Below are 112,988 nucleotides of genomic sequence, written 5' to 3' on the forward strand. Positions count from 1 at the left end.
GTCCCCTGCTCCCACTATTAAGAGTCCTATAAGAAGACCAAACTACACAACTGTATCATATGTGCGGAGGGCCTAGGTCAGTCTCATGCAGGCTCCCTGGTTGGCAGTTCAGTTTCTGTGAGCTCCTATGGGCTCAGGTTAGTTGATTCTGGGGGTTTTCTTTCTTTCTTTCTTTCTTTCTTTCTTTTCTTTCTTTCTTTCTTTCTTTCTTTCTTAGATTCATTTATGCATTTGCTTGTCTATCTATCTCTATCTATCTATCTATCTATCTATCTATCTATCTATGTATGTGCATTGGTGTTTTGCCTGTGTGTATCTGTATGACAGTGTCAGACCCCTGGAACTGGAGTCACAGACAATTGAACCTGGGTCCTCTGGAAGAGTAGCCAGTGCTCTTAGCCACTGAATCATCTCTCCAGCTCCTGTCACCTAGAATTTAAACACTTCAGGAGTGTTTATTTTATGTGTACGAGTGTTTAGTCTACATCTATGGATGATGATCATGCCTGGTGCCTGTGGAAGTCAGAAGTGGGTGTTAGTGCCCTGGAGTTGGTGTCATAGATGATTTTGAGAAGTCATCATGTAGGTACTGGGAACCAAACCAGGGTCTCTTCTTCCAGCCTCTTGTCACCTAAAATCTATATGGTAAAGCCCTTACCCCAGTAGGATAATATCAGAAGAATGGATACTTTGGAAGGTAAACAGTTTAGGTAAGGTCATAAGAGTACTGTGATGGGTTGAGTGTTTTTTATAGGAAAATGAAGACATGCAAGCACTTCTCTTTGTCATGTGATGAAGTAGTCACTAGGTAGTCTTTTGCCAGTTAAGAAGAGGAGTCATAGCCAGACACCAAATCTTTCCTTCTTTCTTTTTTAATGTAATTCTCTCTGTAGCCCAGGCTGGCCTCAAATTCATGGTCCTCCTATGTCAGTCTGAATGCTAGAGTATTACAGGGTTGTGTCATACATTTAGCTTTTAGACCCCAAATTTTGATACCTTAATACCAAAAACTAAGACTTGAGATTCTGATCTTTGACATTATAGCAACAATGACCATGAGAAAATAAATTTCTATTATCTAAGACAGCTTGTTCATTATATTTTATTCTGGCAATATAAGCTAAGACAGTGTGAATACATGTATACATATTCACATAAGTAGCTTACATGTATCATATATACACATGAGAGCATCCACATGTACCCAGCATATATACAGTGGAGATCTATATCTATTACCTCTAAAAACATTTTATTAATCACAACAGTATGAAATACACAACACATATATACAAATATCTATATTTATATATTTTATATATTTATATGTATATTTATATATACCTTTGTGTATATATATGTAGTATGTATATTTCATACCATTGTGATTAATAAAATGTTTTTAAAGATAACAAGAGAGCTGAACATGAAGGTTCATGGCTCCTATAATTTCAGCACTTGGAAGACAGCTAAGAGGACTGAGAAATCAAGATCATCCTGAGCTATATGGTGGCATCCTAACACAAAAAGAAAAAGAAAAAGGAGGAAGAAGAGAAGGAAGAAGGAAGAGGAGAAGGAGGAAGAGGAGGAGGAGGAGAAGGAAGGAGGAGGAGGAGAAAAGGAGGAGAAAAGGAGAAGGAAGGAGAAGAAGAAGGAGAAGGAGGAGAGAAGGAGGAGGAGGAGGAGAGGAGGAGGAGGAGGAGGAGGAGGAGGAGGAAAGCATTATAAATTCCTAACTTATTAATATAAAATTAAAATTCTTTTGCTTCTAGGAGTCTGCAGTGCACTCTTTGTAGTTTATAATTATATGGGTTTTGGTTTTGAAAAACAGAATTGTCTATCTACCACACTGTGTCAAAGGGCGATTCTGTCACCTTGCAATGCTCTGTCTAGCTGTCCCTCTCTACCCTTACACTGAGAAAGGGCTGGCAAACCTGTGCACAGTGTTGAGGACACCTGCTTCATACTTTGAGCCACCCATTTTACACAGTGTGTTCTACTCCTAGCATGTATTTGACACAAAAGACTCAAGGGGATGAGTAATTGAAACAAGACAGGAGCCACCAAAGGTCTGGTGGATTCCTGATGAATACCGCATGAAGAAAGCATGCTCGTACCTGGTAATGGGCTGGATATAAATGGGGCAGAGCTGGACATGGCTGGGTAGTGATTGCATAAGAGGAAAATTAATGAGCTCTGCCATGACCTAAGAAAGTGATGAGATCAGGCCCGTGTTTTAAAGGACCACTCTGTCAAGAGTGGCAAGTAGCCTGAAAATGCTAAAAAGCCCATCCTCAGTCCAATGAGAAGAGAGTGGTCGGCAATGATGGTTTAATCCAGAGGCACAAGAGATGGAGATCAGGAAAGTCTGAGTAGCTACACGACTAGAGCAGCACTTGACTGTCAGTCGGCAGATCCACAGCCAGTCATCCAGTCCATGCGGGAAGACTGACAAACCACACAAATACATCTAGTGACTCAGCAACTATGTAGCTCAGAGCCCTTCTGCTAAAGACACTTTCTGGGTGCAGGGGGAGTCTTTTAAAGCAATATAGCCCTTTCCCGCTCAAGTTAAGGGAAGTCCTTCGGAATACCTACCCCTGGTCTGACTATCTCTGGTTCAGATGTTCCCAGAGGGCTACAAGTAGGATAGACACTGAAACTTCTCAGAAAAGATGATGTAGCAGGTCCTACCCTGACATATTTAGGAAAAAGGCTCAACAGGTACAGAAGAGAAAGTGACAGATGGAGTCCTGCTTTAGGAAGCGAAATGTGGCAAAACGTTAGCACCAAGGAGGCCTGATGGAGCTAGGGCTGGTGCCAAAGAGATGGTGGAAAGACCATGACAGGACAGCAAGGAAGCAAAACCAACCAGCAATCAGGTGTGTAGACAGAAAAACAACCACAAGAGGAAGGTCAAGAATGGCTGGGTCACCAGAAGGATAGTAAGCCATTAATAAAAGTGAACACAGAAAGGAGCACACCAGGGGAAAGTGGGGATGGGCAGCATTAGATGCTAATTTCACTTAAAACAACTAACTTGTTAAGTTATTATTCATATGTCGTTTTATATTTTATTAGCATACATTAATTGCACAATATAATGGGGTTTTGTTGTGACATTTCCATACATGCGTATAATATACTTTGATCATATTCACCTCCCCACAATTTGCATGCTAATGAGGCACATGAATTGGCTACAGGAGAGCCTGTTATTCTCAAAGCTATACTTAAACCTTGTGTTTCTATTTATTTTTCTAGAGTAAAGCCTGGGGTCCACATCAGTCCTCAAAGAGATCTGTGGCGATGTGTTCTCCCTTTAAGCAGTGTAACTCTGTACAGATTAATCTTCAGTGCTCTAGAGTCTGGGTGCAGACTTCTTTCATTGAGACAGTTTGAGGGGCATTCTACTGCTCCCAACTAAGAGCTGGCACTTGCCACCAGCTCAGGAACATTTTAGGACATTTCCTCTTCCACACTCTAACTTCTCTGCTCCTACCTAAAAACTGCCCAGTGTGTTTGTTAACTATCATTATATATCTTAGACTTTATGTTGAGAAGTTTTTTTTCCTATTTGTGAATAAATATAAATGAACAGCAACTATATCAAACAGAAATGACTGATGTTTACAACCTTGCTAGTGAAGAATAATGTTAAATTGAAAATCACATATTTCTCATCTTCCCTGCAAGAAAAACACTGGCTCAAATCTGTGAGACGCTCCACAGCAAATGGGAGACTGACTCTTTTGGATGAAGATGTGGTGTGTCTTCCAGCTTAGGTTAGTCATTACACAGCAGAGAGGACACGGGCACCGAAGAGAGATCAGGCACAGAAGTGTCTGAGGGCAGAAAATTAACCCAAGGCTTAATGTACCGAGGGAGTCTGAGTTATCACAGATGTGTGCACAACTTACTTGTAAAGTCATAATTTCTGCCTAAAGTAAGCCCAAACAAAACCACTGAGCTAGCACTAACTTCCGAGGCTGAGGAGGTGGAAGCTGTACATGAGAAGGTTGCCAAACACATGACATTTGGGGGCTGATTGATCTTCCCGCATCTAAGTCTGTTTGCAATGTTGCATAGCAAAGGCGAGCTCTGATGTGCTCAGAGGCACAGGCTAGACAACGGGCCAAACTCACTAATGAAAACTAGCTGAACTTTTCAGAATTCCATTCTAAGTCACGAAGAATCCATCTGGCCCCACTCCCAGGCCAGTAAAAGGAACATCTTAAGTCCCTAGAGGCTAAGACAGCTCTTTCCACCAAAAGCAAATACACATCTCCCTTGACAGCTGGTTGTCGTAGCTCACACTGGACTGTGTATTTATCAAAGGAGCAAAACTTCTTCAGGAGCACAGTATTTATTATAGGGTGATTTGAGTGACTCACATAAACTCAAAGGTGAGGATGACTTAAGTCCCGTTTACTATGCTGCACCCGAAGCCCCAAATTACCTCTAGTGATGTGGGGCTTCCTCTTTTGAGATGGTCAGCAGAAGATTTTTTTTTTCCAAAGACAAGAATGATTTTTGTAATCAATCTGTGCTTAGATGCACATTTTCAAAGTTACACATTTGAAAAGGGACTCAAGGTGGTCACACCCACTATTCCAACATTTGAGAGGTGGAGAAAGTAGAGGATCAAGGGTTCGGAGCCATCCTTGGCTACACAGTGAGTTCAAGGCAGAACATCTAAAATGATATGTTCCATCAGCCAGATAGTAAAAATCAATGGGACATTTGAGAAAAATCACAATATAGTGAATTTTCTTATCAAATTAAAACTTTTATTTTATCTGATTTATCTGAATCTAACATTCTTACCTATAATTTCAAATAGCATTACTTTAATTTTCAGGTCCCTATGCCCTTTTCATAGGCATGAGTCAAATTTTAATGTACTCCAGCTTCTGGATTACAACCTATTCCTATGTCCTAAAAGACCATGTCTGTCGCCAGGTACAGTAGGGAAAAAAGGCCAAAGAGGCCATAATGGGAAGAGGTAAGAAACTCTAAGCTTAAAGTTCATGAGACCAAAACCATGTTCATCACCTGCAGAGTTCAGGTGAGACAGCACTCTTACAAAGTAAAGTTCAACCTCCCAGGAGCATGGCCAAGCAACTACCAAGGAACCTAGCTCCTTGCTACAAGGTACAGGAAGAAGAACTGAGCTACAACCATGGAGACCATATGCCTCCATCATCAACTTCTACACTTCTGGAAAGTTAATTAGTAGGGAGTGGGGTTAGGGTAGGACCAGCTTGGCAGAAATGGGCTTTGTCTTCCCCAGCCCTCAAGTAACAGGGACTTCATTGTTTAATAAAACATAATGCCAAAAGAGTCAGGAACACAGAAGGAAAAGGTGCAGTCCCAGTAGATGGCATGTGGTGGGCAGTAAAGAAAGCTCCACCAAGGAGATGACTACCAAGAAGACCTAAAAAGATGGGCAGGTCATTTGTAAACCCTGCAGGAGAGGGGACCAAATGTAATGCTCTGGAACAAGGACTAGTCCGAGCAAAGGTACAGATGTGGAAAAAACACAAAGTCTGTTGAAAAATGTCAGTGTGTGTGTGTGTGTGTGTGTGTGTGTGTGTGTGTGATGTCCAGATGGGGGTAGAAAGATGAGCACAAAGTCATTGAGAACTGCTTGAATGCCAGACTGCTAGCTGGACTGCAAGAGACATGTTTGAGCAAGGACATTATGTGCATGGAAGGCAGACAGAGCCAGTTCTGTGCCAAACAGAAATAAATTGAAAGCTAAAGCTAGGAGTTAGGTGGAAGTCAGAGCAGGAGTCAAGAGTCCACCAAGGGGCGTGACAGCGGAAGGACACAACAGATAACAGTGGGAATGACAAGGAATGAAAGGCACTGTAGAGAGTGGCTCCTGGCATTAGACCACTGACTGGTTGATGAGGGGAGATAGGGTGGTAGATGCCTGTGCGATGTGGCACTTAAGCACCCAAGAGAACCAGAGGAACAAAAAGTGAAACAGGAAGGAAGGCTGCCTCATTCAAGATGACAAGCTTGGTTTTGGACATTTTGCTAAACTTAGAGATTTGAATTGGTGATGAAAATGGAATACTGGCATGAATGTCCATCAAATGCCTAGAAAGCAGGTTTTTTTTTTAAGCTATGGAAAAAGTTAATATTAGAAATAAAGGCCAAAGAGTCATTCACAAAGAAGCCCAGGAAAATGATCTGAGGGCTAGGAAGAGACTGGGGAGATGGCTCAGCAGTTAAGAGCACTGGCTGCTCCTGCAGAGGACCTGGGTTTGGTTCCCAGCACCCATGTTAGGCCTCACAACTGTCTGTAACTCCAATTCCAGAAGATCTGACCTCCTCTTCTGGCATCTGAAGGCACTGAATACATATAGTGCACAGACATACAATGAGGAAAAAAAAAAACTCATACATGACAAATAAAAATAAACAAGAATCTCCAAAAATATTAAAAGGGAAAAAATGACTAGGGGGTTGATGAGACAGTTTAGCCACAGAGGTGCTTACACACAGGCCTAATAACCTGACTTTGATCCTCAGACCCGATAAGGTAGCAGGAGATAGATGCCCTACTCCCTAGAATTGTCCTCTGACTTGCACGTGTATGCCATGGTATGCACATACCTGGAGTAACACACATATAAAAGCACTAAAAATAAAAACCAAAAGTTTAAATGATCAAGTGATAGAAGCATGAGAACACAACTTCCACAATTTAATGAGCTGACAAAATGAAACAGACACTGTAGGAAACCAGGAAGGGTCTGAGAATACCAGGTCACAAGGGAGGGAAAGCTCCATAGAGAACACATGCCAGGAACACCATTATGTGCATCATATGGTAGAGGAAAATGAATAGCAACTTGAGCATCTGAAAGTACTCGACACATTTACTGTCACTGTGTTGCTTATTTAATTTCTAGAGAAGCCATATGACATTAGAAAAGCTAGGCCTTCAGGAACTTCCAGTGTTCCCTTTATCAAGCTGGATGGAAATGCAATCTCCTCTGAGCTCTTACAGTATTAATACATTTTCCAAGTTATTTCTACAACTCGACAAGCACTAACTTGCGTTGGCCATGAGCTCAGCACTACAAAAGGCCCTTTTCTTTTGTCTCACTGGAATAGGTACAATTAAAACTGAGCCGTGTACCTTTTTCAGAAGAAGAAAGGGAGCCCCCAAATCACTTGGGCCATGCTTGTCACCCAATAACTGGAGAAGAGGGCTTCTAGTGCCAAGTCTCACTGTGTGTTCTTCAGTAACCACAAGTTGCAACTTGTAGTTGTTTTTATGCCTCTTAATGTACTGTAAGCAAACTAGGGCACAGGGCTGTCACATTTGTCTTGACAGCCTCTGGCACACCAGCAAAGGGCCCTGCACTTGGTCACTTCTTGCAGGGCTGCTTCTGCTGGAGAAGGACCACATGCCTGTGAGCCACACAGGCCTCACTATGTAGACATTTATGAGCTGGTAAGCTCTGTGTACTTATTTCCAAGGCGGACTGTAACTTAACAACAAAAAGTTCTAAAAACAAATTCTGTACTTGTGAAAGATGCCACCTGGTCTGCCTCAGGGGCTGAAGTCCTCTTTTTATGCACTGAGTGAGACCAGCACTGGGAGTGACGAAGCTGGTTTTCTTCAAAGCACTCCTATACACTGGCTGGAGCCAAGAAAAGGGCCCACGCCTTGCCAAGACGAGCACTGTGCTGCCTGGGACGCCCATTTCACCTTTTACTTCACTGCGGGAATGGCCCACAGTCTGGGACCGAGGGGAAGGTACAGCACGTTCGTGCCAGCTCTGATGGTGTAACCTTAGCACTCGCAGCTTTCCTGCCAGGAAAAAGAGGCAACTGGTTCAGAAACGATTTTCCTTTTTCTAATATGCAACCAAAATCTAATATTTTGCATTTCTGGCTGCTAGCTAATCTGCCTCCTTGCTGTCCTCACACTCGGCCTTCGTATTGCTAACTCACACCGGCTTCATTCTTTCAATCAGCAGAACCTTAGGTCTAAGTCAGAGGACTGGTTTTTATTCCTTGGGAACAAATGTATAGTACATAAAATCTGTTTATTTCACAAATGTCCCTCATGCATGAAGAACACAAAGTTCTTTTCAGAAGTGTTTATTCTGCAAGCTATATACATGCACAGTGGGGGTCTTGAGGACAATAAGCATCTCAGCACCATGAGGACATGCAAGCCATGTGCGACAGGGCTGTCACAGCACCAGGAAGACTTCAGAACACCATAAATCACAATGTACTTGGGAGTTTTTGACCAATGGATTTGACAGATGTTCCTTTTCATTGGGATTGTCTAATTTGGGGACATTTGGTACTCATATCATTAGAATCTTTAGAGTGTAACAAATTGATCCTTTTTCCTTTATGTGATGACAACACCCTAAGTAGTATTGTTCTATTTCTGGGACTAGTTAATATCCTTGCCTACTGCACAGACAAGCTGAGGCAGAGTGGTAATAGCCAGACAAGCCTGAAATTTCCTTTTGCCCATGTACTGAGAGGTGGAGAAGCCAGACTTCTTTTGACCATTTAAAAATAATGTGTAGCAGGCTCTTGGTCTCCTGGAGCTTCTGCCTATGTGAGATCCTGCATGGGGCTTGGGACTCCTCAGAGAGTAATACCATAGCAGAAACTGAAAGGAATTCTCGGCTAAGGCAACAGCCAGGCAAGGCTAGCTGGGGATGCTTTTCCCACGAATCCACCAAGAACCCTTCGTGTCTGAATGTATAAGCCATGAGACAGCTGAGAGCTGGCTAAGTAACACAGAATAAAGGTAGCAAATGAAAGCTTAACACAACGGCTCGATACTACCAGACACAACCAACCCACACTCACTTCCGAAATATCCATGGCCACCGCCTTCCTGAAATGTCACCACTCCTCTTCTATGCTCTAATCTGCAAGGATTAGCTAACAATACAACAGTCCTCTACACCCATGAGGAACATGCTCCAGGACTCTCAGTAGATGCTGAAGCTACAGATGCGAACAGTGCTGAGCTGCAAACACACTGGGTTTTGAGATATGTATATTAACTACTACAAAGTTTAATTCATAAATATGAAGTGTGACATTAACAATAGCCACAACAAAACAAAACAATAGCAACTTCTATAGTCTGAAGTGCAAAAGGAAACAAACACAGGGTTTTCCTCCACAATTTCATGAAAACAAGATTTGCTTACTGTAGAAAGGAGTGGCTCCAATGTTTGGCTTCCTCATCTTTTTCTTATTAAGTTGAAAACTTGGTTTACTTTTCTCTTTTCCTTTCCTTTCCTTTCCTTTCCTTTCTTTTCTTTTCTCTTGAGACTGAGTCTCCCTGTGTACTCCTGAATGGCCTTAGATGTACAGAGATCCTCTTCCTGCCTCTTCCTCCCAAGTGCTGGGATTTAAACACATGTGCCACCATGGCTTGGCACTGTGCTCAGCCATCATGCCCAGCCCATAAGTTGAAAACTTTCACCTTTCCACTTTAAGTAAAATCACTTAAAGCAAGTTAGAGCTTCTTGTTGGCAGGTCTGACCTACCAGCATCACTATTCTGGGCCATTACTAAGTAAGATAGGGTTCCCTGAACCACTGTGATAGAATGACGGCCAGTCTGATAATCAGGACATTATTAATGACTAACAGGTGGGGAACATGTACATACAGCATGGAGAGCTGAACAAACAGTTGACTCCTACCCTAGGCAGGAAGGAGTAGGACCATACAAGAGTTTATAAGGTTCTTAGGATAGTGTGCAAATTAAAACATGAATTGTTTATTTCTAAGCTTTTGTGTTTAATATTCTGAGACTTCAGTGGATTGTGGGTGAATGAGATCCCCAGAACATGCAACCAGGCTAAGGGCTTAGGGAACTATTGCATTCAATCTAGCAAATGAGGAAACCCACACAGCCATACCTCAAGTTTACCTTCTCCATTTTAACCCTTCTCTAAAATCTTCTTTTAAAGTTCTATTTGAAGATATAGTAATGTTTGGTTGTTTACGTTTGTATTAGAAATATAGTTACATCGGGAGAATTTGTATCAACCAAGAAAAATTTTAAAGCTTTCAGTATAGCCATTCCAAATTGGGGGTTCAAATTACATATGAACTTATAAAACTGTCAAAATCAGGCCTTTGTTGTGTAAGGCACTATGGAAATGGTACACTTATTCATCACTCTGAAGAATGTGCAGCTCAGCAAAGGATTAGAGAAATGTACATCACATAAAAGTATATGATATGAGGACAAACTACTGACACAGGGAGGGTAGACTGTGCTCAGAGGCAGCGTGGGTAGGGAAGGCATGTGCACAAAGCCACAGAGCATGTACACAAAGACATAGAACATATGCATTCACCAGGAGGGGAGAGGACTACACAGGGCACTGTGCACAAAGCCAGGCTTTAGTCAGCAAAGGCACAGGAGGAAAAGAGTAGTGAACGGAGAAGGCTGAGCTGCAAAGACAGACTCAGTGAGGGAAAGAGACAAGTGTAGGAAGGACAGAAGGCACGCTGAGAACTGGGGTGCTGTTTGTTTATTTGTTAGGGTTTTGATTGTTTCAGACACGGTTTCTATGTGGAGCACTGGCTGTCCTAGAACTTTCTCTGTAGACATGGCTAGCCTCAAACTCACAGAGATCACGTGCCTCTGCCTCCTGAGTGTGGGGACTAAAGAACATGTGCCACCACAATTGATCTGAGAGTGGTGTTTTAGAAATAGAAAAAGTGACTTAAAACATAGCTATCAATTGTCTCACCACATCTTAGATTATTAGAATAAAGATATTTATTTGCAAGCTTTCTTGCAAAGTAGGCACAGTCACTTCAGAGAAATAATGTGGCTTCAGTTCAGAATAAAAGTCTTTCTGTATAGACTTAGTGGCACAGGGCTGCAATCCCAGCAGCTTGGGAGGCTGAAGGGGGAGGAATCCCAAGTTTGGGGCCCGCTTGGGCTAAATGATAAGAACAGCCAGGGAAGTGTAATGAGATGCGATTTCTAACTGACAGTAACCTCTGGGCTGAAGGCACAGCCCAGCAGCAGAACTTACACTGTATGCTTGAGGCCCTGTGCTCCATCCTGTTATCACAGGATACTCTGCTGAGAGATCAATTGCTTGTTTACAGTTAACTAACATGCTCATTTCTCAGACATCTTGGGATGTTTTTCTCTACCTTTATCATCACCCAAACAGCTGAACTTAGCTCACTGAGCTCACACTGAGTGTCCAGAACTAGTGTGAACTCCCGTCATACCCAGTCAGTTCACTGAGTTCACACTGAGTGTCCAGAACTAGTATACACTCCCATCATACCCAGCCTTTTTATTTTTCTCCAGCTTGACTCTTCCCTGTCAATTACCCATCTCTCATTCATTGCCATGAACTCTAGCAGCAAAAACAACTACTCTAATAGCTACTGTTGGGTGAGGGCTGCCCCCAGTGCCAGGCTCTACACTTAATGCTCTGTGAACAGTACTTAATATAACTCTAAGAATAGCATTACTAAATAGGTACCAGTATGTCCATTTTATAAAAACATAAGACTCGAGGTGTGTGAACTTCACTGGCCCACGTTAGGGGCCAGAGGCTGGGTGTATGCATCTCGCCTCACTCCAGAGCCTCTTGTCTTTTAGACCACACTGTTGCCACCAGCTTATGACCTATTATTAACATGGGTCAGTATTTTAAGTTAAAATTTCATGTGCTGGGCAGAGCAAAATACAGTACTTGCTACTGTAAATTGCCACTCCAGCTGTTATCGAAGATATATAAATTAGTGAGAGAATGCCTGTACATTACTGATTTTCGCAATCTCCCACATTTGGGTATAAGCAGCTGCATCATAGCAATTTGTAGGATGGGGTGTCCATGACTCATAACTAAGAGCAACTGGGGTCAGAGAGCATCAAAATGGCCCAGTATATTAATGTCAGATGGCAACCATATCTACTCTCAGACAGAATCTGCCAAGCCTGACTAAAGGCCTTACCAAGAACTTTAACAATGCATTTTTAGTCAAAACCTGTAAAAATTTCTGTTGATGAAAAATTGTCAGAAGGTCCCAACCAAATCTGCTTATAATCCCTTTTCAATGAGCCTTGGCTCCCTTTGAAGTTGAATAAGCTGCGAAAGCAGTTAACCGGCAATGAACACACTGTGAAGCGAGTCTATAAAGCGCACTTCTAATGAGAACAGTGACTTGGTTGGAACACAAGGATGATAGAACATTGTTTTGACTATGTGACTGGACACTGCATAAAACCAGCGAGAGCTACAGAAACACAGAAAGAACTCAATCACTATTGTTCTAACAATCTACTTTTAACACTACCTTGATCACTTTCTGATTAACTTTTTGCTTAATATCTTAAAGAAACTGGTTATATTTTCACAAATAGCTTGACAGTTTTGAATATATGTTATGCCAGGTTTCAACTACTGCTTGCTTGGGGACACCCAAGAGAGTAAACTTTGGACTTGGTATACTCTACAACTCCTTCAAGGACTCACAGGCACAATACAGAGAGCAGAAATTGCATGAATAGATTCACTGAAAGATTACACTTGCAAATACTCTCTGTATGCACTGACCCATCAAAACTTTCAACCCAAGTCGAGAGAGATCACTTAGCAGTTTAAGAACATTGGCTGCTCTTGCAGAGGCCCTGGTCCAGATCACAGTACCCATATGATACAGCTTAAAACTGCCTGTAATTCCAGTTCCAGGGGACTGATGCCTTCTTCTGGCCTTTGTTGGTACATGCATGCAAATGGTATACGTATACTCCAGTGTGTGCACTCACATATACACAAGAGAAAAAAAGTTTAAAAAAATTCCTCAATATACAAAATTTTAAGAAAAGAAAAAAATAAGAGTTCATGTAAACGGAAGAGACAAATGTCTTACTAAGTAGACATATCTGGCTCATGATATCAAAGACAGTGACACTTACTGCTCAATTCGAGGTGACAAGTACAACTTGGGGTACACCTGGGTGGCTTCAGTATCCTCAAAACTGACAGAAAGGAGGGCTACATCTTCTCCGGGATCTTCATTTACATCCTTAGAAAAGAAGTGAAAAAATCACAATATGAGTAGTTGTTTTCTGAATGCTTTTATTTTTTTAAGATAGGTCCTATTACGTAGCCCAGGTTAACTTCAAACTCAAAAGCTTCCTACCCAGGCCTCCCAAATGCCAAGATTATGAGCATGTATCATCACGCCCTGCTTACTGTAGAGTCATATCAGTGATGAGCTCGCACAGCCTACTGGCATGGAACCATGGTTTGGAGTCATCTTCATTCAACCAAATGGCTCCGCACACCTTTGCCTCACTCCTCAAGGGTGGTGCCTCCCAAACTTCTTGACCAAAGAGCCTACCATAGTAAGGCACAAAACCTCAACTACTTCACTTTCCCCCATATCCCTTGTGCAGCAGGGGAGTGAATGTGATGGTAACAAATAAGACGGAATCATAGTTACCACAGTTCAGTAAACATATTGCTACAATCATAATTTATGTCCTAAACCATAGCAAAAATATGGGCCCAATAATTCCAGTATACCAATCTTTATAGTATGCTTGAGTTATTTAAATAGAAGAAATTCCTAGTAAATATACTCCAATGAAGTATAAAGTATGCCACTACATAAATAAACAGAGGCTGGGTGGGGGCAGTGCACATCTACTTTAGCAAAGTGATTACAGATGATTTACTTGGGAACTTGAACACATACCTATCATATATATCCAATTATGAGAGTATTTTAGAGTAAACTCCCCATTAATCTAAGAATGATAATTACTGATCAATCCACCAGGGGAAGCCTTGAGGTTCACTGAATTGGTAAGTACTGACATCAGACCCACAACGAAAATTTAAAACTAATTCAAGAAAGTATTGATGATGCATGGATGAAGTGTACTGAATCAAAAGTGGGAAATTTTAACTATGTTTATTGCCAAGTACCAAGCTGTCTGCCAGAGTTCTGAATAAAATGCTGAATCAGAGCAACTCTAAAGCGTATTGACTATAATCTGTAGACACATTTCAGTAACTCCTAGTAACCTGGCGATGGCTCCAAGTCAAGTACAAAAACCTAAAATACTCTAACGAGATACTGTTCTCCTGTAGGGAACAGTAAAGGCAGGCCTGTATTTCTGAACCAGTTTACTGGTCCTGGGGGATGGAGTGGGGGCTCAGCCACACAAGAAAGGGGTCTCAGCCTAAGCTTGAACTGTGCATGAGCACTGACCTTCAGAATCCTTCATCTGTTGAAATCCCACTCCTTTTCTTGCATCTTGGGAAGTGGTCAACACACAGACTGCTTAGCTTAGACATTTTCAATATCTTTGATTTCTTATTGTGCTATTAAGATGTGTCTGTGTGTCATGTATCCACAGGGTCAAGGACCATCGAGTGTCCCCTATCTTTTGAGAATAAAAATTAAGAAGCACCAAGAAGTGAGTTAGGTAGGAACACATAGCTTCTACTTGCTGCAGCCATCCCGATGGCTAAGCCTTCCCTGCCTGGGCCTTGGCCCCATGTCCTACATCTACCTGTTACAGTTTGCTCACCAGCCTATATGAGCACAATGAACTCATTGGAGTGTCTTGGGCAGGCATGGATGAAATGAGGGGCTACATGGAGAAGCACATCAACCACAGAAAGCCTGGAAACACCAAAAAATGATCAATACTCATGTCTCATTTCTGCTTCACTAAAGACTTGTTCAAAGCTGTTCAAAGGCCCATTCCTCTGCTTCCAAGGTCAGAATGGGGGCTATACAAAAATCACTGCAAATTCCAAATTCCAAATCTGAGTGAACAAGACCAGACCAAGATGACAATGGTGAAATATAATGAGAACCATCTCCCTTCCTTGTCTCTGCCTCTCAGAGCATTACTGCCTCTCAGACCTTACTGTCCTACACCAGGTACAGCAGGAGCTCCAACATAAGCAGCAAGCCTCCACACCTCCCACTGTGTTCAAACACAGAGATGTAAGGAGCTGAAGAGTGTGTGGCTCTCAGCATCTGTGATCACAGTCCTCTAGGGCACATACAGTGTGTAAGAACTAGAAGAACTATTGTCTTAAGGGGTCCAGACCTTTCTGCTGAGCCCCATGGCCTGCTCTATAAAGTACAGATAAGGGAGGAAGAGGAGAACTCTATGAAATAGGCTCAGGGAAACTAGCTGAGGGAGCCACAAACATTGACAAAGGGAAAAGTTTCTGAACAACAATAACTAAAATTGAATTCAAAGCCCAATGCAAAACATACCCAAGATATTTCAAACAGAGCTGGTCCACAAGGCATCCTGTGATCTCCAATCTCTTGGTCTGAGCAAGCAGTGTGCATACCTTGTGCTATGCATGCTATCACAGCATACATAACAAGAAACATGTCTGGAAGCACCTAGACTCAGACTTGAGGCACTGTCATAAACTGTGGTGCTTTTATACAGATATAATGATTTAATTACAGAAAACAAAGACTATATTTCTACAACAGTCCTCAGCAAGTAACAAATCAGTGTATCTTGAGGTTTTACTATGTTAGAATCTTTGATTTTAAGAATTGTTAAATTGCTGGCTTCAGTTTCAATTAAGAAAATAAACACCTCAATGAATTCTGGTTTGGGATGAGGACAGAATTTTCAACAGTTTCTGAACTGGTCCTAAAGTCAGACTATGTTTCTGCCATTCTGTACCTTGTATTATATACAAAGAAGCATCCTTAACACAGAAAGTGACCGAATCAAAATGTCCATCAAATCAAATATTCACATGACTTAATTTTTTATGTAAACATAAACAATCTCACCATTTTACCATTATGCAAATTTGATTTTAGAAAATGGTAAAATTATGTCTACCAAAACCTTTCTTTGAATATATTTTCTTAAGACATTTATCAACAAATACTTGATGTTTATTAACAAATATATTTTATACCTTTATAAACAGGGTTGTATAAAAAGTGACCAGGTAAAAAAGGTCCACGAATGGAGAGTTTAAAAAGCCCTGCCACGTGGCTGCTCAGTGCCACTCCTTTCCAGGAGCCTTCCTAATGCAGCAGGACCTTGTCTGTCTGTCTGTCTGTCTGTCTGTCTGTCTTCTTACTTGCTCTTTAACAACTCTTGACAGGGACAATCACTTGCCTTCAAATACTCTTCTCTTTTTTCCCTTCTGTTTTAACTCTAAAACCCATTGCTCTGATTTTCTGTGTCAGGGTTTGGCCCTACACTTTCATCTTTTTCTTTTTCACTTCTTAAGTGGTCTTTTTTGTTTGGTTGGTTTTACCTTACAAAAATTAGGTTTCTTTTCTTTATCACCCAACCATTCATTCATTCTCTTGATCTTCAATTCTAGTCCATTGACCTACCTATCTGTCTCTGTACCAATACCATGTGGTTGTTTGTTTGTTTGTTTGTTTGTTTTAATCACTATTGCTTTGTAGTACAGCTTGAGGCAACTGGCAAGGGGAAGGATTGGTAGGTGGGGGGAAACACTGTCTTGGAGGTAATGGAGAGGAGGAGTGGGATAAGGAACTGTGGAAGGGGGACTGGGAGGAGAGGAGCAAAGACTGGAATGTAAGTTAATAAAATAATAAAAATAAAAAGTAAAGTAAAAAATAAACCCCAACCATGCAGAAATTTATTTTAAAATTGGTTCTTCTACTCTCATCTTAACACTTATTTTTCAATGTAATCAAGACTACAGTGTTACCTCAGTCAGCTTTCCCTGTACTCATAAACATATATAAGCATATAGGTACATAAATTTACACACACACACACACACACACACACACACACACACACACAGGCACACAGGTACTCAGGTGCGTACCTCTCTATCCTCCTAGTTTGTTTTCCCTATGGGATCATATTACACACATTACTCTACTAACTGATGCTTCATGGCTACAGACTACTCCCAGCATGGATGTATCTTTTATTTAACCATTGCCCTAGCAAAAGATCTCCATGTTGCTTGCAATTCTTAGCCACTTCATAATGCTTTGATATGTATATAATTCTATATCTTCAGTAGTGCACTATTTCTTAATAGGTAACTAAAACTAAGCTTAAAAGTCATGAATACCTTATATTTCAGTAGAATTTAATGGATTTCTTTTAACTGAACAATTTTCAGAAATGCACATTTGAGCGAACACATATTTGTAATGCTGTGAACGAGTCTGTTTCTTTTCTTGTGAGTAACTTGCTAACAGGGTTCTCATCCACTCACTCTTTCTAATGGAATATTGGCAGGTTGATATCTGGAAACAATATCGTGATTTAGATACAGCACTGAATCAACTTTTCACTTATTTCTTGGACATTCACATTTCCTCTGTATACCTGGTCAAATCCACTGCTGATTTCTCTTTAGAGTACTCAGATCATGTTTGCTGGCTAATAATTCTATTATCTATCACCTACAATATGTGTTACATTTTCTCTCATCCTAGCTTTGGACATTTATTTTGAGGTTCTTCTAACATCAAGACAATGTGTGATTTACATGGTCAACATTTAGATCTGATAATCTGTAGAAAAAGTACACAAGACAGTGGTCCAGTTATTTCTAATTTATCTTCTGAACTATTGCAATGTTTTATTCCTCTTGGTGAGACACTTGAATTTTCCCTGAATTGGTTTTTGACTCCTAATAGATAGCTAGGTTTAGTTTAGGGTGTTTAAATAAGCCCAAAGAGTTCCAAAAATACAAATCCACACAGTGCTGTTTCCAGTTTCTGCAACTCTAACAGGCTTGTACATGTGTTCCCTCCCATCTGGGAAATTAGAAAAGAGGCTCTTGTGCCATGGTTCTTAGAAGCTAGCATTACAGATGATTATTCTAACCACTAATGGCAGCATGTGGAAAACAGGGGATGGTTAAAACCTAGTAAGGGACGTTTTAAAATGTACAAGTATACATTTTCAGGGCTTTCTATCTGCGCCATTTGAAACTGCCACAGGCTAAAATAGAAGGAAAAGACGCCAAATCTGCTAAAGCTACAGAATGTTGCCTTCTTCCTCCCCAAAACTGTGTCAGGCACTTACATGTGCACAGCGACGTAATAATAGCTATGGTATTCTGCTGAGACCCAACAGTGATTCTGGCTCACCCTTTGACTGTAACAGAAAAGGGTTCCTGATATTTATGATGAATGTTCACAATAGGTTCTTGAGAGTCTGAACACTTTTGCATCTCCGTTATGGAACATATCACATATACAGCGAATTGGTTGAAAAAACAGAAACTATTAATGCAGGGATAACTAAACAAGGAAATGAGAGAAATTAACCACTGCACTGGCTTTTCTAATCTGGAAACTCCTCAAGTTTCAGGTATATTGGATAAAACTGACAAAACTAAACAAAGTACCTTCAACTAGAAAGATCTTCAGTGTTCATCTCTTGAGTAACTTAAACTATAGTCACGTATATTTTAATAAAGAAAACTCATATTTGAAAAATGGTACCAGGCAAGGCTACATCTCATATAATAAGTCAACATTTTGTTTTAGGTCATGCATGATTATTCTTGATTGAAGCCCTTTGCAAGTATCAAAAGACTATAGAAAAAATGACAATTAACCCTGGAAATGAAAGTAAATACAAGTATAATTTATCATTATGTGTCTCTCCTTTGATATGCTAATCGCTTTAAGACAGAAGCCATTAAACAAGTCCATATATGTTGAGATCATTAGTGTCAATATAGGTACAAACTACCAATTAACTAATTGCTGACAGACATTAGCTGAACCAAAATGTTATTAACTATGATCACATGGGAGGTCTATTAAAAAAAAGCCACTGTATTTCTCAATTCAGAAGAGCTTACAACAAATCTATAAGCTTTACTAGCAGGACCAGTCTGTGGGCATAAGAGACTATAATGAAGCTATTTACAGTATGTCAAAACTCTGGTTTGGTCCCATCTGAATTATATTTGAAGTGCTACTAACCTAGACTGACCATGATTCCTAAGGTGACCATAAAATAAGGCCCAAGTATTATTTATACAAAGACTTTGAGTTTTCTACAAACTAAAGAAAACTAAACATTTCTAAAACAAGTCTTACTCAGAGATACCCTGACAGGTTTGTATGTCAGATGCTCCAATAATTATTGTAGATTCAGTACCTCAGTTTATATTATTTAGATTTTTTTTAATTAGTTTTTTTCCATGTAGGAGAGATTAAGATTCTCTTATAAACAAATAAATTATATCAGATGTTACAAATGTTGCAGAGAAAGGTGAAAGCAAAGTAAGGGGAAGAGGAGGAGAGAAAAGAAGGTTAAAACTGGTAGTCAACAAGGGTCTTATGGAGAATTAGGGGTGGCTCTTCATTTCTTAGGAAGAGATTATATGTCAACATAAGGAATCTTGATCAAAATCTGACTTTGGGGTCTACTGACATCAAGACATGACAGTAAATATGGCATGAATATGATTTAATATAAGCATAAGAAATGTATTTAAGAAAAGGAAAATGATGCACATAAGGCCTTGGTCACTTTGTCCCATAATACAGTAGACATTTCTGAATTTTTGTCTATTCCTCTTCATTCAAGTGCTGGAAAATATGCAGTACCAGACAAAGTCATATAGTCAGAATGCAAACAAATCCAAAAGGAAGATCAGAAAGTTGGGTCAGCAATAGCTGACTCTCCTGTGCCTGGTCCCTGCTGGTGGTGATCCCAACCCTGAGCCTTCTTCACACATCAGAGTGCTGAAGCATTGGGTTAAGAGCTCTGAAGGCCCAGTTATAACTCATCTCTACCATATGCTGAATTTTTTGGAAGGGGCAGAGAGAGAGAGAGAGAGAGAGAGAGAGAGAGAGAGAGAGAGAGAGAGAGAGAGAGAGAGGCAAAGACAGAGATACCTTATGTAGGTAGTATTTATCAGAGTCAATTCTGATTAGTTTTGTTAAGGGGAAATGGATACATTCCCCTGCCTAATCCAGATAAGTTGAGCCATCCTCCATTTATTTTTCTACATCTTAACTAATAACCTCTATACATCATACCTTTCATCAAGTCAATTTCTCTCCCCCGCCCTGTCTCTCAGCATGGTACTTGCACATATGTGTGAGGGTATGTATTTCTGAGTATACAAGGAGTCAGAGAAAGATGGCAGATATACTACTCTATCATCTTGCACCTTATTACTTAGAAGCAGGGTCTCTCACTGAACCTGTAGCTTGAATGGTGGCCAGAAAGACTTAGGGACTCCCCCTACCTCCCTGTCATTCACCCCACCCTATGTGTTACATGCACAGACACAGCCATACGCATACCCTGATGTAAAGGAATAATGGTGATTTGAACTCAGGTCCTTTTATTGCTCAGCAAGCACGTTTACCTGCTGATGTATCTCCATATATCATTTATGTCTTTTCTTAGCTGGTATGCTTTTAATATCTTTAATTCTATCAAGCTATGGATCTGTTTGCTCTATTAATATTGTTTTCAACTGTATTCTGATCCATGGCCATCCTGAGTAGCTTGCACCATGCTGCTTTATAATCCCTCATACTATGTGAGGGGGGTTTTCTATTCCAGAGACTATCAATTTCATGAGGACCAAGTAGAGACCTGTGTTAGTGAATGTCTATCACTAAACAGAGCATCTTATGGGAACAACGTGGGAGATGAAAGATTTACTTTGGTTAATGGATTCTGAGATTTCAGGCTATGGTTATATGGCTTTGTGTTTCTGAGCCTGCAATGTTCATCATAGTGAGGGGCAGTTCATTTCATGATGGGTGGGCAGAAGGGAGGGAGAGATAGACATATGCCTAGACATAGGCATAAGGGGCCAAGTTTAGCCTTCAGAGACACATTATAATCTGCTTTCTCCTGCTAAGCTATATGTCCTAAAGTTTCCAGAAGCCATCAAAGTAAGTAGATAAGCAATCATTCAGTATCTGAAGCCTTTGGGGGTAACTTCATATGCAAACTACAACAAGGTTTATGTCTTCCATCTTGTCTACTAGTAATTTACTCAGTGTCATTAGTCAACTGTCATTTTTATTAGTGATTTAACAAGCTTAGAAGACGGGTCTTACTATTCTCACTCGGAGGGAAAACTGAGGCTCAAACGAATTAAATGTTGAACATGAATTTTGAATTGAAGTTTGTTGATTCAGAACCTGGACTGAGAAATGGTGTCACAACCCCTTCTCAATTACTGGGCACAAGGAAGGTATCATTGTTCAAAGAAGGGCATAAACAACCTGGACATGCACATGAGGGAAAGGCAGCAGAGTCACTATGCACTTTGCTGTTCCCACTTAGTGTCTAAACCCTGGATGCTCCAAAAACATCACAAGTACCTACTTCTTATCTCCTTGTTACCCAGGAGAAGTACTCAGTGGGTATTCAAAACAGACAGAAATATGTACACATTATGAGTTTACTGCTTATTTTTGGAAACTAGAGAGTAAGAAATTAAGTAATGACAATATAAATACCAAAGGCTGCAGAAGACACCTTTACACAGACCACTGCTTCTCCAGGGACACTGGTAAGGATGACCAAGTTCTAACACCATAACATGGGCCTTCCTTCACTAATATACAGTTAGACACATTCTGCTCAGTGAAAAATGCAAAGTACTGCTTGTCAGGTCAGAGAGTGATAACCCATTTGAAATAGCCGATGCTTGGAGAATGCCCTGTTGCCACTTGCCTGTGCCTCCAATTGTACAGACTAAGTTCATTACTCCCAGAAGTCAAGACCCAGTATGGGCTCAAGCTTTATAAACTATGAAGCTTGACTCTTGTGCTAGACAAAGGCCTCTGCACAGTTTTCCTTTTGAGAGCATCTGCTTGTGAAATTGTACTTCCCCTCAGTATGTTGGCTATAGCTGCTGTTTAGATGCTAAACCAAAACACATGTTCAAAAGTTATTCAAATAAACTTTAGGGTGGGGGCATCCTGGCTCCTCTAAAATACTGATGATAATAATTTTCTAGGTCAATTACTGTCCCCTCAGTAATTAAGCTCACCCTTAGTGGCACCCGCACCCTATGGGCAGTCCAGATCTATGCTAATAGCTGTGCTGTGCACCCTTATTTAAGAGATGGGGTGAGAGGAGCCTGTGCCACAGCTCAGACTCTCGCCGGCAGCAAAAGGTGTTTCTTGCTTCTGCTAACTTCTCTACTCATCAAAGCTTGTTGAGAAAGAACATGGACCACAGGCTTTTCCTAGTCTTCAATAACCCTACTCTTAAGGAACCTGACAAGAACTCTGGGCTTGTTTAAGGCATCAATTCCTGAAACTGTTTAACAAGTTACATTAACCTGCATTCTGAGAGATCTCTGAATTGTGGTTTTATGTGGGTATACCAACACAAACCTTGAACCTGAGGTCTATCCAAGAACTGAATAAAACAAGGGAACATGATAGCAAACTTTTATTTATGCCTAAACAGAACAGATGTGAATGTATTATCTTGCCTCTAAAACTTAAATAAAGGAAGGGGTTTTTTGTTGTTGTTTTTTCTTTTCTTATTGCTTTATCCAGTGCTCTGTGACAGACAGACATGGACTTAAAGGTAAGTTCATATAGTAGACCTGTGGTATGCCTGTCTTACCCCTCCCTTCTCCTGGATGCTACTCCCAAGCCCAATCCTTCTCCTGCCCCATGGCTCACTGTCTTCTTAAGCCTTGGGAACATCTGGTAGATATAAGGCGGCTGTCCTTTCTTCAAGATTTGTAATTGAGTATAGACCAGCCACTCTGAAGGAGAAGGCAGCAGCAGCAACGGCCATGTTTCCCACACATGAACAAGGCCAGACTGCAATGAAGAAGGATGCCAGCTCACTCAGAGAAATGGAGAAGCGAGAGGCCGGTCTTGGCAACACTTGTTCCTTTATTCCCTTGGCTCCATCCAGCTGTGTCCCTTCTCTTGCTGTGGTTTGGCTATCCAGTCTGCTCCTGGCTTTAGAAAGCTAATAAATTGCCCTAGATGCCTAAGTTGTTTTGAAGTGGTTTTCTTTGCTTATAACCCACATTAAAAAAATTATTGAACTGACTGATATAGATGATTCCATGGCAAATTTACAGGAGTGCTAAAAAGAAAAAAAAAAAAGCTTATCTCTGGGTCACTGGAATATTTATTACATGCTATGTAATTCTGGGCCCTTAATCGGAGCCTCAGAGGCTCTGATGTGCTACGTGCTCCATACACAGCAGGAGAGCTTTGATGCTCTCCTGTAGCAGGCTGGCTCTGTCTGGATTTGCTATCTCCTGTCTTGGTGCACTTGAAACAGAACCCTAATCCATTCTTGGTCTCAGAATACCTTTGTGTTCTGTGTTCTTCCTCACAAGAAGAACAAAATAGTATGAATTCAGTATTTATGCTAAGTGGAGTGTTCAAAGCAATATGCTTTTGAATACATGAAGTGTTTTATAAGTCTGTCCTGCAACTTGAGAACTGCCCAAATATGGTGACCTTTTAGCTATAAGGGGAAAAAAAACTGCAAAGAGATTACATGTTTTTGTTTTTTTCCATATGACATGCCAAAATGTGGGTTATTCCGAGAAGTAACAGGCTTGAACAGCTTTGCAAATGAATGTGAGCGCATCAAGTACAAAGCCCTTCAGAGGGCAGCACCCAACAGTGCCAAGTACAGAGCCCTTCAGAGGGCAGCACCCAACACAGGGGCTTTCATGTCTCTCACTCTTTTGAGAGTTGGTCTGTTATAACTTTTTCTACCAGACCATTCTTTCTGCTATTGAAACCATATTCTCCCCTCCCTTCTTCTTCCCTGCCTCTCCTCCTCCCCGCCCCTTTCCTCTCTTCTCCTCATTGCTTAAAGTTCTAGTGTTTAGAGTTTGTTCTCAGGCAATTCTGGGCATGAAGACAGAAAGGGAAAGACCCTAGAAGTGAAAATACTCAATTACAACCAGCAGGTCTCCTGGCTTAGACTGTCTCGGTGCCCACAGCAATCAGGCAATACTTCCTTCCAGGATATTTCAGTGTTAGTGGACCTAGCACTACACCTTTATTCACCAGAGACCAACACAAGCCACAGGCGTTAAAAAAACAATGAAGCCAGTTAGAAACTCTCCCCTTTGTAGTGACCACTGATTTCTTGATTAACATTGATATTATTTATGGAACATAAAGGATAGTTTGGAACTCTGAGAAAAAAGAGAGTGAGAGGTATAAGCTACATCTCTCTTGAACTGGCTACAAAAAAAGGTCCTCAGTAGAAATGGCTTTGAGAAGCAGGCAGTATTATGCCTTTCTCTAGCCAACACCCCCCCCCAAAACAACCAAAAACTCCCCAAAAAACAAAAATAAAAAACACTCCTCTTATCTACAGTGACCTGGCATTCAAGCTCCACTGAGCCACTGAGTTGTCTTTCTAAGCTAATTCTTCACTACCCCTAACTACAGCAGGTCCCCACTTTCCACACTGTCACTCTATTACCTCTCTAACTGTCTTGCCCTCCCCCCCACCTAGGTCTTCTGCTGGACCTAATCTTTGAAGACCATTTTATTGCCCCCCATGCTCCCATGCTTTGCAGGCTAGGTCTATACTCTTGTCTTATTTATATTTGTGTTCCTGACATTTCTCTGATTGGATTCCTTAAAAACAGTAACTGTGTTTTGTTCAATTTTATATTTCCATTGCCTAGTATGGTGTGCGCCACAAAAATAGACACCCATTAGTATTTGATGGCAAATGTCTGAATGACTACGTACACTTGCCCACAAATAACCAAACCAAAAATGGACTTCATAAGTAGACTTCTCAGCAGAGATGGATGTTAATCATTAACTTGGCTTTCCAACATAAATCAACTGGAATATTTAGTCTGAGTTCAGATTATCCCTCACAATAAGGAGAAACAGGTGTATACATGACTGAATGTGCAAACCTCACAACACACAAAGGCAAGAGGAATGTTTTTTAATTATAACCTGTCTTCCTAAAACTAACAAACTTCTAAACAACATACTATGTGGTTTCCTATGGCTTTGCTCATCTATGACTTGACTTGCTGTTTATGACACACTATCAAATAATGAAGACCCCCCACCCCAGAAATGGCAACACCCAATTCTCTCTCTCTCTCTCAAAAAAAGAGAGATAAAACATATGAAAGGAGAAAAGTATTTCTTCTCTTTCAGTGAGAGTTCTTACAAAGACAGAACATGATACATGAGAAAAAGTTGAAGAACTCATTCAGTCTCTGAGAATTTAGAGTCAACTCCTTAGGTGTTTTCTTGTCCAATCCTTACTCTATTGTGCCTTTTTTACTTTAAGAGAGATAAAGCAAACAGAAGAGTAATGTGCATCCCAAGAAAACCTTCAAAAGTGGTTAAAAACGAAAACAAACAAACAAACCAGTGAGCAGAGCTTTGGCTTTCCCAGCCTTCGGGAAGTTAGAAGTGCTGACTGTTTTCTGCCTCTTCCAAATCACAGACTTTCAATTCAAAACACTTAGAGACAGAGGAACAGGGCAGCCCAGAAACGAGAAACGAGGATGTGGTATAACCTTTATGAACAGCATAAGTATTGAAACTTATATGGATAGATAGCAAAGCGTAGACTCATGTTATTCAGACTAAGAGCCAGCTAGGACATTTGATGCACATTTCAATCTCAGAAGCACCGGCTAAGACAACTAGTAACTAAAGAGAAAAACAGAAGTAAACATAATAAACAGGGAACTGAAGAGCAATAGAGTGAACTATCACCCTATGACTTAAGAGAAAAAAGCAGGAGTGAGATCACACTGGGCTAGGAGACTACATAAAATGTAGATCATGTAAAGTTGACAACTAAAGAAAAAAACTGATAAATCAGACTTTATGAAAAAATTCAGGATTAACAGAGTAAACATGCAAGAAAAACAGGTGAGAGAAAACATCTGATCTCTCTCTCTCTCTCTCTCTCTCTCTCTCTCTCTCTCTCTCTCTCTGTGTGTGTGTGTGTGTGTGTGTGTGTCTTATTATGTAACTCTGGCTGGCTTTGAACTCACTGTATAGAGCAGGCTGATACTGAACTCACAGAAATATGCTTGCTTCTACCTCCCCGGTGCTGGGAATAAAGATATGCACCACTACACTGTCTACATCATATTTTTATCACAAATTAATATCCAGAATGCATACAGAACCCCTGAAACTCAAGACAATAAACCATCTGATTTTAAAATGTGCAGAGAATTTGAGTAGACATTTACTCAAATAAGATACACAAATGGCCAGTAAACATATAAAAAGTTGTTGTTCTAACCCAAACCACAGTGAGATGTCATCTAACACCCATGAGGACAACTACTGTATTTAAAAGCAAAGGCTCAGAAAATACCAAATATTGGTGAGGATGTGAAGAAACTGGAAACCTTACTTGCTGTTGATGGGAGTACGTTAAAAACAAACTCAGAAAATATGAACATAAGAATGGTCTTAGAGGCTGTACCCTGTACTCTATAGAGAACTAGAGTCTGGAAATCTCGAGTTTGCTCAGAGCAGCCCAGGGCAACCAATGGACAATCTTCATGGACCTGGCCCCTATTTCACCTCAAGCTATTATTATTCTGTTTTACATTAAAAAGAAAAAGCTTGTAACCACCGATTCCAACACCCACAGACTAACAGACACTAAGATAAAGAAAGTGGATTATGCTATGTACAGAGTGAGTGAGTCACAAGGCAGAACCCACATCCAGTGCTGCCGACTCCGGCTGCAATGCTTTTCCTTTACATGATTCTTCTAGTCCAAATCTGCTTTGAAAACTCTTTGTCACGTACTGAGGCCTGTGTGAATCAGAAGGGAAATGCAAGGTCCAAAAGAGGAAGAACAGAGCAAAATTGTCTCTGCAGTGAATTATGGAGAGTAGAAATATTCATATGAGGAAAGACATATGATATTAATAGCTCTGTAAATGAACCACTATAAATGTTGGACTTAGCATAGATCTTGAGTAGGTGGATTTGCTAGAACTTTACTAATTATAGAAATGCTGAGGCCAGATTTAGAAGTATAAATTGAGTTAGGAGTTCTCACTGGCCTGGATTACTAAAGAATATTCCTCTCATTTCTAAGCTAATAGTGGTTTGAGACAGATCAATTGGTGAACATTTGCAGCTTTGTGCTTATAAAGAAATTCTGAAGAGAAATTGTGACATTTCACGATGCATAACTGAAGATAAAAGTAGCAAAGCATTCTTTCAAGTGGTAATTCTCCAGGGAAGTTATTAACAGCTTAACGTTTCCAATTCACACCAGAGTGTGGAGTCAAGTTTCTGAGAGAACAAAAGTTTTTCCTAAGTAGATATCAAAGAACACAATTAGGCCAGCAGAAGGGGGAAGCCCTTAAGCTGGGTTTCTTGACTCTGTTATTTAATCACACATGGGTAAGGACACAAGAAAACATGCATAGCAATCCAGCTTTCAAAAACTACTAAGAAACAAAACTTGGTGAAATGATAGTAACAGCAACAAACAAGGACAGCGGCAACTTCCCCAAACCTCACCAGAACATCCCAGGCTTTCCCCATGGCGAGACAGACACACAGCCACATGCAGGAAGCAAACAAGTAAATGAATGCTAGGGAATCCTGTCCCAGTAAGTGTGTGCTGTAAACAGAAGGGCAAGGCAGTGATGCTACAAAGGGGGTGAAGCTGGGGGCTTCAGGGGGCATCAACGACGAGGAGATGCAGCGTTCTATGGAGTCAAAAGGGTAGGAGAGTAAAGAGACAGATGCTGAGGGTAAAGGCACATGGCATGGATATGATACTATGAAGGAAGGTTGAAGCACCGGATATTGGGGGAAACTGATAAAAGCTGAACAAGTTTAAGAACTAGATCATAAGCAAGCTTGGTGCATCTTAATTAAGGAGCTTGTTTCCTTTTAGAGTGGAGAGAAAGGAATGACAGTAGATTCTGATATGAATCAAGTACCTATTGACTCTGAAGACCTTCAGAAGACTGGAGTGAGAACGGCAGGACTGACCTGGGGTGAGGAGGGAGCACCACAGTGATGCAGAGCAGCTGGGAGAACTATAGAGAAGGGCATTCTGGTTGCTTTGATCAACTTAACACAAATTGCAGTAACCTAAAAAGGAGAACCTCAACTGAGCAATTGCCTGGATCAGATTGGCCTGTGGGAATGTCTGTGGTGCATTTAAACTCATTAATTCAGTTAGTTAGTTAGTTAGTTAGTTAGTTAGTTAGTTAGTTTTATAACAACCTGACTGCAGTTTTCCCTTCTTCCTCTCTTCCCAGTCCCTCCCCCAACCTACTCTTCCTCTTCCTTTTCTTTTTAGAAAAGGGCAGGCCTCCTTCAACTGCCTGCAGTATAACTAGGAACCTCCTCTTCTGTTAAGGCTAGATGAAGCGACCAGTAGGAGGAAAGGGTCTCAAAGGCAGAAAGTCAGAGACCGCCCCTGCTTCCACTGCTAGGCTTTTTACATTTATTTTATTTTACACACACACACACACACACACACACACACACACACACACACACACACACGAATGATTAATGTAGAAAGATGCATCCCAAGGTGGTTGGTCCTTCCTAAAGCCTGAGCAGATGGTCCTGGACTGTATAAGAAAGGAAGCTGAGCAAGCCAATAAGAAGCATTCTTCCGTAGTCTGTTTCAGTTCCCATTTTCAGGTTCCTGCTTTGGCTTCTCTTGATGATAGGCTGTAAAGTTTCACATGAAATAAACTCTTTCTACTCCAAGCTGTTTGATCACAGTAACAGAGGTAAATCTGATTAAAAGGTAACTGGGTACAACATGTCAGACTTCAAGCACAATGAGGAACATACCCACTCACAGGGGCGGCAGAAGAGGCAGCATTGGAAGATAGGTTCCATGCCTATGGATGTATACTAAAATAAATAATACCTATACATTGTATTATAGTAACACACTAAGACAATGAAAATAATATTTAACATGCTCAGAGGAAAAAAGAGACTGTGCCCCATTCCCTGAACTGCAATTAGAAGCATCAGTATGTACATGGCTGTTAATACAGATAGATGAAGATGGAATACAAAAGAACTTAGCACGAAACATACACAAATAAAAGGTGAAGTAACTTTGTAGTGAAAACAGGATAGATCCCATGCTCGTCAGTTTTCTATTGCTGTGAGAAAACAATGTGAGGCACTGTGAAGAAAGATGTTTAGTCTGGACTATGGTACCAGAATTTTTAGGCTCGGGTCTTTTGAGTCAATGCAACATAACTGGCATTTTCAGGAGCATGTGATGAAAAAGATCTGTTTATCTCATGATGATGGAGGAGGGGCAGGAGGAGAGGAGAGAGGAGAGCAGACAGGATAGCATAAGGAAGATGAGGAAGAGGAACTAGGGTCCCAATAACCCCACCTCCTAAAGGTTCTACTACATTCTGAGAGTACTGTGGGTTGGGGAACCAAGCCTTTGCATGTGGACCATTGAGGGATGCTTAAGATACGAATTATGGTAGACATGACTTCAAACAAGTGATGAGCACATTAGTCAAATGGCAAATAGAAAGAATCTGTCACTTGAGAGGAGGCAAAAGGGAAATGCAGCTCATTTCTGTGATATCCTGTCATTGGTGCATACACGAAATCCAGTCATGAGAGAATGTCAGACAGGCCCAAAGCTTACCACACACACACACACACACACACACACACACACAGACACAGACACAGACACAGACACAGACACAGACACAGACACACAGACACACACACAGACACACACAGACACACACAGACACACACAGACACAGACACACAGACACACACACAGACACACACACAGACACACACACAGACACACACACACACACACACACACACTTGTTAAATGTTGTGAATGCCAAAGAAAAACTAAAGTTCTACTACAGGCTGAAGAAACACACAGCTGAAGACACACAATGTCAAGGTGAATTATTCTGCTACTAAGAACTCACTAGGTGACTTGGTGAAATTTGAGTGGATCTTAAAACTGGATGGTAGTAATGAATCAATGTCAACTTCCTGAACTGCATACACAGTTACTAAGAGGGTCTCCACTTGTAAGAAGCATGTATCAAAGACATGCTATACTGTCTATATTTTGTAGTAAATTTGATACAGCTTTAAATTTAAAAAAATAAAAGAAAAAATATAAATGCACCAGGAAAACAGAGAAGAAGGCCGAGGCAGGAAGACAGTGAATAGGCTGGCTATGATATATAACAGGACTCTATCTTTAAAAAAAACAAACCAAGAAAACAAGAACACAGAAATATATTAACATGCTTTAAATATGTACAGAATATTTATATTCAATTGCATACTAAGATTTGTGTAACTATCAGATCACAATATGGTCTTAATAATTCTCTCAAATACTGCTGTTTTCCTCTAATTTGGAATTTTATCAAGTTTTATCATAACAATCTACCAGGGTAGATGGCTTCTCTCTGATCACGAAGTCAAGATTTCATATCTAAAATAGCCAAATCTGTGTTAGCAATGCTTCTCCTGGGAGTTGCCTCATACATCTCATTTCTGTCTCATATCATGTATCATGATGAGACATAATCACCAACAAGCCATCAAGATAGATACTATTATCACCTACTTTGTGCAGGCCTAAACATTTCTCAAAGATACTCCCCAAAATGCCTGGATTCTTCAACTAGTATCAACAGAGCACCTAGAGACAAATTCCATCCTCTAGCCCCTAGCCCATTCCTTGCCATAATCCGGGACCTCACTGGGTACGACACATCACGCTGCTCATTGTGGCAGAGACAAAGATGAGTGAAATGAGTTCTCAGAGAACAAACTGTTTCAGTCTTTCCCTTCTAGTACCGTGGTCTTCCCTCTCAGCATGACTCTCTTGACATTGGGTAACCCAAGTCAGCGCTTCTATACTGTTTAGTCTCTCACTGGAGAAAAATCCCTGAAGCCTGAAGCTCTACAAATGTGTCTTAGAATGTGAAGGTTTAAAAGGCTTTCTTAATGTACTGGGCTCAGTGAGTTTATGAAGTCTGTGATCTATGATCCGTCTGATCAGCTAAACAGAGAAAGAATAACCCATACAGGAGGAGCATGGCGCTAAATATAACTACTTAAAAACAATCTGATACTAGATAAGAAAAGACAAAGATCATGCTAGGAAATATTAGGAGCTTTGGAATGGTGACCTTCTGACCCTCAGGTTTCACTTGGACAGATCTCCTAGGAAGTTCTCAGAAGTTGCAGCCAGGTCACGCTATGGGACTGAAGAAGCAACGAGGCTTTGAATGTTTCTGTCTGTGAAGATGCTGATACTCTTCCCATCTCTGTGATAATGTGAGACCCAGATGCTAGGCAAGAGCAGAGGGAGCAGAATGACGTGGCTCCTCACTGAATCAGCAAACCCTCAATCACACTAATAGTACAGAAGAGGACACATAGCACTCCTCTTGTAATTCTTATTCATCCATTAGAAACCCTAGCTGTAAAATCTTCCTGAGATTTTGAGAAGTATACATACATATAGTGAGCAAACTTTCACAAAAAAGCAATAATCTAAAATGAGAGACATGATAGAAGAACCATAGAATTACTTTCAAAGTTTTATTGGGGGAAAGGATTTCCCCAAAACAAATCAAAAACTGTAGTCTGTACATAGTACATGGAAATAAGAACAACTTGATTATTCAAATTAATATAGTTATTCATATTAACTTAATTCAGAAACAATATTAGTGCAGGAAGTTACAGGAAAATACAGCGGGGTATGCTTCTTGCTGTTAGTACTAGGTCAGAGAGGCCAGTGGCTTTGGTTTACCTCCAATGGTCTCTCACAAAAACACCAACTGACTGTGTCTATTCCTGGAACTGCTCTGACCTCCCTTGCATTTCATCCTCTCACACAGAGTTATGCGCCAGGAACAGTGGTAATATGTGAACCAAGTTCAAAGATCCCAAAGTGGAAGACGCTGCTTTCCTGCACCCTACCTACTGTAACTGAAAACTGGGAATTTACTGGAATTGAGGACTTACTATGAGTCAGATGGCTGATAGCCTTTCCAACCAAAACATCTGCTCCACAAAGGCACAACTGCTACAATCCATTTCCTCTGGGACCTGGAGGGTGACCAACTTACTTAGCCCTGCTCTTAAAGACACAGGAACTTCAAATGAGAAATAGGATAAAGGGCTCTTGAGATAACCTTACAACTTTTATTACATTCTGAAATGCTATTCAAAATTCATGAAAATAAGAGAGTTGATGGACATATAAAAAAAGACAACCAAGTCAGTTCAGTGGAGTACTCAGATCATAAACATGTGCACCAGGCAGGGCAGCAGGAACATTGCTTCCTTGGTGTGTGAGAAGGGACAGCCATCTCCAGAAAAGTGTTCACAACCAGAAAAGCTGCAATATTTACGCAGTCTTCTGAGAACTACTTACTGGATGTTTCTATGTGTCAGCAACTGTTCTAGGGACATGTAGAGAACAAGCCTGCCTCTGAGAGCTTGCCTTTTAACTGAGACAAACCATGAGCAAGACACCAGAAGCAAGAAACAAGTCTTGTTTCTGATAACTTATTGGTAACAATAGGCACCAAGATTTTCCCCCCAGCAATTACAAAGTAATGAGATGGGATTTTTTTTCCCCAAGACTGTACCTTAACTCAGAAGTTCAAAGCTGGTGCTGTTTTAAAAGAAAGAGGAAGAAAGAGAGTGGGAGATGGAGGGGTAAGAAAATGGTGGTGGTTGGTGGGGATTTCATGGATCCTTCCCCTAGGAAAGGAAGTCTGGACATTGACCTGCTCGGAAAGGTTTGAGGTCCATTGCCTTAGAACATGTAACCCTGAACACTTAAAATCTTAGCCATCAGTGGTAAGTTCTGAGTTTCACATCAATGTTTCTATAGATTTAATTCATATCCAAGGAGCACTATACTAATTCACTATAAATAGTATGAATGTGCACCTACAGTAGATCTTCTTCTGAGGGTGAAACAAGACTAAATGTAAATCCTTATTTCTCCTAAAATCGTGCCGCTTGCCTGTATGGGCTTTAATTTACTATGCAGGTCATGTTGGACTGCGGGTTCCACAGTCAGCCCACACAGTAGGACAGACACTGGCAAGGTATGCTGATTCTATATCAGCCCTTACTTTGCTCCATAACCTCACACATATTACTGTCAGCACAGGTACAGAGAACTATGCAGAAAGCATTAGAATTATAATTGTCTCAGTGACAGATAAACAAACAAACAAACAAAAACAAAAAACAAAGATGCTTGACTCTCTATCTGCCAACATATACCTGCCAGTTCTTGTCGACACACTCAAAGTATGGCAAACCTGACCTGAAAAACAGATGATCTCTGTCATCGATCTAGAGGCCATAACCCTACTATTTCATCAGCTTGACTCATGTGTGAATGTATCCATGCATATTAGCTGCAAGGCAGTGTGCTACAGTCAAAAGATCCGAGACTCTGGAGTCAGACTAGGGAGAACCACAGCTCTACTGCTTCCCTGCTATATCAACCTTGCTGGGCAGTTATTGGAAACCTGGTACCCATCTATGGCTACCAACATTGTCACTGTTACCCAGCTCCTGCTAAACTATCTCACGCCACATTCCTTTATGTCAGTGGCTCTTAACCTTCTCAATGCTGTGACCCTTTAATTCAGTTCTGTATGCTGTAGCAACCTAAACACATAATATTATTTTTGTTGCAAATACTGCATAGCTGTAATTTTGTCACTGTTACGAATATAAGTATCTGTGTTTTCCAATAGTCTTAGGCTAACCCTAAGGAAGAGTCATTCAATTCCCAAAGAGGTTGTGATCCACAGGCTGAGATGCACTCCCGTATGTAGACATTAAACAAATGGTGCCTGGCTGTTACCAACTATGTCTGTCAGGTCTGTTGGGAAAACCTGGCCTGTCTGCATAGATCCATACACATTCCCTAAACTGAGTTCCATGACGCTCCTCATGAGACAGAGCCAGGAATCAATACCAAAAAGGCAGGAGATGGAGAGATGGCTCAATCAAGACCATTTAGGGCTCTTCCAGAGGATCTGAGTTCAGTTCTGAGCACCCACACCATGGCTCACAATGGGCTGTAACTCCAATTCCAGAGTAGGATCTCTTTTGGCCTTTGAGGACACTAGGAATACATGTGGACACATACATATATGTATGTAAACCACTCATATACATAAAATACAAATAAACAATCTTTTAAAAATAAGATTAAAAGGGGAAAATAAGTAAGAGCAGACAAGCAACTGACATATACAAACCAATAAATTATTAAATTAATACTATAAGTTTGAAAATAGGGTTTTAAAATAATTAACTTATTATAAACCTCAGTTATGTGTGGTAATAAATGGAAAAGAGATAAAAATCATAAAAAGGTATAGGGACATCACGAACTTAAGTGAATGACTTATAATAATACAAATATTATCAATCAGCTCTTTTCAAAGCTATCAGTGGGCAATAAGTCTGTTAAACAATGTCTTCAGGTTTTCCAAAATAGGTTAGAATGTTTTTTTCAATCAGCGTCATAAGGTAAATATAGTTTTGTTTTCCAGATATAGGTAAGATATTCCCAACTTCTATGACTAATAACAAATACTGCAGTAAGTCCAATAAAAAAATTATGCTAAGAAAATTTCTTACTGTGAATGAGAAAAGTTTATTCTTAGACTGCATGAATAGATACAAGTAAAACAATACAATTAATCACATAAGAAAAAGGTTAGGAATTGCATCTTAATTTCAGTGAATGTACACAGAAGACTAAAGCATCATTTAGTCCTCCGAGAATGCACAGGTGCTATCACCTGGTCATCAGGCTCTCTCCAGGAGACTTTCAGGCTACATGAAGCCATCGTGGGTGACACTGTACAGTATTCTGTACAAATTAATGAGTTAGTATCTTGATTATTCCTAGGTTAGGAATGAGTTAGTATCTTGATACTAACTCATTAATTTATTCTGAAAAATAAATGGAACTCTACAATACTCAGCATTCATATGGGAGATGTATTTTTTTTTTTTTTACCATAACAGGCCAGTTCATTATTTTGCAATGGTAAAGAACAATCACAGAAAGGGATACCCTGAATCCTTGACATCAGTGCATTGCCTTTTTATAAAGCAAAGAAAGCCCTTGTGTGGACTCTGACTCAGGCACAGAGACAGAGGCCTATATTTTAATAAACATATACACTAGTCTCATGCTAGGAATAACCCAATCAATGGTTTCGTTCCATCCGTTTCCACATCATAATATTCAAAATTCGATGGTGAAGCCATCCTTCATTTGGATATGTTAGACTACTTACTGTCATGTTCTAGTTCCCTAATCCCTCCCTAGCTAAGAGTTTGTGTGTCAGTTCTTCAGATGCATGAACACATTCAAACAGGTCTGACACTGCTCACGTGGGACCCATTGCATCTCCCAAAGAGAATATCACATGTTTATACCTTATTCACTTATGTGCTGTCTGCACCTTCCACAGGGTAATATGACTCCTTTATTTCTAAGTTCTTTGGAAAGCAACATTAGTTACATGGATGAATGAGCAATTAATCATTAAAAAGGAGAGAGAATTAAAAAGTATAAACATAGAAAGATACCATACTTGATCTTAGCCAAAGGCCAAGAGCTAATTAAACAGGAAGAAAAGAAAAAACATGTTTTATACAGCATAGTTCTATATCAGGAAGTTATAGGCATATGATTGTAGAAGTCAATAAAATCAACTTGAAGTAAGTAGTGTTAGCAAACGATTTCAGCAAATTACAGGATAAAAGCCCATTTGAAACTATTATAAGCCTTCATACTATGGGCTACAACTGGAATATGTAATAGACAAGAGACCATTTATAATACTGACAAAAATTCAATAAGCGGGTATTAATTTAAATCAGAAAATTAGAAGCTTACTCAAAGATGACATAAAGTCTGACAGCAGAATTAAAGAAAGATGGATAAATGGAGAAATAATTTGTTCCATGCTGGGGAAGCTAAATATAGCAAAAATGACAACATCCCCTAAATTATTATGTAGATTTAATAAAATACTGATTTTACAGAAGTTGATATTGGTATTAAAACACATGTTGGGAAAAGGGAGAAGACTACAAAAGGGAAACACTAAAATTATAATAGTGGTTTCAAACTTTCAAATTTAAAAAAAGTCTATAAGAAAAATTATTCCTACAAAAAGATATAGTATTAGATGAAAAAGAAAAAAGAGTAGAATTCAGAAATAAATAGAAAAGGTTGGATATGCCAAACCAGAAACTATCCCATTAGAAACAAAGGCTGACCTAGGGATCAAAGGGAGAGGAAAAGGAGGCAAAGAACTAAATTACCTCTTTAGCTCGAAGATCTAAATACCACATATACTTAAACAGTCCTAGGAGAGGAACCTGCAAAACATGCATCCTGACAAAAGCAAGGAAACAATTTACTATTGCACTTAGAACAATTAACTTAGAAAGGAACACACATGTGACAAAAAGCCAAGCAGACCTAGGTTATAGGATACAAACTTTACTTCAAGGTCCCACAATCCGGGGTGCCTCCCATCTGGTCCCAGATTTTTAACATGTTTTCTGGGTCTTGCCTGGTTATTTCTGGTCAAGAATGTACTCTCTACATATTCCAGTAAATGAATCTGAGTTTTATTTTCCTGTCCCTGGGTCCTCTGCTGCCAGGCATCACAATTACCCCACAACGACAGCCCCACCTGGTTCTTACCATGTTCTTAGCCCATAACTATAACCAGGTTCTCTCTGGCTAATCTCTTGCCAATATCCATTCCTATTACCTTCCCGGATTGACCATCCCACTTAGTATCCACTTATTTTCCAAGGCAGAGCACTTTTTTTTTTCCTGACAAACCCAGAGAAGACAATAGTACTAATTAAACACAGAAATACACTTCACATTGTTAGGAATACTGTAAGTTAGGCTAATCTTTCATGAATCATAAATTCTGCAGAGAGAGAGAAAGAGAGAGAGAGAGAGAGAGAGAGAGAGAGAGAGAGAGAGAGAGAGAGATTCCAAAGAAATAATTATCAAAATATCACTATTAAAAATAAGAGAATGGGAAAAAGGGGGAGAGGAGCTTGGTTAAACAGTAAATGTTATAAGAATGGCTGATAAACTATGACATACTATGAGTCTAGAGAATGGCTTAGCAGTTAAGAGCCTGGGTACGCTTCTGCAGGACCTGGGTTCAATCCCTAGCACGTACACTGTAGCTCACAATGGTCTGTAACTCCAGTCACAGGAAATCTGATGTCTTCTCTGGCTTTTGTAAATGTTAGATACACGTGGTACATAAATTTACATGGAGGGAAACATCTACACACAACTGAAGATTCCTTTGATAATTATCATCTACTGCAAAGATCTACTGCTTCTCAGATAAGGGCTGAACAATGTTCTGATCTCTGGGCACACCAATATGTCATTAGGAGTCATTTGATTCCTGTGCTTTTTACTAGAGTAATAGTAGGTTTTCCTCTAGACCCATGGCCTATCTAGTCTCAGGTTCTGGGTTACTTTAGCACAGCTGGGTGTGCGTTGTATCTCACGGAGTGGACCTCCACTGGAGGAAGTGGATCTTGGTAGGGAGGGGCAGGCCTTGTGTTTGAAGCTTCCTGTCCTGTATCACTTCCTTGTATAATGAAATGTTTGCAGATGCCTCAGGTTCTCAGTGTCACAAAGCTACCAGCTACCATGCTTTCCATGCTGTGGTAGGCCTTACCCTCTCAAAAATATAAGGCAAACATAGCTCTGAAGTTTAATAAGTTCCATGGTGTGAGCTCATAATGATTAGGAAAGTAACTAATGCAGAAAGCGCAGGAAATCAAGAGTGGCTCGTCCCTGTGAGAAATGTGCTTAGGTACTTCACAGGCCTTTGGAATTGGTTTCGTGGAATATGTTGGAAAGCTCTAGAACACTGTATGCAAAGCTAAATGGGTACTTCTGGTAGGAATGTGAAGACCAAAATGAATTTGGTGGTACAGAGCTATCAACTATGTAATGGGAACAAATATAAATTACTACAATATTTCCCATATTTTTCATAAAGGTCATTTTGTAGATTTCAATGTAGAAATTCTCTATACATGTAATTAAATTTATCCCCAAGTAGTTTACATATTTATGTCATTTTTAAATAGTATCACTTTCTGTTAACATATAGGAAGTTTTCTACCTTTTCTAATATAATAAAATATTTTAACACTATTATTTTGTTTTGATATCATTCTTATAAATTAGATGTTTCTACATATACAATTATAGTCTTTAGAAACAAAGCCAGTTTCATCTCTTCTTTCCCGAGCATATGGCTTTTTCAAGTTCTTTTTCTTGTCTTGTTGCATTGGTTAGCATACCTGATGCAAAACTGTAGACCTTGAAAGCATAGGGAAGCTTTTAGCAGGAAGATATGGCTACTCATATACCTTTAACCCAAGAACAGATCTTCTTGGTGGGGGAGGTCACCTCATTAGGCATGCAGCTTGTGAATGAGCGCTGAGAAAAGAAGGGGCCACATCCCTAGCTAACAGGTCCTGGGAGTCAACCCTGCAGCAAGTGTGATAACAGATATTACAGTGGGATCTATAAACAGTTAAAGCAGACACCTTCCCGTTCTCTGACCTCAGTAAGAACATTTCTTAATTAAGTATGACATCCTTAACCACAAAGGGGATGCTCTTGGTACTCACAGTTTGCTAGAGGTTTTCAATTATGAAGGAGTATTAAACTTTTAACTAATGATTTTCTCACTCCTATAATCATGGTTTTCTTTTTTCTAATTCATTACTTAGCTAAGTATATTGATTTTTGAGTGTTACACAGATCTAATATTCTTGGAGCAAAGTTTACTTGAGGATGATGTGGGTTTTATCTCACTTATGGCTAATATTCTGTTAAAGGTTTTATATCTATGTTCATTCATACAGGATAATGGTTTATAATTTTCTATTCTATTCTATCTTCATCAACTCCAAATTTTTCCTATTATTTCTTATACATGGGCAACAGAAAACACTTTGAAACCTGAGCCATAAATATCTAAATATCACTTATCCATTTGGTTACGGCTATTAAAGTATCCAATATTGTCTCTGTATCATTTTAAAATGAGACAGGGTTTCAACTGGTATAAGGCCCCACTTATTACCTGTCTTAGAACAGACAAACAAGACGATATACTCTAAGTATTAAATCTAATGTGAACGAAATCACTCTTTGATCTTTATTTTGTATCTGAAATTTGAAATTCAGCTTCTCAGGGTACTATAACAAGGAGAAAATCCATTATCAAAATTCAGGAGTGAGGACAATGACCCAGCACTCATGGAAAACAGAAAAAAAAAATGATTCCTGGTGTCGATATAATACTTGGCAACTAAGAAAATAATTTTAAAATATTGTATATAATTCTTACACGACTTAGGAAAATAGAAAATACCACATTCATTATTTTCACGATAAGAACACAGGCTGAGAAAGTTTATAACAGCAAGTGGCATGTTTGGGAGTGGGTCTTTGTCCTCTGATCCAGACAGCAAACAACTCCTCCTAATTGTAGGCCATCTGTTGTCAGCTATACATGTAATGCACACAGATCTGTCTACAAGTTACATGACAAGACTGGCTTAAAGAACAGAAATCTTAAAGAATGACAGCTCTGTGGAATGACCTGAATAGAGCATGCCATCCATTCCAGCCCAAAGTTAAAGAAGGAAGGATGGCCGCACATACAGACAATGGCTAGAGGAGGAACTGCAAGAGCTAATTTATTCTTCTCAAACACCCAAGCTCACAGTGCCAGATATATATATGCTCGCTGCCATTGGCCATCTCATGACTACTACCTTGTACTTATGTGCTAGCAAGTTAAGGACTTGTAACTCCTGTAAACACAGACAGTTGAAAGTTACTCAGACATTGTCTGAACCCCAGAGACTGAAGGTCCAACCCAATGTACCTCAACAGTGGTTCTGCTGACTCTGTCAGAATCAAATCTCTAAATCTTCCTGAAAATAATGCTAACAAAGAAAGCTTAATCTATATATACCTTTCTCTCTCCCTTCAGCCTCCCTCAGAGGGAAACAACAGAGTTTAATAACCATAGCTGGTAGGTCATTTCAAAACATACATTAACATCACTGAAGGCAATGATGTTGTTGAGAATACATTTTTAACAGTATTTGCCTTTATTGCACTGACTACAGTCCTGGACCCACACTGCCATTAGATAATGAGTGTCGGATTAAGCTCTCTTGCTCATAAGATCTGAGGTCAGAGAACCTTGACTGGATCCCAGCTGGGTTGGCACTACTTTACTAGGCTGAGCAGGTTATTAAATGTATATTAAAAAAGAGTTCCCTCATCTACAAAATGAGGATAATAAAAATAACCATCCATTTTTTTATCATTGAGTTGTTTATCAGAACTTCAAAGGTAATTACAGCTTTCATCTTCTATTATAATACCTAGAAATCCACCATTTGAACTCTAGATCAAAATATGATTATCAAGAAAAGAAAGAAAATCGGGTCCTAAAGCTGAATTTTAAAGCCATTTGGCAGTATGTGAGAATCTGTTGAAGTCCCCCGGGACCTCTAGCATTTAGAAGACTGGTCTACACATAGGTGGGAGCCACAGGATGCTCATTCAGTGAAAGAATGAGTCTCATTCAGAGGCAGGTACCCTTTTGTCTGAAGGTGTTTGCTATTGCTACATACAATAGCCAGGCATGCAGGTGTGATCACAGCCACCATATGTGCAAGTTATGGGTATTGGCCACAGAAAGAGATGTCGTCCTTTATAGGATCAGTCATCCTGAGCTGGTACAGTGTGGGAATCAAAAACAGTGGCTAATCAACAGATTCTGAATTAAAGTTAGGTAAAAGAAGTTCTCGTGGTTATAACACAAGAGACTGACCATACATAGCAATAACGACTTTATACTTCAAAAATCAAAAATCATTTGAATTTTAAGGTTTTATCCATAAGGAAATTATACATGTTTAAGGACTATATATGTTCACCATGATATAAATAATACAGGGTATACATATATCAAAACTTCAAATGGTGCCCATATAATATACCACTTTTTGTTTTAATGTACCAATGTAGAAAATAAATTTCAAAAATCAAGAAATTTAAAATAATGGCATGACACCAGAACAGTCATTGTCCATTTTAAATAAAATAGGGGAAAACAACATGAATACATTATTATTTTTCTTGACAAGTTACAGGGACAAGTGTTGTTCTAGGCATTAGAACACCATACAAAACAAGGATTCCTTCCTTTCCTCTGAGATTCAAAATTGTCAGGGCATGGCATGTGGATTGTGCACGTTTGTATAAACCTTGCATGTGCACTTGCACATACAGTAAAAAGGCCTTTATTTACTCCAAATTCCCACAAGATGAGTACAGAGATAACAGTGGGTATGGATATTAATTTTCCAGGTTGGTTCTGAAGCTCAGGGGGATTCCTTAGGTTAAAAAAAAAAAAAAAAAAACAACACATGATTCCTTAGCATAAGGTCTTGCAACCTCAGCAGAATATAGAAATTTCTAGGGAGTTTTAAGGACTATACCTCTTGGGGCCTGTCCCCAGAGACTGGACTCTATTGGTCTGGGTGTAGCAACACACTGTTTTTCAAGTTCTTCAGAATTGAGTGCCACTGGCTGAGGGCACCTCAGAATTTTCTGGGGATTAAACTCCATCTTGTCTCACAAAGGCCTCCTTACCTCCTTACCTGGGAGAATAGGTGAGTTGGGGAAACTCAAGGGCCATGTTAACCACATCTGCAGCTGCAAAGGGGCCCACAGTGAGCCCTGGGGTCAACATGGAGTATGCACAAGGAGTCTACAGAGCACCATCAGAGTACCCTGTGGAGAGCCCTGATGAGTGGCAGGAGAGTCTTTAGGATTCTAATCCTGTAAGATCCTGAACATCCACATGAGAACCAGCTGCTGAGAAACAGTGAAACTCTTTTTACTTCCTGATGATTAATTACAAGCATTCAGTTCTGTTTTCTGAGAATTCTCTTAAATACTTTTTTCTTAGCAATGTAGAAAATACAAATAGAAAACATCACCCACAATCTATGGCTTAACTATGAGTCATACTTTTCTTCCACTATCTGTATGCATACATGAAGTGCCCAGACTCCTTCTGTATATCCTTTCTGCTCAGACGTTATTTTCAGTTAATAGTATGTTGCGTTGCTGTTTTCTACTTAAGATAACAGATTCACTTCAGAAAGCTTTATTGATGAGAAGCAAAACTCTACACTGAGATGCCCTAGTGGCAAGAACAGAGAATGGATTCTGTCATGGAAGGTGATGTCAGAAGCAGCATTGAAAAAAAAAGGATGATGATTGGGTCTCCTATTAGCTTGCAAAAAGTTAAGAGGTTGCTCCCGAGTCTGCAGGTCCAGAGATTTCACTCTCTCAACACACCTCTAGCAGTTCACCCAAACCTCTATCTTGGTCTTGCTACCAGCATCCAAAAGTGTTTCCCTCTGGTGAATAAATGCTCGTTTGTCTCTGACTCAAAGTCCCTGTCCCTGGGATGGCCATCTGTTGCAACCTTAGTCATGAGTTCATGAAAGCAGCTTGTGCTCTCTCTCACCCTTCCTCCCTCTCTCTTGGCCCTAAACCTCAACTCCTATGCATATGCTTGTTCACTCCTACGTGTGTGTGTGTGTTTTAAAGATGGACCTTAACTCTAACCACAAGCATGGCCTACTAACTGAGATTTGAGGATTTCTTAATGAACAAGGCAGCTCCTTGCCTGGCCTTGGTCTTTTCATAGTTAAACTCTCCATTATCAAGGTATTTCTCTATTAATAAATTGGCTTAAATTGACATTAAAATTCTTTTGTGGACTGGAGAAATGGCTTAGGGGGTAAAATGCTTATTGCACAAGTATAAGGACCTGAGTTCAAATCCCCAGAAGCCACATGAAGCAGGGCATAGTAGCATACACTGTAACCCAAGCATTCCCATATCATGATGGGAGGCAGAAATAGGAGAATCCCCATGGGGCAGCTAGCTAACTTAGGCAGAGGTGAAGGACAAGAAAGAAAGAAAGAAAGAAAGAAAGAAAGAAAGAAAGAAAGAAAGAAAGAAAGAAAGAAAGAAAGAAAGAAAGAGGGAGGGAGGGAGGGAGGGAGGGAGGGAGGGAGGGAGGGAGGGAGGGAGGGAGGGACAGATTATGTCTCAAAAAACAGCTAAGCCAGGACTGACACCTGAAGCTGTCCTTTGACTTCTGCAAGCCCACAGTGGCACACACACACAGACACACACACACACACACACATACACACACACCACATACATCATAAATACACATTAAAAGAGGATTTGGAAAATTAATTTTGTATTATTGGCACAAGGAGATCAGGAAGTTGCTAAAGTATGAAGGCAAATGAGAGAAAATTCAAACAAAGGAAAACATTCCTTTTTTTCCCCTAAGAAAGCAAATGAGTCGACTCTACAGATGTTTCTGAAGATAAATAACTCTATGAGAAACAAGTGGAGAAAGCAGATTGAAGTCAAGATGGGGCATGGAGGTCCACTGGGCCACCTGATTCTGTCTGAGCAACTTCTGTAATGATCAACTTGAAGGGAGGGGAAATGCATCTTAAATGAGGTCCTCTATTGTTGCTTCTGAGTGAAGCTTTACTGCAGTTAAAGGACAGAGTCATGAGGCTAGAAAGAAGATAAAGCCTTGGGAGCATATTGCAACACACACCTTCCCTGGTGAACTTCCATCAGCCCACAGAGTGACTCTCTGCCATGGTAGACTTAATACAGCTTCTAAATTCTGAAGCAGGTGTCCACATGCCCTCAACAAGTATATACACACAAACTTGGCCATCTGTAAAGTAAAAATTGTAATTTCTCCCAAGAAGAAGACATGTTTACTTTGAAGTCTAAATTAACTCATTGTGGCTACTAAACAAATGATAACAAGATTCATGTAATCTGGAAGAAAAAAATTAAAGGAAGAATTATTTGTTTTTTGAAAGCCCAAGTCACGCTTCCCTTGCCCAAGGACTGTTTAATGTGCTGATACGCTGGGTCACACGCAAACCAACATGTTCTTGGCTATGAGCTTCTCACAGACATACTTGAAATTCTTTCTTCTATTTGTTAAGCTCTAAATTATATTTTTTGTACTTGGGCATATCCTGACTACAACTTACAGATGGACAAGTTCATCTGAAAATTGACTAATTAAAATATATTGATCATAAAATATGTACTGTTATCTTTTTTCCTTAACACATCCTAAAGCTAATCTTAGCTGAACACTTATAAGTACTTACCCCTGTACAGCACAAGACAAGAATATAATTCAATGAAACCTTTACAAAATGTCAGATTAATTACATTCTTTCAGTGCAGATGGATTTAAGGAAATCATCTCTGAAAACAGTACTTCATTTAAAGTAAAATAAAGACAAAATCTTCTGTGATAAGTCAATGTGTAGGAGATGCCAAAATATTAAAACAGACTTATATTAAAGATGCTTTGCTATGAGTTTTTAAAATAAATATAATAAGTTTGTGACTCTTGTGAGACAACAGCCTAGACACACTAACATTTTTGTAATTGCACAATCATGATAGAAAAAAGAAACTATGTCATGTGGGGCAAAAAAAAATCTCAAATTTTAGAAAGGTCATTAATACACAAGTCACGTGTGTGTTACTTATTCATCTAGTTAATAATCACTTGCTATCTGCAATGCACAAATATCCAAATAAATGTGTAAGTAAAACTCCAGCTGGAATAGGAGGGACAGACAGACAGATTTTACCTCTCCCACACAGGTCAGGATGACATTTCTCTAAAGTGACTTTTTATGAGGTTTTGAAATTCAGTGCCATAAAAGTCAGATCCATAAATCACTTCTGGAGAATACATTTATAATGTAGTGTTCATTGTGCAATGACTTCATGTTTCTGTGGACTTAAAAGATTTACTGTTACTGGAGTTACACATTAACAGAGGAAAAATATTTATCTCTTTGCCCATTAAAGCTTAATATGAAGCTTAAAACAATTTACATTCATGTATTTGTTAACAAAATGCAAGTAAAATGTTGTCATCTCAAACTGAGATTTGTTGTTTATGACATCACTTACGCCATACTTGACACAAAAATGGCACTTTAGAGAGTATTCAAGTTAGGAAATGTGTAAAGCAGAAAACTCTAACATTATGCAATTAGATTGCTAATGCTGTTCTGTTACTGTTTCTGGGCTCTTCCATTCTACAAGAACCATCTTCTTCCTGTGCTTTTCAAGCCTCAATAAAAAAGAAACTAGTTTCATTTGTTTCTAATAGTAAGTTATATAAAATGAAGCTGGGAGTGCCTAGATACACATGCTTCTTTTAAGACAAATGACTTAGACAGGACTGAGAAAGTATTAGAGGCAATGATACTTAGTGTTACCTTAAGTTCTTCTTTTCTTCTCAGTAAACCATATGTTTACTGAGAGACTACAAGAGGGAGGAAGAGTCTCTAGCCAAACAATCATCAACTATGGCCTCTAACCTACTGCCTCACATCTGTCTGGGTCTATGACATGGCTCCCCGAGTTCCTTCAGTGAATCGAACCTCCCTGCTTACTTTCCCCGGCAACAAGCATCAATCTGAATAACACATTTATAAGGTATCAGCATTTCCTCATCAGGAAACCACCTAAAATGAAGACACCAGGGCACACGTACAAGAAATACTGCTTTTTCTACAGTGACTTACTCAGTTCCTTAACTTCAGAAAGAACAGAAAGAAATGCATAACCAACTGTACCTCAAATATAACTCAAGCTGGCTTAGGCGACGTAATGAGCCCTAGCCCAAAAACAAACAAACGCAAATACAATTCAATACGCACAGAAAGAGTGGCGAGCAAACTCTATTTATAAGAATGATAAACATGACATTTTATCTTAGAGAAATCCCCTGTCGGTCCCCATCTCACGTCAGTCAAGGCCTGCCCAGAGGCTGTTCTAGCAGAAACTGCTACTCACATCTCTCAGACGTCTTCCTCACACTAACTCACCAAAACAGCATCTCTCCCTTCCAAGAATGATTCTGAGAGTTCTGAAAATCACTACACCAATACTTTTCTGCCTTACATGTCCTTTACAAAAGTGCAAATGTTCTGCATAGTTGCTGCTATGTGTCTAATACCCATGTGTGTGAGCACTGATTACAGCCTGGAAGCCAAGTCATACCATCTACCATGTCATATCTTACTCTCGTATTGTGAAAAAGGGCAGGGTACCATTAGTGCAACCAAATTCATGGTTAGAGACAAGTGCACAGAATGAAATTCTATGTCAGGCATGATGATACATGTCCATAATCCCAGCACTCAGAAGGTAGAGGCAGGAAGATTGTCACAGGTTTGAGTAACACAGTAAGTTCCAGGCAGTCCAAACTATATAATAAGGCCTTGTTTCAAAACCAAATGAACATGAACACAAAGGTGTGACTGAATTTAAGTGTTTCTGTTGCCTTCATTATCTATCTGCGGCATGGGCTGTGTGCGAGGTTTTGCTGTTACTTTTCTAACTTTACAATACAGCATATTCTCAATACAGCATATTCAAGAAATGCAGATCACTGAAAGATCAAGTAGGCACACAAATGAAGAAGCTGGATTGTTTTCAAAGATGGCTACCTTCTAAGACCGAGGTAAAGAAGGTATTAATCTTGTTACTTTGCAATTAAACCAGACCTCATGGACACGATGCAAATGTGCAACATTCTGCTTACATCACCGGGCCAATAAAAGCACACAGGAGCAAGGAGTAGCCATCGATGAGAGTGAATACGGTCTCCCAAGGAAAAGGGAGAGTAATTCCAGTTAGAACTGGAAATGTAGGGGGAAATGGAAAACATTTGATAGTCACCAAAGAAAATAGGCTAAAGAATCAGATTTTTAAAGTCTAGCCATAATAAGAGTCCCAATAAAATGGGAACCACAAATTTTAGGGGACCAAATTAGTATGTCTCCGGGGATTTCTTCTCATGTTCAACCATCAGACTACGGAAAGGAGCAGAGCATGTGGTATCAACCACAGTGGACAAAGTGGACAGTTAGGAAGGCCATGGGTGTGGAGCTGACGTACAGATCTTTGTGACAAGGCTGGGCAGATGATCATGGGTGATAGGCTAAAGTCCAGAAGTGCCTCAAGATGTGGATGTGTGGAAGAGGCAGTGGTTTGAGACTTACTAAGCTGAGAAGAAGAGTGCTGGGGCTTCAGAAAGAGGAGGGTCAGGAGAAGTTAGGCAGAAATGGGAGGGCAGAGGGCCAACATGGATGTAGAGAGAGACTGGCAGGCTGGACCAATGGTGAGCTGCCATAACCTTACCAAGAACAGCAGAGGGCAGGGAGAAATTATGAGCCAGGTACTGAGGTCACATGTGAAATGGAAAAAAGCCCCAGGTTGATGGAACCAGCAAGGGTTTCTAGAGAAGAGTGATGCAGGCAGACAAAGAAATAGGTCTTTGTATTTTCACTGTGAGTCAGCAAAACTGAGAGAAAGTGAGGCCAGTTTCCACATAGGACCAGTACTGAACTACATGAAGAAGCAGGGGAGTCAGGGAGAGCACCAGAGTATGTCTCCAAATGAGAACTCTACACTACTTCTAGCTACTGCTGTGTTGACTGGATTATCCAAGAACAGAATTGACCAACAAAGTGCCCTAAACGCCTTTAATCTAAAACGTCAAAAAAAAAAAAAAAACAAACAAACAAACAAACAAAAAAACCAAAGAAAGAAAGTGCATCAACTATTATCATCTGGAGATTTATCATCATTCTTCCTTGAAGATACACTATGACCTAGGTATTACATTCATTTCAAATAAGATATATGGACAGAAACAAGTAACTTGCCCAAGGTCTGGGTCAGGGGCAAAGCTGACACTGGAACTAAAGCGTAACCTGATGTCTTTCCTGTTCTCAACCACTAACAGAACTCAGATGACATCAAGCATTCCCTCTTCTACTATGTCTGCTTTTAATAAAAATAATAAATCATTTAGTTATGTGATGTCAATTTCAACCACATCAGAGAACAACCAGCCCACATTTCCTTGCATTATGATAAGAATGCAACTGTGTCTTCCTAGAAATGCTACAATTATAACTTATAGGTGAGAGAGAACATGTTAAAAACATAACTGTGTTTGACTTTCAAATTACCAACAACTTGGTGTTTTGTTCCCTCCCCAACCCTCCCCAGCAATATGCAAAATCACATCATAAACTCTTGGGTTTCTGCTATTTTGTCTCAATGTTTCCTTCTATTCAATGAATATAAACAATTTCAGGTTGGCTCAGTTTTGTTACAATTGATCATTACAAATAAAACCATCTTTGGAACATCTGATAACATATCCCTGTGCTGTTCAGGTTGCTAGGTCATTTCCATATCCAGACATAACTTGGTCTTCGTCTTCTGAGAGATACCGGGTCTCAAACAGATTAAAGAAGTCATGTGTATCTCCTGGTTTGGATGAAAAGAGTTCTGTTTAACTTAAACATACATACATATATAAAAAGAGACAGAGAGAGAGGGACACACAGAGAGAGGGGGAGGGGAGGAGGAGGGAGAGGGGAGGGGAGGAGAGGGAGCAAGGACAGGGAGGGGGAGGGGAGGAGAGGGGGCAAGGACAGGGAGGGGGAGGGGGAAGAGAGGGGGCAAGGACAGGGATGGGGAGGGAGAGGGGAGGGGGGAGGGAGAAGGGGAGGGGGAGGGGGAAGGGGAGGGGGAGGGGGAAGGGGAGGTGGAGGAAGTATATTTTTCATGTAGTCCAGACTAGATTTCAACTCCTGATTCTCCTGTCTCCATCCTAAGTGCTAGGATCCTGGGGATATCACCACACCAGGCTGCCTACATTCTTTTAGGGCTGAAGAAAAGAGAATCAGTCAAAGAAGGTTAATAGGCCAGCATCAAGAACTGTGAGAGGGCCCAGCATAAGGTATGCTAGTGGGAAGGCAGGTACCTAAGGGATGCTGAAATGTGATGACCACTTAGCTATTTCTCAACCGATAGATCAGGGCTATTAATCTTAGATGGTGGTAATGGTCTCCAGTGTTAAGCCAGCTCTAGATACACTACGGCAATCTGCAGTGGTGAGCAATTCTCTTCTCAGAAAGAACCTTCTCTACATGGAAGGAACTTGTCTGGTCTCCTCCAGGGTTCAGGGATCAGATGAGGGTGACTCTGGCCTCTCTGTACCAGTCACAGACACAGAAGTTCCTCTTGCAGGAGAGAAGGCCCTCTGTTCTCCCTGCTGTCCTAGTGGCTGCAAGGAGAAGGGCAGCAGGTACTCTGCCCAGGCTGACACAGGCATGCAGGAGAGACTCCACAGAGGCAGGGGCTCTGTGAGCAGCCTGTGAGGCTGTGTGAGCCTGGGAGACTTCCAACTCCATTTCCCTGCCTCCTGTCTCCTGCTACAGGCCTGTTACTTCACAGGCTCGTTATGGCTTCACCAACTGCAAGGAAGGAAATATTTCTATGCAATAAAAATTCTTTTGGTGTTTTTTACTCCCTCCTCATCCATGCAAAACAGGAAAGCATGACACATTGCCTTTTATGGTTATAAAAGATCCAGATGAAGGTTCTTCATGTTCTCAGACAATTGTGCTCACAATCTTAACACAACACTTTCCTAACTGAACACTGTTGAGAAGAGGGGAAATTCCTTATATGCTCTCAGCTTATAACACCAGGGAAGACAGAGCCTGACAAATGATCAGGTCACTGGATAATCAAACAGGGAGTTCATGGCAAGAATAAAATTAATATGCTTGCAGATGGCTGTTTAAAATGAGAATGAGAAGGTAATTTAATTGGTTTAAAAAACAATTATATTTTCTCTTCCAAATACTTGAACCACAGCCTTAACGGTGTGGTCCACAGAGCACTGACAGCCTGTGGCACAAATTGCTTTCTTACAACATGATAACTCAGTGAATCTACAACAACCATCACCACAAAAGCCATCCTCTAATGGGCACTTTACCGAGGGTGGGACTTTTCACCTGTCTCCTTATCTCTGAGACTTTTTCCTTCCTAAGGCCCATGGAGTTTTTCACTTCACGAAGGGTCCACCTTTAAGGATAGAGAGGTCCTTAATTCTTTCTGACTACATGTTGGGTGATGCCATTATTTTTGTTTATATTATTTTGTCTTATTTTATGTATATGGTGTTTTGCCAGCATATATGTCTGTGCAAGCACAGAGACCATCAGGCCCCCTGAAAATGGTATTACAAACAGCTGTGAGTCAAGAATGAGTGAGTGCTGGGAGTCAATCAAAGGCTGGAAGGGCAGCCAGCACTCCTCACCACCGAGCCACCGCCACAGTCACCGCTGCAGCCCCAGTACCATTATTTTTAAAGTGTCTAAAATGTTAAATGTCTAAAATGAACCTTTAGAGATTATAACTGCTCAATTTAAAGACTGCTCTGGAATTAAAGACAAAGTTAGAGGCCTGAACCACTTCTTAACATCCCTAGGTTAGACCAAATGTGCTAAGGGACATCCAACTTAACTACTTAGAAAAAGCTAATCCCCAATGTGAATTTACAAAATATTATGCATTTTATATAAGAATTTTTTTATTTCTCCCAACCTGGGAGGTTTTGGGAACAAAAGGTTTCTAAAATAATGACCCATACAGTTTAAGAATTCACTCTGTAAAATAATAAACATCTAATATACAGAAATATATCTATAATGGTTAAGTCAAAATTTGTAACTGATTTCAAGATAATATGAGTCATATAGAATAACTTTAATTATAAATATTAGCAATCAAAGTAACATAATTCTGCCCTCTTCAAAAGAGGCCCATGTGAAAACATACACAGTTTACCTTCTAATGGCCCCAACATATTTTTATAAAAACGGAATCAACCCACACTTACTTCAAATTAAAGGTAGTGCTTACATTTATAGAGAATTATATTCCCTGATAAATCGTCTAACACCCAACAATGTAGTTAGATTCTGAATTTCCCATGAAAAGAATTACAAAGGGGCTGGAAAGATGTCTAAGTTGGTAAAATGCTCACTGTGCTCTTAAGGGCCTGAGTTCAGACACCCCGTGCCCTCAGGAAAGAGCCAGGTGTGGCAATGAGTGACTAACAGCAAACACTGAGAGGGAAAGACAGGAGCAGTCCCAAGGCCTACTTGCCAGCCAGCCTAGATTCTTAGCACAGTCTAGGGTTAGTGAGAGACCAGATCTCAACAATAAAGTGAAGAGCTCATGTTGATTTCTAAGCCTCTACATACATATGCTCACACACTCATGCATACACGCGCGCGCACACACACACACACAAACGTGTACACACAAAAGAAGAAAAAAAAGAGAAGGCTTTGAGCTCCTAGTTTTATTTAAAAACTATCTGATGGTCACACTTCGTCAGTATATACTGTTTGCTTGCATAACAACATTTAAATCAATAAAATAAAGAAATTTATTAAGCATAAAAATTCTCCATAGTAAGCCGCATTTCCAAATGAAGGAAAAAACTTTAATTTTACTGTTGTAACTCCTGCTCACTGTATTAAAACAAAAGCAAAATTAATAAACTGTGATTGGAGTTGTCAAATTCCAAAGACTTTCTTCTAGAATACATGCCAGTTTGCTTTTGAATCCTGCACCCAGGTTAAACAGTCATGACACTACCATGCATACCAACCTACCCAGCATGTGATACAGAAGATAGGCCTGTGGGTCTCCTTTACTGTCACCCTCTCCAGATATCCATCATGCTAAAATTTCTAGTTTGAAAAAAACTGGCATATTTGATATTATTTTTTTAATAAATTATTCTTGTTGACATCTTTTCCCTCTGCAAATTTTACTATATTAAATATAGAACATAAGTTGCTAGAGGAAATGAGATCAATATTCCACAATTTATTTGAAAATACATTTCTGTTTAATTGACATGAATAGAAATTAACTGCAACTAAGAACAATTTCTTTAATCACTACTGAATAAGTGAGTGAGCAAATGAGTGAGCGAGCGAGCGAGCAAGCTAGTGAGTGAGTGATCATGCTAGTGAGTGAGCAAGCTAGCCGCCATATTGGTAATGTTCTTGCTTTGCCCCCGTTACTATAGCTGAGCATGTCTCCTGGGACACCCCTTTCCCTTAGATGTATGTATAATGCTACTTTCACTTGTGTTTTCTACCACTGTATCAAGCACTCTTTCAGCCTCTGGTTTTTACTGCTTCTTTTATACATGACTTCTAAATATTCATCAGGATTTGGGGCTCTTCTTCATATACTATCCCCCATGGTGATGTTGGGCATTTAAATGTATGTCAGAAATGTCTTTGTGCTAATGCTTCTAACGTATAGTACCGCTAGTCTTTCTCTTGACCTCCATACTTAACATGCCCCATCTACTGGAGCTATCCATGTGCATTTGTAAAAACCCATTCCAAATTAATACAGACAAACCAAGATTTTTGGCCAAACCCTAGACCTGCTCACCTCACCCTAAACTTATACCCAAACTATTCTTTTTTCTCATGTCGTTGTAAAAGGCATCACCCTCCACCCAGTCACTCAAGCTAGGAACCCAACAGCAACTCTTGATTCTTCTCCAAGAATATTTCTTTCTCTTGGTGTGTAACAGATTTCATGAAAACTATACTGAACATTGGCCTGCCTTCCCAAGACAGTGGCACAGTAAAAAGCTAAGGAAAGGAAATGAGATGGCATATGACATTTTCTATTGTGTCTATTGGGTATGGTCTTTAGGGTGAGGTTGAGAGAGCTTAGTAAGTAAATGTGAGAGAGAATTTACTAATGTGTCAGTGCTAGACAATTATGGGTGCTAACAAAAACCTGCCTGCAAGATTTATGCTTCAAAACCAAAACACAGCTCCACCCCCAGAAATCTTACTCTTTTTCTAAAACAACACTAATTTAGGTTAAAATTATTTCAAAAAGATAGCCTTGGGCTGGAGAGATGGTTCCACAGTTAAAAGCACTTACTGCTCTTTGAGAGGATCAAAACTCAGAATTCAGAACCTATGTCTGGTGGGGCTCACTGTTACTTATAACTACAGTTCAGGGAACTGGAAACCTTCTATGGGCCTCCATAGGCAGGCATTCACACACACATACACACACACACATGCACATGTGCTCACACCAGGGAGAGAGAGAGAGAGAGAGAGAGAGAGAGAGAGAGAGAGAGAGAGAGAGAGAGAGAGAGAAGAAGAAGAAGAAGAAGAATAAGAAGAAGAAGAAGAAGAAGAAGAAGAAGAAGAAGAAGAAGAAGAGGAGGAGGAGGAGGAGCAAGGGGGAAAAAGAGGGAGAGAGGAAGAGACAAAGACAGACAGAGACAGATGAACAAAGACAAGGAGAAAAAGACAGAAACAGACATGCAAGGACATTGGAAGAAACAGAGGGACGAGGAAACTATTTTTATAATGTAAGTTCTTAAATGTTCAATGAATTTTTTGTTCAAAATAAAAAGTTCCTTATATACTGCCTCTCTGAAGTCTGTAATCAAGGATAATTATACTATAGAATAAAAGCCAAAGGTAGTACAATTTTAATAGCGTCTTATATGCTCTATAAAAAATTTAAATTCATAAAACACATAGAAACAAAGACAGCATTCCTCTTAAGACTTTAGACCTCAAAAAGGAAAATTTTTACTTAAATTTTCTGAATGGTGGCTTCAAACAGAGCAGGTTGTACTCGATATTAACAGTCATTCACACAATTTCATAATTAGTCTCCCCTTCCCTATTAATTATTAATTAAATTTAATTTTCTTGTCAATAATTAGGCAAAGCTTACTTATTGACAAATATGGCTTTACTGTTTGTCTCTAACGTCTAAAGGCAGAAAGGTCTCTTTAGTTTCTTACAATGAATGAAAATAACATCGGGGAGCTATTCCTAAGTCACTTCTGCTGCCAGTTCCCAATTATTGAAAGATTATGACAAGCTGGTAAAAAAGCTTGTTGCTCACCCAAATTAGGTTTGACAATGCATGGATATAGGCTACATAAGGCCTAGAGTTTATCCCTATTGAGTGCATGGACAGATATACCTTCCTATAAAGTCAAGAGAGAGAGAAAGAGAGAGACAGAGATAGAGACAGAAACAAAAGAGAAGTTTCTGTTAAAAGTGGCTATTCCTCCCTATAAACACCTCATTCTCTCAACTTCTCTAGTTTTTCTTTAGTAAATCTGGATTCATTCTGCTCAAATGAGTAAATAAATAAATAATTTAAAAATTTAAAAGAATAAAAATGTTCTATGGTCATCTGTGATGTGAACAATCTCAGTTCAACTGCATGTTATATTACTGAAATGAATTATTGTTGAGAAAAAAAGAATAAATTTTTTTACTTTAAAATATGTAAATGTGACTAACCACAATATACAATGTATATAATATAAAGAAAACTATGAAATGGAAGGAAACATATATGAGATAATGTATAAGTTTATATTATATATAAGCAAACTAAAAAATTATAACAGTTTCAAAAATCATGAATTCTTACAAGCACTGAACTTGAACTACCTGCATACTTATAATGACTTCTGAAATATTCACAAAAAAATATTGTATACTATGTGTAAATAACCAGTTAGTCAGATTTTCCATATCTATTGCAAAATACAGAAATTATAGAAAAGCAGACCATACCCACTTAAAAATCACAGAGAGAGAGAAAGAGAGAAAGAGAGAGAGAGAGAGAGAGAGGGAGAGAGAGAGAGAGAGAGAGAGAGAGAGAGATGATTTGTATTATTCTGATCTAAATACAAGTACTCCTTGTCTAGAAGGGAATGTCATGATGCACTGGGGCAGTGGTGCACACCCTAGGGGTGGTGTCCCAAAGTTGTGTAGCTCTATTATTACCTTGTTAGAAGCCTGAAGGCCTAGCTAATCGGCATTTAAAAACAAAAACAAAAAACCAGCTGTCTCTATGCTTTCAAACAGACCTGCAGTCCCATCCAGATGACTGTGTATCCTAGCATTTTCTACTAGATCTATCTTTAGCTGGAATCAGGACAAGGGCTTGTTTAGGAGAACTTTCATTGATTATATCTGTGCTATATTTTCATACTCTGTGTGAAAAAACTGAGGTATGGGGCTGGGCATATAGCTTAATAATAGAAGGCTTGCTTATAAATGATAAAGGCCAAGATTTGAGCCTCAGTAACACATACACACAGTATCTGAGCCTATTATTTATATATATAAGTGTGTGTGTGTGCACATATAAAAGAAAACACTAGCTTAAGACTCAGCAGCCTGACAAATCATCACAGTTCAATGTAGTATACTCCCAAAACTTCCTGAACTGAACACCTCAGTGACTACAACAGACATAACCCAGAGAAGCTCTTACAAATATTATCCTCCTTTTTACCAACCTCCCAGTCCTCCCCACAAAAAATATTGGCAGAAGTCTAGAGTGCTATGTTAAAGGTACACTAAAAGTAAAAATGAAGCCATTGGCCCTTCTTGCTTGTGTGACTACCTCCTGATCTATTTCAGATATTTCACATTTCTGACCTTACCTTGCCTCTAATAATAAATACACAAGAGACCAGGGAAGACAAATGTGATCGAAAAGTCCACAGAAAGCAACCAGTCTCAACATCTGGCACAGAGACTCATCAGTTAAATCATGACAATTTATTGAATAGAATCCAAGATCCTCAACAAACCTTTGTTGCTTTATTTTTCTTTTTTAAAGACTGAAGTGTGTGTACAATACAGGTTTTTCTCAAAATACTCAGCTATCCAATTACCAAGGCAGTCTGAACTGAGAGACAGCACGTGGCACTGATGGGTACTTGAGGGGTGAGAGCATCAGGTTGGCCTTTCCATTTGACAGACACCTAGGTTAATGGTTTTTTATAATGACCATGTATATACAAAAAACAAACAAAAATACTAACAAATTTTTTTATTTTTTTTAAATTGAAATGGATACGGACATGGTAAATCTTGAAGATTTTTAAGAATAGGTCCTCACATGATAAAAAGAAGAGCCAAGCACTTATGTCTCATTTGCTTAGCAGTAGAGCAGTCCATCATCAAAGACTCATCCACAGAGGTAAACATAGAAAAACGAGGTACAGGCAAAAGCTGAACAGGAGCTAAAGTATTTACTGGTGAAATTATATAATGTTTGCGGCTTGATTCAAAATAATCCAATTTGTGGGGTAGAAAAAGATAGAGGTGAAACAGATTCGCCATGTGATAAGTACTTACAAGAGTGGGTTACCTGGATGCCATGGCCTTTCTAACCTTTGTATGTATTTTAAAAGCTGTTTAAGCAGACATGTGTATCCATTAATGCATGTGTGGCCATACACACAAGAGCATGCACATAAAACAAAAAGAAAGGAAGGGAGGGAAGGGACGGAAGCGAAGGAAGGAGACAGGGAAAGGAAAGAGTGGAGGGTGTGGATGGACAGACTGACTTGAGAGCCAACTGCAGGAGGCTACAGCCAGCCAAAGAGAAAACTATCTGAAGTTCAATAAGGTTAGCCTGTAGTGTCTAGAAACCCATCAAGTACATTTAAAGTCATAAATCCAAAATAAATTTAAATATGTGCAAATGTAACCAAAATCAACAGAGTAAACAAAAGAATCCAGCCTATGAAAGCATAAATGAAGATGCCACTGATGGGATTAACTTCATTTCAGTTTTCCTCCTAAGGGGGTGGTTACTTTGTAGAGAAGGAAGATGAAGATGGAGTGACTAAAATGGGTGCAGAAATGTGTGTGCACGTGTGCTTGCTCGCAAGTGGTGTTTTTCAAGACAGGGTTTATCTACGCAGCCCTGGCTGTCCTGGAACTCACTCTATAGACCAGGATGGCCTCAACATCCACCTGCCTCTGCCTCCTGAGTGTTGGGATTAATGGTGTGCACCACCACCGGGCTCATTTAAGGGAAATATTGTTCCATGTTATAGTTAAGAGTTCAGGCTTACAAGATGGGAGTGACTTGCTAAGACTGCACAGTAATTGGCAGAGATGCAACAGTTCAGTTTCATCAGTTCTGACCATAAAAGCCTGGGCTGTTACCCAGGACGATGTGACTGCAAACACATTCTTAGAATAGCTTACAACAAGCAATAGTTCACAACTCTTAACGTACTTGAGAATGAAGTCAATAAGCTTTACCTAAGAAACAATGTACTACTCTGTAGGTAAACACAAAAAATACACAGAGTGGAGAGAATAACTTGGCTATACATATATTTAATTTTTTTTTTGGGGGGGGGGGTTGTGTTTCGAGACAGGGGTTCTCTGTGTAGTCGTGGCTGTCCTGGAACTCACTCTGTAGACCAGGCTGGCCTCTGCCTCTCAAGTGCTGGGATTAAAGTCGTGCACCACCACTGCCTGGCAAACGTATATTTAATTATAAACTAGTTGGTATTGTGTCTAAGAGTAGGCCTATGTTTAAATCGTGTAATATCTAGGATTGAATTGGCTATGTAATCCATAGTAATTAGTAAATTATTATTTTATCTTATGAATTTAATTTTATAACAATCATAGTAACAGGAAAATTCCTATGCAGGGATCCTGTGACAGTCACTGGGTTAATGACATGTCCTAAGCCAATTCATCTACTTTGCTACCTTTAAAAATGGGTAGTTAGAGCCTCAGGTGTTCTGTGGTTGTTATTGTTTAGTTGTTGACGTTGTTGTTTTAAGACAGGGTTTCTCTGTATAGCCCTAGCTTTTCTGAAACTTGCTCTGTAGATCAGGCTGACCGCTTACCCAGAGAGTTGCCTGCCTCTGCCTCCCGAGTCCTGGGATTAAAAGTGTGCACCACCAGCTAGGACTGGTTATTTTTTTTTTTTTTTTTTTTTTTTGCATTACTTTGTTTCAGGTGGGGGAACTAAGACATACAAGAAGGCAAAGCATGGCTCCAGTAGTGAGTCACTGAGTGCCATATTATCGAGTTGGCAGTTATTGGGCAGCCAGTCTTTCTGTTGGCCAATCCTGCTCTAAATCAGGAGGATTCTCAAGGCAGCTGAGCAATCCTTGAGAGAGCCTATACAAAGCCATTCATGATCTGCCTAGACCTCTATGCTTAACTTCCTATAATTCTTTGGTCGACGACATTCCAAAGTCACCTAGAAACGTATCAGACATTCATGAATTGATAAGGATGGTTGTCTTATCTTCAACTTGTAAGGCATCTCTATTACCCTGAAAGTAAAAACGTAGTAAAGATGTAGCTGTTGGCTGGAGATGTGGTTTACTGCTAGACTGTTTATCGAGCGTGCAAAGGCCCTAGATTCAAGAACACCCAACAACAAGGAGCTGAGTTTTAAAGAGCAGACACAGGCATTTAAAAGTACCCTCTGAGCAAGAAGAAAAGAATTAGCAAAATATTCTACATTTGTGGACTTATTTTTTTAGACTTTTATCAACCTAGCTATTTTGAGTTGCTATTCAGTAAAAACTCTAAGATATGTCAGTGTTGGGGCCATATGTTGAAAGTCAGCGGGACTCTTTCTTCTAGCATTCTCTCTTCCATTGGCAGGTTCTCCTCAGATCTGTCATCTGGCAGAGCTCGCTCTGCAGAGTTGATGATTTTCCATAGGTTATGTTTTCAGGCTGAATCATATCTTTTGTAGCTATAATCTGTTGAAATTCTCATCACACTCGTACAATATTTAAAACATTTTTTTCAAAATGTGAAAGTTTTTCACCATGTTCACAACTAGACCAGTATCAAACTGTCTTAGCAGAATCTTTAATCGCTGGGTGGAGTAACTGAGGTTTAGAATTTAAATTCCTATGTCTTCCCCAGTGTTGGAAACTCAGAATTTTACATATTCTTAACAAAGGTTGTTTGCATCAGCCAAAGGAGTTCACAAAAGTTACATTGCGTGACTTGGTTTTGATTTATGGTTGAGATTGTTAGAACTTGTATTCTGTGCCCTTGCTACACATGAACATTGTAAATATTGAGTAAGAAGATTGGAATGCAATACCCATAAAAATAATTGCAGGGTATTACATAATCAGAAGTCTGTTTCTAGTCTTTATTAGGCTAGTCTCATCCTACTAAACAATATATGCATATATATATGTACTAGGTAAAAATAAAATGAGTTCTAGAATATTTTTATGTTTCCCTTACATTTAAGACTTTAATTACTATAATCGTGGATCATTATTTTTCTTTAAAAAAAGAAAAAAGAAAGAAACCATGGAAAAAGTAGAGTCCACTCAAACAATATAAGAATCATCTATAATATTATTAAGTCATATGTGTGTGTATGTGTGCATACATATATATACATATATCTGTATATATATACATATGTATATATATATATATACAGTACATGCAAATATACATTTTTTTTAAAGAAAAGGTTTACTAGATATATTCACTTAACTCCCTGCTTTTAAAGGTTCTGAATCTGATGGTTCAATCAAGCCAACTAATTCAGGGTTGAGATACTTATAAAACAACAACTGAACCTCAACTGACTATGTAGACTTCTCATGCTATTAATTTTTAAGCAATGTGATGCACATATATTTACACAGTAGTTAAAATTATAAATAACCAAGGGATGATTTATCTAGAGAAAAAAACTAGGCTTGGGATACATAAAACTGAAACTGCATTTTATAAGACACTTCAATCATCAAGAGATTTGGGTTTCTATATGGTTCTTGGAATATCAAGAGATGGATATACTATATCCAAGACTCTCCGATAGCATGCAAGCAAATGCAAAGGTGAATTCAACCAATTCGTGCCCCAGTGAGCTTAAACTTCTACACATAGTATATATCCCTATACAGCCAACAGTGACTAGGCAGCAGCTCATCACTGCCCTCATCACTGGCCTTTTGCAGTCTCCTTCAGCCTATGTTCCCTCACTGTGCACAGCGTCCCCATTGAAATCTTAAGGCTCCATTTCAATTTCAATGGTATCTTGCCTCTATTTTAAAACTTTACATGATCTTAGTGCAGCAGTTCTCAGCCTGTGGGTTGTAATCCCTTTGGGGGATCAAACGACACTTTCACAGGCATATCAAATATCCTGCACATCAGATGTTTATATTATGATTCCCAACAGTAGCAAAGTTACAGTTATGAAGTAACAAAAGTAATTTTATGACTTGGGGTCACCACAATCTGAGAAAAGGAAGTAAAGGGTTGTAGCACTAGGGAGGTTAAGAACCGGTGTCTTGGGGTGTGGCAGATCAGCTACAACCTCTCTAATCTGCCGCTTCACACTCAACCGTGATGTCCCCTTCAACAGAATCTGAGCTCAATGCCTTCATAAACCTCCTCACACTTCCACTCTTCCTGAAGTAAACACTATGTAAGACCATTATCTGACAAGTAGAAGTATATGGACCAAGTTGAAGTGGAAACTTCTGGTTTCTTTGTAAGTCCATTATGTCAAATGAAGTTTTGCAGGGGCACACAGGTGAAATGATCTTTTGCAAAAGCAGACACGTGAAAAAATGTTTTCCTGAAACAGACATAAACAAAAGAATGTTTATCCACAGCAAACATGTGAAAGGATGCATGATATTCAGAAGGATTATAACTATGACCCCACAGAGAGTGGGAGCTCGAGCACTGGCTTCCTCTGCTCCGCCTTTCTGTTCTTCACTAATGACACGAATGTATTGGTCCACCTTACATGGAGTTGCTGAGTTCTGCTTGTGGTGACTCCATAGAAAAACTCATCAAAGAACTCTTCCTGAGGTTCTTGTGGCTTCTTGCTGCTTCTGTGGCCTCAGCTGGTTGGTGAGCCTTGTGGTTTCTTCTGGATTGAACTGCCCTTGCTGGTTAGTGTGTTGTGTCTGCCAAGAGGACTGGACTACAGCTGCCGGTTCATATTTGGTGTCTGCTATTGGACTGAACTGCTGGTATCCTGACAATAAAGATTGGACTTACCCCCAAAGAACAGGTTTTTTATTTCTGAACAGGTCTACTCTTCCCCGGGCCCCTAATAACTTTTCTTTTCTACTACCTCTGGTGGGTGGTAGGCTAGAGAGGAGGTTGAACCCCGATTAAAGTAGGTTGAAAAAATAAATGCCTACACCAAGTAAAAACTGTAGAGTGTTCCAGAGAGAAGCAGAAAGAAAAAAACTAAAGGACATGCCCAGACTCAATGCTGTATTTGCCTAGAGTACACCACGGACATGAGTGGCTGAAGGGACAGGTGATACACAGGCACTCCCAGCCCCCCGTGTCTGTTGCTCCATTTATCTTCTTTATACCCTTGTAGTCTAAACATATATCCAGAGATTCTTTGACACTTTTACCTGAGTAATATGGGGACTAATCATATTCTCTTTAGTGTGGGCTGGACTGAACTTTTTTTGTTTTGTTTTGTTTTGTTTTGTTTTTTGTTTTCAAGACAGGGTTCCTCTGTGTGGCCCTGGCAGTTCTGAAACTCACTCTGTAAAACAGACTTCCCTTGAACTCATGGAGATCTGCCTGCCTCAGCCTCCTGAATCAATTACAGGCATATGCTGGGATTTAAGGAGTGTGCTGAACCTGGACTGAGATAATGGTATGTGCTCTCCCCTCCATCGCCCCCACCTGCTGTACTGAACTTCTGGTGTAGTGAATAGAAAGAAGCAAGGGTGATGAGTTCAGACCTGAGCCATGTAGGGCATCCTCACTTAACCTTCTCCTCCTCTCCTCTCTTCTCCTCCCCTGTCCTGTCCTCTCTCCTTTCTGCCCCCACCTTTCCTCTCCTCTCCCTCCCTTCTTCTCCCCTTTCCTCCTGGTCCCTCCTCTCCACTCTTCAATCAGGTTGTTTTAATCAAGCTGCTGATAGGCCCATGCAGTTGGGCTTCCTGTCAACAACCATTGGACATCCTGACAAAAGACATCCTGAAAATGGACCCTCTCGTCCTAAAAAACCTTCACATGTCTAAAAGTGCTGCCATTAAATCTGGCTGCAACCACAGAACAGACACACATGGAACCTGGCAGCTAACCCACAACAACTGGGTTGTGATGAATGCACATAGTTTTAAGCCAGGAAGTTATAAATTAAAGTATACTAAAGTATACTAATAAATAACTAATATCCTACTTACTGATAAATGTTTACTAAGAAGAATATTAATAGCTTCAGATGTACATCTGTGTAATAACATTCCTAAACAGTACGCTAAAAAATATACAACTTTTTAATTTGCTGAACTGCTGATATGACTGAGCACAGTGAAAACAGACAGACCTCATTCACTGTATTTATGTGTGTGTGTGTATGTGTGTGTGTGCGCGCATATGTTTGAAGTAGAGTCCCCAACTCACATCACAGTTTAATTATTAAATGGATGGGTGGATTCCTTCCCAAAAATTCCCCTATGCATATTTCTTACAATAGTACAGATTTCACAGCACTAGGCTTCTTAGGCAAAACTAGGCAGAGCACATGGAGATGACATATAGTTCCTTAAAGCCTATATGTTCAATGTTGCCTTGCTTCTTTAAAGCATCCGTTTATAGCTGGGCATGGTAATGTACACCTTTTCCAGCACTCAGGAGGCAGAGAGGCACGTATGGATCTCTAAGTTCAAGGACAACTCAGCCTACATAGTTCTAGGCTAGACAGGGTTACAGTATAAGGCCCTGTCTCAAAAACAAAACCATCTTATTATTGCAAAACAAAGCACAAATATGGGAAATTAATTTTTTTAAAAAAAATTCTAGTGAATTAGTAAAAGACAAATGTCCTTGGAAAGAACCACTCAAGTCAAGGACTTTGGCCAGCCACCACAGTCCTGCACAGGTGTAGCTTCCTATCCCTTATCTAAGAAAGGGAAGAACCAGGCTATCTAGATTTAAGAAAACAAAGAGGGAGTAAAACTGAATCAGCACTGGGAAGACCTCTTAAGCACAATCTTGTAAATAGAGCTCTTATGGTTGCCAGTTGCTATATCTCTGGGGAAGAGCCAGAGCAGAGGTCACCATCATAAATGGAAGACTCTCAGTGTGCATCTAGTATTTTTTTAGAAAATTAATTAAAGGCCAGAATATAACTTTAAAGTGAAAAAGTGTGATCACAGCAGCAATATTTACAAACAAAAAGCCAGCTTATGCTTTGTAGGTTTTTATTTTGCATGGCTTTCTGTTGCACTACCTAGTGAAATTAAACTGCCTTAATGTGCTCTGTTGTTGTCTAATAATGAAGTAAATAAATTAAGTTGAACATTTAGCTCTGCATCATCAAGTATGGGCTAACTACAATTATAGATTGCCAGAGTGCCCTAACATAATGTCAGCCTCTTGTGTGATAACATCCAAGCATGTGGGTCTATGGATCAATTATCATGTCAATGTTAGAGCACTTGGGGTCATTTAAAAGGATGATTCTGAAAAATGGTGACCAGTAGCCTCATGCTGGTATCCAGGTTTGCAACATCAGACATGATAACAAGAAGACTGAATCATTCTAAAATTATTATAGGCCCTTGCCTAATGCCATTCAGCTTGGAAAACAGATCTTGCACAGCTTTAACAAGACTGAGTCTTGCTCCTTCATGATAAAATTGTTAAAAGGTACTAGTAAAGTTTCTTGGGACAGACTATAACGCACTTTGAGTGAGACAGCTCTGGATTACCCACCTTGTCTACAGGACAACAGATACACAGAATCATAGAGATGGAGTACTGACCCAGGTCCCACTCACTGTCAAGTGGCTTCCTGAACTCACTTAGAAGGAGCAGGGGGTGAGATATGTTTTTGACACTACTATTGGATCCCAGACAAAAATTCTTGTGAAGTATTTCATCATTCCAATGTATCTGAAGCTGGAAGAACTGTTGAGCAATGAATACGTAACAATGCTAGGAACTGATTCGCATTCCTGCATGCAAAGAAGCCATGCCCATTCTAGAAGGAGCTTCTGAGGGAAATGTCCATGGTAGAGAGCATAGCCTGACCAAGACAAACTTTGGGTTGAACCCATGCCATATCTCACTTATGGCATACAAACAGGATAATCTTGGAGAACCATCCTGGTTACCACATTCTCTGAGCTAATTTTTGTCAAATATATGAAGACAACAGTGCTCTATTGTGTGAGTCAAGATTTTTCTGACTAAAGCTGATAGGAACCTAACTCACCCTACATAAAAGAGAGAGAAAGGTCACCTAATAGAAAACTCTAAAAGGCTCTCAAAGACTCGAAAATAAAGCTTGGTTAGGAGTGATAACCAACAGACCTCTCTTATACTAGCCACTAAAGCCTAACCCTCACCCTCAACAGGACCCTTTCCCCCTCTACATCAACCTCTCACCTTTGCTCTTCATCCATGAAGGTTGCCTTTGTTCCCCCTCAGAGTAGGATGCTGTCCAATAGGGAAGCCACCAAGCAAATGTGTCTACTGAGCCCTTGAATGTGACCACACTGAACAGAGAGGTGGCCAAAAATTTCAAAACTTGACTATAAAGCACTATATACGCTTATTATTTTTATTTTTAGTATATACTTTAATGTTTTGAAAATATATAATACATTAAACAACAGAGTAAAACTAGTTCAGTTGTTTCCTTGCAACTTTTTTAATGTGGCCACTAGAAATTGTTACACTGCATGAAGTAGCTTGTATTTTATTCTACTATATGACATGTTGACGTGAGGTGATGAAGAACATAGCTATGCATGGTCCTACATCAAATTTCTTTAGCATTAAAACATCTTGGGAAAGAAAATGATTTTTTCCCTTCCTACTTTAGTTTCCAAGACTCTGACTGGTCCAGTTGAGGTCACCTAACCTGTTGTAGGCATTAAGGCAACTGTGCTGATCAACCCTACCAGAACTGAGGGTATGGGAGAGAGGAGACATCTGGGCATACAGTAACAGCAGCAATATTCTGTGTGTGTGTCTTCTCTTTCACAAATCTACTTGCCCACCCTGGGCATGAGATGCTATCATAGGAGGAAGGGATAAGAGAGACATAAGGCAGATCAATCAAACATCCACTGCCTCCCCTAACAGTAGCAAGAGTCTGAGCAAAGTCCCTCTCTATATACGCCATTAAACCACATACCCCTTGAATAAACGAGACTGCTGTGAGTCATGACTCAGAATGGCAGACACTAGATGCCCAAGAAACAAGCACTTGAGAGTTCCACACTTGAACTCTCAATCAAATGTGCCTAATCCAGGGATACTTTTGCTACACTAGAGCTCTAGGGTTCATGAGCCCAGCTGCTCATGGTAGCGCTGATTTCAAAAGACAACTACACTGGTGTAAGCTGGCAACTCTGAAGCCTTCCAGTCTAAGGACTATCATTATTAAGCATGGAACAAGTCTGGAAATATTTGTATGTTTAACTGAATCCACTTAAATATACAGGCAAAAGTCTACAGCAATCGTTCTAAAACTGTTCAGAACTCACCCTCAAAAGGATTGAAAACCTCAAAGAGTTCTTGGTTAGATGTTATCTGGATTGAAATATACTTAATTTTTTGTCCTGTTTTGGGGTAGGTTTTTGTTTGTTTGGTTGGTTGGTTTTAGACATGGTCTCACTGAGTAGCCCTGACTGGCCTAGAAATTATTATGTAGACCAGGCTATCCTGGAAATCACACAATCTACCTGCCTCTGCCTCCCAAGTGCCAGAAAGTGGCAACATGCCTGGCTTCTAATAACTAACCTTTTGATGTATACCATGTAAACTGACTTTAAAAGAGAACATAAGCCTTATGGGGGTTTATCATGTCTTGTTCTTGTACACAATGTAAAGTTTTAGATTTAAGTTCCTCAGCCTTATTATCTATAGAGATATTTGATTGCTCCAGCATCATCTTGTTCAAAAGATTATTTTTTTAACTTCTGAACAAACTCTGCACTTCTGTCAAAAATCAGTGGTTAACATAGATCTGCTATGAATATTTTATTTTGTTCCATGGCTTTATACAGATCATCCAGATTACTAATAATAAGTCTCTTTATGGTAAATTGACTATTACTAAGCAATCAAATCTGAGAAAAACTATAGTCAGGGTATTACCACTCCACTCAGAAGTACCTGAAGATATCCTTACAGATAAGATGAGGAAGTACAGTGTGTGCTGGCACTAGCCAGGAGGGCATCAATCGCTGACAGCACAGAAGCAGTAGTAAGCAGTGGGCAGCTATCACCTGACATGTGCTACAAGCCTCTAATGAGACATAGAGGCAATGAGTTGAATAGAGAAGGCAAAAAAAAAAAAAAAAAAAAAAATCTACTTGTCAAATCTATTTGCTAGGATGCTAAAAGGAAAACTGAAAAACTAACCCAGAATTCAACCCCTACCCCAAGAAAATGTGTACATACATTGCCAACAGCAAGTAGGTATTACATGACCACAAGGTCAACACACAGCATAAGACAAGATAGATAGATGATAGATAGTCTTAATCTATAACAACAGATCAACAGATGACAGCACCATTACCAATGTATAATTTATGATTTAGATGTTCAGGGACTTGGTCCAGATGAATATTATATTTCCTTACTCTATTTTTTATTGCTATAACAGAAAACGACAGCCAGGATTGTTTGTTTGTTTGTTTGTTTGTTTGTTTGCAAATACCTTAATACTGTCCACGATTTTTATTGACTTTTAAGTTGGTACACCAAGTAATGGGTCTCATAGTAGTATTTTCATTCATACTCATTAGCGGTGTCCTTCTCCCTCCTGCCAACCCCATGCTGGATCCCGTTTCCAACTAAGTAGTCTCCCCTTCCTCTTCTACTTCATATGTATTATGACAAACCTTAAGTTAGAGTGTGGGGCTACAATGTTGCTTTTCCTTTTCAAAGTTGTGTAAGCTATTCTGGGTTTTTGGTATTTCAAAATAAATTTTAAAATCTGGTTGTCAATTTCTACAAAAATTGCCTGCTAAAATTTTGACTTGCTAGGATTGTGTTAGGTCTATATAACAATTTAGGAAGAATTGATATCTCACAATATCGAGTCTTCTGACGTGCAAACATCTGTTTAGATCTTCTTTAGTTTCTCTCCACAATGTTATACTTTTCAGAAAAAAAGACAAATGCTAGACTATGAAGAAAAACTGGAAGTGTGGAGTTCTGGGGGAAAGCAGAAGAAAATGGTCATCAGAAATCATGTAGAGCAGAAGATTTGGACAAAACACACTGGTGCTCTAAAGAAAAGCACGGGTTGTTTAGTTTCCACAATGATGGGAAAGCAGACAATAATCACTTAAATAAAGAGTGAGTGCTAATCAGGGGGTATGGAGTTGAAAGGACATCGTGTATAATACACAATGCTTTAATGGATGGCTCACATGGCAGTCACAGTGGTACATTCTGCATTCAGTTGTTATTAATTACTGGTCAAAATGCTAATGTACAAAAAAATCAACTGTGAACCACGGCAATGTTTGCATTATGCTGGCACGCTTCCACTGTTTACCAATTACGTATGAACTAATGTGTCTTACTAAAGCACACTGTAACAGAACAAAATGTACTGCAGGATTTGCATTCTCTATGGGACAGGACTAAGTCAGGTTAACTGATAATCACTTGAGATCTCGTACATTCTATGATTTTAATTTTAAAAACTAAAACACAAGCCAACCATTTAAAAAGGAAAATTAAACTACAAAACAATAAAAAAATCAAAATGAGAAAATTCACAGCTCATGACTCTTTTTCACTTTTCAGACAAAAATGCACTGATGTCAGAATTACAACGTGTTACATTTAGATATTTGGGGTGAGTTATTTACTTCTGAACTCTGGGTGGGAAAAAATGAGAGGAAAAAATGAATAACATAATTTTATGTTAACTTAAATGAGATCCTTTCTTCAGAGTAATACAAAGAATAAGTAACAAATTTAACACTCTTAAATATGCATAGATAACTAAATAATATCCCAACCATTTCTATTCTGTACTTTCTCCAAGCTCAGAAGTCACATTAGTTAACTTCCTATCAGTATAACAAACTACCTGAGTGTGAAGGTGTGCTGGATAGCCTTATGTCAACTTGCCACAAGCTAGAGTCATCTGGGAAGAGGGAACCTCAAGTGAGCAATGCCCACGGGCACACCTGGTGAGGCATTTTCTTGATTGATGATTGATATGAGAAGGCGCAACTCAGGGTGGGCAGTGCCGTCCTGGACTGGTCTATAAGAAAGCATGCTGAACAAACCATGAAAAGCCATGAGTCGGTAAGCTCTTCCCCACGGCTGCTGTATCAGTTCCTGCCTCCAACTCCTGCTTTGACTTCTCTCCCTGACTCAATGTTAGACTACAATCAGAAGATGAAATAAAGCCTTACCTCCCGGAGTTGCTTCTGGTCATGGCATTTTATCACAATAGTAAAAACTGTAACTAAGATATGTGGTTCATACTGATTGCCAATTTGATAGGAACTGGAAACATTTAGGAGAGAAACTTCTGGGCACAGCTATCAGGGATTTCTTAGATTAGATTACCTGAGGTTGTGGTACTCACCCAACAATGGGCCACACCATTGCATGGGCCCAGGGCCCAGGACCGGGTCTGAATGAAAGCGGAAGGGAAGGAGCACTGTGCTCTCTTCCTGCTGTCACCCTTCCTCTGCCATGGGGGACTACATCTTCAGACTGTGAGATACAACAATCCCTGGCTTCCTGAAGCTGTCTTTACTAGGTGTTTTGTCACAACAATAAGAAAAGCAGCTAACATACTAGGGTAACATAGAAAAAAATACTTATTTGGATTTATGATTTTGCACATTTCAATCCATAATTAACTCTTCCCACTGCTTTTGACGTGAAACAAGACAATATATCACTTAAGAGCCCATTGTTGAGTAAAACTAATCATCTCATAAACAAGAAGCAAAGTAGAGAAGACGAGGAAGAGAACAGGAACCATAATTCCCTTCCAGGATGTGCTTCCAATGACCTCAGCATCTTCTACTCCATCTACTTTTTGGACCTGGACCACAAACATTTGATACAAGAACCTTTGGAAGATTATTAAAATTCAAAGTTGTAAGAGAAAGTTGTTAAGTGCTGTCTTGTTTTACTTCCCTGGCATCCCCAATAATCCTAACATATAATAACACTATGTCCAGCATTTTAGTCATTTCTGATTGCTCTATCAAAATACTACATAACTAAATGGCTTTTTTTTTAAAGGTAGGTTATTTCTTATGGTCTAAGAGGTCAGGAAATCCAAATCAAGGCCATTATGGATCTGGTTCGAGCATAGGGGCTTACTGCTGTCACCGTATGGTAGGTAAGTCTAGATGGCTCTCAGGAGTCTTTTCAGGAAGACGAGTGCCTCAACCACGCACACCTGTCAAGTCAGATCCACTTATTTATCCATCCATGATCTACCTCAATTCTTTGTACAGAAATAACTCCTTCCATAATCTAGAGTAAGAGCCAGCCCAAGGCCTGCTTTGGAAAACAAAGTTTTATTGGACCAAAGCCATACTCGCTCATTTACATATTGCATGTAGCTGCTTCCAGATCATGACAGCAGAGTAGCTGTGACAGAAACCATATGGCACATCAGCCTAAAATTTTACTATCATGCCCTTTAGAGATTGCTGGCCCTTAGCTAGAGAGAACTGTTCTCCAAGTCTGGCTTCTCTGTCTAGAGAAGGGAGGCATGACAAGGACAATGAACTAAAAGTCACAAGTCCCATACTTAATGACGAAACAGCCAGCATTTCCCAGCAGAGTAAAATGTTCAGCCCATCTCCTGCTCCTGCATGATTAAGTCCCAAATGCAAATTTTGGCTCCAAGTTATCAAGGATAGATCAGGCTTCTTACTGGAATACACAGCACACTTCTTTTATGTGTTTTCTTCTAGGTACACATTCCTGCTCTTATAAAAGTATGCACCCTCCTATTTGATTAAACAGAAACTATTTCCCTTGAGATAAGAAGATGAGAGATCCACATGAATTCATTATCCCCTTTCAAGCACCAGACAACTGCTCTGCTTCAAAGCCAGATTGCACAAGAATGAGTTAAAACAGTCTTTCTAAAGACTGCTTATTAAGTGTGACTTTATTGGATCAAAAAAAAATTGCCTCAAGTAAAAGGTCTCAAATTTAGAGGCATTATTTAAGTCTCTCTCTCTCTCTCTCTCTCTCTCTCTCTCTCTCTCTCTCTCTCTCTCTCTCTCCCTCCCTCCTTCCCTCCCTCCCCCCTCTGTCTCTCTCTTTCCCTCTCTGTCTCTCTCTGTCTCTCTCTGTCTCTCTCTCTCTCTCTCTCTCTCTCTCTCTCTCTCTCTCTCACACACACACACACACACACACACACACAAAGAAACAGAGACAGAAACGGGGACAGAAACAGAGAGAGACAAAGACTAGGGTCCACTTCTAAGTTTACAGACACTAGGAGGATGAAAAGGTCTTGGGGTCACAATTGATGCTTGCTGAGAAGAAAGCCTAACCAACAGTGACCCCTGATGTGCTTTCCAACTGCTAAATAAAGAGAATATTTGGGAGAGAGATCACGCATGGCCTTTCTAGAAAACGGCTAAAGCTGCCTGGATTTCCAAGCACTGCTAAGTTGTAAAGGACAATGCAAGACTTCGTTCCCTGAGATACAGAGTGCTCACTCCTTCACCAGTCCTAAGCAAAGGGCAGAAACATGATAAGTTTCAAAGCTCTACCAACTTATTAAGACCTGATCCTTGACAACAAGGCACAAAATATGACTGTTACACAAATACTTTCAACCACATATCACATATTTCTTGTAATTATGTGAAAGAAATGGTTATTTTCAACTAATGTAGCTTTTACACTTTTCAAAGGCAGACAGACTATCAGTAAGAAGGTCATATTCATGTGTATTGTGAATTTTTTTCCCTTTTTAAATTGGATATTATATTTACATTTCAGATTTTATCCCCTTACCCCATTACCCCCACCACCCAGGAACCTCCTATCCCATCCCCCCTCCTCATGCTTCTATGAGGATGTGCCCCCACCTATTCCCCCACTCCCATCTCCCTGCCCTCAAATTCCCCCCCACTCGGTGTTCAGCCTTCATGGGACCAAGGATCTCCTCTCCCACCTATGCCTGACAAGGCCATCCTCTCCTACATATATAGCTGGAGTCATGGGTCCCTCTCTATGTGCTCCCAGGATGGTGGTTTAGACCCTGAGGAGCTCTGGTTGGTTGGTATTGTTGTTCTCCTCATGGGGCCACAAGCCCTTTCAGCTCCTTCAGTTTTCTCTCTAACTTCTCCATTGGGAACCCCTTGATCAGATCAGTGATTAGCTGTGAGCATCTGCCTATGAATATGTCAGACTCTGGCAGACCTCTAAGGAGACAACTATATCAGGCTCCTGTCAGCATGCACTTCCTGACATCCACGTCAGAGTCTACCTTTGGTGACTGCACATGGGATGGATACCCAGGTGGAATGGTCTCCAGATGGCCCCTTCTCCAGTTTCTGCCCCACATTTTGTCTCCATATTTGCTCCCTTGAGTGTTTTGTTACTCCTTCTAAGTAGGACCCAAGCACCCACACTTGGTCTTCCTTCTTCATGAGCTTCATGTGGCCTGTGAGTTGAATCTTGGCTATTTCAAGCTTTTGGGCTAATATCCACTTATCAGTGAGTAAATACCATGTGTGTTCTTTTGTGATTGGGTTACCTTACTCAGGATGATATTTTCTAGTTCTATCCATTTACCTAAGAATTTCTTGAATTCTTTATTTTTAATAGCTGAGTAATACTCCATTGTGTAAATGTACCACATTTTTTTTGTATCCATTCCTCTGTTGAAGGACATCTGGGTTCTTTCCAGCTTCTGGCTATTATAAATAAGGCTGCTATGAACATAGTAGAGCATATGTCCTTGTTATATGTTGGAGCATCTTCTGGGTATATGCCCAGGACTGGTATAGCTGGATTCTCAGGTAATGCTATGTCCAATTTTCTGAGGAACCGCCAGACTGATTTCCAGAGTGGTTGTACCAGCATGCAATCCCACCAAAAATGGAGGAGCGTTCCTTTTTCTCCACATCCTCACCAGCATCTGCTATCACCTGAGTTTTTGATCTTAGCCATTCTGACTAGTGTGAGGTGAAATCTCAGGGTTGTTTTGATTTGCATTTCCCTGATGGCTAAGGATGTTGAGCATTTCTTAAGGTGCTTTCTTTCTAAGCCTGTATTGTGAATTTAAATGGTATTTCTTTACAGGAAAACTACAGTTTATATCTCTGGATAAATTCTGTAGAATCTATAGAATAAAGATCTTCAGTCTTCATCAAGCCTCAAGATTAAGGGGTCAAAGTGTCAGAAGAAAGACTTAAGGCAAGACAGAAACAGGACAAAACTTAGGGGACATGAAAATGGAAAGTGGCCCTCACTGTGAATAGTCTGTCTTTGCTGCTGACTGATAGTGACAAAACCTTAACACAACAGATAAAGCAAAAGTGCTAACAGAGTCCATGTGTTTTTCCTAAAGACTCTCTCAATCCAGGATGCGATGTACAAATGAGTTGTGTCTCCTTGGGTTCAGAAACAAAAGCCTTTTGTGCAATTCTTCTGCATGGGACGCTACCATTTTAGTGCCTTCACATCTCTTTAAAAACAGTTGAAGAGAACAAACTCCCGGGCTGGGAAGATGACACCACTGGAAATTCTCACGGTCCTGGCAGGACAGTTACAAAGCTGCCTATTTCAGATTTTAAAGTTCACATTATAGAGCTGTGAAATTAGCACTGCGTCTGCGAGTGAACGTTAGGAGGAGTGCCCAGCAAGGAACTACCACTGTTTTCAAGAGGAAGTTAAACAGACAAGGTTAGCAATGGTGCTGAAGAGGGACTGGACAGAGGAGGGAAGAGGGCCAAAGAAATAAACTCAGAAGCTACCCATGCTAATGTAGCATAAGGGATGCAGAGCACCTTTTTAATGAGGCCTGAGATAATGCCCTAGCAGAACACTTTAACTCACCTTCCCAGTGTTGCTCCTCACTAGTCTCCTGGGAAAATGTTCTCCCAGAGTCTAGATGATTATCTACTCCCCAAATTAACATGGTCAATCAATATTAATTTACAGATTAGAGTTTTCTGTGCTGTTCTCATACCATCTATGCATTTTTTAAAAAGTTTACTATATAGGTAGGTTCCCGGTTTGCACTTAATTATTTCCAATTGATATTTGTTAACTAGATGATCAATTATATTATGCAGTACTTGAAGACAATGATCGGCACTTAGATTTTCGGAGGAGATTCCCAATCCTAGTACCATCTGAGTCTAAGTCAATACTGAGGTATTCTGTATAGACTGAACATCAAATCCAAATGCTACCCATTTGTGAGGTTCTGCTGTAGATCATAACAGCACAGGACTCTGTGGGGCTCAGATATTGACTAAAACCCTAGTTCAAAGTCCCTTATCTTTGGGCCATTACCTCAAAAACTGAACATACAAATCAGGCTAAGGGAAAACCAGCTTTTCATTTTTGCTGGCTATCACAATCCAGGGGTCATAATTGACATGAAGAAATGTTTGACATGAAGACGCTTGTTTTGGCCTCTGCATGGGTTTATATATATATATATATATATATATATATATATATATATATATATATAGAGAGAGAGAGAGAGAGAGAGAGAGAGAGAGAGAGAGAGAAATGGCTCAGTGGGTGACAATGCTTGCCAACAAGCCCAGGAACCCACATGTCAAAGAGAGAGAAATGACTTCTGTATGTTGTCTGCTGACCTCCCTTCACATACATGCCTTGACATGAAAATACACACACACAAAATATATAAATAAAAGTAAAAATAATTATTTTTGCCATCATTTAAAAAGGCAGGCATTTTTCTATTCATAAACTTAAAACTCTGAGCTTCTGGGCTCCTTACACAAACCTCTGCATGTCTGGCACATCAGGGCCTCCTGTCACAGGGAAAACTACTCTAGCTGTACAGCAGCTGCTGGGCTAGATGAAGCACAGGCTTGCAGGTTCATTTCCGTTCTCCCCATGTCCCACTACAGGACACCAAGACAGAGCCACTGTCTCTCAGAAGCTGTCTGGCCCCAAAAGCATCTGCTAAACTGGGTTTGACTGAAAGAAAGCTGGTGGCAAGGGCTTAACCTATTAAGGACAGTGAGGTGCTGCTGAGGAAGCCGCTCCAGGAACAATCCATACTGGCAGCAACGGGGACACTTCAGCACTGCCTCGATGTTCGTGAGCTGCTTAAACCACTGTATGCTAGCAAGCAGGGCACTCACTGTAACTCTCTGCCTGTCTTAGCTTCCTAAACATATCCCAATAGGCTTACCTTCACATCTGCTTCCTGTTTCTACTTGGCAGAGTGAACTGTGTTTTTCCCTGTGCATCCTGACTGACTAGACAGCTACAGTGGGTGCCTTAGAAGAAAGATGACCGCCTTGTCTCCTGACAGGTTTGGCTTTTTCACCTGCAGTTCATTTTCATAGTATCAGGACTCAGATTCCACAGGAGAACAAAATTTCAGCAAGCATTCCATTGGGATGAATAGTTTCACTGTATCACATAAAACGAAGCCAGTAAAATTACTACAGAAACCAGAAGTCTGTATACTTCAGTCACAGTAAATCGATTTTGGCTCTGCTTTTGGCCTGGCCTGACCATACCCTGTGGAGGGACACTTACAACTATGTAGACTGTGTGATATTTTCTTATCCAAAGAAATGTTGCTGCTGATATTTTTGCAAGGTTATGTGTATCATATGCAGTATAAGCTGGCTAGTTTATGTTAACTTGACACGAGCTAGAATTATTCAAGAGGAGGGAGTCTCAACTGAGAAAATATTTCCAGAAGATTGAGCTGTAAGGGATTTTCTTATTTAGTAATTGGTGGAGGAGGTCCCAGCCCATTGTAAATGGTGCTCTCCCTGGGCTGATGGTCCTGGGTTCTAAAACAAAAGCAGGCTGAGCAAGCCATGACAATCAAACCAGCAAGCAGAAAACTCCATGTCCTTGGCATCAGCTCCTGCCTCCAGGTTCCTGTCCTGTTTGAGTTCCAACCTTGGCTTCCCTCAATTGACTATGTATGATTCAGGATATATAACCCAAATAAGTCCTCTCCTCCCTAAGTTGCTTTTGATAGTGGTGTTTCATCACAGCAATAGTAACTGAGACACACTACCAGCAGGAAATAATTGCTACTTAGCCCCCCAGTATAGTGACATTTGACAATTTCCTATGATATTAGGAAAGAGATTCCCACCAATAGGAGTTTAACTACAGTTTATATAAAGATACAGTCTGCTAAGAGAACACAAATGCCAGGCCAGGTTACTATACCCAGCAAAACTCTCAATCATCACAGATAGAGAAACCAAAATATTTCATGACAAAACCAAATTTAAACAATATATATCTACTAATCTAGCCCTACAAAAGATTCTAGAAGAAACGCTCTGGCATAAGGAGGGTATATACACCAAAGAAAAAACCAAGAAATTAATCATCTCATGACAAACCCAAAAGGAGAGAATCACATACACATAATACCACTCCCAACAACAAATATAACAGGAACTAACAATCATCTGTCTTTATTATCAATGAACTCAATTCACCAATAAAAAGACAGAAGATAACAGATAAACAGGATCCATTATTTTGCTGCATGCAAGAAACATACCTCAATGACAAAGAGAGATATTACCTCATAGTAAAAGGCTGGAAAAAAGTTTTCCAAGAAAACTGCACTTTATATTCATCAAAGGAAAATTCCAACAAGAGAAAGTCTCAATCTATGCCCAAATGCAAGGACACCCACATTCATAAAAAAAAACTTAACTAAAGCTCAAAACATGCATTGAACCACACACAATAATAGCAGGAGGCTTCAAGACTCCACTCTCACTAATGGACAGGTCAATGAAACAGAAACGAAACAGATACAGTGAAACTAATAGAGAGTATCAACCAAAGGATTTAACAGATATCTACAGAACATTTCACCCTAAAACAAAAGAGTATACCTTCTTCTCAGCACCTCACTGCACCTTCTCCAAAACTGACCATATAATCAGTCACAAAACAGGCCTCAACAGACACAAGAAGATTGAAATAATCCCATGCATCCCATCAGATCACCATGGACTAAGGCTTGACTTCAATAACAAAAACAATAGAAAGCCCACATATCCATGGAAACTGAAAAACTTCCTACTCGATGATAACTTGGTCAGGAAAGACATAAAGAAATTAAAGACTTTCTAGAATTCAATGAAAACAAAGAGACAGGATATGCAAACTTATGGGACACAATGAAACCAGTGCTAAGAGGAAAATTTATAGTACTGAGTGCCCTCATAAAAAAATTGGAGAGATCTTACACTGGCAACTTAACAGCAAACCTGAAAGCTCTAGAAAGAAGCAAACACAACCAAGAGGAGTAGATGGCAGGAAATAAGCAAACTCAGGGCTGAAATCAACCAATTAGAAACAAAGAAAACAATACCAAAAAAAAAAAAAAAAAAAAAAAAAAAAAAAAAAAAAAAAAAAAAACAACAACAACAACAACAAAACCAAAAGCTGGTTCTTTGAGAAAATCAACAAGCTAGATAAACCCTTAGCCAAACTAACTAAAGGACACAGAGACAGTATCCAAATTAACAAAATCAGAAATGAAAATGTCTGGTCTGTCCTCAGTGGGAGAAGATGTGTCTAATTGAGAGGCCCCAGAGAGGGAGGAGGTTTCGTTGGGGGAAGGAAGCATCCTCTCGAGATAGGAGAGAGGAAGAATCTGACTACTTCTTATTCAATTAATAAAAAAATCTAGTAGGAAAATTAGAATCTTTTCTTTCATTTTAAAATGTAGTTTTTAGGAAAACAATTGAAAAAAGACAATGCATTTTTAGTGTTGTATTGTTAGGGTTAATATTTCACACAGAGCAAATAGTAAAATTAAGAATGTAGAACCAGTTTTCACTCTAAAAAAATTAAGAGCAGTCTCTTCTAATGATTAACTCTTTCATATAAGAAAGAGCATACATGAGCATCTTTGCAGGACTGCTTCCATGACTCCTTATGGATGCCAAAATCTGCCTGGTAATTAGGTTTTGATATAAAATGATAGAGTATTTGCATATAACCTGTGTGCATCCTCCCATAGACTTCAAATATCTAGTCTTACAAATAACTGCTATACCATATTATGGAGTAATTATAAACCCTCTCTAAAAATGAACCTGTACATACTTAGTAGAGGTCCATTTTTTCCAAATATTTCATCTTTGTTTGGCTAAATTCATGGATTCAGACACAGAGCCTGTCTCTCCATGGTCAAATATATATAATTACAAAATAATTTTTCTTTGTTGGAATACAGTGATGAATAATCACACTTCGATGATTTCAGTAGCCTCTCTGCTGTTCTATAGACCATTTTCTCCCTACAAATACATCAGATAGGGCAGAGAACTGAGCCCGAAAGGAACAGACTTGGAAGGTCAATCCACTCGACCTGAAACCTGTGAAACACAGGGCTAGTGTGCTGCTGTGTAGACAGACTACAGAAGCAGAGGAAGTTTTCCCTTTAGTCTACCTGAGTTTCTGCTCAATTTCTGTCGCCTGCAAATAAAGAGTTGCAGCTGGAAAACTGTTTTTCTACTGACTGGGTTTTTAACTTAAGTAATTTATCTAAGCCTTTGACTTAGCTCAACCAAAGTAAAATTCAGGGTTTGAAGTTAAGAGCCATTTCCACTTACAATAAAAAGTAAAATCATATAATAGAATATTTTATTAAATTGCACATCCTAACATCAAAGAATCCATTAGTAAGTGCCTTTGTTATAATTGGTAATATGAACTTAAGAGTAGATGGTGAGTTACTGACCATAATACAATGAGGCTCACTTCTGCAAATCAGCAGGGAGTCTCACACTATCTTAGTGCTTACAAGTTCTGCCTCACTAGCTAATTTTTCAGCAAAGTGAGGTGACCTGTTGTCATCATGACAAAGCATATGCTAACCCTAGGAGCTGAAAGAGTTAATTTTATTTGTATTCCAACAGAAACAGTTATAGACCTAAGGATTAGGTGGGGACCATCCAAATATAGGTAGCATGTCAAGGAGTTCCTAATGCAAATGTTCTCCAAATAACACAGCAAGTTTCTAGCCATTCTCCAGAGTCCTGGCTGATATTACTAATTTCTTTTCTCTCAACAGTTACAAAGACAATGAGCTCTTAAAAAACATCAAATTAAAAAGGCAAAAATTCAGCCTGGTAGTGGTGGAGCAGCCCTTTAATTCTAGCACCTGATAGACAGAGCCAGGTAGATCTCTGAGTTCCTGGCCAGTCAGATCTACAAAGTGAGTTCTAGTACTACTGCCGGGGCTACACAGAGAAACCACGTCTCCGAAAAGAAAAAAACAAAACAAAAAGGCAGAGAAATTTTAAGATTAGACTGAAACTAAATAAGAACAGGTTAAAAGGAGCTGCAGGCAGTCAGCCAAGTCTTAAATCATAACCCACAATCCTCATGTGAACAGGCTGGGCCTCTGCCTTGGCATTTCCTTTTCAGAACTTGCTCTTTGATCTATCTGGTTTCTTTCACTAGCCACAAGTAGTCTTTTGGAGACTACCTCTTCTCTAACAAGCACGTAAGGACCCCTTACCTAATAACTGTTCCCTAGGTCTCTATCCTACTTTAACAAATGCCATATATACTGGTCTAATTGGATTCATGAATCTCTGAGAGAGCCCAACTTTGAAGGTTCCTGAGTTCAACTGCTGACATAAAGAAGATAAAATTCCTTCTAAGCATATTTAATATGTAGAATGCCTTGGACAATATCTATGAGTCTTCCATCCCAGCAAGATTACTAAATAAAAATGATTTTCTCAAGTGTAATTTATTTATACTACTGATGTATAATCACCTTACACAAAAAACTCATGCCTACACAACTTTTAAGGTTAGTACAATAGCTGAAGAAAACAATTCCAATGACTTTTCCTGCAGTAAGCATCTTATTAGAATTCACTATCTGAACAAAATGAGAAGAAACAAGGCATACAAATATTGAGCTAAATGATCACAGTTTGATTTGCATTCTTTTATTGATAATGCATAGTTTTACCTTGAGAAGGTATGTGGGAATGTTGCTGAAATCTACTGGTAACTTCAATAGAAAACGAGCTGAAAATTCACCAGTCTGTAGGGAGAAAAAAGGATTAAAATATAAAACAGATTGATAAGTAGCAATTATGTCCAAAAAAAAAAAATGTAGACAACTCCTATTAGGGTTTCCTGACATAGGGCAGTAAAATAAGTTAAATAAGTAGAAGAGGACTAAAAGGAATCCTTAAACTATCAAAAGGGCACAGTTTTAACAAAAGAACTCTTCATTTTACCGCATGATAGAATTTTAAAAGTAGTATTGGGTTTTTTAAAAAACTGTGAAAAGAATACATGAATGAATATTATTTTTCAAAAAACTGAAACGGGAAGAGACCACCCTACCCCTCAGACTCATCTGCTTCCCTAAGCATTCATACCATTGCCATGACTCTGTAACTTACCACCATGTATGCCGACATCTATTATAAGATGTGTGCAAGTCCATACAAAGACCAAACTTCCTCTAATGTAGAGCGGTACGTCAATACAAACCAGAAGTTTCTAATCTCTTAAAAGTTCACTAATATTATTATCAACTAATATTTTCAGTAATTAAAAATTTAAAGCACTTAAGCTATAAACAACAACTGCTTTGTTCATGTGCGCATAAGTGTGTGTGTGTGTGTGTGTTACCAGGGAACATCCCCAGGGCTTCATGTATGCTAGGCAAGCACTGTTTCTAAGAAAACTATTCCGTGATCTCGGGGTTCCAAGGACTCTATGCAAAGGCAGCAAAGCTATGTGAGATCCTGAGTCTCCCACCCTCTCTCACTACAAGCATTTAGTGTGGCTTGAAATTCTGACACAGTGAATTCCAATATGACATGTTTGACAAAAAAAAAAAAAAATGCTAAAAACTACTTTCAGTAATGGTTCTTTCTCTAGCTTGCCCACTTGGCCTAGAGACAAAGATTAATGTACATCCTGTCTCTCGTCAAAGACGCTTCTATTTGTAATAGATGGTAAGTAACAAGGAGACCCACAATTGGTCAGCGTAGAGACAGTAAAATATTTGAGAACACCCATCCCTAAATAGGACATCTCCCTTCTCCTAGGGTTCATGGATCACTGCAGAAAGAGAGGTAGAAAGAGTGTGAAAACCTGAAGTGGTGTCTTCTGGACACATCAGGACAACTGCACAAAGGAATTCACAGCAGTTGTGACAGCATGCAAAAGACCTGTGCCATCTAAAGCCAGACTAAATCCCAGCATGGAGAGAGGGGCTGGGCACTGAGGTCCACATTTAGTCAAAGAACTATTGGCAAGTGACAGCTGTTGAAAGATATACTGGAAGAGGAAGAGCCAGTCTACTGCCTTCAGTCCAAGAACATATATGAGTAGCACAGACCGACTTTCATTTGTGGGAGGAAAAAAACCCACAAAGAAGGGAGGGTAAGGAAGTGTGAATCTAAGAGGAGTCAGAGGAGAGGTGAAGACGGCATATATACATTAAATACTTATGTATATTACATATTTTTGTATAGTATATACACTTATGTAGTATTTAATGTTGTATATTGCAATATTTATGTATATTATGTATACATAAATAAAAAACATTGTTCTCAACAAATATTTCTAATATTTAATAGCTATCTTTTCATAGTGTGATTACTCAGAGTTCACAGTATCTTTTTTGCCTTCCAACCCTAAAAAAAAAAAAAAAAAAACTCAACCAAACTCCCAAATCAGAGCTTAAGCACAGGAACATTCCCAAATAACTTTTAGTGATGGATGAGCTACATACAAGCTGTATGTAGCTTTACAGATGGTTCCATGGATCACACCACTCCCTTCTACAGGCACATTAACAACTGGCTCCAGGGCCCTGGCTCTCATGACACTCTGCCTGGAAACTTCAGAAATGAAGATAAAGATAAACTTAAGCTCAGAAGGTAAGAGTGACAGCAGCCTGCTGCCCGGCTCCGTGCTTGCTTCACCACTTACGTCATCTCCACCTTCACCTGTCTCTAGCTAATGATGGAGCATTTCACCACCATCCTCAGTCCAACCTTGTGACAGAAAAGGGAGAAATCAGTAGTACCCCAAAGCAAAGATGAGGGAATTAACAGAGACAGGCACACCAGGAATTCCAGAGGTGAGGCACAAGCTTGATTCTCCAAGCTAAGCAGCTACTCCCAGCCCCACACCAGGAGAAGACTTAAGGGCCACAGGATGATCTGCAAACACCTCGCAGTGACTCGTGAAGGAATAGTGGTGAGATCCTAGTCTACTTTCCCTTTTATTGAGCCCAGGACTTCTGATGTTAGGTTTAGCCTGTAGAAGTCTCTAAGGCTAGCGTACCCTATTGAACCATGGTTCTTTGAATCAAAACATACTGGATCTGTCAAGAAGGGGCTCATACTTTGAACAAAGTAAGGCTAGTGCTAACATCTAACTCGACAGATCATGTTAAATGGAGTTTTATTCAAAGCTACTAGCTGTTGGGTACTGAGAGCACAGAAATAAAACAGAAAGTCTTCCTCTGGTACTGTGTACAGTGCTCAGCCAGGAAGCCATGCTCTCACTTGACCCTCTCCTCTTGCTCCTGTAAGATCATTTCTCTCCAGTCACCCATCAGCACACACAGCATCTGACAAGCAGTCTTTTATTTCTCTTCTTTGCTAACCTCCCATCTTACTCTTTGTTCCATATTACAAAACCATCGTCCTGAAAAAAAAATGAGTCTAGTCGAAGTCTGCACTTCCTCTTCTGTTTTTCTCTCTAGTTGACCCTTCTTCCCCATCACTCCACCAAAACAGCTCTTGCGAGGTCACCAATGACCTTCTCATGGCCAAACCCCATGGTGACTCCTGTCCTCATCTCAGGGTCCTGTCAGCAGCACTCTGGCAGGGCAATCACTGCTTGCTTGGAACATAATTTACTTGGCATCCAGGGCCCCATTTCCAAGGGCTTCTCTACACCAGTTGGCCTCAACCTAGAAACAATGGAGTATGACTGAGCTTAACCCCAAGACCTCTCAGCTTTGCTATACTCTCCAGAAAACCTCATATGAGCTCAGAACCTTAAATATTTATATGTGAATGTTTCCAGAATGATCTATCTCTACTCCTGATGCTTTCCAATTCAAGTTTTATTTCTCCAATACCACAAAAATTCCCAATTTTGTATTCTTTCCTTAATATTTATTATTCAGTGCAATAAATGATAATTCTATCATTCTTTCAGACAATCAAGTGCAGTCACGACTCATGTGCACTGGCACCTGCTACACCTGGAGGGCGCTGCACGGTCTCAGGCTAGACTCTGCCATTGGCCTTCACCGCTCCGTACCTTCTCAGGTGCATCTCATTTTCTTCTCAACACATTGTGATCAGATCATAACTTTGCTTGTTGAAAATCCTCAGTGTGGAGAGTTAACTCCCTTACAGAGTAAGGTGACAAAACAGGAACTGAGCAAGGAAACCAAGTATCCAGAAAAGCTATCAAGGCAGGGCTCTGGCTGTGCACAGGGAGGAGCAGGGTGGTGAGGGTTGCTGGAGCTAAGAAGCAGGAGACAGATCCATGGTGCACAGAAACTCTCCTCCACAGAGTGAACAATCTCTAACCCCTGCAGGATATACAATACTCGTTCATGGAAGTAGTGGATACAAAAGTGACTACACCACAAGCTTGTGGAATGCCTGTTAAGTCATTTGAGGACAGGGCTTTAAAAGGTGCCATAGGATTCTAAGAAAGTGAAAAAGAGAGTTGGAGAAATGATAAATAAAATCCAACCCCTTTATTCTTCATTCTCAACTTATGAAGGTAAACTGTCTAGCAATAAATAAATGACTATCTCTATCTACTAGTGCAAGATATTAGTCTATAGATGAATTGTAATCTGATAGATTGAAATGTTTAAATCTGATGGTCTGTTTGTGTATGTATATATCTGTATACACACATATGCATACATACACACATCAATAAATAAGTGTTGGGGCTGGAGAGATGGCTCAGCGGTTAAGAGTAGTGGGTGCTCTTCTAGAGGTCCTGAGATCAATTCCCAGCAACCACATGGTGGCTCACAAACATCTGTAATGTAATCTGAAGCCCTCTTCTGGCATGCAGGTGTACATGCAAATAGAGAATTCATATACATAAAAATGAATCTTAAAAAAATTGTCATAAATTGTGGGGAGCTGACAGAAGGCGGCTATCATCCGTGCAGCCATCTTGAGCCATATATCCTGACAAGAGACTTGATTACAATAACCTACAACAGCTGAGCACACTCTGATAACATCTTGTTTTAGATACCCAGGATTTTCCCTTGGGTGTGTGAGACTGACTTAAAGGTGTGCAACTTAAGGGCGTGACTTAGAGATCAGATTTAGAGACAAGACCTAAGGGCATGACTTAAAGGCAAGACTTAAAGGCGTGCTTAGAAGTGAGACATATAAAAGGTGAGAGGCAAACAGAAGAAATTATTATTAAGTATGGAGCAGCTTGGGGCAGTGCAGGCTCTAACAATTTAGCCTCCAAGGCTTTTGGCAGTGTGGGTTCCAACATTGACAGAGCGGTTCAAGACATTTTGGCCCCCAAGTGCGGTGAGGTTCTTTACATTTTTGGCGCCCAATGTGGGGTGGCTCGGGCTGCAACAATAACTAAATAAATAAGTGTTAAGTTTCTTTTTTAAAAATTTAAAGAACTGGAAAGATTATTAAGGATAATTTAATTGGGTAAAGGCACCTTCTGCCAAACCTTACAACCTGAGTTCTTCAAACCCCACATAAAAGAAGAAGAGAATCAGTTCCCACAAGCTGTCCTCTGACTGCCACAAGAATATCATGGCATGTGCTCTATCTATCTATCTATATCTCTGTCTCTAAATATATAAAAATGAAAAAATTAAAAGAAAACTCTTTGAACTCTTAAGTATGTTCTAACAGGAAGACTTGATTAAAGTTTTTTAAAGTGTACTGCTTTGATCTTTTGACTTTGGAAGTCACATCCCTTAAACATGTTAGAAACTCCAAGGGAGATCATAGTGAGCATAAGAACATATAGGTGGGGTCTAAGAGAATTAGCCAGAGAAGAACACCTAAACTTGTTCTGAGTGTCACCAGAGTTTTCTCACTCAGCCATTCAACAAACTCTGGCAGAACACCGACGACACAGGTCCAGGTGTGCAGCATGGCAATGCCTGCCCTGAACTTTGACCTTCTACAGAAAAAAATCAAACAAGCATTACATATGGCAGGCATCCCGCCTGTGGTACACAGCCATCCTGGCATTCACTTTTGGGTACTGAAACTCCTCGCTTGTGTGTGGCAATGAGACCGGTGACAGCATCATCTCCACAGAGTATGCTGCAGGAGTGCTTTCCTGTGCACACTCTCTCTCCACCTTTCCTTCTGGCTTGCTGTGGTCAGGCCAACTGCCAGCTTCAGAGGCACCCTGTGGAGAGGTCCTAGAGAGGAACTAAAGGCAGCTTCCAGGTACCAGCTAGCACCATCTGAGGCCCTAGGATCAACAGCCCAGAGAACCACATTCTGCAAACAGCCACACAAATAGACTTACAATGAAACTCTTTTCAGTAGAGTGCTGAGGAGACTAAGCACTGGCCACAACCTAGGAGGGGACAAGGTGCAGCTCTATCCAGATGCCTAACAAACACAACCTATGACGTAAACAGTCTGATGTTAAGATGCTGGGTGCTAGAGCAAATACCTTACACAGTTATGCATGGATGATGTTTAAAAGATGCTTAAAAACAGCAGAGTAATGCTGGGGAAGAGAAAACAGAAGTAAATTTTATGGACCCCCCAGACAGAGTTATTAAATTAACAGGCTGGAAAGCCAAGGACGGGTAAGATTCTGCACAGAGCCTTACCAACCTAAGACAGAAATGCATTGCTTTTGATAATGCATATTCCATGACGGGTAAGAAAGGCATTCTTCTCAGAACAACCTAAGACTGGCTCAGTCTTATTAATGAAATAAAAAAAAAGGGGGGGGGGGAGGCAGAGAGCCTTTTTGGCTACTTGGCAAGAAGCTAACATGGGCCAAGGACAAGGAAATGGGCTGCTTGGCAGGAATCTGACATTAGGCTAGAACAAAGAAGTAATTTCAGGTAGGAATCTAAATCTTAGGCTAGAACAAGAAAGTAGGCTTCAGACATGAAAATGACCTTGGGCTGGGACAGGGAAGTAGGCTCAGATACTTTGGTCATTCTGATAAGCCCTTAGAAACAGTGATCACAGGAGTATTCACGTAATTGAGTTTAATGCCTTGCTTTTTCTTTGACTATTTGTGTTTATTGTCTTTCTTGTTCCTTGACTATTTGCATCTTGTATTGCTAGACCCTCAACCTAGAACTGACCTTAATATATGCATGTAATTAAAATGGTATAAAAGCTTAAAGGAAGAGGGGGGATGACACAGGGGGTTCTAGAGAGGGGAAATGGGGAAAGGGGGTAACATCTGTACTGTAAATAAATAAAATAGACAATAAAGAATGTAAAAAACAAAACAAAAAATGAATAAAAAAACTGGAATATGAGGGTTTTTTTTAATTTTGTAGGACACACAAATCATGAGTAGATTGCTCAATTTGTTTGCTCACCTTATTTATCCAAAATAAAAATATATTGACTATATTTTCTTTTTAAATAAGAAGTGAATTTTAAGAACAAGTATAATAAAAGATTAAATATACATGTTTACAACAGCACAATTCATAAACATCAAAGGTAAAAACAACTGAAGTGTCATGAATTAGTGACTAGAAAAATCAAGATGTGGTATGTCTAGCCAATGGAATATCACTCACCCATGAAAAGGAATCAAGTACACATACATCAACAGGTCTGAAAGCTATTCTGCCAAGTGAAAGCACCCAGTCACAACCATTAGGGATGTGCTGTGACCACCTGCAGTGTGCAGAAAGAAAATCTACAGGAACCAAAAGAAATTTAGAGGTCACCTAGGCTACATGAAGAAAAAAGACTAATGGTGACTGAGCATGAACAACCTTCCTGGAGGGTGACAGAATCATTGTAGGTCATGGTGTTGGTTGTAGAAATCAGCCACTTAACTGATAATCATAAACTCAGACAATTAAAACACATAAACTAATGTAAAACATAATAAAAAATTAAAAATTGGAGCAGGATATCATTGAAAATACATTAGCTGATATTTGAAATTGGAATGGTGCTTACCATTCCTGGGAGAAAAAAAATAAAAAGCCAGTGCAGAAACGTATGCCGAGTGTGTCAGACAGGAGTGTGCCCGGTGTGTCTGCATTACAGCAGAGGAGCCAGCACAGCTAAGCCCAGTGCAACAAAAGCAGAAAAGGAAGTAAGCAGAATCTGAAGGATGGAAGGTGTGATAAAACAAGGTGTGGTTCACATTACACTGGAGATCACAGCTGAGCTGACGTAGGGGGTGGGGCAGGGGTATATGAAGTTTCCGGGCAGAGGAGGGCTATAATCTACTTTATATTTCAAAAGGATCACACACTGCAGAGGTGTGTAAGAAGCAGCTACAGCTGCACATGGCAGCAATCCTTGTAACCACAGCACTCAGGAAAGAGGGATGGAAGGGTTCTGAGTTTGAGGCCAACCTGGGCTGTGTAGCAACTTCTAGACCACTGTGAGCTATGAAACGAGGCCTTGCCTTTACAGAAGGGCTGGGGAAGGACAAAGGCTCCAGACAACCAGCTGTACCCAAAGCAGCTGACGCTCTTGTCTGACTGGGGCACTGGAAGTCTCTCCCTAAGTGAAGGTGGGCCATGTCAGCATCTTAACCATGGCCTGCCAGCCCCACCTGCATCAGGGCCCGTGTGATATGGAGAACACAGGCAGTCTTCAGGCAAGCTCCCTAACTTCTGAACATAGGAGACTGGGGATGAAACAAATGCATACTTCTCCTGTGATATTCTTTACAAATAATAAGTGTGCTCACCATTAGTTCTCTTCAACCTCTGAATTATGAGAAAGTGCACAGGTCACCTGAGCCATCTGTGTGTGAGGTAATGACCATCTCAATGCTCTTATCTCTTTAATTTCATCACAGATGAATAACTCCCCTACCTTTCAGCACTTACCCAGTTGTTTTTCTTCCCAGCATAAATTTCCATGTTTTCTCCATACTGAGGCTCTTCCAGGAGCGTCTGGTACTCAAACATGAGGCGTGAGCTCTCACGGAGGCGACCGCACTGAAACTGGTGGTACTGCTGCACCAGCTCCTTCACCACGAGCAACAGGCACTCAGGGTTTGAAGGGTTCCAGGAGGCAAGGTTCTGTGGAGCCATAAACAAGGACCAGTGAAAACCAGTTTTATACAAATCCCTCATCACAACTGCACATCAGAGCAGAGGAAGGAAGCAACAAAAGTCTGAGAGCCAGACTCCTGACAGCTGTTCACACAGAGGCAGGGCCAGTAACCAGCAGCAAAGCGGGTACTGCCAACATGAAAAAGCAAAATTCCCAGAAGACTGATTTTGATCCTGAACACAGAATTTGTGTTTTATTCTTTTATAACCTTTGGTTTTTTAACAAGCAGCATCTAAATTCTGCATTCTATACAAAGTAATTTAATTCCACATTGCAGATTGTCTACATCTGTAACACAAAATGTAGATAAATACTCTGCAAACAACAGCATTACACAAAAATATACAAAGAATAGTACGGAGCAAGGATAGAAATGGAGAAAATACATCTAGGAAATGCAGGATTCAAAGGGGAAAAGAGAAGGAGGGGAGAGCCAGCAAGTGTCTAGCAGCCAGCCTCACATGTGTCCGTTCATTCTTGCCTCCCTATGTGCCAACTGTGCTGGTCCTGTTATATCAGCCATTGGTCTAGACAGCGAAGAAAGAAAGCCAAGTCTATTATCAAACTGAGACTGCATAGTAGTGAGGGATACACTCACTACGTGACTACAGTACAGCTGAAGCCATGTCCTCTCTTGACTGTGTGTCAGTGGTGCCCACCAACGCTTCTTCAGAATAAGTGAAAACAGCACAATAAAAGGGACACAGAGAGTATCTTAATGTGGTCCTGGAAATACTCTGACATCATAGATCCCTGAAGGATCCCCAGGGGTCTTACAGGCCCACTTGAAGAACTATCACACTACACTGTACTCCTTTAAAGACAACCTACACATAGCCCATACCTGAAGAAAATGAACAAACAAAACAAAAGAATGGATTCATGACAAGGAGGCTGACGTCCTTGGTGTCCATGGTTTCAACATTCAGAGATTCAACAACTGGAGATTAAAATCATTTAGAAAAAAAGTGTTTGTACTGGACTGACATCTTTCCTTGTCCATTATTCTCTATACAATAGAATAAAACCATTTAGGCACTATTTATATTATAGGTGATGTGCACTGATTACTACAAACGCCACATCATTTTATACAAATTGTCAGCTGAAGATTCTGGGATTAATGGCATCTCTTGGCACTGATTTCCTATACACCCAGGACAATGGTACTATGCTCTTCTGCACAGTCTAACTGACAGGGATTTGATGACGGTGGGGAAGTTATAGGCATCCCTTCACTGATAGGAAGGACAGAACCAAGCAGATATTTGCAAAAGGAGGAAGAACAAATTCTTTGCCATCACACAATAAAGTAGGCATGGTGGCATAAAGTGATTTGGTTAGAAGAACAGAGTAGTCCATGGCAAAGCTCTTGGTGTTGACAGTCCAAGATTCCTTTGAGCTATTCAAAACCTCAAAATATTAGCAGGATGTACAAACATAGGCCAGAACTGAAAATGGCCATTACGCAGCCTGCTAGGTGTTTCCTTCAGAGATCAATCACACTGACAAACAGGAAAGATAATGACTTCTTACATCTTAGTTGAGCATGCCCTCCCAGGCTGCCTAGAGTACAAGAGCAAAAGAAAAAAGCTTTAGTCACCTCAATTTCTAATTCTTAAAAACGTACCATTTTTATTCAGAGTTTGGAACATGTCAAGCCCATATCCACACAATAAGAAAAAAAATCATAAAAAAGGCAAACATTTCTTGAGTAATTGATATTAATTTCAAACCATTCAACCTAATTGTTAAATTCACAGTATAAACATGCCAACCAATACCTCCTTCCTGTTAAAACATGGCCTCCCAATACCTGGAAATGCCTCTAACCTTGACCATTCAAACACAGTTAGGTGGAAACCATGCCCATCCGTGCAGGTTTGGACATAATAAACTAGCTAAAAATTTATTTCTTATGACTATGTGATTGCTTTTGTTAGGCAATCCGTGTTTAAATCACTTTATCTAGAAGGGAAGAGCATAGAAAATACAAAATGTTTTAGTTATATATATATATATATATATATATATATATATATACTCACATACACATACACACATATATATAAATATCATATATATCATATATATCATATATATCATATATATGTAATATATATCATATATACATATATAAATATCATATATATCATATTATATATACATATATAAATATCATATATATCACATTATATATGTAATGTATGTTATATATACATATATAAATATCATATATATATATCATATATATATATATATATATATATATACACAAATATATATATAAATAAAAACTTTTAGTCTTAAGGTTCCTTAAGAGTAAGTCTACTAAAGACTAAGACATATTTTGAAAACAATGTCTAGCATACAGGACACTGGACTTCTCTTGAGCAATTCTCTTGAGCAATAAATACAGAAGACATTTTCAGGACTCTCTATGAAAAAGGAAAATATAGCTGCGTTCCTATTCATAAAGTTCTGCTCTGTTTTATTTTTGCTAATGAACAAAAGAAGACAACTGAAATGAAGATGGCCACAAACCAGAGGCAAAGGTCACATAATATACTATCAAAAAAGAAATCTAAAATGGATTCTAAAATGAATAATAAATAATACAATTGAAGAAAATGATCAATTACAGTCAATAAAAATAACCAAAACCCCTTCCGGTCTGGGCCAGAGCACTGAGCAGATCTTGGGTGGCAGTTCTGCCCCCAATCTCTAAGAACCCAGAGGAAGCGGGGATCCCAAGTGCTCTAACTCAGGCAGTATCTTAGGTAAGCAGACAGCAATGTTCACCCCAAACAGGGAGTAACTGGGACCCACAAGGACCCAGGAAGTCACTTCCGGCCCGGAACACTGGTTCCTTCTGGTCTGGGCCAGAGCACTGAGCATATATTGGGTGGCAGCTCTGCCCCAAATCACACAGAACCTAGAGGAAGCTGGCCTCCCCAGAACTCTAACCTGGGCAGTATCTTAGGTAAGCAGACAGCAATGTTCAACCCAAACAGGGAATAACTGGGACCCACAAGGACCCAGGAAGTCACTCCCAGCCCAGAGCACTGGTTCCTTCCGGTCTGGGCCCAGGAACTGAGCAGATCCAAGAAGGTAGCTCTGCCCCAATCTCTAAGAACCCTGAAGAAACAGGGCTCCCAGGGCTCTAACCTGGGCAGCATCCTGTCTGCGCTTGAGCACTGAGCAGATTTTGGGCCCCAGCGCTTACCCCAGTAGTTACACCCACCCCACAAAGTTCTGATACAACCAAGATAATAGGAAAGACAGGCTCCAGTCAGGAACAGGGCAGGTAGCACTAAGGAGATACAGATGGCAAAAGGCAAGAAAGCACAAGAACATAAGCATCAGTAACCCAGGGTACTTGGCATCATTAGAACCTAGTTCTCCCACACTAGAAAGTCCTGAATTCCCCATATCACCAGGAAAGCAAGATTCAGATTTAAAATCACTTATAATGATGATGATAGAGGACTTTAAGAAGGACATAAATAACACTCTCAAAGAATTTGAGGAGAACACAGGTAAACAGGTAGAAGCCCTTAAAGAAGAAACACAAAAATCCCTTAAAGAATTACAAGAGAACACAACCAAACAGGTGAAGGAATTGAACAAAACCATCCAGGACATAAAAATGGAAGTAGAAACAATCAAGAAATCACAAAGGGAGACAACGCTGGAGATAGAAAACCTAGGAAAGAAATCAAGAGTCATAGACACAAGCATCACCAACAGAATACAAGAGATAGAAGAGAGAATCTCAGGTGCAGAAGATACCATAGAAAATATCAACACAACTGTCAAAGAAAATGCAAAATGCAAAAAGTTCTTAACACAAAATATCCAGGAAATCCAGGACACAATGAGGAGTCCAAACCTAAGGATAATAGGTATAGATGAGAGTGGAGATTCCCAACTTAAAGGGCCAATAAATATCTTCAACAAAATTGTAGAAGAAAACTTCCCTAATCTAAAGAAAGAGATGCCCATAAACATACAAGAAGCCTATAGAATGCCAAATAGATTAGACCAGAAAAGAAATACCTCCTATCACATAATAATCAAAACACCAAGTGCACAAAACAAAGAAAGAATATTAAATGCAGTAAGGGAGAAAGACCAAGTAACATATAAAGGCAGACCTATCAGAATTACACCAGACTTCTCACCAGATACTATAAAAGCTATCAGATGCTGGACAGATGTCATACAGACCCTAAGAGAACACAAATGCCAGCCCAGGCTACTATACCCAGCAAAATTCTCAATTACCTTAGATGGAGAAATCAAGATATTCCATGACAAAACCAAATTTACACAGTATCTTTCCACAAACCCAGCATTACAAAGGATAATAGCAGGAAAGCTCCAATACAGGGAGGGAAATTATATCCTAGAAAGAGCAAGAAAGTAACCCTCCTCCAACAAATCCAACAGAAGATAGCCACACAAAGATAACTTCACCTTTAATAACAAAAATAACAGGCAACAACAATCACTGTTCCTTAATATCTCTTAACATCAATGGACTCAGTTTCCCAATTAAAAGACATAGGCTAATGGACTGGATACATAAACAGGAACAAGCATTTTGCTGCATACAGGAAACCCACCTCAGTGCAAGACAGACTCTACCTTAGAGTAAAAGGCTGGAAAACAATTTTTCAAGCAAATGGTCCTAAGAAACAAGCTGGAGTAGCCATTCTAAAATCTCCAGCCCGAGAACACAAAGGGGGGGGGGGAACTCATGGCTCCACCTGTATAGGTAGTTGAGGGTGGCCTTGCCAGGCATCAGTGGAAGTGGACAGCCTTGGTACCTGAAAGTTTGGATTCCCTAGTGTTGGGGAATTGCAAGAGCAGGGAGGTGGGAATGAGAGGATGGTGGGAGCACACCCTCATAGTAATTGGAGTGGGGAAATGGGGTAAGGGGCATCAGTGGACGTGGAGGGCCTAGGTGCCCAAAAGTTTGGATTCCCTGATGTTGGGAAATTTGAGAGCAGGAAGGCAAAATTGGGAGGATGGCGGGAGCACACCCTCATAGAAACTCCCAGAATTATATGGATTAGACATGACAGAGGCAGGCCGCCAGAAGACTAGATTCCAGAATTCAAACAATTATCTTGATACTAAAATTTGTTCTGAGAATGTTTATATTGTAGAATACATAGCCTTGGTGTATCTACTCATCAGGCAAGCTGAGCAGACCTGCTCGAACCTCTGATGTCCTGGAATTCCTGATGGATGCAGTAAAGACACAGTGTCAGAGGCTTATCAATTTACTCTTCCCCCAACCCCTCTTCTAATATCTCAACACCGATAATCAGCTTGAAGAAGTTAATGAAGAGTCAGCGCCCCTAGTCCCTGGGCTTGGGGACTGAGGTGGATAATATTGGGCTGCCTTTCTAGGGAAAAGTAGTGGTTTTGGTAGAACAGGAAGGATTAGCTAGGATTTATTGCATAGCCATAACCTACTGGTAGAAATATGTATAATTGTTATTAAGATGAAGTTATAATTTCTTAAATGGTACAAAATTTACTTTGATTTCAAATTTCAGGTTTTCATTGGTACGAGATTCTTATTAATATAAAAGTGAGATGAATATTACTATCATAGGCATTGTGCCTGTATAACACATTTAAAAATACAGGCTTAGACCCAGTCCTTCTTTAACTTTTTTAACTTATTTGAGATGGTTAGCCTGTGAGTTAAGGGCCTATAGCAAATTCGTGGCTTTGAGTTTATTGTTAGGGTGTTTTCTATATTTTCTTTAGAAATAGCTGAGAGGAGTTAACAGACAACAGTCCAGATTGCCTTACATAAATAGTTGGTTTTGAAAACATCAGAAATCCACAGAATTGACATTACAAACATTTCTGTATTAATGTTCATTTTTATTAGAGACCTGTCTGCTCCTGACAGCTTCCTGTCTTGATTCTAAGAAGAAATTGAGCATCTTTGGAGTTACTCCAATTGTGTCAGCCACTAGGCAAGAATTGCCTCTTTCCATCTTCAGACAAATCACTGTCCAGAAAAGAACACACTTGCAGAATAGCCGACTGATTATATCTGCCAAGACAGAGTGATCAGCCCTTAATAATTCTACATCACTAGGTCTGTCAGATGATCCTGGGCCAGAAGGCTCAAGATGGGATGCTCCAACGTTCTGTAGTATAGGGACTGTCCAGGTGTTCAGTGGTCTCTATAAATTGGCTATGTTTTAGAAGCTATGCTTTGTGCTTCCCATAATTTCAGTTAACTCAGTCATTCTGGATTTCTTATGGGGTTGAAAACTTATAGTCTCATAGCCAATCCTTGCCTTTTACTTTGAGAGAAAAGATTTGAGAGGATGGTTTTCAGCTGACATTCATTCTAAAGCCAAGAAAAAAAAAAAAAAAAAGCCAGGTTCAGAACTAAGTCTTTTATTTAGGAGAAATGACAGAGGTTCTGCTTAGTCAAGAAAATGATGGACTTGGGTATTAGGTCTATCTTGCACCTTACTGACATAAATTGGTATAGTTATGCTCTAACTGTATTTTGAGAGAAAAGTTTTATTTTAACAGGAAGGGTGATATGTAGGAGGAGCTAAGGTGGGAGGAGTAAGGAGAGGAGGAGTAAGGAAAGGAGGAGGAGAAGAGGAGGAGATAGGTGATGAAAGAGCAAGAGAGAGGGGTGCCAGATGGAGGCAGATCTTCACATGTCTCCACCAGTCAAAGATAGTTGATATATCTAGGTTGGGTATTAGGTTACACTTCTGATTGATATTGAGCATTACCAAATTTATAAAGCCATTGGTTAACATTAAAAAAATTGTATAAAAGCAAAAAGGAGAAGGGGGTATGGGATAGGGGTTTTCTAGGGAGGGGAAATGGGGAAAGGGGATGGCATCTGAAATGTAAATAAAATATCCAATAAAATATATTAAAAGTTTAAAAAAACAAAACAAAAAACAAACAAACAAAAAATAACTAAAGAATTAACTAACAGTTTCAAAGAGAAACTTAAAGTGTTTTCACTAAATACCTCAGATGCAGGGTTGGGGTGGGGTGTCTATTTAACTAGTGGAGTGCAGAGACTAAAACTGTATAAATGTAAATCTGCCCCTGAGCCCGCAGTTTAGTTCACTAAAATATTAGTGATCCAGACGCACAGCCCACTTCATGGGAATGGTGATTCCCTGTCCTGCCCTGGCTGTCCTGTCCAGCTGCCTGACATGAACAACATTCATGTTGAAGTGACCCTCAACCTGCCATGTTTCTTTCTTCCTAAATCCACTCCACTCACGTCAGCAGCCCCACAGATGGGCCTCATCAACCCTCAGCTCTTTCTCTGTGCTTCTTCTGTGAGAAAGGTAATGAGTCATGGCAGCTTTAGAAACCCAGCTCACAGGCACCTCATGTCTTCCTCAGACCAAGTACTCATCACACTGAAGCAAATCCACACCTGAGAGAACATCAGCAATAGAAAAAGCTAGAAACAGTTGCCACTAGTCTGTGGCTTTGGGAAAACTGAATAGGGAGATAAAAAAAAAAAAAAAAAAACACATGAGACTTGGAACCATCACTGTCTAATAAGAAGGGGAATGACATCTCAGAGAAAACTCTCTTCTACAAAAATAAGTTTATGATAACATTTGTCTCTAAGAGGATGATGTATAGAATAAATTAGAAATTTAATAAGAAAAACTAATATTACCTAAAAACTTACAACAAAATCCTGCCTAACATTCTAGCATAAAGAAACATCAAAACCAAGGAACACATATAAAATATGAAGCCTTGTAGTAATCAAAGAAGTGTGACTTTAAAACATACAGAATGACAGCAAGTCTCCTGGCCAGCATTAAAGATCATGTGCCCTCCCCAACACAGAGACTCTGAAAGTCTTGCCCCCTTTGGGCGCCCTGCAGATCCACAGCTTTGCCATCCTGCACTTCCTGTTCTCTGGGTGAGACTAGTCCCAGACCAACATCTAGCAGGACTAATTAGTGTGGCATTTTTTGAGGACAGGGGGACAGCTCCACAAGTTGCTTCTTACTCCCATGTGACATTCTCATTTGTCTTTCCTCTCATATAGCACCCACACAAGAGAGTTGAGCCAATAAAATTAGCCAATTAACTAGTAATATTAAAAGTATCATTTAATGGGTACTTTAACACATGGGAGTGTAATATTCCACATAAAAATCATCTATGCACAAGAAACTTACTAGAAAAAAAAAGTTAGAAACCGATTCCTACAATTCAAAGCCATTTTGTAGGTTTTTAAAGCCTGATTTCCATTTTCTCTAAAATTTCTGTGTATGTGTGTATATGTTTAGGAATAAATGCATTCATTAACCACATGCCATAAAGGAAAAATATAAATGTTATAAAACAGTATAGAATATTCCCCATATTTAATTTCAATATTTGTGTGTGGTCCTGGGGACTGAACCCAGGGCTTGAGCATACCACACAACAAAGCACCTTCTATGTCAACCCAGTCTATTTCTGTTTGCAGTTTATGACATAAGACTTGAGTTATCTCTTCAAACAACTGAAATTTAGAAGGTTCTGAAGAAAAAAAAATCTTATCATTTAACCATAAATATGTATAATTTCACACCACCATTGAACTTGTTACTATTTCTATTGCAAGGCTCACAGAACACTTTGGGAATGTTAGTGGTTCAGGCTCTAGTGGCATGTAGTAGTCACAGTGGTCTCAGGAAATGACCAATGACATTTTCATTTTTAACAGAACAGAAACTGAACAAGCAGAAATGATTTAAATGTCAGCTGGGAGAACATACAAATGATAATAAAAATATCCCTGCTCTTGGCTTATTTGTAACACAACCATGTCAACAGTGAAAAATCTCTGTTATATCTTAAGATATAAAGAATTCTTCAATATAAAGAAATGAGACCTTAGCCTTCTTTTCATAACCCCTTCCTGCTTTTTAAAGCTAGTACAACCTGAGCATGGCGTGGATGACAAACTTAGGTCTACACACAGCAAGTCTGTTTTCTGTTCACATCACAATTCTTGAAATATTTACATAGTCATAGGGCTAGCAACAGCAGACCTCACTGCTGACTGAGATCACGTCCCGTGATGGCAACCGTGTTAGCTGACAGCTAATATCTGGGACCTTTATTCTTGAGAAGATTCAAGTACTAAGAACAAAATGAAGAGCTTGAAAGGGAAGAGAACACCGTGTGCTCTTGTAGCACACTCACAGTGGCAAACACTGGCAACGCAAGAAATTAAACAGGGCAGTGGTTCCAGGAGTCTAGCGGCTTTATTTTCAGATATTCTAGTGGCTCTCATAGGCAGGGCTTATTAAGCAGTTCAAGGCTGTTACTGTGATGTTTGAAGTTGTTAAATTGTATTCTTTCAAAACCAGGTAGAGCTAATTAGAAAAATATGCAAATCTCTAAGATGCAAATAAACAGTTAAGTACACCAGTAAAAAGTCATTTGAGAGATTAATAAGTAATAGTAAGAGTGGTCTTAGAAATGTAGCAAGGTTCAGTTTGAACACCCACCTAAGAAGGATGGCTGCATGCAAATGGAATGTGTGCTGGGAGAAGGAGGCAGCTCAGGGTCTGTGTTCAGTGGTCACTGCCCAACCATAGCCAGTGTGAGAAGGAAGCACCCTGGACAACCAAAACCTGCATGTCCAGAGCTCTCCAAGGTTCTGATCTGCTTCTCACCCAACAACCAGCCTCCCCAAGTGTGTATCTAAAGCTTCTTGTAAAAGGGATTTTATTCATTTTATGATTTTTGTATATAATTGGTTTGTTTGCATGTATGTACTGCACCATGGGGGTGTCTGATGCTTGTGGAGGTCAGAAGAGGGCACTAGATTCCCTGAGATTGGAATTACATCTGGTTGAGAGCCACCATGTGGATACTGGGAACAGAACCTGGGTTCTTTGCAAGAGCAACAAGTGCTCTTACCCACTAAACCATCTCTCCAGACCCTAAAAAGAATTTTTAAATGACTTGCAGGATGGCATCCATCAATCCAATCCCTGGCTTTACAGTAAACTAGTAACCAGTGAAGTCACTGGCTGCAAGTATACTATGACCCGGACTCCCATGTCAATTGGGAATGAGAAGTAGACAGGTAAGTATACTGGAAGTCGAAGGCAATGTCTCAGGGAAAATATACAAATATCTTACTAGTGAAAGTCATTTTCCATGTATTTTTGTGATAGTACTAACTAGTCTTGTAAAATAAAGAACATGAAGAAGAAGAATGCATAAGTCTGAACTTGAAATTCAGTCTCCTACCAGGTTTAAACCACCAAGTACGAGGAGGGTTCTAGAGTATCTTCAAATATCTACCACAAAATGATAGAGTGATGTCTCAGTCCAGAGCTTCTCTGGAACACTGGCTTAATTTCTTCAGTAGGCAAGCAAACCTTAGGTCTAAAAAATAAGGAAGCATATCAAAATTGTAGCTGTGGCTCCACTTAGAAAATTCAAAACCCATATTGCCTGTCCTTGCCCACCACAAGTTCCTGGACAGACTATCTTCCCGTTACTCTTAGAAGAAAAGAAGGACACGGCTCCACTTCACACTCGACTCCCAGTTCAGTGAGATCTTGAGGATCATAGGGCTCACTTCTAAGTTGTATTTCTTTCTTCAGACTTGATGGTAAACAGAAAGAAACGAGGGTAAAGAATACGGAGGAAAGACATTGTGGAGAGCATCTCTTGATCCATCCTTCCTTCCTCTCAGAAGCATTCTCCAACGGGACAGAAATGAAAAGGCAAGTAGGGCCTCCGAGGAAAAGAGCCCTATCAGCGTGCAAATAACAGGATGCAAACATCCTGTGACGACATGTGAAAGAACACTAATCCTAACACATGAGCGTTCCTGAATATGATACAGGCAGCTTGCAGTAGCAGACCGCACAGGAACTAAACCCTTTTTGTCTATGGGTCTCACCTTTGTCCACACAATTTTTCTTTTGAGACAGGGTTTCTCTGTGTAGTCCTGACTGGCACTCACTCTGTAGACCAGGCTGGCCTCGAACTCAGAAATCCACCTGCCTCTGCCTCCCAAGTGCTGGGATTAAAGGTGTACGCCACCACCACCCCGCTGTCCACACAATTTTAAGGGGGTATCTTTGAAGTGTATCTTGTAAGTATAAGATCTGGTCTTATACATGCTTTTCAAAGAAAATATGAGTTAATATTGGTATTAAATTCAATGTCAAACAAAACACCAGTGTACAAAATGATCAACGAATCCTCAACATGGAAAAAAAAGTTGGTTTCTTGTTTGTTTGGTCTTTTTGTTTGTTTGTTTTGTTTTTTCCCAGCACAGACTGGCTGAGCTGAGGCTCTGAGACAAGTGCTGCTGCCTTGCACCTGGCTGCTGACGTCACACACTGCCCAGTCCATGCTTCTCAGACCTGGTGGCAACTCTGCAAGGGCAGAAAGCGAACTAGAAATGATACTGCAGCTTCATTCCAAATGTTTTTCCTGGGGACGTATTGAATCTTCCAGGTTGCTCGAATATCATCCAGGGATGTGATTTTGAAGGAGACAGCTTGTTACTGTTTTTCCTGGCTGTACTACAAGAAACAACAGTGCGAGCTTGTTTTAAATTAATGTGTGCTTCTGTGTGTCTTTACAAGAAATTAACTGTAATCGTTCAGTTAAAGCAAACACTTTGTGTTTCACTTTTCATTATGAAATGTCTTCAGGATCCTCTCAAACCTGGGAGGCTAAAAGGTCCCCAATTCCAACTTGGAGCAAATTATTTAGAACACAATGAAAGACCTGTCAAGCTTAGTGACCCTGTGGGACAGTGAGTGTTTTATACTTGAGAGAGTCCCTCTAACCTTTCTGATGGCTAGACAGTAATTCACCCGGTCTCAGATTATAGTCCTGATAGAGTGCCCTGTCTTTCCATCTCTTTCACAGAGACTCACAGCAATGAGTAGCACAGAACAAGTCAGAACGCGACAGCCTCAACCAGGTTGTTATTTGTAACTAAAGAAACATCTGCAGGCTCTGACACCTGACTTCTGTCCTCTGTCCTAAATGACTTCCCTAGTTAGAGCAGGCCCCTGAGCTATAATGATTTATTCTAGCTGCTCTCAGCTAGCAAAGCACCTCAGACTTCAGTCCAGACTTAAAGCATTTGCAGGCCCTTCTCTTACTCCAAATCCAGGCATAGACTTTCCAAGCCAACAGTAACCTAGTCACTTGATCTGTGTGCATATCAACAGGGAAAACTACCTAAAAGAAAGAAATATGGACTCTTCTTGTTATAACAGATAACTATTAGCTGTAGGTACTGCAGCCAGAAAAAGAAAGCAATACAAAGCAGTAAATACTAAAGCAGAAGACTCAAATACTGCACAGGCTGTAAGAGCTTTCAGTGTCTTCTTTTTCCTTAAAACTTTAGCCCTTTCTCATACATGCATGTGATGTACAAACATACACTCAGGAACATACAAGCACACATAAAATTTAAAAAAAAAAAAAAACAAAAAAAACCTCTAGTCCTTCGACCTTGTTCCACATAATTACTATGACACACACCTACAGTAAGTTTTCATCCACTGTCTGATATCCAACATCGATTCTCCCTCTGGCTAATGCTCACCCAAATTTCCTTAAAAAATCACCCCTTGCCATTCATTCTTGGCCATGGGTCTGGAGTAAGTAAGAACCATCAAATAAACCTCTATAGGTGGCGACTCCTTAGCCCAGGTATTTCCTATGCAGCCAGCCTTAGGCAAACTAGAGGAGATAAATGGCAATGTGAGCTGACCTGCTGAGAACTGAAGGCCTGCCTTCTTCCCATGATGGGAACACAGTCTGAACAAGAGTGAGTATGCTGTGTTTACAGAAGCAGGGCAGCTGGAGAGTAATATGTGGCTGTGGAAATAAAGGCCAACACAATGAGAAGCAAACAAGCAACAGAATAGAAGAAAAGTAGGGTCTTCAGTAATGTTGTATCAGCCACAGACCAACATCTTAGTCCAGCTGTGCACTTGCAGAGTCCTATAAGACAATGGACTCTGTTTACTTTCTGAAGACAGTTTGAAGCAAGTTTCTATTACTTTAAAAAAAAAAAAAAAAGACCAAAATAAAAGGAGGAAGAGGAGGAAAGAGAGTAGAAACAGACCCAGGTGGGAGCAGGGGATACAGACCAAAATTGATCCTGCTATTTTACCTTCTCTAGGAGTGAAAGGGAGGTACAGAATCTCTTAGCAAGCCACAAAGCCACATAACTACTGAAAAACCTTTAACCTTAAAGTACAGAGTCACTTTTAGGTACTCAGATCTTCTTACAAACATGTGGCAAAAAAACTACAAAAAGAATGAATGTATTTTCACTAACCCTACAATGATTATAACCTTTTCTGTTATGGGAAAAATAAAAACAAAAGGCCATACTTTCATAGAGTATGAGTCATTTAATGAATTTAAAATATATCTGAAGTAGGTATCTAAGATGCTCTCCATCCTAGAGCTTTCAAACATCAAGAAGGCATTTATCTCAGTGGGTAATAAAGCAAGCCTTCCAGAGAAACCAGCAAACCCACTAAGGATATAAAGAGTGAACTGGCCAAGACAAGATAAGGACACTTTGATTACTGGCATGTAACTTGGGACCATATAGAACAATCAGCATCTAGCCTTTCTTGAGCACGGAGCTTGGAGAGGTGTGCACTGACTTCATGGTCCCTTACCCAGCAGATATTTTTACCTCTGCTCTACTTGACTAGAACACATTCAGCACGTACAAGCTGTCTGGTGGTATCACATGAATGCTGGCTATATGCCAAGCTGGGAATGTGTGCCTTGGAGCAGAAAACCTTTATATCTTCTGCAAACAATCTCTCTCTGCAAATCTAAAACGGGCCCCACAGAGCAGCCACAGAGACTGCACTCAAACCATATATCAACTTAGCAGTACACAGTGAACACTGTTTAATGAACTTTCGCTTCTTCAAACTAGTCATCCCTCTCCAAGCCCCAAACCCAAACCTTACCGGGTCTTTCAACACTGTGGTGAACCTCACACTCAACCAAAGAAAGGCATCTGTTCCACGGCTGTCAACGAGCTGCTTCAGAAACCTTAGCCAGGTTCCCATTTCAAGGTACCAATATCTGTTGCTATCAGCCCACCACCAAACACACAGAATGGGGTCCCTTTGCTCACAACCACCATTTCTCTTTTATTAAAAAAAAAAAAAAAATCTCTTCCAGGTATAGTGGGTTGCTCACGCTAGTAATCATGGCAAGAAAAGTGGAAGCAGAAGAATTTGGTGGTCAGAGCTAGCCTCTGCTATTACCAAGACCCTGTCTCAAAACGGAACAACTGAGCAACAAGGCAAAACAGGGGCTATGGATATAATTCAGTGGCAGAACACTTAGCATGCACCACAGGCACTGAGGTGTCAGGTAAGGGGACAAGTTCTCAACAGGAGGCTGTCATTTCACAGTCTTCACTAACCAAAAGAGCCTGATCTCCTGAAGCAAGTGTGACAGCCTTGGGTGTCTTCAGAACAATGTGGATGTATCTTTGAAGGACAGGTTCATGGATCCTACCATTGAGACATGGATTTAATAAGCCCAGATGATACTTACTCTCTGGGTATCCAGAATTTGTTCTGTATTTCTGAACCACAATCAGGCATTTCATAGCAAGGAAGAAAATTGAACCATCTCTGTAACAATCTGTCTTATTGTTATTAAAGGCTCAACTATTTTACAGTGATTCCTTAAACCCTCATATAAGCCCCTCAGATATCAGGATGGCTAGAGTCATCCTTCTGGACTTTTTCACTACTTGTCCCACTCGATTCTCAGGAAGTAAGAGAATCTGTTTAATCGAAAAAAAATGTATCTCACAATCAAAGATTTCTAACAAGTATTAACTCCTGGAATCCAGGGCAACCTAAACCTGGAGTGGGATGGGAAGTGGACATGATATATTTCAGCAATGGAGAAGCCAGACAGAGTGGCACATTCTTACAATCCTAATATATGGGAGGCAGAAGCAGGAAATCAGTTGAAGGTCAACTCTAACTATGTAGCAATTCAAGGTCTAGCAATAGCAATGGCCCACACGAGTTCCTGTCTTGGGGAAGGGAGACCCAATTAATTCTACCCCTGCTGGTTTCTGCCTCTCCCACAGCTCTTTATTACCTGTTCTCCTCTTTTGCCTGGATATGGAATATCTTCTAGGCCTTTCCTGGAGCCCTAGCATTCCTGGTTTAATATCATCTATGCCCCAGGAACAAAAGCACCAACTATGGTGTGATCATTCTTAAATTGGTCATATTTATTTGCATTTAATTTTAACTCATCATCTTTTTACTCAAATATTTTTATGATGGCCCAAATAATATTCAGGAATCACAGCGCATTTCCAAATTGGCAGCTGTGGCCTGTGGACATGCTTTCTTTCACCCGCACAACATTTTTATTTGAAGATCTTTAGATGAGGCAGACACACTTCGGCAGGTCACAGTCCCCACTAATTCTCACAGCGCTCAATCGCCATCTTCACTCATCAGTGTGACTTGACTGGTCCCTTCAGATGCCTGAGTTTATAACCCCTGTGGTTAAGATTTTAGGACATTTTATAAAGAGATGACTTAGTTCCTTTCGTGTTTCCTTCATTTATGTTACAGACAGTTGGTGTTTTATATTTGCAAAATACAATAGAAAGAATAGTTAGACTATCTTTGTGATTAACAGTGAAACAGAATGAACCCAGCAATGTTCACTGTGAATGACTGACTGTCTGGATAACGGTTACTAGATACTACTTTCCTTCAATGGGACTATGTTTTTAAAGTATCTGAGAACAGAGACAATATCCTACTCATCTCAAGTGCTGTATTAAATAGCATGGGTTTTACAATTTACACAATTAATTATTTTTCAAGAAAATGATCACAAGTATAAGCTAAACTAGATATAGTAAAAGATTCGAGACTTTCTGAGGGAGAGTAAAGATACTAAATTGCATGAGACAACTTTATTTAGTGGCTATGAGCAAAAATTGACAAAAGAAAGCTGGGCAGCAATTTTGAAAATACAATATTGCAATATAACTAATTATAGTCATCGACTGTTAAAATTTTAGGCCACCTTAAAAACAGTATCTTTCAAGCTTTCAAAGATATGATTTCATTTCCAAGATAAAATAAGAAAGCAAAAATATCATCAAAACAAAATGAAATATCATGGCTCAATAGATGAGGCCTGAAGGGTACAAACAGCACATTAAATCATTTTCCAGTTCAAAAAAACTGCATGAGATGTTGGTCTTCCTGTTTTTCATAAACCTTATAATTGTGCTTCCAGAAAACTACCAAGCATCTGCCTCTATGTAGCTGATTCTTCATCTTGGAGCTCTCACAAGGAAATAGAGAGTACACTGTGCCAGGATCACTGTCTTCTCCAGCCAAAATCATTACGTCTTGGAGCCAATTTCCCCTTGGTAAATTTTGATGAAATTCCTTCCATTTGCAGCTTCCTTAGTTAGTGGTAATGGCTGCACATGTCACAAGTCAATATACATGTACATGTGTTTAACAATATACATTATATAGTCTAACAGTGCTGTGTATATCAATGCACCCAGGTAAATGTGTAAATGTACAGTCACACATAAATACACAGCTCCACAGCTGTTCCTAGAAGTCCATTGATGTGATTCTGTGTGACTACCATCTCTTAACAGAGACAAGATTCTCTGATAGGCTAGCATTACTCTGGAACTCAGCGCCAACCAGCTCTTCTATGCAGTTACAGTATAATGAGAAGGTTGGTAAAAAAAAAAATCATTTTAATGCTGAGCACAGTCCCTAAGTGCTTCTGAATCATCAAAGAAAGATCAAATAGGTTCTATTTTAGGGTAAAGAGCATTTTATCAAAATTCAATTATGTTTTAAAACATGGTGATCCATATATAATTTATATAGTAAATTTTATGAGTCTTAAATATTTTATTAATTGGCTTAACCTTATTTCCTATTTAGTCTTAATAAAACTTGTAATTTTGTCTCTTATGATATGTCTTTATAATATGAATACATTAAATATATTATTAACAAAGACTGCAGATTAAGCCTAACATACATTTTTCATTATAGTACTAATTCTTCAATTCTTCAACTGACATCCTGTTGATTATCTGGTTGTTTAACATAAACTGCATGTCATACAATTCATATGTCTTGATGGACTAAGCTCATTTATTCTAAGACCATGTGATACAGATAAACTTTTAAAATAGTGAGATCCTGGTGGTTAAGTAAACTGAACAGTGACAATAAACGACTAGGGTACTGTACTTTTATAATCCTTCTGCTGCTTCTGATAATTCTTATCTTCTACCTAAACATGCACACAAGTGTGTGCACGCATGTTCATACACTCACACACTCACACATCTCATTTTGCTACAAGTATTACTACATATATTTTACCCAATTCCCTACATGATGACTAAGACACACCTATGTCTCATATTGTTTACAATAGCTATTTCACATAACTCAAATCTCTAGTATGGAAGGGAGACAGTTATTTTTTTGTTGTTGTTGTTCATGATCTAAACTAGAAGACAGAAAATCAGGACATACAGACACCTAACGACTTATATAGCATTCAAAGAAATGAATTAATGTGTTAAATTATGACATGAAAGACATGATTAGCAAAAATCTACTCTGTTGTAATTTTATAGGATGAATTACCTTGTTTCTTAAGCCATAAATTGCAAAAAGAAGAAAAATAGAGAAACCATCTAGGTTAAAAGATGCTATAGAAGAAAATAATCACACTGCATAATTCAGTATAGTTCAGACACTGCATAGTTCGGACAATTAGAACTCCGAGAAATGACGGGTTCACTGAAGATACAAGGCCAGGAAACAAGTGGATGGGTAGACAAGGTAAGAAGCCCTGGCGATGGTGAAGCCGGAGACGGAGCCATGGAGCTTCACGGTACAACGCTGCCTTTTTACATACATGCCAAAACCTCCAAAGGAAAAGGTCTCCTCATAGGAGGAAATCTGATAGGTAAAATTAGTTTTTGTTTTGCTTTAGTTTCTAAACAGTATGCTTTGATTCCTGAACATGCCTAGCTGGACATTTGCAAACATGGCATAAAGCTAACAGTTAAAGGAGCATTGAAACCATCTTAATTCTTTAATCTGACTAAAAATACTCTTAATTTGCCAAACCTTCATTAATTCTTAATTCCAAATGTTATAAGCATCTCTCAGGGAATTATTTTCTTAAAAACTAAAACTTTCACAAAGCATTCTGTGAAACTGCACAAGACTTAAGAGTACTATTTTAACTGCTATGAACAAAAGGCCCATAAAAATACTAACAAAAACAAGATGGAGAAGGAAGGAGAGGCCAGTGTTTGCTAGTCTGCTGTAGGCACTCAGTCATTAAGCTAACAGTTAATGTCTCAAATGGGGGAGTGTCTCTGTTTTTACAAAGACTTTATTTAGATGTTTGTTTGTTTTACTTATTTCTTTGTGAGGGGTATTTTTGGGGACAAGGTCTTATATAGCTCATATTTTCAAACTCTTCATCCCCAGCAATCTAAATATACAGAGTCAGATGTCTGGGATAGCAGTTTTCTCTTTTGGTTATGCTAAACCACTGGGAACTTAATCTGAGCAGACTTTAATGAGTTTGGAGGACTGAGAATGGAATAGAAGATAAACAAATGGTTAACTTCCAAGTTTTAATAACAAATTAGTTTAAATAATAATTAAACTTACTGGAACAAGTTTTACATTTTGAAAATAAAACTGCCAAAGGAGTTAGCCAAGATAAGCCTCATGTCACTGAAAGCATCTTTATAAATTCACAAAATTAAATGTGTTTTAAAACATGTGTTTAAGCATGCAAATTATAACAATAACTACTCTTACCAATTATTTTTATTTAAATATAATATTTGTATTAACTCTTTAAGAATCTCATGCATATGATGTATTTTGATAATACTTCCACCTCTTACTTAACTCCTATTTCCCTCCAGTCCAATCTCCACTCCCTTCAAACTTCCTGTCCTCTTTTGATTTTTTGTTTGTTTTTTTCTTCATAATCCATTGAACCCAATTTATGTTGCCCTTATACTTAAAAGGATGAGCTATCTTCCAGAACACAGGGGACCTACCAGGGACTACATCCTTAAATGGTCTACCCAGAAGCTACCAATCACCCCTCAGTTATTGATCCATGGTGGAGTGCTAACTGGCTTGATCTTGTGTAGGTGACAAGAGAGGCTGCTGCACTCCCTGACCTTTGACCTGATCTCCCTGATCTCGGGCTCTTACAATCTTCTGCCTCCTCTTCCACAATTGTTCCAGAGCCTTGAAAAGAAGGATACGATACAGATACTTATGACTGAGTAAACAAATTATTTTAAATCATGTAAAGGACTCCTTTGATTTTAGAAACTGACTAAAGATGTCTAAGAAACTTTTTTTTTAAAACAATAGACAGCCTCTTCTTAGGTTAGTAGAGTTTGCCTAGGACTCACTCTGCATCCCAGACAGCCCCTGAACTCTAAGGCTCCAGCTCCAGCCATCTCCTAAGTAGCTGAATTACAGGCTGCCACCAGGCCTAGCTTATTCCATTTGAGATACTCTTAGTAATTAGCTGCCCCTCTTCTAAAAATTCTATAATAATCCAGACTTTTACTTTTCAATCTGGCTTCTTCATAAATGTTCTTGAACCACATTCAAGAATATGTATTAAATGTGTTGAATGTTTTGCTTATAATATTATAATTCTGTGGAACTTTCATAACTGCAACAACTTAAAAACAGCTTTTAAAGAACGTATACAAGGTCTACTGAGTCACTGTCAGTGGCAGGCTACAAAGCACTCTGCAGTTGAAGGATTACATCAGACCAGGGTAAGGTTGAGCTGGCACTCTACTTCACAGGTTTAAATATCTTGGCTTTCCAAAGCTCGTGTGGGGGCTGAGTTTGGCATAAAATTCTCAGCCGGATGCAGATAATTCCTCTGGGGGAAAATGTTTTTATAATAGCTAAGGTTTTTTGCTTTTAAAAATGTTAGAGAAAGCATATATTATATCCAGGTTCAATTTTTATAATACATTTTCCCTGTTTCTTGTGTTTATCTCTAAAGCTAACCCAAGGATAGCAAGCTAATCCACAAACATAGACTTAGAAAGTACAAAAGCTCACTTTCTTAATAGTTTAAATGTAAGATCAAAAATCAAAGTAAGCTCCTCCAATTACAACAGGAGAGAGGACTCTGCTGAGCGCTCAGCCATCGGCTAAAGTCTCCAGGGTCAGCTCTGCGCTACTCTCCCCACATTTGCCTCTATGCTCACTCTGCCAGGTACGGATAATATTGGTTTTATCAATTACAGAAGGAAGAAAGACAAGTGCCATATCCAGCATACCCTCCCTGGTACTCAGTAGTCCTGAGACAGCAGCTAGCTCTGCATAACCCAAAGTTCACTTTTCTACTTGTAGTCCTCAACTGTAGTCAGAGAGTAGAACTGGCATTCATAGACCATGAGGACCAGCCGTGATCGCTGCTGGGGTTGACTGCCAATCAACCTGACTGCTTTTGGTCACCTCTAAAAGGCACACCTCTTTGCTTGTCTCTGAGGCGACTTTCAGAGAACATTCAACATGAGTAAAAAATCTGTCCTAAAAAAGGGCAACAAATGGTCCAGAATAAAGAGGTCTGAGAAAAAAGCAACGTGAATGTGCCTGCCTCACTTCTCTGTATGACAGTTCCTGACAGTGGGCTCTTTGTTTCTTCAGTCTTTCAATGTATGCTCAATACAGCAATTCTCAAAAGGCTTCAGGCTTTCAGGTCCAGAACTGCTCGCCCAGGAATGGCACCACCCACCCACAACCAATCACTAATCAAAAAAAGTCCCCACAGACATATCTACAGGCCACTTTGATGGAGGCAATTTCTCAGCCGAGGGTTCCACTTCCTAAGTGACTCTAGCTTGTGGCAAGCTGACACAAACTAACTGGTGCACATATTGATAAAAAAAAAAAAAAAAAAAAAAAAAAAAAACTTGAATAGACAAGTACAGAGAATAGACAAATACCCCACACAGATGAATGCTGGATAATTTACATATATAGCCTATCCTCGATGAGATTGAGCCTTACTCCATACTTGAGTACACACTGAGATCCTTACAAAACGCTGTAGCAATGTAACTTTGGGAGTGTGAAATCTAGAAATATCTTGAATCAAGTGACCAAAGTTAATGTCAACAACAAAGTCATTTCAAAAGTGTGTACTCTTGATATCATGTGACAAAAGTATCACTAAATGTGCTGGCTAGTTTCATGTCATCATGGCATAAGCTAGAGTCATCTGAGAGGGAAGAAACTCAATTGAGAAATATCTCCATAAGATCAGGCTGTAGGCAAGTCTGTTGGGCATTTTTCTTAATTAGTGATTGATGTGGGAGGGTCCAGCCCATTGTGGGTAGGCACATCCCTGGGCTGGGGTCCTGAGTGCTATAAAAAAGTAGGCTGGGCAAGCCATGAGGAGCAAGCCAGTAAGCAGCCCTCCTCCAAGGCCTCTGCATGAGCAACTGCCTCCAGGTTCCTGCCCAGTTTGAATCCCTGCCTTGGCATCTCTCAATGGACTGTGACTCAGAATAAGCAAGTCAAATGAACCCTTTCCTTCCCAACTTGCTTTTGCCCATGGTGTTGCTTTTCACAGAGCAGTAGAAGAGTAAACAAAGACACTGTATTATTGAAGTCTTCTAGCCAAAAAAACCTATAACCACAGCCTCACCATGAGAAAATACCAGATAAATCCCAACTGAAAGACAGTTGCTTAAATAGCTGACCAGATACTCCTCAAGGCTATCAAGGCCAAAAGAAACAAGGGAAGCTACAAACATCTGTCACAACCAGGAATAGCCTTAGCAGCCGTGAGGACTAAATAGCATGTGATAGCTTATATGGGATCCCCACAATCAAAATGAACACTAGGAAATGGCTAAAGGACACAATCCAGGAATATATCATTGATAGATGGCTTTAGAACTGAAATGAAAAATATAAGAGTAGCATTATATTTATTAGTCATTAGTATATGTATTAGTAATATATTGGATTGTTTCAAACATTTTATACTCTACTTATAAGAATAACTATGAATATATAATAATGAAACCAAGAAACCAATATTCCTAAAAAGCAAATATAGTTACTTTCATCATAAAATTATTGAATAATACTTCAGATTTTACTGCTAACTTCTGGCATAAGTATAGCAGTATTTTTATGTACAACTTCTATGGTGGCTAGAATGACAGAAACATTAATAAACTTCTTCAGGTGTTAAAACAGAAAGAACAGGATTCAGCTAATAACAATTCTCAATACGGACTCACCATTGGCCACAAATGTACCATAGCACAGTACGAGATCAGGAATAAGGGGAAAGGTGAGTTACGAAGCTCTCTCTAGTATCTGTGTAATCATTCTGTTCATTTAGAACCAAATACTTATTTAAATAAAAAGAGAGAAAATCTTTCTCTCCTAAGACCTAATATGTATACCACAAACATAGAAAGCAAGCTGGTTAGAAGACCAACCTTACAACCCTAGAAATGACTAACTCAGAAATGCCAAGGGAAGAGAATCAGCGACCACCACTAGTACTTTTGTCTTTATATTAAATAAGAATTTGACTCTTCTGAAGACCTGATGTATTCACATCAAGTCCATAACTATTTCTGCAGGTATATTTAACAAGTGCTAAAAAGGAAACTCATCAAAACCAATTTTGGAATCTTCAATGTTGTAATCTTGGAAAAAGTAAAATTCTCAGATTATGAACATCTCACAAAAGCTTCAATCTGTAGGTGAGTCACACTGTGGGTAGAGGGGGTGAAAATAAATTCCAAAATTGTGGTAGTTCCTTAAAACACAGGACAGCTCAAGTGCTTAAGGGGCTACACAGGACTAGCTACCTAAGATTCAGCCCTAGAACACCACACAAAGGTAGAAGGGAAAAAAAAATCACTAAGCTGTATCATGATATTCACTGGCTCCACACATGCACTGTGGCATGTGCACACACACCCTCCACACACACAGGAATACAAAATAAAAATAAAACAAATATGTTTTAAAATCACAACATAAACTAGCAATGAATAAGATTTAGCTTCTTAACATTTTAGTCTAAACCAAGGCTCTTAACCTTTTTTTCCACTTGTAACCTTTTTTTTGCCTGAGAAATTTTTATGTAATTTCAGAATATGCATGCATATAAAATAGGTCTGTAAATGAAAATTTTACTGATAATAACTCATAAAGAAAATTACTTAAGCAATTCTCTGTTATAAAACTTATATTTGTTATTTGTTAAAGATGAAAACAAATTTGACACTAATAAGATGGATGCACTTGTTTATTTTCACATAAAGGATTAAATCTTGGCTGTATGTTTGATGCTGGAGAATGTAGAAAACTTTTAATGTTTTTTCAGAGTGATAAATACTTGCTTTTTAATTGCCAAAGCTAGACGTCACGTCACATAAATACATAGCACAAAAATGGCAGAAGTATGTTTCGAGCCACTTCAGAAACTGCTGGAAATTCTTTCCTAATTCTTAGCCAAAGTTCATTCAATGACTCCTTGTGAAACACTAAGTCAACAACTCAAATAGTGCTTTGTTCCCCTCCCCACCAACATTCTAACACAATAAAAAGATACACTGATTTGATACTTACATGATGAGAAATTACATTAGAAAAAGGAAAGTCTTTATTTCTGTAATTCAACAATTATAAAGACACTGCATATAATTCCTACCATCCAATACAATAGTCTATAATCTGCAACAAGGGGGGTGGGGAGGGGGTTGCGGCAGCATTTGGCATTGCATGGTATGCCAGCACACTCAATGTGGGCTGCACCTGCTGTGTATGCAGAACCATGCAAGTCTGCGATGAAATCATGCAGTGGAGGAACAGTTCCGATACGTTACCAGTTTGCGAATGAGTGTGACTCACAGTTTTAAAAGCTGGGATCTAAATATCTTATGTTTTTTGCCACAACTTACCTATATAACTACTATCTGCCCGGGAAACCCTTGTTTATAGCAAGCTAGTTTTGATGGATGCTTCTAATATGTCAGTCTTGCAATGTTTTGTTTCTCTGAAGTGTGGTCCCCTCCTTCACTGCTACCATTCTCTAGGCCCCGCCTCACTCTCAGTCTTCTAAGTCCCACCCTCGCCTAATGACCAGATCAGACAAGGCTCTGCTATCACTACTATCACAAGTCCTGTAGCACTGATGCAGGATCCATCCACTAAAACCAAACAGACAAATAACTCTTTTGTGTATACTTGCTAAGTGTGAGCAAGTGCTAGAATAGCCAAGGACAAGTAAGATAATAGGCTCTGCCCCCAAGTGCCCCTTGAAGTTACAGAGGAAGACAAACAGGTAAACAGTTATTACAAAAGCAATGCTACCATATAATGCACTGCAAACATAGTCCTACTTTAAAAAAGGACTCTTCCTCATCTCAGTGTGATACATTCATCACAAGCAACTCTGATAGTGCTTTACTGACACTTTTACTTCTTTCCAGTCTTCTTAAGAAAAGCAAAACAAACCCCTGTTCACAGACATGAAAATTAAAATGTACTAGTACTTTTTAGTAAGTTATTAACCATAACCAACCAATAGTTAGTTTTTCATGGTCAGAAAATGTGAGTTAAGAAGGAAATCACAAGTTAGTACTCGCACCAGCAATGGAGGAGTGTTACACACACACACACACACACACACACACACACACACACACACACATCCTCGCCAGCATGTGCTGTCCCTTGAGTTACTGGTCTCACTGGTTCAGACTGGTGTAAAATGGAATCTCAGAGTTGTTTTGATTTGCATTTCCCTGATGACTAAGGACTTTGAACATTTCTTTAAGTGCTCCTCAGCCACTTGAGATTCTTCTGTTGAGAATTCTCTGTTTAGCTCTGTACCTCATTTTTAAATTGGGTTGTTTGGGTTGTTGGTGTCTTCTTGAGTTCTTTATAAATTCTGGATATTAGCTCTCTGTCAAATGTAGGGTTGGTGAAAATCCTTTCCCAATCTGTACGCTGCCACTTTATTCTATTGACAGTGTTCTTTGAAAACCAACAGAGTCACAACAACCTGGACCCTTGGGGCTTCAGAGACTGAAAACAACCCAAGTTCATCAAAGCAATAGTAATGATAACTAAGACAGCTGTCCGAGGAGAAATGCTTGACAATATATAAAGTCTGCAAACAGGAAGATTAAAAAAAATTTAAAGAATATATATGCCTATAGTACAGACACAGAAAACACCAAGGAAAAATATATATTCTAAAATGTTAAGACTTAGCT

The 112,988-nt window shown here is 39.6% G+C and overlaps 1 protein-coding gene across 1 annotated transcript; it reads right to left on the reverse strand.

Annotated features, from left to right (window-relative positions):
• Positions 1 to 7,694: 7,694 nt before the first annotated feature.
• Positions 7,695 to 87,579, reverse strand: LOC117701723 (BRISC and BRCA1-A complex member 2-like; the record flags this gene model as incomplete). The annotated part of the gene is made up of 5 exons (XM_034493236.3): positions 87,331 to 87,579; positions 79,234 to 79,308; positions 12,970 to 13,079; positions 8,863 to 8,924; positions 7,695 to 7,834 (listed from the first exon to the last, which is right to left on the reverse strand). Coding segments are annotated over exons 1-5 (636 nt in total), but the record flags the coding sequence as incomplete, so codon positions are not given.
• Positions 87,580 to 112,988: the final 25,409 nt, after the last annotated feature.

The sequence above is a fragment of the Arvicanthis niloticus genome, unplaced genomic scaffold, assembly GCF_011762505.2.
Source record: "Arvicanthis niloticus isolate mArvNil1 unplaced genomic scaffold, mArvNil1.pat.X pat_scaffold_226_arrow_ctg1, whole genome shotgun sequence".
NCBI lineage: Eukaryota > Metazoa > Chordata > Mammalia > Rodentia > Muridae > Arvicanthis > Arvicanthis niloticus.